We start from the raw sequence: 141,057 nt of genomic DNA, 5'->3' as shown, positions 1-141,057 counted from the left end.
CCTTGGCCGCCAGCAAAACTCCTCTTAACAACAATTAATGGCATCTAATGACTCTTTCTTTTGTCTTTTATTTAGCAACAGGGCTCAGCCCAGGAAGTCCTGGCTCCCACTGTTGGAGTGATTTTGAGTCTGGGACTGCAAATGGCCTCATTTCTTGATCAGCCGTGGCCATAAAGTCATTTCAGCTCCAGACTTGGTGGTTAGGTAATGGCTGGACTCGATGATCCTAAAGGTCTCCTCCAGCTGACATGATCCTATGATCCTGTAAACATCTCCAAGCTCCTGCTGGCCCTCTCCTGTCCACCATGTAGGCCCAAGAGTACTGAGTGCCATGGGGAGATACCCTGCACCATCAGCATCTCCTCCATTGTGTCATGTCTCAGTGTGACCCAGGATGGAAGAGTCTTATTCCTTCCCTCCTCAGGTCCCTTTGCCCACATTGCCCCTTCAGGAGCTGTGTCTGTCCCAGAGGTGTGTGCTGAAATGGTTGCATTAAACCAAACCAGTGGTCCCACAATTGACTCATACTGGGAGCCAGGGGGGGAAGTAGATGAAAAGGATCTGATCCTTCCCTGGTATCCTCTCTGAGCACTGATAGCCACAGCCCTGGGATTTCCTGACCTCAAAAGTGGGTTTAGTAGCCCTCTGTGGATTTTTCTTCCTTGAATTTCTTGAGCTGCTCCTTGACCCTGTGTCAGCCTTTCATCTCTTCTCCCAGTTGGTGGTGGCATCCGTTTTGTTGTCCTGCAGTGGGCAAACAAGCTCAAAGGTGGGGTGCAGCCAGGATTCAGCCTCAGGCTCTTGGCACAGCATCTCCACAGATGCTGGAGATGAAGGAGTGGGACCACCTCCATGAGGAGACAGGAACACAACCATCAGTTTTAAGTGCTTGGGAAGAGCTGAGCTTGGGAAGGAGCTGGGATGAAGAAGCAGCTCCTTGCAGAGAGAGGATTTTGGGGGAGTTGTGGGGGAATAATGAACTTTGATGATCCTTGAGGTCTTTTCCTACCTTATTGATTCTGTGACTCTGTGATAACCACACACTGGTTCCTGCTGGAGTAAAAGGCTGCAGCAACTCCCAGTGCATGGAAAGAGGGCAGAAGGTCCCACTCCTGAGTGGGGATGAGGAGGTGAAGTCATAGTTGGTGAGGATGAGTGTGGCAGGATGGGGATTTACTTGGGGAAGCATGAAAATGGGGCAAAAGTCTCCCCTGGAGAGGAGAGGGCAGGGGAGAGACCCCTCCTATGCCACACTGGGGGCATGGGAGGAGATGGGCACAGGGCAGGGCAGCAGCCACACGTGCAGGCAGGAAGAGGCAGCTAAAATAAGCAGATGGGTGGAAAAGGGAGGAGAGGCTATTAGGGAGATAACATAAAGGTTAGAGAGGAAAGTCAGAGGAAATGAGCCGAAAACAGCCTGAATGTCACGAAAAGGTGAAGCTGAGCCTCATGCCCAGCACAGATTAGCAAAGCTGAGTCGTGATGCAGAGGCTTGGTTGGGATACACCAAAAGCTACCCCCCCAGTGCCCTCCTCCCTCCACTACTGACCCAAAGGGTCACTTGGAACCCATCTGTAACGTCAGGCGTGGGCTCCCATGGCAGCAGCCGGGCAGGCTGCCTCCTGCCCTGCAGGATTCTTGTTTTCTTCCCTCCAGAAGACAATCTGCTGGTGTGCAGTGTGTCACGGGCATCTGGGAAGGGAGCCCAGAGAAGAGGTTGGCTCTGGTCACTTCTGCAGGCTGGGGTTTTGGTTTCAGGGACTGGTCTGCGTGTGGGAACGGAGCCTGGGTAATGCTGCGGCTGCTTCAGCCTTCTGCTGAGCCAGGCTGGAGTGCTCAGGGGAAAGCTTTTGTGTTTTCCAAATGCAGAGCAAGCTTCAGACTAAGCCCCCAGGTGCCATTACCTCATGTTTGTTTGCACGGGCTGGGAATCACACCAGCAGCATTTGGTGTCAAAGCCCTGCCAGACACCTTTGAGCTTGATGTAATTCTTGTGGCAGCACCGAGGATGCTCTTTGGCCCTCACGGTTTACTCCCATTTCCTGGCTGCCAATCTTCATTTAACTCCTTGAGCTCTGCCTCACGACACAGCCAAAGGGGATGAGCCTCAGAGGAGCTGGAGGGAAAGGAAGAGGAGAGGAGCTGGGAGATAAAGCCCCCTCCCCAGCAAGCCTGTGCTGCAGCTGATAAGAGCCCTCATGGGTTGTAATGGGAGCCCTGGCTGCCTGTTTCCTCACAAAGTCATGACTCAGGGATAATGTTCACATCCTCTGCACGACGAGGGAGCTAAAAATACAGCCAGGAAAAGGAGAATGAGTGAGTGAGCATGAATGAGAGCGTGAGTGAGAAATGCACTGGGGAGAAGAGGGAGGAAGCATGAATGAAAGAGCCTGGGAGAGAGAGAGAGAGAGTGAAAATAACCCAACCCTTCCAAGTTTCCAAGCTGCAAACCTTTGCTTGCAGTCAGTGCTCTGCCAAAGGAATGCTTGTGAGGATATCAACCCGTCCTGTGAAGCTGGCTTTGCAAGAAACCCTCCTGGCATCACCCCCTGGGTGTGGGAAGGCAGAACACCCTGCCTTGAGGGGCTGCATCCCTGGGGACACCACAGAGGCTGGAGCAAGGAAGGTGTCCTGTGCAGACCTAAATGCACAAGCAACTTGTTCTGTGTTGCCATACTTTCTCTGGTCCCTGATGATGGGGGCAGAGGCTTTGTGGCAGAAGATCCTCATGCCAAGGATCAAAGGTGCTAAGAAAACCCTTTGAACAGGAGAATCCCCACCCCTGCCTAACTGGGATGAAAAAAAAAAAAAAAAAAGAGCAAATCCACCACAACATAAAATCACAGAATGGTTTGGGCTGGAAGAGACCTTTAAAGCTCATCTAGTGCACACCCCTGCAGTCAGCAGGGATATCTGCACTACAAGAGGTTGCTCAGAGCCCAGTCAAGCCTGACCTTGAATGTCTCCAGGGATGGGACCTCCACCACTTCCCTGGGCAACCTGTTCCACCAACCTGTCCCAGCGTCCTACCACCATGCTAAAGCCACAAAGGAAAGAGCAATTCTTGGACTCCCACCCTCCAGACCTGCCCTGGAATTTTGCTATAGGGAAGGGATGCAGGTTCCAAAGTGACTTCTGGGGGGAAATAAATGAAAAGGGATCGCTGCCTCCTGAGTCATGCAGCTCCTACAGGCACTGGGGGGTGTTGGAGAGTGGGAAGTCACTGTGGCCAGGCTCTGTCTGGGTGCCTGGATGGCAGCAGGTCACCGAGGGGCGAGAACAGCCTTCGCTGGGCTAAATCTGACCCATAGCACAGATAGGAAGCAAGATTAGATCCTTCTCCGTCATCACTGCCGAGCCCAGCTCTCCTGACAAAGGCCCCAGGGGTGAGCCTGGTGCTAATCCAAGGAGCCAATTTTAGAGCCCTCTCTCTGCAGACAATCTCTGATTGTTTGGGATGTTTTGAAGTCTTTTTTTTTTCCCCAGCCGCCCCGTCATCGCATCCTGTGACTTGGCAGGAAAGGCTGCAGAGCAGGCCAAGAAGCTCAAGAGGTGTGACAGCGTGGCCTGCACGTCCCCCCAGTGTCTCCTCAAGGGGCTGGTGACCTCGGTGGAGGTGGTGGGGAGGAGGTGGAGGAGAGGCTGAAGAGCCTGGGGCTCCTTAGCCTGGGGAAGAGCAGCCTGAGAGGGGATCTGATCAACACTGATCCACTTGCAAAGGGTAGAGGTCATGAAAATGGGGTTGGACTCTTTCCAGTGGTGCCCAGTGGTAGGACAAGGGGCAATGGGCACAAACTGGAAGCCAGGAGGTTTTGCTTGAACTTAAGGAAAAACTCCTGTGGTGTGAGGGTGCTGGAGCCCTGGAGCAGGCTGGAGCAGGCTGTCCAGAGAGGTTGTGGAGCCTCTTTCTTTGGAGAGCTTCCAAACCCATCTGGACCTTGTGATCCTGGGCAAGCTGCTGTGGGTGACCCTGCTTCAGCAGGGGGGTTGGACTGGGTAATCTCCAGAGGTCCCTCCCAATTCCCACCATTCTATGATTCTATGAAAAGCAGAGGGCTTCAAGCAGCAGGCTGCCTGTGATCTGACACCTTGGCTGTGCCAAGGGGACCAAACCCTGATGTGGCAGCTCAGGTCCATCCACCCCTGGGCTCAGGGACCCCTCTGGCTGCTGCAGGTGGGTAGAGACTACTGCAGCTGCAAGCACCTCAAGGAGCTTGGACGTGGCTGTGAGATGCTGAAAGGAGCAGGGGATTTTCTTCCAGGATGGGGAAACTGCCATTAGAACTGCAGCACATCTCCTCTTCTTTCTCCTGCTAAATAACAGCCCCATGTGTCTTTTGGTGCACCCCCAGCAACCTCTTTTCAGCTCCTTCCTCACTCTCAGTCACCAGACATGATCCATCCTTGCCCATGGGTTTTCCCTTTGGGCTGTCAGCAGCTTTGGCATCTCTCTCTCAAACTGGGAAGCAGCCAAAGCAAGCAGAGATACCTGAAGCTACCATCCACCCACTTCTTGTCTGGGCTCAAGATGTTTCAGAGCTCTCTCCTTTCTATTTCTATCCTTATTGTCATCCTGCTTTAAGAGGAAGGTCTATTATTCCCCCTCCCCTCCTCCCCTCCTTTTCTCTCTACCCAAAAAAAAAAAAAAAGGGACATTGTTTCTTCTTTCTTTGATTTAAAAGCCAAAAACAGTTATAGGAAACTGTTCAGCAGATGTTTTACAGTATGAACCTAGAAAAGAAGAGAAAAAAACAGAAGAAAATCTCTCTGATTTTGCTGGAGGATCTATATTTAGCCTCATGCTTCCTTCGATTCAGGGTTTGTGTTGGCATGGCCAGGCCTCAGGTTTAAGCACTTGGGCTGCAGGACTGATTTTATTTCTCCCATTTGCAGCATCCATGAAAAGTCAGAGCTGGCTGCACAAGCTAATGAAGCACATGCAAGAAAGAAGGTAAATGCAGCTTGCTCTGTGCTTCAGCAAGGTCCCTTTCAGCCCACAGATTCTCAGGGTGGGTGAAAAAAACCCTTCTGATTTCTCATCCCAGTTGCATCAGGATGAGCAAGGTTGGGTCCTTGCTGATGGCAGTGTCCTGTGCTTGTGCCCAGGGTGGCCAAGCTAAAATCAACCTCCCGGCTGAGATTTATCAAGCCTCAGGGAGATTTATGGTCACGGACTGAGGTGATGCTGTGAGCCTTGATTTTTGGAAACAGCTTCAAGCAAGGCAGCCAAAACTCATCCCAGAAACCTTCTCCAGGCCAGACTCCTGCTGACTTCAAAAACCCAAGGGCTTGGTAGCGGCTGAGCGAGACCTCCCGGGTAAGGACGAGGGTGGATGTCCCCAGCCCTGTGTGTTCCTCCTTCAACCACAGGAGAAGCCTCAGCCTTGCACCATGAGATGATGCTGTGGGTGGGAAGTATGAACACCATCTGGTACCTGCAGGCCTGGGAAGGGTTGGGCAATGGTGGCATCTCACCCTCTGTGAAATCCTCGCTGCCTGGTGTGCCCTGGTCCCAAAGGCTTGCAGTGCCACTTGCCAAGGCAGACAGAGGAGAGACTTGTTGGTGGAAAATTGAGACTTGGAGCTTGCCCAAGGGATTGAGAGGAAGCCAGTGCTGTTATATCACTGTCTGGTGAAGCTTGAGGCGTTCCCCAGCTGGGAATAGTGTCTGGAGTGGGAGTGACAGCCTGGTGACTCTCCACCACAGTGCTCTTCAGCAGCCTTTCCTGGGAGCTTCTTGCTTGCTCTCAGCCTGAACTGAAATTCCAGCATGGTGTCCAGCTGTACCTTGGGGGCATCAGGGGAAAATCTTAGGAAGAATCTTCTGGGATGCAGGTTCCCACAGACTGACACTGTGGATATGGCTGCCCAGTGATGGGAGCAGAAGACTCAGAGGTACCTTTGGGATTCAGGTTCTTCTGGGCTTGGTGCTGAACACCCAAATGTTTGCAGCTTACAATTTTCATGCTGGGTCTCCTAAGGTGTTTCTGGAGCAGGAAAAGGCTGTGCAGAGAACTGTAGACAGTGAAAGCTGGAGAATCATCAGCAGAAGGTGTGTCTTGATGAAGATACAGCTTGTTTGCTGCAGCTGGTCCAGCAAAATGCCCCAGAGCTCCTTTGCAAACCTTCTTATCCTGTTGGTGAAACAAATCCAGGGCCAAAAGTAAAGCTTCTGCTTGCTTCCTATTGGAACTTTCTGTGCTGTGGTCTTCTTGCCAGAGTTGTAAACCCAGAACACCTCTGGGAGGGCATCCAGGTATAAGGGCAAGGAGGAATCAATCAGAACTGGGACATGAGCTGGCCTTAAATGTGTCACTGAGCATCACTGGCAGCGATCCAGGCTGTGGATTTCGAAGCTGAAATCAAAGCTGTGCCTCCAGACATTAATGACTGGTTTGTTGTCTAAGATGGTGGAAACCCAGATAAAAGCTTTAGCCCAAGTGACCTGTTTGATTTCCAAGAGGACATTGTTCTTGCAGCTTCTAAATGGCCTGCCTGGGAAAGACAGAGCAATGAAAAAAAGGCAAACTCACCCAAACCCATGGGCTGAGCAATCCCAAACCCATGGGCTGAGCTCTGGGATGCTGGAAGGATAAAGATCTGATTCATAGACCCATCTTTGGCTCCTTTATTGAGGATTTCTCTAGATTATACATGCAGACAACCAGGAATGTCATTCTTTCCAGCCTGCTTTTTTGCATAAATTAGGATTGCTTGCTGTTCATCAGCTAACCCCATTGTGACCTCCCCTCCATCCTCCCTTGCTCTGCTTAAAACCCATGGGCCCAGGCTGGCTCCCACAGACTTCAGCCAGTGCTAGAAAGAGGCAATCGTAGAATCATAGAACTCTAGAATCAGTTTGGTTGGAAGAGGCTTTAGAGATCATCCTGTTCAACCTTTAGAGGTCCCTTCCAAATCAAGTGATTCTATGGTTCTCTGACTCTGACAAGCCTCATGCCAAATTGTTTCCCTCAGCACCACATCTCTGCATCTTTTAAACCCCTCCAATGATGGGGATTTAACCACCTCCCTGGGGAGTCTGCCTCAGTGTTTGAGAACCCTTTCAGTGAAGAAGCCATCCTAAGCTGCCCAGAGGGTCTTTCTGGGGGGAGCTGTGGAAGTGCAATAAGGATGAGCAGCTTAAGGAAGCACCTAGTGCAGGTCATAGATGTCAGTGGGGGTCCTGCTTCTCCTGGGGAGGTGAACCTGCCTCGACCATCCTTGGAGGACAGAAGCTGAGCTGTGGTCATGCTCCTAGGGTCATGTAGTTCTGCTTGAGTGTGTGCAGGGAGATGCCTTGGGAGATGCAGAGAGCTCCTTAACACAGCCTGGGTCCGGCTGGAAACCTGCTCGGCCCCGGGAACGCTGATAAATGAGATGCTGCTGCTTCCCCTCCCACCCACACACTTCCACTTTCACTTCACATGTGGGACCCAGCCCTGCAATCCCCTGGCTGGCCATAAATAACCCCTCCATGGCCAGGCAGGCATGGTGACAGCATGCATTAAGCCTGCCAGGACAAGCATTCTTCTTCCCTCTTTCTTCCTCCTGGAGTCCTTCACAGAGGGGAACATCTCACCTCTCAGGGGATGTCACCTGTGTCCTCTTCTCCTGCCTGAGCTCCCCTACTAACCAGTGGAGGATGCAGAAGAGAATCTGTCCAAACATGCTCAGTGGAGCTCAGGAATTAAATATGAGAAGACACAGCTGTTCCCAAAGCCTAATCTTTGTCACAGACAAACTTTCCTTGACCTGGAACCATGTGCAAAGTAAACAGAGAGGTAAAGGACATGTCCATAACTCATTTCCACTAAAGCAAACCTCACAGTTTGGCTACTGTATTTTTTTTCCTCCCTTCTGTTTGATCTCAGAACAAACAACAAAAAAAAAACATTGGTAAGATGCAGACATTTAGAGCACTTGGTTGAAACGTCTCCAGCCTACGTTTCATAGAGTCATCGAATGGTTAAGGTTGGAAGGAGCCTTGAAGATCATCCAGTTCCAACCCCTTGCCATGGGCAGGGACACCTCCCACCAGCCCAGGTTGCTCAAGGCCTCATCCATCCTAGCCCTGAACACCCATAGGGAGGGGATATCCACACCCTCCCTAGGCAACTTGTGCCGGTGTCTCACCACCCTCACTGGAAAGAATTTCTTCCAAATCTCCATTTTAAATCTCTCCTCCTCAAGCTTCAATCCATTCCCCCTCACCCTGTTACAATCCTTTGTCAAAAGTCCCTCCCCAGCTCTCCTGTAACACCCTTCAGGTACTGGAAAGCTGCTTTAAGGTCTCCCTGGAGGCTTTTCTTCCCCAGGCTGGACAGACCCCACTCTTGCAGCTCACTCCCATTGTGGAGGTTCTCCTGCCCTCTGATTATTTTTGTGTCCTCCTCTGGACCTGCTCCAGCAGTTCAATGTCCCTCATATGCTGGGTGGGGGTAGCAATATTGGACACAGTACTGGAGGTGGGGTCTCAGCAGAGCAGAAGGGGAGAATCATTTCCCTTGTTCAGCCACCAGGTGCATCACCCAACTTTCCAGCCCTACAGCTCCTCACACATAAACACAGGATAATAAGATTTTCTTTGCTGACCCTGTAACTCAGGTTTCTGGCTGGATGATGGCACCCAGGAGGGCACAGATTTCAGCTTGGATCTCCTGAAGATTATTGTCAAAACCACCAAACCCTCCTTGCCTTCTGCTGCGCATCCATCAGCTGATGGAGAACACAAAGATCTGTTTGATATGGGAAAATGGCCTCAAGAAGGAGTTTCCCAGGTTTATTAGCTGTCCAAATGACCCAAACACAGGGAGATCTCTGAGTCCTTACGTCACTTGTGTCCTTTCTCTGCCTCACTCCCATCAGAGTGGCATTTCTGATGCTGAAAAGACGTGAGGCATGAAAGGACTTCAAAGGACATGCTGTGTTGGGACTGAGTCAAGTGATGAGTCATGAAACAATGGTGATGGAAAGCTGACTGCTCGTTTCTCCAGGCCTGGGATCACACATGGTGACCACAAGCTGATTTATGGACACAGCTGAGATGATGTGTTTGGGTTGGGGTCCTTTACAGGGGGAAGAAAACAGACCTCCTGAGGTCTGCAGGACCACCTCGAGTGGAGCCAAATGAAGAACGTGGGCTGTCCCTTTGCAGCCTGTTCTCCTTATGCTGCTTGTTGAAGCAAGGGCAGAACAGGAACTTTTTCACCACTCAACCATTCCCCAACATTTTTGGAGGCACCACTTGGCAGGAGGAAGGTCTTTATGGAACAGGATTAGAGTAGAGATTTGCTTTGGTTAGACTAGGCCTTTAAGATGATTGAGTCCAAACATTCTCTGACTCTCCCAAGGCTGGTGCTAAACTATGTCCCTCAACACCACATCTCTGCAGCTTTTCAATACCTCCAGGGATGGGGATTCAACCACCTCCCTGGGCAGCCTTTTCTGGTCTTTGAAAGACCTTTCAGTGAAGAAGTTTCTTCTCATATCCAACTTAAACCTCCCCTAGTGCAACTTGAGGCTATTTTCTCTTGTCCTATCACCTGTTCTCAATGCTCAGCAAGACTTAAAGGGTGGAGCTCATGAGAATGGGGTCAGACTTATTTCAGTGCTGCCCAGCAGCAGGGCAAGGGGCACAAACTGGAACCCAGGAGGTTCCATCTGCACAGGAGGAGAAAATTCTTTGTTGTGAGGGTGCTGGAGCCCTGGAGCACGCTGCCCAGAGAGGTTGCAGTGCCTGGAGAGATTCCAAACCCAGCTGGATATTGTGACCCTGGGCAAGGTGCTGTGGGTGCCCCTGCTTTAGGAGGGGTGGTGGCCTAGATGGTGTTCAAAAGTCTCTTCCAACCCCCATTGTGCTGGGGCTCTAGGACATACCTTTTTCTTAGAGCTTTCAGGAGCTCTCTGCACCCTTCCCCTGTGTTGTTGATGGTGTGAGCAGGGCAGGAGTTTGTGATGATGATTTTTACTTTGGCTTTTAGAAAAGTGACTTTTTTTTGTGCCTACAAGGCAAAAGTCACAAATCTGCATATTTAAGGGCTCTGACTGGCAATGTAATGGCTGGAACTTCCCAAGAGATGTGAAGATCAGAGTTAGAGATGAGTGGAAGGGTCTCACTCCCTCTTCCAGAATGAAAATGTGGATGGGACTTGGTGCTATTTGGGGTTTATCATCTATACCTGGATTTATAGCCTCAAAATTAGAGCTCAGAGTTGAAAGAGGGAATTGTTCTGCAGGCTGCATCACACCCAAGCCAGTCCAACATCTTCAGATGCCAACATTATTTAAAGGCCTTTTCTGCATGGTTTTGGTCTTCCTTTTAGAAGCAAGATAAACCACGTATGAGCAAGTTTATAGCCATTAACTCAACCCAGATGAAGGAGATTTAACTGGAGCAGCTTCTAACCTAATCCAGCCTCACAAAAGTCATGTGTGGACCTATTTTAAGCATTCAAGATGCTCCCATATACCCTGAACAGCTTCTCTTTTATCCTGTATCCATCACATCATATCTGAGATGATGGATTTGAGCTCCTGCCTGACCCAAGGATGGCAAAACTCATATTGTCCTGCTTTAGAGGATGGAGATTTCCCCTCAGCTTGGACAGGGCATGCAGCACCCTTGTGTTCCATACAAAAAGGCAATTAATTGGGTGTTCATCCCTGCCCCACTGGTCATGAGAGATGAGCTTTTCTGGTGACTTCTAGTTTGCTTTCGAGGCCAGCCAGCTACAGAAAGCCTCAGCAGCTGGAGACCAGATGTGCACAGCTCTTGGTGGACCACTGCTGAAGCATCTGGGGCACAGGCTGTGTGTGTCATGGCCTTGCTTTTGAGAAGGGAATGCTGCTGTAACCCAGGCAAATCTGCCACAGCATTTCCAAGCCCAGGCAGCTCCTTGATCACCTTCTCCCAGGGCAAAGAGAGGTTGGGAGGAAGGCTCCAGATCAAGATCCTTTTTCTTTGCTCCCTTGTACTGGGGTCAGAACATAACACCAGCTAAAAGCAGACAGATTTGAGCACTGAGAGTCTTTTTTATCGGTTCCTGCTCTGTTTTTCCAGTGTAATATGGAGATGATAATACTTATAGATCCATAAAGGGAGCTGGAAGCCTATTACATGCAGCTTAGTGGGTTATGATCCTCAAGCAGGATCTCTCCATGGAAAGTTATCTGAGGGCTGCAAGGAGGTGAGTTGTCAGTTGTTAGTGGGATTCAGAGCAGTGGCTGTGACGAATTTTTGCTCAGGTGATGTGTTCACTGCCCAGCTCCAGGATGCAAACCATGACCCTCTCCAGTCATAGACACCTTCAGTATGATGCTGCTTTCCTTTCTCCTATCCTTTCCACAATGCTGATAATCTTCTCCCTGGTGGCAAGTGACAGGACTAGAGGAAATGGATGCAAGCTGCCTCAGGGGAGGTTCAGGTTGGGTATCAGGAAATATTTCTTCACTGAAGGGGTTCTCAAACATTGTGAAGGGTCTGCCCAGGGCAGTGATGGAGTCACCACCCCTGGAGTTGTTTAAATGGTGTGTGGACTTGGTGCTTAGGGACATGGTTTGGTGGTGACCTTGTAGTGCTGGGTCGGAGGTTGGACTGGATGATCTCAAAGGCCTCTTCCAGCCAAATATATTCTGTGATTTCTTAGCTTAGTAGGAAAGGAGCTGTTTCTGCTGGCAGCACCTTCCAAAAGGAGCCTGAGTGCCCCTAAAATTAAGCAGCCTACCAGCTCAGAACCCATGAAATGCCTACAAGACATCTCAGATTTGGTAAAAACCTTAATAACTACTTAAGCTAAACATTAAGGAATCATTTTATTTTTTTATGAGCACGACGAAAATCCAAACCATCTGGAGTGGAAAGTACTTCTCACAATGGCTTTATGATAAATTCCATGAGCCACCCAAAACTTAACTCAGCTTTCTGTTGCCAGCTGAAGCCGCAGGAAGCTGAAGGTGACCAATGTGACAGCAGTGACCCCAAAACCAGGTGGCCACCTGCAAGCTGAGGGAGGTGATCTGCACCCAGCAGACATCAGGCTGCCTCGTGAGCAAGAGCTAAAACCAGAAGCCTCTTGGTTTTGCAGACACACACTGGATTGGACAGCCAGAATGCAGAGGCTATTAATATATAGATGACTGTATTGGGCAGACTGTCTGCTGCAGAGCAGAGCATGCAGCCCAGGGAAAAACATCTTGTTCACAGCTGCCAGCGAGGTTATCCTGCAGCCTCCGAGAGAGTTGCCCAGATCAAAATTGATGGCTGGATGCATTCGTCTTCTTTTGGCTCTCAGACGTGACTGAGCCTTTGTACCAAAGCCCAGGAGGCTGGAAACCTTCCCAAGAAGATGGGAACCCTGTAAAGAATTTCCTGCATTAAAAGAGCTACAGGAGGGATCGGTGCCTTACGGCTGCAAGTTCAACAGGTAACATGTATTTGGGCCACCTGTAGCTGTGTGTGTCTAAGCTGAGGGATAAAGGAGAGATTCCTTCTTCATTTAGGAGCTGGAGAGGAACCTATTTATCATTTTATGTGCAGAAATATTGGGGTTATCTTGGTATTTGCCACTATGCACCTTTGAATAACCTCCTGGGCTGGAGGGTGTAGAACAAGAGAGACTTTTATAGCTGGTGACCACTGGGTTTGCACATTTAATTTCCCTGCAAAGCACTTGGCAGCTCAGAAGCTCTGTACAAGAAGAAATGACTTGATGTGACACTGGGCAGCCTGATCTGGTTGGAGGAGTCCCTGCTGACTGCAGGGAGGTTGGACAAGATGACCTTTGAGAGTCCCTTCCAACCTGATGCTGTCAGTGAAGCTGTGAAATCATCCACATGAGAGCAAATGCAGTTTTGGTCTGCACTTTGCAAATGTGCACTTAAGCAGAGAATATCCAAAATTCCCAGTTTTGGTTGGAGAAAGGGTGTCCCCAGGAGTTATTTCTCTCCCCAGACTGCCCAGTGCTTCAGCCAGGGTTTCCAGTGATGGTCCTGCATCTTATTCTTGTGTGGGTGCTGAAAACCAGACACTTGTGCAAAAATCCTGGCAAGCAGAATATTCTGAGTCAGGGCTGAGTCTCACAGCTCTGTCCTCTTTCTTTGCTCTTATGCTTGAGCTTCCTCTTAGGATTTCTAGGGAAAATCACAGCAGCTGTTCCCAACCTCCCGTTTTGCCCATAAATGAGATGTCCCAGAACAGCAGATATGTAACCCTTGGTGTTTGGGCTTTGCCCCACTCCTGGGGCAGCTGACAAGGAGCTCATGAAGGCAATGTGACTGGGATCTGTGCTGGAGCTGGAGAGGATTTTCAGCCTGGAGCCCTCTCCTGGAGGAAAAAGCAGCTTTGCTGCTTGGAGACTGAGAGGAGGGGAGGCAGGATGGGCAAGTCCTCCTGCTTCCACGATCTGGGGGTCCCTGGCCAGGTTTTGAGGGTTGGGAAGGCTGGTAAGGGGAATGCAGAGTTGTTAGGAGAGGGCAGCCCCAAATTCTGCTCTCCTAGCATGGAGCAGGGAATTCGCATTGAGGTTTTGGAGCGAACTTGCTGCAACCTGTTGTTTCTACCTCCCTCCCTTTTCCTGCCCTCCTGCCTTTCTGGTCCCAGCAGACTTTTCTTCTCCAGTGAGCCCTTGGCCTCCTTTAGCATTTGTGTTCAAAGCAGTCTTTGGGGTGATGCAGATTGGAGCTGGGAGGTGAACCAGTGGCTCAGTGCTGCCTGAGCATTTCCCCTGTCTGGTGCCTTACAGAAGGGAAGATTGCTTCAGCCTTTGAGCTTCCACAGGCAAGCAGCAGCTACCATGGCTTGCCTTTTTTCTTTTTTTTTCTCTTTTGGCATGCTTAGTACCAGAGGTACATGATGAGGGGTTTTAGGGTTTGCTACCAGGCTGGCTCCTTCCCAGGGTTAGGAGTAAAGCAGGCACCATGATGTCCTGGGATATGCATGGAAGCAGGAAAGGCAGAGGTGCCCAGGGGAGCTCTTAGGAGGAAACAGCAGGTTTGCAGGCACCTCCAACCAGAGGCAGCAGCTGAGCTGAAGCTCAGGCATCAGGGCTGGATAAAATTCATCCCGTGTCCTTCTTTTTAATCACCGTGCAAGAATAATCACCATTCACCTCCACTTCAGAGCGATTTTGAGGGGCTGGAGTATCACTCCCAAAGCACCCCGAAGTCCTCGGACGGCTTTACAGCACAAAGGAGCAGCGTGGACCCAGAGGTCACCACTGCATGGGCTGGGGGTGTTGGTAGATCCCCACGACCCCCTCTAAGTGACACGATTTTTCCTTCCTCACCACCGGCGTGACATCTGCCAGAGGTGGCTTTTCGCTGGCTGATTGTGAGCAGCATGGAGCTCGCCTTTCCCACCGCCCTGGATGCGGGGCTGACCACTCCCCCTCCCTTTGAATAGGCAGCCCTGCCGCAAACACTATGGCATTTCCATCCTCTCCAGCTCCAGCGCAGAGGATAGCACCAGGTAGTTGCAAAGAGATCGGAGACAAGTGTGGGAAGCCGTGGAGGACATAAGCTTTGCCCTTGGTCTTGCAGCTAAGTAGTAAGTGGCGGTGGGGAGAGAGGCTCTTTAAAACTCTTTTGGGGGGCTGGAGGTACCTGTTGTTCTTTTCTTGAGGACATCCACGATTTGCTTTGCTGGTGATTTGCTTTTGCTCTCTCTATTTCCAGTTTCACCCAGTACTGTAAGGTCTTACATAAATGTATGAGCTGGTGCTTCCCTTTAAAAAAAAAAAAAAAAATCTCTTTTTAAATATAGATTCTCTAATCTTTTTTATGTCTGTTTAGGAGAAAAAGGGCATTTTCCTTGTCTAGGTAGAAGGCTGTGCCTTGGCAGATTAAATTAGCAGTTTATCTTATGTTCTGAGTTGCATTCTGGTTTGGATGGGGTTTGCTTCTGTTATGAGGAGAAGAGAGATGCCTGGGTTGGATGCTCCCTCAGCTCCCTCCAGCTCTACACACAGACAGACAGACAAGGGCTGGACCCCCCTCAGATTGCTGTCTTTGGAGGGGTGCTTGTAAGGGGCTGGCTGCCACATCTCCTTGTGTTTTCATCCCTCAGAGGGAGGAAAGTGCCACAGGTGCCTGCATTTGCTTTTGGGACCCCTAAGTGTACCACAGCTGCAGGGATGTGCTGCCGAGCCACTGCCACTCCTTGGGAAGGGCACAACCCTGCACCCCTCACCCAGCCCAAACCGCACAGTGGCAACTGTGAGTCCCTGAGGAGCTTAGCCAAGGCCTTCCCCCTTCCCTCTCAATCATTGCTTTGCATGTGGCTGCTCATTTGGTATTACAGTTACCATCAACTTCCCATCCTGTGCTGTCAACTGACACCTTTGGGGGCTGTGGGCTGGGTCCAGAGTGGTTTCCTGCTCGTGGGCTTTTCATGCTGCCTCTAATTCAGCTGATTTTAAGGTTTCCCTCACCTATTGTGTATTTAGTTTTCTGGCAAACCAGATTTTGGGGGCTACTGAGACATTTTCACCCTTGGCAGCTGGGATTGGCACTGTGGTGGCTGGGACTTGTGTGAAAGACCATCGTGAATTTTGTGCACACAGCATTGGGATGTGGGGGTGTGTGTGTCCCTGGTCCTCAGCTTCAGGGCTGAGGGACACTCAGTGCCTCTCTAAATCAGAAAACATCCCAGTGCTACCCTCCTCCTTATACATGTGGCAAGTCAAGGCTCAGAGAAAATGGATGCCTAAGGAAGAGAGGTGCTAGGTGGATTTTTTCAGAGCACCATCAGAGGATCTGGCCTGTGGTGTTGTGCTGTGAGTCTGTTATTTCATGGAGGGAAATTCAGGAGTGAAATAACAGATGACCTAATTAACACCACCACCGGCCCCTCCACATCTTCCTGCAATTTCAAGTAGCTGCTCTGACCTGAGAGAGAGCAACATGATTTAATGGTAACAGCCTTTCTGGTGTGAGATCCCACCTAAAGCCCTCTCCTTGCCCTCAGCTGTCAGCTTGCTCAAGATTTGGTGGGGCTGTGGCATTGTTTTAGCTTTAATTCTAAAATAGCAGCTGAGGAGTAGAAGTTAAGAAGGAGTTTAAGATGTACATTAACACAGAGCAAACTTGGCCGGGGGATATATGAAGACCTTTTGCAATATTCCTACACAGTGTTTTGTTATTATATTGTTTTGAAGGTGGGCAAAGGGAAGTGGAGTGAGGCCATAGTGATTTGCCTGTGGCAGAGTGAAGACCAGCAGCTCACATCTCTGTCTCCCCATTCAGGGCTCTCCTCTGTCTCTTGTCAAACCCTGCAGCTCCCATTGCCCCCCCCAGTTTGACTTGTAGGACCACACTCAGCTTCTGCACATCCCACATCCCTCAGCCCCAGGCTGTCAAATCTGAAGGAGATGTGATGATACCTTAAGAGCCTTCCCATTTGGGTGGACAAACTCTAGCTGGGATGGATGAGAGCGGTCATGAGTGCTGGGACAGCAAAACTTTAGACCAGTCTCATCTACACATGAGCCTTTACTCCCTGTGTTTGGTAGCAAACTGCTTTCTGCTTCAGCCTTCTCCTTTACCACTTAATTATTCTGCTAGGAAGAGAAGGAGCACACAACATTGGTGCAGAGCCCCCGCTAGCCAAATCATTCCTAGAAACAGCATGGACAACATTCTTATGACCACACTAATCCAACTGCAATCACCTCTGGGTTGTAAAGATAGAGGCTTAGAGGTCAGACCCTCAGCCTCTCACCCTCACTTTCTCTGTATGACCTTAGCCAAATCATGTAACCTCTTGGAGTATTTACAGAGGGAGCAGAAGGGCAGTTGTTATGTTGCTTTACTCACCAGAGAATTGTTATTTACTGCCCTGCCTGGCTTCCCTTCTGTAAATCAGGCACTATTATCTCTGAGAGCATGGCAAAGTTTTCAAATCACCACAAATGTGGGATCTCCTGCTATGAAACAGAGACAGGAGGTGGCTGATGCCTTAAACCCCACCGTTTGTACACAGGCAGCCAAGGAATCCAGCTTCTTTCTGTCTCCCATATCCCCACATTAGGGATGTTGCTTTTATTTTTAAGCTGGTGCCACAGGGTTTGATGAGCTGAAGGAGGTCTTTAGCATGCTGACAGTTTCACAAACACTCCTTCCCTTGGGAAGCAGCTTGGCAGGCAGCCTGGAAAGTGCCAGGGTTTCAAGGGTTAAAAGCCTGGCGGAAGAATGTCATTTCCACCAGCCTGTTTCCCCACCCCCTCAAAGATGATAAATTGTTCCTTGATATGACAATAAAATGGCTATCACTGAGCAGCTTGGGGCCAGCAAGCTGGCAGCACAGCAGGATGGTCCTGTTGAAGGTGCTGCTTCTCATTTTCAAAGTCTTCATTCACCTTCTTAAAGGTGGTGTTGCCTCATCCTCCTGGCTCCTTGTCTCTCCCCACAAAGATGGGAGCTGGTTGGTTTATTGGGATGGAGAAAAGCTCCCTAGAATCATTCAGGGTAGAAAAGACCCTCGAGATCATCAGATCCAACCATTAACCCTACTCTACCAAGCTGGTGAAGGGCCTAGAGAATAAGCCTTATGAAGAGTGACTGAGGGACTGGGACTGTTCAGTTTGAGGAAGAGGCTGAGGGGAGGCAATGTCCTCAAGCTGCAGCAGGGCAGGTTTAAGCTGGACATTAGGAAAAACAATTTCACTGAATGAGTGGTCAAGCATTGGAACAGGCTGCCCAGGGAGGTGGTGGAGTCACTATCCCTAGAGGTGTTTAAAGGAGGCTTGGATGTGGTGCTTAGTGACATGGATTAGTGTTGAAGGCAGCTGTCCCAGTTGTGCCACCCCTCAATGCCACCTTTACTGGGTTGCCAGTCTGGGGCTGAGGACTGTGGGGTGGGCAGAAGCTGAGTGTGGTCCTACAAGTCAGAAATTGGGGGGGCAATGGGAGCTGCAGGGTTTGATAAGAGACAGAGGAGAGCCCTAAATGGAGAGACAGAGATTTGAGCTGCTGGTCTTCAGTCTGCCATGGGGAGGTCACTGTGGCCTCACATCCCTTTCCCCATCCTTAAAACAATATCTTACTAAAATATTGTATTGGAATACTGTAAAGGGTCTTTTTATATCCAACAAATCAAGTTTGCATGGTGGGGGAGGAGGGGTGAAGGTGGGGTGGTGTTAATCATGAGGACAAACAGCTTTTCCCTTATTAAACTAAGCTGGGTAATAAGTTTAAACTCCAAAAATCTCTTGTTAAAAAAAAAAAAAAAAAAAAAAAAAAAAAGAGGAGGGATGGCTGTGGAAATGAAATTAACATTTTAATTCAGTTTCAAAATGGCCCAAGAGTCTAATAGCTTTGGCTGCTACTCGATCAAGCCCCCAAAATAAATGCTGTTTCTCCCACACATGTTTCCACAATAAGAGAGGAATAATAAGAGCAAACAATAAGGCTGAAGTCAAGCTGTTAAGTCATTAAGGATTTCACCAAATGGCTCTGATCCCCTTCTATTTATTAACAGCTCGCAGCATGCTGTGGATCCTGATTATCTCAGGGTAAATCTGCAGTGATTTCCTTAATTCTGGCCAAGATACCTGCCAGGAGGAGCGGGATCATGGAATTCAGCTCAGCTGCAAGCTCCTGAGCAGTCATTAAAGCTATCTAATGGCGTCCAAGGGGAGGAGAGGAACTATTTAGGCTCTTATTAGAGGAAGCCAAAGAGAAGAAATATATCAGTCAAACATCAGGGAAACTTGCTGACAGTGAGAGACATTTTGGGCTGTGAAGTAGTTTCCTATGGGAAGTGGTGGAAGTTCTGTTAAAATTAGCCTGGACAAAGCCCACCAGAGCTGCCTTTCTTCTGTCTTCTCGCCTCCAGTTGCTGGCCTTGCTTGTCTGTATCTCCAGAGCTCAGTTATTCTGTGCATGGATCTGCTCACCTGCCTTTTGCAAGCAGGGTTTGGCTTCCAAGTCCCTTTCACACCCTAAAAGCTGCATCTCTCTGGCGTTTAACCATCATAATGGCCTCAAGCTGCACCAGGGGAGGTTTGGGTTGAACATTAGAAGAAAGCTTCTTGGCTAAAAGGGTCCTCAAAAACTGAAACAGGCTCTGCAGGGAGGTGGTTGAATCCCCCTCCCTGGAGGTGTTTAAAAGAAGCAGAGATGTGGTGCTGAGGGCCATGGTTTAGCAACAGCCTTGGCAGAGTTAGAGAATGGTTGGACTGGATGAACTTAAGTCTTTTCCAGCCAAAATGGTTCTATGAGTCTATGATTCTGTGATTATTACACCAAAAAAATCTGGCCAAGGGCTGATTTAACTTGCTTTTAAGAACAGACAGGGCCGGGGATGCAAATGCTTGCTGAGGTTTGCACTGCATTTCTGACCCCAGCTTGTGCTTGCAGCAGAAAAGAAACCAAAAAGCCAAATGTCTCTGCTGCAAATCCATTTGGAGACACTATCCAGAGATGGTAACTGCCCTTTTCCAGTCCAGGGCTTGGATTACTGGTTCTGCCTTACAGTTCTGGTAATCTTATTGAGATTCCTTGTTTCCTGAAGCCTTGTCCCGGGTGTCAGGGTGGGTTTAGTGCTTCTCCTGTGACTGAAGCACATGCTGCTCCCAGCAGCTGCTTTGCTGGAAGGTTCAGCTGATGTTAGCGTCCTGAGAACCATGCAAAAGACATTCAGCGAGGCATGAAAGCTGTTCTTGAGAACTGGTGTTACTGGGGTGGTTTGATCAAAGGGGAAAAAAAAACCCAAGAAAAAAAAAAGCCCAAACCAAAAAAAAAAACACAAAAAAAACCAAAAACCACCAACCCCCAGCTGTCTATTGTACTGCAAAGCAGGAAAAAGAGCTTCTGGTGGGGGCTGCTGTTTTAACTGCTATTGTATGGCTGTAACTCCTTGCTCTCAGACACCTGTGTGTCATTGCATCACAGAGTCCTTGAGGTTGGAAAAGACCTTTCAGATCATCAGGTCCAACCATTCACAGCACTCTCAGGTCAGCACTAAACATGTCCACCAGCACCATATCTGCACGGCTTTGAAACCCCTCCAGGGATGAGGACTCCACTACTGCCCTGGGCAGCCTGTCCCAGGGCTTGACAACCCTTTTGGGGAAGAAATTGTTCCTAATGTCCAAACTAAACCTCCCCTGAGATCATTTCCTCGTGTTCTGTCACTTGTTCCAACTCCCACTTGGCTCCAGCCTCCTTTCAGGGAACTATAGAGAGTCAGAAGGTTCCTAACCCTAACCCTCACCCTCCTTTCCTTCAGGAAAAAAAAAAATCCATTTCTTTATCAGCTCCTTATAAGTTCTGTTCTCCAGACCCTTCACCAGCTTCATTGCCCTTCCTCTGGATCTTCTCCCACCCCTCAATGTCCTTCTTGGAGTGAGTGGCCCAAAACTGAACCCAGTATTTTAGGTACAGCCTCAGTAGTGTTGAGCCCAGGGGAACAATCCCTGCCCTGGTCCTGCTGGTCACCCTACTTTTGGTATCAGCCAGTATGCCTGAAGAGGTGAATCAAGCCTGGAGATTTCTTTGTCTTCATTTTGCAGCATTTGCCTCACTTTGGTACCGCTTGGCAGTGTTAAGTCATTAGAAGCCTCATCCCTGGTGGTTTTTAAGGCTAAGCTGGATGTGGCTCTGAGCAACCTGATCTGGTGTGAGGTGCCCCTGCCCCATGGCAGGGGAGTTGGAACTAGATGATCCTTGAGGTCCCTTCCAACCCTAACAATTCTATGATTCTGTGATTCAGAGCAAGAAGGAGCTCAGCCCATGTTTGGGTGGGATGCTTTACCCAAGTTTAGGGTGAAGGGATGAGTGTGTGATGGACCCTGCACCAGCTGAGCTTCAGGGATGAGCTCCACACACCTTCATGGCTTCACCCAGCTGCAGTGAGATTTAAGCACAAGGTGTTTTAATGCCTAGTTTGAGCAGGCTGGCAGGGTGTGCACAGATGCTGAGATGAGTTAAGGCTCCTCACCCACACTCACTTGCAATATCTAATGTGTTTTGGGGGTGCAAAGCTCGTTATTCTCTCACCATGTAGGTAGTTTCCAGTTTTGAGAATTAAAAAGAGAAGTTTAAATAATAATAATAATGGGGGTGTTAGAGCAAAAGTTAGTAACAAGAAGCAGGAAATTATGATAGTAATTTCATACACATGCAGGTGTTTCACATTTGGCCAGTAGTCACAGAGCAGGGCAGGAGATGTTCTCTGGAGTCTCTGCTGAAGTGGTGAGTGAGACCCTGCTGAAGCTCTGCCCTTGGCCTGGATTTTTTTGGTGGCCCCCATCAGCAGTGAACCCCCCCCCCCTCCAGCCCCATCATCAGGGAAGGACTGGAGGGTCCCAGTGTCTCCTGGAGCTATTTGTGGGTGCAGTGGGAGGCTGAAGGTAATGTGGTTGAGCTGTCTCTGTCCAGAAGATGGTTCGGACAAGTGTTTGCATCTGCAGAGGTTACAGCTGGTAGCACAGGTCTGCAGAAATCCAAAGGGAGGTACTTCAGAGCTGCTGTGTCCTCAGAGAGGTTAAAGCAGCAGCAGCTCTTCTGTCTCACAGGCTATGCCATGTATCAGCAGAATGATAACTGCCATTCCCCTTGGTTCCAAGTCATATCCTGTCTGAGGGAGCCCTTCTGAACCCAGGCTACTCCCCCTTTACTTTTTCTTTCCAACACCTTTAAGTCATACTCTCTGAAACACTGGCAGTGTGGAGGAGAAACATTTACATGCTTGAAACCAGAGGCAGGCTGCAGCTCTCTCACCTCAGCTACCCAAATAGGCTAATGGATGGTTAAAAATCCCATTTAATGAACAGCACTGCTGGAAGGACTTGCTCAGAGGAGTAAATCCCATGCTAGCAATGACACATGAAACCATGACGTGGTCTTGTGGGCCGAGGTGGTTTAGCACACTACAAATTACTCAGGAATAGAATTCTCAGCATTGCAAGAGAGAGCTTTAGCAAGAGGAATGTAACTAATGTGGGAAAACAGAGGATGTCTCTTGAAAACAGCACAGTTCTTTGTGAAACAGATTGTTTCTGACAAAACTTTAACAGGAAAGGTGTTGATCTCAACAAACTGGTGCGCTTTTTTTGTCTCTGAAGGGAAAAAAAAAATTGGCAGCAGTTTCCCACCAGTCCTACAGCAAAAGGAAACATGATCTCATCTTCCCTCAGAGTAGCTCCATCAGCTTCCAGGTGATAATTCATTCACCATTGTCAGGCTCTCATCAGTTTACACTAGCAGACCTGTGTGTTTGTATTGTTGATGCAACACAGCTCATCAAGATATCTGCTATTAATACAGATATTTTCCCTCTTAACTGTCCCAGCTTCAACTCATTAAGATGGCAGTCTGGTCCTTAGCTGTGAGAAGGGGCAGGTTTAGCTGATGCTATCGATTTTCACACCTTCTGCAGCAGGGCATCCAATGTCCACCTCTATTTCTGCAGGCACCTCAGAGATGATGAGCTACTACATGGACACAACCATCGGCACCACAGCCCCTTACCCATTGCCTCGCCCAGGACTGATGGTAAGAAAGGATTTTGGGGTTGTTTTCCTGTCCCTGGCAGTGGGGTTTTCTCTCTGTTTGCCTGTGATGGCAACCACTACATCACTTCCAAGGTTTCACGTAGCTCTGAGTGGTGTCTGAGTGCTGAGTGTTTACCCAGTGCTTATCTGAACCTCTCGAGCTTGCAAACCCCCACTGGAAATAGGATTGCTGCATCGGATTTCCTGCGCTTGTGTTGGGAGGAGGATTGTTAGGGAAACCATTGTCCCGGTGCCTCCGCTCCTCATGGTGACCTTCACCTGCCAGGGAGGAGTGCAGTGGGATCAGCACTCTGGAAGTGATCAGGCTTTGGAAAAGGTTTGATTTGTTTTCTGGAATTTTTGGACAACGTTGGTGCTCTCACTCCTGAATCAGCTCCTTTCTGTCCGTGCAGCTGATGTGTGGTCATGTGTAAAGTGTGATCTTGGGTGTGCTCAGACCAAGTGCCAGCAGCTATGGGTCAGGTTTGACAGGTTTCCCCCTCCACTCTGCCCTGGTGAGACCTCACCTGAAATATTGCATAGAATCAGTCATGGTTGGAAGGGACCACAAGGATTATCTAGTTCCAACCCCTCTGTCATGGGCAGGGACACCTCACACTACAGCAGGCTGGCCAGAGCCTCATCCAGCCTGGCTGCAAACACCTTCAGGGATGGAGCCTCAATAACCTCCCTGGACAACCCATTCCAAGGTCTCACTCTCATGGTGAAGAACTTCTTCCTTATGTCCAGCCTGAATGTCCCCACTTCCAGCTTTGTTCCATTCCCTCTAGTCCTATCACTACCTGATATCCTAAAAAGTCCCTCCCCAGCTTTCTTGTAGCCCCCTTCAGATACTGGAAGGCCACAATAAGGTCACCTCAGAGCCTTCTCTTCTCCAGTTTTGGTCTCCCCAGTTCAAGAGGGACAGGGATCTACTTGAGAGAGTCCAGTGATTAAGGGACTGGAGCACTGCCCTATGAGGAGAGGCTGAGAGCCCTGTGGCTTTTTATTCTGGAGAAGAGAAGACTGAGAGGAGATTTAATAAATGTTTATAAATATCTGAGGACTGGGTGTCAAGAGGGAAGGGACAGGCTCTGCTCTGTTGCACCCTGTGACAGGACAAGGGGTAATGGATAGAAACTCCAGCACAGGAGGTTCCACCTCAACATGAGGAGGAACTTCTTCGCTGTGAGAGCCACAGAGCACTGGAACAGGCTCCCCAGAAAGGTTGTGGAGTTTCCTTCTCTGGAGACATTCAAGACTCATCTGGATGTGTTCCTGTGAGACCTGTGCTGGATTCTGTGGCCCTGCTCTGGTAGGGTGTTGGACTCAACGATCTCCTGAGGTCCCTTCCAACTCCTAACATCCTGTGAGCCTGTGACAGTGCTTTGAACTTTAATTATAGAAATCAGACCCTTATTTGTAGAAATCAGACCCTTATTCAGAGAAATCTCATATTTTAACAGACCAAAGGAATGCTAGCCAGTGTGAAAGAGCCTAGCTGAGGTCAAATGAGAGCTGTAACTCTGACTGAGGCAGAGAGGACTTGCTAGAAAGCAAAAATATGGACAGAAATAACCAGCCTGGGCTCCCCCATGCTGCCAGGGCTGTGACCCAGGGCAGGGCCATGGGCCCTTCTATCCCCTCACAGGCCCACCCACATTCTGGGGAGAATTTTGAGACCTTTTACCTTATTCTGCTGGAAAAATATCCATTCTGGATTGAGGGGCTGAAAGAACCCCGCTCTGATGGAGGGTGTGTTCCCACAGCCCTCCCTGCTGCCATCTTGCTGAGCAAAGCCATGCTGTGGGTCTGCATTTTGTGCCCCATATTTGATTAAAAAAGGGCTTTTTCAGCCTCATCACGGCACTCCTCAGCCAGGTGAGTTTGGATGACACTGTTTTGTCTGACCAAACTCTGCCAGCCCTGGGCTTTGTGCCTGTTTGCTCTGCCTCCTCACCCAGGGCAGCTATTTTGCAGTCCTGCTTCCCTGACACTTTTCCTTCTCCTGCTTCCATGACACTTTTCCTTCTCCTGCTTCCCTGACACTTTTCCTTCTCCTGCTCCCCTGACACTTTTCCTTCTCCTGCTCCCCTGACACTTTTCCTTCTCCTGCTCCCCTGACACTTTTCCTTCTCCTGCTCCCAGAAGCAAGGTGCTGCTGGTCCCTGTGAGGATCCCTGGGTGACCTGTGGCTTTCAGTCCACCTGCTGCCAGCCACGGACGTGCTACCCGGTCTGGGATGAGCCAGCCACACAAGAAGTGCCCACTGGCCTGGAACACTACAGCACAGGTAGGACACCATTCTGGGCTGGATTTGTCAGCCAGGATGTGGTGTGTTTGGGTGAAAAGAAGAGCCTTGAGGACCACCATGCTCTTGTTTGCTGTCTAGGGTGCCCTCCTTGTTTTCTTCCTCCCATATTCACTTTCTGCCCCATCCTTGACTTAATTTGTTGGGGTGTTTTACCCTTAATGCAACCATAAGGCACATACAGGTGGGTACCTGTATTGCTTGGCTGCCAAGGGTCTCCCTCAGTGGAGATGGGGCCAGAAAGCAGCTAAAAACCTTAAAGCTGCTGTGTTTAGTTATTCTCCTCTGTCAATGTGATACTGAGCTGCCTTCTTCCCTGCCATGGCACGGGTATCTGACCAGGAGAACCTCTCTTGTTTTCTGGGCAGTGATTTTGATGAACCTCCTTTGCATTTAGGGACTGCAGCCCTGGTTATGGTCTTGACAGGCATGGGAAGACAGCATGGGCAAGGTGGACCTGTCAACCTCCCTGGTTCCATCTTCAGCATTTCCAACTTTTCTCATAGCATTTACAGAATTGATGTCCTCACTGGTGGCCTTGAAAAGGTGACATGGTTGCAAGAAGCCTCTGAGTTTTTAATTCCTCTGGAATGAAAATCCTGTGGAATTTTGGGTCTGTTGCTCCTGCAGCTCATCGCCTTGTTTCTTGGGAGCAGGGTGGCGTGGTCCTCAGGTAACCACAAGTGGAGATGTGTCACACTGAGCTGTCAGGGGTGCATGGTTGCAATGTGCTGCACAGCTAAAGCAATTCACCAGCATGGACTGGATGCTCACCTCCCCTAACATGGTCAGAATTCTGAAAGTCGTTACAAAATCGCCGGTGACTAATTCTTGCCCCGCACGTTGTTCAGCCCGTGAATCTTCAAGCTGAGCTTGCAGTTTGGGCTGCTTCTTGTATAAACCAACTGGCAGCACAGATGCTGGATGGGCAAGTTGGTCCTCCTGCCTGTGGGATGGGTGATGAGGCCTCAGCAAAATGCCTGGTTGTGTTGTGGCAGAAGAGAGGGCTCAGGTACGCTGCGGTACAAACCAACCACAGGAACTAAGGGAAAGAGCTCAAGCTGCACGAATGTGACCTTTGCAAAGGGCCAATATGAAGTTTATGTTTCACTTAAGTCCCACATAAGCCTATCATGAAGCACTTAAATCCCATGTAAGCTTTTGCATGGCATGTGCTGGTCTTCTGTGACTTGTTCCCGGCTCGTTAGTTATGCACATTGGCCCCTTGGGAGGGCAAAAGCCCTGATGTTTAGAGACTTTTTGCAGCTAAAGAGTTCAGCAGAACCAGAGACTGCTGTGGTCAAATGTGCAGTTTGAAATCTCTCCTTGGCAAATATTCAGGCATTTGGAATGAATTTATATATATATATATATATATATTTTTTTTTTTTTTTTTTACTCCCTTTGGTGAGCACTTGTGTGTGAGCAGGAGATGGACACAGAGCGCTGCGCCTGTGGCTGGAGCAGAGCTCTCTTGCATATTCCCAGCCGTTCTTATTTCAGCTATTTGCTCAACTCCTGTGGGTGACCTCTCTCAGCATGATGTCAACTCTGCTCTGATGAAATCTGCCCTTGTAGCATTTGGATTTACTCAAACATTTTGCAAATCTGTGCCTGGAAAGTTTTCTTTGTGTTGTTTTTTTATTTTCCCCTACCCTCTCCCCTTTTCTGTGAAAGTGCTCTCTCCAGGGACCAACATATCTGCAGCCCAGATCTTCATTACCCCATGCTGGGTCTGTGAAATTTCTTGTTGCAGAGGCTGAAGCCTGGTTCAAACCTCAGTAAAGTCAGTGAAAGAAGAAAAAAAAAAAAGATAAAAATAGAGCTCTCATTGTCTTAAACAGGTTTTGATCAAACCTGTGGTAGATTTGGATGGGCAGGACAGGCCTCTTGATTCTCTTGCAACAATTTAAAATTACTTTTGAGTTCTTCCTGTGGCAATGCAAGGTACTCTTTCTCTGATTTCTTTTTTTTCATGCTGCTGTTTGTTCAGTCTAGAACCGTTTCTAATTTTAAAAGGGAGGAAACTCTCATTTGTATAGACTGCTAGGAACGGTCTTTCATTTCTCCTTTGTGTTTCGGGTGCCTATTAAAACCATTTGTCATCTATTCTTCTGGTGTACTAGAGGCTATTTTGGTTTTCATGGTCTTGGTGCTGGTGAAAGAGACAAGTCAACAAGGAAAATGCAAGTGTGAATATATCCCCTTGCAATAGAAACCCACAACTTTTCTACAAGTTTTAGAGCTGCTTGCCTTTAAAGAAGATATTTGGCCTTTGAAGCTTGGGTGAGTTTATTTACATTGTGCTTGAAGTCTGATAAGATTATTCAGTGATATGGCCAAAGGAAAGCCTGATGTGGATTTAGCTTGTTGATAATGTCAAGAAGGAGTGGTGGTGTGTTTGGAAGCTTGGAAATGACAGAGAGTCAGTTTTATTTGCTAGCTTGCTGCCACAACCTGTGCTGCATGTGTGTTGGAATTATTATTCCCCAAAGAACCAACTTAAACTGGGTCCACAGCAAGCAAAAGTGGACCCAGTTTCCACCCCAGAGAGGTAGAAATAAAGAAAACAAAGGACAATATAGAGAGGTAGGTGCTGGTCTCTTCTCACAGGCAATTAGTGACAGAACAAGAGGGAAAGACCTCAAGCTGCAGCAGGGTAGGTTTAGGCTGGACATTAGGAAACATTTTTTCACTGCAGGAGTGGTCAGGCATTGGAACAGGCTGCCCAGGGCAATGGCTGGGTCACCATACCTGAAGGTGTTTAAAGGTCATTTAGATGTGGTGCACCTGGTGGAGCAGGGTTGGTGGTTGGACCTGATGATCTCAAGGGCCTTTCCCAACCTGAATGATTCTACAGTTCTAAGGGAGCTGCTGCCTCTTTATGAAATACTTTTCTCTGCTCCTTGGACAGGTGGGAACAGGAATGTAAAGGCACCTTAGCTGAACCATCTGGCAGCCCAAAATTAAGGGTGCCATGTGTCTGCCCAAAGCAGCAGAGCTGCTGAAAGGATGCTGAGAGCCACACTTAGCTCCGTATGTTTAATTCATAAGGTGAAAGTATCCTGATATTACCCCTCTGGTAATAGCTTTTGGTTGATGGGCATAAAACTGGAGCAGAGGAAAAGATTTGATGGGGGTAATATAATTTCAGCACAGACAGAGCACTGCCTTTTTGAGCCGAGGCCACTCTGACAACCTCTTCCACTCTGAATGAGTTTGTTTTCTTTAGTGATAGGGGAGATAAAACTGTTGTCAATGGCAAGTGAGGGATGAAATGAAGAAGTTTCTACAACTGCTGGACTGAATTAGCATGCTTGGACTGAAGGTGCTCCCAGTCTTTTGGACATAACAGGAGTGTTTAAGGGAGTAATCCTGCTTTCACTGAGGCAAATGGGGTTGGCTTTGAGATTTGACAAGGCTAGAAATGAAATGAAAGTCTTTTCTGCAGGAGAAATTGCGGCTGTAGGGTCTGAGTGTGATTCCCAGGCAGTCTTCTTGCACTGATTGACTCTCACAAATTAAAGCCACCACTGTAGGCTCATCCCTGTGAAAAAAGACTGAGAGACCTGGGGCTGTTCAGTGTTGAGAAGAAAAGGTTGAGAAGGGATGTTATCAATGTTTATCAGTAGCTGAGTGATGGGGGTCAAGATGAAGGTGCCAGGCTCTTTTCAGTAGTGCCCAGCGATAGGACAAGGAGCAACAGGTACAAGCTGGAGCACAAGAGGCTCCACCTCAAGATGTGGAGACACTTCTCCACTGGGAAGATATTGGAGCCCTGGAGCAGGCTGCCCAGAGAGGTTGTGGAGTCTCCTTCGCTGGAGACTTTCAAAACACACCTGGACGCATTCCTCTGTGACCTGCCCTAGGTGACTCTGCTTTGGCAGGAGGTCTGGAGTCGATGATCTCAGGAGGTCTCTTCCAACTCCTATCATTTTGTTATTCTGTGATTTTATGATCCCTAACACCCAGTGTGATTCAGGGCAGTGCTGTGGGAGAGCACGGTGCAGAGAGCAGCCTTACCCACTCTGTGGCTGATTCTGTCTGGCCTCATTATCTCGGTGCCACCTCTCACCACACAACAGTTGGGGTTTATCAGCCTTGGGGATGACATGTCCCTAATGCAGCAAACCTGCATCCAACCCCTTGGTGCTTCATGGACTTTGGATCCCTGAAGCAAAGCAAAGTCCTTGTAGCTGGAGCAACACATTGCAGTGCTCAGGCAGGCACAGGGTGGTGCTCCTTTGCCCCAGTCCTGGCAAATCTGACTGTGGTTTTCCTTCAAACCCAGCTCTTAGCTCAGCCTGGACTGCAGTCAGGAGTCCCCCAGGGACCCCCTGCATCCATGGAGAACTCTCCCTTGCTTTTCCCTGCATTGCTCCCTCCTTCTCCATGAGACCTGCTCTTTCCCTGGTGGAGATCTCCAGAGGAAAGATTTCTGTGAGAGGTTTCTGGGCTGCCTTCCAGACCCACGCTCAGAGGAAGGGGGCTTGGGGAGGAGGAGAGAGTGGGGAGGGGGGAAGGTGAAAGCTGACCAGGCTCAGCCCGATGTCTTCTCCAGCTGCAGCACATTTTCCGAGCGAAGCTTGTTGGGGTTTTTTTTTTTTTTAATGACAACAAAAAAAATCTGCCTTTTTTTTCATGTGCTTTTATCCTATTTTTAACTGTGGCCTCCTTCCTTTTCTCAGCCTCCTCCAACACTTCCCCCCTCCCCTGCGCTGCTGCTGCCTCCCCCGCATGCTCTCTGCAGAGATGAATGGGCGTCTTCACAGGGCATGCACATCTGCTTGTGGCTCCAGACCTAGCAGGACTTCTCAGGCAGTTCTGGACAGGCCACTTTGTCCTCTCCCTCCTTAAAATGAGCAGCAGGCAAGGAAAGTGGAGGGAAACAGAACAGGGGGAGAAATAAAGGGATGAGACAGCACGGGGAGGGATGAGCAAGAGCTGAAGTGATGGTTGCTGGTTCAATTTCAACAAATCTGTGCACAAAATCCTGCCTCTTCCCAACTTGCTGCTGGTTCTTCCTGCAGATCTACAGCCCTCCTTGGTTCTTCACTCTGGACCAAAGGATGAATGAGTCCTTTTTGCTGGGCTTTTGCATCCCAGGTAGCACAGCTTCTCTCAAGTTGTGGGGTCTGGCATCGTTTATAGGTTGGAATGGGATTTTCTTTGCCCTTTTTCCTTTGTGGCAGCATTTGGGTCTTTCCTTGGCTCCAGTTAAAAGCATGGTGCTAGACTGGGGTGCTCTGGGTCTGTGGAAGGGCACACATAATTTTCTCTATTAAGAGTACTTACTCCAGTCTGTTGATGGAAAGAAAAGATCCCTCTGTGCTTTGTGAATGAATCAAAGAGCCATGGGCTGCCTGTGGTGCCTGAGACTCTCCTGGCCCTTTTGCAAGGGCCTTGTGGAGGATGCTGAGCAGTTACTGGTTTGTTCTTCAGGCCAAGAGCTGGACTCAGTGTCTGATTTGTGTGGATCACACACAGGTGACTGATACCCAGCGATGCTCCCTCTGCTACTCCTCTCCCACTGTAACCAGTTACAAATCAACACTTGAAGAGGTTTTACTTGCACTGGAGCAACAGAAAGACAAAAATCCAGGCTTTCACTTTTCCATTTGTTTCCTTCCCACTCTGGAAAAATCCCTGTCTTGTCTCTCCAAGATCAAACCCAGGGAAGCTCTCTGTGTGTTGGGTCATCACCAGAGAATGAGCACTGAGCTCTTGTTCCACTTGAGCTGGTGTCAGCGGGGGATCAGCTGCCACAGAGGGAGGAATTGTGCTCTGAGCAGGGTCTTGGTCCCCTGCATGAAAATTGTAAGTTTGCTGCTTGGGTTTTGGGGTGATGCTTGTAGATTTGTTGAGGTCCTCAAGTGTAACAGGGGTATTGGAGCCCAGCAAGGAAAACTGCACCAAGCAGCTCCAATACACCTTGGGGAAGAAATAGCTCCATGTAGAGTCAAGGAGGAAAGGGACTAAGCAGCAGGGCTGCTGTGGTGCTTTGAGGATGACTGCAGAAGATGTTTTGGGTTGATCTCGGAGTAGGACTGATCCCATGGTAGGGATGGATGTACCTGTTTCTTTCTCCAGTGGGGAAGGCTGCCTTATGACTTCAAACATTTGCTTCAGACAGGCCACACAAAGCACAACTGCTTTTGTTTTGACCTTTCCCAACCTCCTTTGCCTACACAAGCTCTTGCCCTCATCATGGGCAGCAGAGGGTTTGGGTTGCACATGGGCAGCCCTTCTTGTAGCAGCACCTTAGTGGGCTTTGCTGTGCTGGTGTGGAGATCAGGTACTATTTTCTCCTTGGTTGGCTGGGTGATGCCAGGGCAGGCAGAGGGGGATGTGGGGAGCACAGGGGGCTGGGACCCTGCAAACAGCCTCTTTCTTTCAGCTGCTGGCAGCGTGAAGCACCTCTCTCTCCCTCCAGATGTTCAGTGTGTTTATAGCTGCTGAAGCAAGAGGCTGAACTCTCTCATTAATACGTTTTTCTCTCTCTCTCACATCGAAGCCAGAAGTCTCAGCTCAGAGGTTGCAGCTGGAAAGGAGCTGGGGGGTGAGGGGTGGGAGAGAGAGAGAGAGAAGGGAGGTGTATGCAAGCCTTCCATCCCATTCAACTCCCCCCTCTCCGCTTTCCTCCCCCGCTGCCCCTCCTGAATCCTCCCAAAATACACATGCCCCGAAAGAAAAAAAAAAGAAAAACACTAGCAGATTTTTTATTTCAGAAAGTAAACACTTAGGCCGCGGGGGTCTGGAGGTTATGGGAAAAGAGGAAACCATTGGGCTAATCAGGCCGGGACACACTTCCCCCGCTGAAATAAACCAGAAATCATTGCAGGCCAAGCCGCCCGGCACTGTTAACCCTGCTGCTGCCAACGCAGCTGAGCTGGGGTCCTGCCCACGCCAATCCCCCCTCCCTGGGTTTCAGCTGGAGCCAAGAGCCGGTGTGGAAGGGGAGCCAGCGTTCCCCAGCAGCCCTTTGGCATGCTGGCCCGTGGGGAATGAGCCCTTGGGAATCTTTCAGGAGGAAATGAAGCCTCTTTTTTTTTTCTATAGTTTATGAGCCATCCTATAGAATTTCCTAGTTATTCTTGCTTGAGAACTCTGCCTCTACAGAGAGGAAATCTTTCTCTGCTTGAATCAGCAAGATCTGGGCTGTTTTCAGCATGCTCTTTTGTTTTTTGGGTTTTTTTATCCTTGCTGGATTTGCATTAGGTGTATAAAAAATGCAGAGATGTGGTGCTGAGGAACACGGTTTAGCACCAGATTTAGAAGACGTAGAGAGAGATGGGACTGAGTAATCTGAAAGGTCTTTTCCAACCAAAATGGTTCTATGATGAGCTGATTGATTATTTGGTTGCAAACCTTCAGGGTGAGGAATCTTCCCTGCTGTCTTTTACTCCTGTGTTCATAGAGTACCCAGCATATGGAATCTGGCTGTGACTCTTGATGCTCCTCCAGAATAGTTCCAGGTGTAATGGAGTTGTGCTGCTGGAAATCAGCTCTCTGGAGAAGGGCCTGGGAGTGCTGGTGGACAGCAAGTTGCCCATGAGCCAGCAACATCCTCAGGGTCTCTTGGATCTCAGGGCAAAAAGGCCAATGGTTTCCTGGGATGCATGAAGGAAAGTGTGATTGGCAGGCTGAGGGTGGTTCTCCTCCCACCTCTGCTCTGCCATAGTCAGGCCACAGCTGGAGTCCTGGGTCCAGACCTGGGCTCCCCAGTTAGAGAGAGACAAGGAGCTACTGGAGAGAGTCCAGTGCAGGCTATGAGGATGCTGAGGAGCCTGAAGTATCTCTGTGAGAAAGAAAGTCTGAGAGCCCTGGTGCTGTCGAGCCTGGAGAAGAGCAGCCTGAGAGGGGATCTCCTCAATCTCAGCAAGAGGTAAAGGGCCCTCAGGGGGCAAGAGGATGGGGCCAGACTCTTCTCAGTGATGCCAACAAGGGACAACTTTACAAAGAGGTCTCCATTTACCTTCTCTGAGCCTAGCCTTGGACTTCCCCTGACTTCTTTCACAGTCTGAGTAGCCTGCTATAAATGGATGCTCACCACCAGGTCTCACACGTTTTGAGACCACAGCAGCTATCTGTGTTTCACAGCATCTCTCAGCACGAATGCTTATCACTGTAAATGAATCTTAGAGGCTACCCTCTGCTGAGACCCTGGGTCTATTTGATCAGAGTTCCTCACCATGATTGCTGACTCCCCTTACATCCCATCAGGCTGAGATTTTTGGAGAAGCCTGGATAAGTTCTTCACCCATCTCCAAAGGCTGCTTTGGAAGCCTCAAATCTTCACATGATGTCCCTGTTGAGACTGTCTGTGGTGGAGTTCTTTGCCCAGCCTCCTAAAGCAGTTCTCTCCCACAAGCCTTCTGCTAGCAGCTGCTGAGAAGGAACAGGGCTGAAAGGAAAATCTAACACAGAGCACTTTGTAGCCAAGGGAAAGTGATTCCTTCGACACTGACTCTGCTGAAGAAGGTTTCCCCTCATCTGTTACAGTCTGAGGGCTGGCAGTGAAAGGTGCTGTCACCGGTTCCTCGAGCCATCAGCCCAGCTATTGTGACATTCCCACCAGAAGGCAAATCCCCAGATAGCTCACAACAGGGGAGCTGCAGACCTGCCATGTCCCACCCTGCTATCTCAAGAATGCATTTGAACAGTAGCTGCCTCTGCAGCCTCTGGAGGTTGAGGCTTCAGATGGAAATCAGGATTCTGTGGAGATAGTCCCACAGGGCAAATTTCAGAATTTCTGGAGCTGGTGTTCAGCTCAGATAAGCCCTTGAGAGCTCAGATACTTTATCTGAACCTTATCTGAGCTATTTGCATCACTTTGGCCTGAGAAACCAGGCTGTCAGACAGCTGGGGAGGGGGCAGCTTGTCTAGGATGGCCTGTCTTTTTGTTGAGTTGTGATTTCTAACACAGGCATCTCCAGGAGGGTTGGACTGTCCTGTGCCCCACACAGTGCAAGGAGCTTTCTGCAGGCTGGAGAGGTGAAGAGCATGAAGGAGAAATATTATGCTTAGAGCCCTGCAAGTGTAAGGACAGGATTCAGATGAATATTCCTTGAAAGCCCTCTAAGGGATTGCATCTCTCAGCTCTCTTTCTAGACTAGAAATAAACTCGAGCTGCCCTTGTTGCTAATCATGGATTGAGATGATTCCTTCTTTTGGGAGCAAACCTAGGCCTGAGCTTTCTGAAATGCAGTATGTTTTCTGCACATGAAATTTCTCACCTGTGTGGAGCTCTTGGGAGAAGGTATAGGATCCATGCTCTCTTAGCATCTCTCCTCTTCATCACTGCTTTGAAGTAATCAACTGTGTGAAAGGACCCTGAAGGAAGCTCCTGGTCTGTATAACACAGCATCTCCAGAGCATGGAGTGGTTTCATTCACCAGAGCTCTAGATCTTGGTGGCTCTTCCTCAGCTTCCTTGGTCTTTTCCAGAGGAAGTTCTCAGGACTGGGAAGGGCAGATTTAGGAGATTAGTGATAGGACAAGGGGCATTGGGCACAAATTAGCACCCAGGACATTTCACTTAAACATAAGGAAAATTTCTTTGCTTTGAGGGTGCTGGATCCCTGGAGCAGGCTGCTCAGAGAGGCTGTTGAGCCTCCTTCTCTGGAGAGATTCCAAACCCACATGGACACTGCAAATTCTGGGCAATCTGCTCTAGGTGCCTCTGTTTTAGCAGGAGCTTTGGACTAAATGATCCCCAGAGGTCCCTTCAAACCCTCACCGTGCTGGGATTCTGGGATCTGGATGAAACCTAACAGCTGACCTCAGCCATGTCACTCCACAGAAAGTCTGTAGGCATCGAAACTCCTCTTGCCTTCCATTCGAGTGAGACATCAAATCATTCCAAAAGCTGCCTGTGAGCCACTGTGCAGCAGTTTCTCACGTTGGACTTGCAGATGATTAATTCATTGCACATTTTATGGCGGTGCTTAATTCACCGAGGTCAGGCGAGCGGCTGGAAGTCCCTGGAGAACGGTGGTGTACAAGTGCTTGATATCCTCACACACACAGAGAAAAGAGATGTCTTAAATGACACAGAGCTGCTGGCATGGCTGAGCCCTTGAAGCTGCTGAACACTTGCTGAGGTTCACACATCCCTTGGACCTTCCCCTCTGGGCTTTTGTATCAATAGGCTTTGAAAGAGTTGCAGTGGGTCAGTTGTTGGCTGCTTCACAGTAGATGAAATCGGAGTTTTCTCTCTCTGCAGCTGGCTCCTGGGAAGGGAGGATGCCTCTCTGGCAGCAGGCAGGTCCCATCAGATTGTGTGTGCATGTTGAGATGAGGAGTTCTCTGCAGAAGAGCCGTAGGAGTCTTGCAGCAGCCTCCAAATGACTTGTGTGAGATGTGGGAAAAGCTTGGGATGGAGACTGGGATTTGAATTCAGGCTTATTCCCCTTCACTCCAAGAAGGAGATTGAGATGCTGGAGGAGGTCCAGAGAAGGGCAACAATTCTGGTGAAGGGTCTGGAGAGCAGGGCTAGGGAGGAGCAGCTGAGGGAAGTGGATCTTTTCAGCCTAGAGGAAAGGAGGCTGAGGGGAGACCTCATTGCTCTCTTAAAGGAGGTTGGAGCCAGGTAAGGGTTGGTCTCTTCTCCCCAGTAACAAGTGACAGGACAAGAGGAAATGGCCTCGAGTTGCACAAGAGGAGGCTTAGGTTGGACATGAGGAACAATTTCTTCCCTAAAAGGGTTTTTATGACCTGGAACAGGCTGCCCAGGGCAGTGCTGGAGTCTCCATCCCTAGAAGAATTGAAAAGCTGTGGAGATGTGGTGCTGAGGGGCATAGTTTAGCAGCAGACGTGGTAGTGTTGGGTTCACAGGTTGGACTTCATGGTCTTAAGGATCTTTTCCAGGATCTTTTTTTTTTTGGTGTTACATTTATGAAAGGAGATTCAAGCTTCCTTCAGAGACCTCTGATCCCCTCTTAGAGGCAGAGCTTCTCTTTTAGTGTTTTTTTCTTCCTTCACACCCCTGCCAGGGCTGTTTAGGGTTTGAGGTCAGGATTTAGCCTTTAAACCCCTGAAAGCTCTTTGCTGTGAGGGTGCTGGAGGCCTGGAGCAGGCTGCCCAGAGAGGTTGTGGAGTCTTTTTCTCTAGAGATTCCAAACTCACCTGGACATTGTGATCCTGTGACAACCTGCTGTGAGTAACCCTGATTTAGCAGAGGGGTTGGACCAAATGACCCTCAGAAGTCCCATTCCACCCCTACCATGCTGGGATTCTGGGATTCTGCAGGATGGAGACAAAGAAACTGCTTACTGTTCAAGCAAAGTGGAGGTTTGATTTCTGAGAAGAGCTGGCCCAAACTCCTTGTCCCTAACTCATCAACATCTATTTTCCAGGAGTCAGAAATGTCTTTCTCCCCTGCTTTACATGATTCACTCTCCACATCCTAAGTTCAAGTGGGGCCAGAGGGCATTTGTCTTGGCCAGGCTGATGTCAGCATTGAGGTAGAATAGGAAAAAAAAAAAAAAAAAAAAAGGATAAGCAGGAGATGCCCCAAGGGAGCCTGTTCATGGAAAAATTCTAATTTGGTCAGTTGCAGGCATCTCAGAGAAGAGCCCACGCTGGGGAGATTTCAACCCAGTTTTGCAGGCTCAAAAGGCAGGAATAATTATGGAAGGTAGTGATGGAAATAAAGCTGGCACCTCAGCCCTGCCCTGCACCAGCTCTTTGCCATGCTGCAGCCATGGGCTCTCTACATCTCCTGTGAAACCCCTCTACAGATGATCTGACCTTCTCCTACTCTTCTTTGCATCTACTTACTGCCCAATCCCAGGAGACCAGATGCTTCCTTTGTCTGGAGGCTTTGGTTGTGTTTCTATCCAGGCAAACAGCAACTACACCAAAGCAGAAGCAGCTCCTTTGCTTCACAGTAATCCAAATGACAGGAGAAGGAAGCAACCCAGTAGCCTGCTCTGGTGCTGAGCTGAAGGCTGGGTGTCAGCTCACTCCCTTCTCTAAATGAAATCCATCTTTTTTTTATTATTATTTTTCCCCTCCACTTTTCTTGTTGCTGCCAAAAGTGACAGATTGTTCTGTGGGAAGCATCAATATTTTGTCAAAAGGGAATCCAAACACTTCCAGCCAAAACTCAGCGTTTTGTGTGTTGGTGCAAAAACAAATCTCCGTGGGAAATGCCAACATGGAGAGAAAATGGAGAAGCTCTTAGAGCAGGTCCAGAGGAAGCCACCAAGATGGTCAGGGGGCTGGAGCACCTCTCCTGTGAGGAGAGGCTGAGAAAGTTTGGGTTCCTCAGCCTGGAGAAGAGAAGGCTCTGAGAAGACCTCAGAGCAGCCTTCTAGTACCTACAGATGAGCTGGAGAGGGACTTTGTGCAAAGGCATGGAGTGACAGGGCAAGGGCTGATGGCTTCAAACTGAAAGAAGCTTGACTGTGATGAGACACTAGGAAGGAATTCTTCCCCATCAGAATGGAGATGCACTAGAACAGGTTGCCCAGAGGAGCTGTGGAGGTTCCAAGCCTGAAAGCGTTGAAAGCCAGGTTGGATGGGGCCTTGAGCAGCCTGGTCTAGTAGGAGGTGTCCTGCCCAAGCCAGGGAGTTGGAATGAGATGATCTTTAAGGTCCCTTCCACCCCAAACCTTTCTACAACTCTATAACAGAGGTGAGACTACTCTGCAGAATGCTTCTGTTGGCTCTCCTATGTGGATGTGAGTCTGAGGGTCTGTGAGGTAGAGGATGGCTGAACCCAAGAGCTTCCTCTGGACCACTCCTACATTTATACAGACCAGATCGGAGTAAACAGACATGCAGGAGGAACCAATGTGAGAAGTTTGTAGCACAAAGTATGTGTGGACAGTAAGAACCCCTCTCACTCCCTGTTTCCCATCTCAGGATGTAGATGCTGTGGCATTGAGTGCACCCTCAGCAAGTTTGCTGATGACACCAAGCTGTGTGGTGCAGCAGACAGGCTGGAGGGAAGGGATCCATCCAGAGGGACCTGGACAGGCTGCAGAGCTGGGCACAAGCCACTCATGAGGTTCAACAAGACCAAGGGCAAGGTCCTGCAGCTGGGTCAAGGAAATCCCAAGCACAAATCCAGGCTGGGCAGGGACTGGCTGGAAAGCAGCCCTGAGGAGAGGGACTTGGGGGTGCTGGGGGATGAGAAGCTCAACAGGAGCTGTCAGTGTGCACTTGCAGCCCAGAGAGCCAAGCAGAGCCTGGGCTGCATCAGGAGAAGTGTGGCCAGCAGGGGCAGGTAGGTGATTCTCCCCCTCTGCTCAGCTCTGGTGAGACCACACCTGGAGTACTGCATCCAGTTCTGGAGCCCCTATTACAAGAGGGATCTGGACATGCTGGAAGGTGTCCAGAGAAGGGCCACCAAGATGAGCAGAGGGCTGGAGCACCTCTCCTATGAGGACAGACTGAAAGAGTTGGGGCTGTTCAGTATGGAGAAGAGAAGGCTCTGAGGTGACCTTCTTGTGGCCTTCCAGTATCTGAAGGGGGCTACAAGAAAGCTGGGGAGGGACTTTTTAGGCTATCAGGGAGTGATAGGACTGGGGGGAATGGAATAAAGCTGGAAGTGGGGAGATTCAGGCTGGACGTGAGGAAGAAGTTCTTCCCCATGAGAGTGGTGAGAGCCTGGAATGGGATGCCCAGGGAGGTGGTTGAGGCCCCATCCCTGGAGGTGTTTGCAGCCAGGCTGGATGAGGCTCTGGCCAGCCTGATGTAGTGTGAGGTGTCCCTGCCCTTGGCAGGGGGGTTGGAACTGGCTGAGCCTTGTGGTCCCTTCCAACCCTGACTGATTCTATCATTCTATGCTTCCTCCAGGCTCCATCTTCAAGCTGGTGGAACTGCTTTTCAAGGTTTCACCCATCTGCTCCTTGCCTCATTCATGCCTCCCTGTCTTCCTTCCCCCCTCCATTTACACCTAATAAGGCTGTGGCTCTGCCTGTGTGCTTAGCACAGCAGATACTTCCACAACCATCCCTCTTCCCAAATGCCTCCCCGGGGGCCTCGCCTCGCTGCAGTCAGCAGCTCCGGTGGCAGTGGACCGCGGTGGGAGGACTCTTTTGCTCCACACCCACCTGAAACGAAATGGTTTTATCGGGGCTCTCCCACGCCTGCCAAGTGCATCCCTCCCCCCCTAGCTCCCCGCTGCTGCTGCTGCTCCTCACTTCATTAGCGCCGGAGATGTTTATAAATGGAAGAGATAATATTTTTCCTTTCCAGTTGGGGTTTCCAGGGCAGCCACTTTCTAAGGCACTTAGGAAGTTTAGAGAAGAGGAGGTTATATAAACGATTTCCCCCCCTCCCCCCCCCCATATCCCCTCCCCACACACACACTCCAGTCTCTTATTAATCGAGTGGTTTGTGGAGCCATTCCCATAGCTTTGGGATCAAGGGCACTAGCTGGGTGAGGGGAGGCAGGCAGTTAGTACAAGACAGCTTTTTCCTGGCTCTTACCCCTCTTCTCAGTAGGTTTGTGATGAATGAAGCAGCCAGACCTGGCTGGTGGGGTTTGAAAGCAGACAAAGGGCTGTGTAACCCGCCCCTAGGTTACAGCAAAACTGTGTTTGGGGCTTGGCTCTTCTATTGCCCCCTTCTAGGCCTTCAGGTGAGGGATTGAGGCACCCTCAGGCAGTTTGCAGGTGAAACTAAGCTGGGGGGGAGTGTTGGTCTGCTGAAGGGTAGAAGGATCTGCAGAGGGACCTGGCTAGGCTGGACCAATGAGGTGAAATCAATGGGATGAAGTTCAGCAAAGCCAAGTGCCTGGAGAACAGGTTTGGAGAGCAGGTCTTGTGAGGAGGAGCTGAGGTCATTCAGCCTGGAGAAAAGGAGGTTGAGGTGAGACCTTCTGGCTCTCTATAATTCCCTGGAAGGATGTTGGAGCCAGGTGGAGGTCAGTCCTATCTCCCAAGTAAGAAATGATAGGACAAGAGAATATGGCCACAGGTTGAACCAGGAGAGGTATAGGTTGGACAGTGGAAGAAACTTGTGCCCTGAAAGGTTGTCAGACACTGGAACAGGTTGCTCAGGGAGGTGGCTGAATCCCCATCTCTGGAGATGTTGTCAAGATGCAGAGATGTGGCAGTGCTGAGGGACCTGGTTTAGCCCAAGCCTCAGCAAAGTTAGAGAACAGCTGTATCTCATGATATGAAAGGTTCTTCTCTAACCAAAATAATTCCATGATTCTATGATTTTCTCCAACAGCAGCTGCTACCCAGGATGGGTGTGAGCAGCACAGGTGGTTTGTGACTTTGGAAAACAGGAGCAAGCTTTTGTTCTTATTAGAATAAAACCAGGCTCTGCCTCCTCTTCTGTGTCCTTCCTCTTACTGCCTCCTCACCACAAGAGCTGAGGAACGGAGTCTTTCTCTTTCCCTTGGCTGGCTGGAGCTCCGTGTGTAGCAGCAGGTCCAGCTGTTTCAAGCCTGGAGCAGAAGGTCCAGAGGAAATCAGCTCCTTAGGCTGTTGACTCACCTTCCCAGCTTTCCAGCCATGCTCTCTGAGTGTGAAAATAATGATTTAAATAGCCAAGGGTGGAAAATAATGATTTAAAGGGGGTAAAGGGGATATTCACAACTTAGACTTCAGACTTGGCAGAAGGAAACTGTATTTCTTCCGGGTCTTGGGAGCGTGTGAGAAAAGGTGTTGAACATCTGGAATGATTTAGCAGTTCTGTGCTGTTGTGGGAGGCTGTGCACTCATGGTGGTACAGATCTAGCTCACCCCAAAGAGCCAGGATGGTTGGAGGGAGAGAAAAAACCTTGAGCAGGAGCATGTTGGGAACTGAAGAAGAGCCATGCCAACCTCCTCCAGGGACAGATGATGGGGGGTGGTGGCCCCTGGCCTCCTTGAATTGTTGCTCAGAACACTTCAGAGAGCTTCAGTAATGTTTAATGTAAATTGTCTGAAGGAATTTTCTTGACTTGCCAGAAGTAATTTTCAGACTGGGAGGAAGCTCTGAGCACCACAGGTACATTGTGGTTCGTCTCATTTGTGGTGTTAAAACACAAATTGCTCAAAGGGCAGGTTCATTTCAGTCCATCCATCCATGAGGTAGCAGGACTGGAGAGGTGGTTGTCCCCTGTACTCAGCACTGGTGAGGACACACTTTCAAGTACTGGGTTCAGTTTTGGGACCCTCAACACAGTTGAGGGGCTGCAGTGTGTCCATCGATGAGAAAGCTGGTGAAGTGTCTGGAGAACAGGGCTGGTGAGGAGCAGCTGAGGGAACTGGGGTTGTTCAGCCTGGAGAAAAAGAGGCTGAGGGGAGACCTTCTGGCTCTCTACAACTCCCTGAAAGGAGACTGTAGCCGGGTGGGGGTTGATGTCTTCTCCCAAGGAACAAATGATAGGATGAGAGGAACTGGCCTCAGGTTGCCCCGGGGGAGCTTTATGTCGGACATCAGGAACGATTTCTTTTTCCAAAGAGGTTGTCAAGCCTGGAACAGGCTGGCCAGGGGCAGTGGCAGAGTCCCCATCCCTGGAGGGGTTTCAAAGCCGTATAGATGTGGTGCTAAGGGACCTAATGTAGTTGTCACCTGGCAGTGCTGCCTTAAGGATCGGACTTGATGATCTGAGAGGTCTTTCCCAGCCTAAACGATCCTGTGATTCTGTGAGACCTTCCCCTCTCACAGAAAGCTCCTTGAAGAGATGAACTTAACTGGGTGCAAAGAGGCTTTGTTAAGAGAATACTTTTAATTGACTTTTTCCATTTTGACATTTCTTCCCGTTTTAAACACGCAAAAATAGAAAGCTGCAGGTTAAATGACACACCATTTTCCTTGTTTGTTTTTCTGTTGGCTATTTTAGCCCAATGAGACCTGTGTGTGAAAAAAAAAAAATAAACCCAAACTGGTCTGCATCAACTCAGATCATATTTAGAAATAATATTTATGTCTGCTTTTCCCCTCTGACCACCAGCAGCTTAAAAAAAAAAAAAATCATCAATAAATCTGCTGTTTTCACAACTTCTGCTGCAGGTGGTGGGGAAGTGGATAGGGATGGAAAGCAGTTGGTGTGGTGAACCCTTTTGCATCTCCAGTTCTCTGCTTTATAGCTTTCTGAAGGTGATTTTTAAAAAAAGAACAAGAATTAATGGTGATAATGAGATAGGAGATCATAGAATCATAGATTGGGTTGGGTTGGAAGGGACCTTAAAGATCATTCAGTTCCAATCCCCCACCATGGGCAGGGACACCTCCCACTAACCCAGGTTGCTCAAGGCCTCATCCAACCTGGCCTTGAACATCTCCAGGGAAGGGGCATCCACAACCTCCCTGCAACCTGTTCCAGTGTCTCCCCACCCTCACTGCCAAGATTTTCTTCGTAGTCTCAGGTCTAAATCTCCCCTCTTCCAGCTCAGAGCCATTGCCCCTCGTCCTATCCCCATAAGCCCTCGTAAAAAAGTTTCTCTCCAGCTTTTGTAGACCACATTCAGGCACTCAAAGGCCAACAGAAGGTCTCCACAGAGCCTTCACTTCTCCAGGCTGAACAGCCCCAACTGTCTCAGCCTGTTCCCAACAGCAGAGGTGCTCCAGCCCTCTGATCATCTTCATGAACTCCTCTGGACCTGCTTCAACAATTCAATGTCCTTCTTGTTCTGGGGGCACCAGAACTGGATGCAACACTACAGTCAGGATCTCACAGGAGCTGAGTAGAGAGGGAGAATCCCCTCCCTCGTCCTGCTGGTGAGCTGGGTGATCAGATCCCCACTGAAGGCTGCCCAGCTGCCTCTCCTCCATTTATACCAGTGAGGATTTAGGACCAAGGCGAACTAATCAGGAGACCCTCATGGGGAGAGAGGCGTGTTATTTAATTAGCTTTACAATGGACTGACTGGGAGGCACGTGGTGGCTCTAATGGAAGGAGATAGATGTCCTTTTAGCTGGGCTAATTGTTAGGAAATAGCAGAGGCTTTGTTCAGCCCCAGCATGTGGCCTGTGATCTCTCAGAGCCCAGGGGCTGCCCGCTTATAATTTTAGACAGATCTATTCAAGCCTGCTCTGTGGAGCGAAGGCTGAACAAGCCGGGCATTGTTGGAGAGCCAGGATCACCGTCCAAGAAAACCACCCCGAAAAACCCAAACACGTGTAGGGAGGAATATTTCCCTGTCCTTTATTCACCAGCGGGTCGGGCTGCCAAGCAGAGACAATCGCAAGCCAGGAGGTTTCCAACGCTGGGAGAGTTTTTTCCACTTGGAAACACCTAATGCAGGAGAATCCTTCATGCTAAGAGCAATGTGGTGGGCTGAAGGGGTGTTTCCACCAGCAGAACCTGACTAGGGAGGGCAGTTTTAGGGCTTTGATTGTTAGCATGGGTCTCATCCTGTGATTGCCTTACTTTGGGCATGGTGTGAAAGGAGTAAACGTGCCCATAGCTGAATTATCTCCATAGTTTAGGGCAACACTACAAGAAAGACAGCGAAGGGCTGGAGCAGGTCCAGAGAAGGGCAACAAAGCTGGTGAAGGGTTTTGAGAACAGGTCTGGTGAGGACCCAGCTGAGGAAACTGAGGTTGTTCATCCTGGAGAAAAGGAGGCTACAACTCCCTGAAAGGAGGCTGGAGCCAGCTGGGGGTTGAAGTCTTCTTCTTCAGGACTCTCTGATGGATGCTCCTCTCCCCTTGTGTCTTTTCATTAAAAAAGGAAGAAGGAGGCACAAAGCTTTGTATGAGGTCATGTGGAAATATTGACCAGGAATTAAATTTCCATCTCGTGAACCTTTCTGCTCTGGCTACAGCATTAACCTGGGAGTCATTGTAGTCAAGTGTTTTATTTCTCCACACTGACCACTTCCACTCTGCTGTAAAAATTTTGTTTTTCTTGTGGCTGCCATTCCTTGGCCTGTGAATTCACATATCAGAGTTTGGGGCTGGACAGACCTTCCTTGGAAGGTGCTTGTGTGGCTCCTGTCACCATCATGAAAGGGAAATGTGGCTGTTCCTTGGTATTTCTTGAAGCAGTGAGTCTGGTGGTGGTGGTGGCTTTTCTGGAAGATTAAAAGCATAGTTAAGTGTCAGTGAACACAGTCAGGCTGTCCAGATCTTCTTTGTCAGCAACAATCCCTTTGCTTTTCCTTTGTAATCCCTCACCTGTGTCCCAGGGAAAGGAATCTCAAGAACCATCAGATATAGTCATCAGAGATCAGTGAATCATAGAATCACAGAATGGTTTGGGTTGGAAGGGATCTCGAAGATCATTTATTTCTAACCCCCCTACTATGAGCAAGGACACCTCCTACTAGACCAGGCTGCCCCATCCAGCCTGGCTTGGAGCACTTCTAGGCTTGGAGCCTCTACAACTTCTCTGGGTAACCTGTTCCAGTGCCTCACCACTCTTAAGGGAGAAGAATTTCTTCCTAATGTCTCATCTCATCCAGCTTCTCCCAGTTGAAGACATTATCCCTTGTCCTGACACCCCATGCCTTTGTAAAAAGTCCCTCTCCAGCTCTCCTTTCAAGTCCTTTCAAATACTGGAAGGGTGAAGAGTGCCAAGGGTGAAGTCACAAGCAGAGATGTGCTGCTTAAGACTGAGCTGGCTGCATTTGTTTCTGCTATGAAGAAGGCTGCCCAAACTTGAGAGGTGAAGTTTGGTGAGTTTCATCCATGCCTGCTCAGAGGACTTGCAAATATCAGAAGTTAAACAGCAAAAATCTTCAGATGATATTTACCAAGAGCTGTGTGCTGTTACTTGAGGAGGAGAGGGGGAAAGCAGCGAGAGCAAGCAGCGCTGCAGAGCAAGCTTACAAGGATTTTCCATCCAGCCAGTTCCTCCAGCAGGATAACCAGTGAGTGACAGCACCCCCCACCAACGAAATCCACGGCAGAATTACACTGCCCAGGGCCCAGATTAGCTAATCAGGTTATGAATCAGCATGGGACCTCTGGGAAACCAATAGCTGGAGGCACTTGAAGATGCTCAAGACTGTTGATTGAGGTACCTCCGGCGCGTCACTCCCTCGCAGCCACGCTGGGATGTTTGTGTGCTGGAGCCCCGACTCCTAAGCTGGCCACAAAGATGCTTTTGTGAGCCATCTCCACTGGGAAGTTAATGAGAGCAGGATTTGGGGAGGCTCGGAGGCGGCTTCCTCTGCTGGCACCCGGAGGGCAATCAGAGGACGGTATTGTGGCAGCGATGTCCCGGGGCTGAAGGTTGCATCTCCACAGCAAACAGAAACTTGATTTTAATGTAGGCAATGCAGAGGATGGGAACCTCTGTGACTCCAGCCCTACAACACAGAGCAGGGAGGGGACCCCAGAGGCCACAACCATCTGGGTCAAAGAGGAGCCAACCCTTTAGTGATGGCCATCGTGTGCCTCCTCTGTAGACAACCCAAGGGGCACATGTGGTTTGTGCTGCCTAACAACTCTATTTCCATGCCTGCTGCCTAGCCAAAAAGGGGAGGCTGTAGTCACACAGCCTCCTTTTACCAGCCTAAAATGACTCCCTCAGATACTCCCCAGCTTTGAAAAAAAAAAGTCTCCTATCATTTTAAATTCCAGGAAAGGTATCTCCCTGGGGAAGGGTCATGGCAGCTGCTTGCTCTTTCCTCTCATTGCAAAGGGCCACCTCCACACCCAGAGCCACCTCCCTGCTCTTTCCTTTCTTGGAGTAGCAGCCACTGCTCTTTCCAACAATGTCCCCCTTGCGATAAGTCCTTTCATGTCTCTGTTTCTCCATGGAATTGCACGACACTTTTGTTGGGTTTTTTGTTTTGTTTTGTTTTGTTTTTCCCTTCCCCTTTGCTCCCGATTTTTTTTTCCCCTTTTTGCCTCGTGCCCTCTGGATATTGTTTACTTGACAAAACATCAAACCCAAGCCCTGACCAAGCTCGTGGTCATTAAAAAAAAAACCCAACAATTCCGTGGCAGTTTTGGGGAAGGCTCCAATTTGGCTAATTACGTTCTGCCGTAAATATTCCCCCCGCAGTTTTAATTGGATATGGTGTTCTTCATTTCCTGCCCGTAACAGCTGGCTGGTGCTGCTCCCTGTCGTTCCATAGCCCTTCTATTGCACCCCAGAGGTGGCCACGTTTCGGTAGCAGTGGTCCTAGGAAAAGCTCCCGTTGCAACGCCTGATCCCGAGCCTGCTGCGAGGACAGTGGGTAAATCCAAGGGAGAGGAGAAGCTGTCCCAGCTCCTGGAGGAAAGCCAGCAGCTTCCCATTTGTGAAAGCTCTATGACAAGAGTGAATCTGGCCCTGATGAAGGGAAAGACCCAACCTCAGTGAGCAGAGAGTGTGCCCTCACTACGTGTTCGGAAACCACGGCAAAGGCTCCCTCTCGTAATACCTTTTCTCAATACCAAATGAATAATTCTTCTTCTCTTAATCCAAGGTTAGTCAGCAACCCTGGGAACAATGTGGCATTACTGCCTGTCCTTTCTTTGTTCCAAGCTGTTGAAAAACACTCCGGCTGCACGGTGGAAGGAGGGCAGATGGTTATCTCTGCTCAACGGCAAAGTCTTTTGGCTACATTCATGGCAGGAGCGCTGTGCTCCCCCGCCCAGCATCCTCCCTCCACAGGAGAGAGCCCAAAGAGATGTTAATGTTGAACAACGACAGAATGGAAAAGGAGGGTGAGACTTGGATGTGGAAGAGGAAAGATTTCTCTGAAGCCTGCGAGTAGCAAATAGGAACCAGTTGCTGAGGCGAAGTCATGTTTGGCAGGTCTTGGACTGCAAATGGTCACATCCCAGCTGAAGAAACTAATCAATGGATTCCTTCCATGCCTTCTGCGAACACTGAGCCATTGAGCAGCTCAGCTGGAGTTCAGAGCCAGGGCTTTCATGTTGCAGGCTCTGAAGTGAACACAAATTAAGGCGGCTGCTAGGATGGAGTCGAGCTCCACGGAGAGATTCAGCTGCCCTGGGAGGAAATCTCTGTCCACAGTCTCTCTGTTCTTTTTCTCCACTTCAGGGGATTTTTGTCCCAGTGCTACTTTTGGAAGCATTTCTAGTTTCCCCACACATAGCGCCTGCCAGGCATTGCACAAGCAAAAGGGAAGAGGAGTTTGGGAGAGCATGGAGGGGAGGTGGGGGCGTGAGGCAGGAGAGTGAAGAAGCTCAAAGCTCCACCGCAGCCATGCTGCACCAAGCTCTGGCTTAGTGTCGTCGGCTTTGTGGGATCAGAGCTGAGTGGGATGCCAGGAGCTTGTGTATCTTCCCTAATAAAACCCACACAAGCTGTGAGAAGGACCTTTACGAGAGCTTTTGTACTGGTCCAGGAGAGAAGGAGCCCCATTACAGGTGCACTGGAGTCCAGCCAGCCCTTAAGACCATAAAGTTTGCAGGAGAGACTGAGCCAAACACATTGCCCCACAGGAGCAAGGCTAACTCATGGACACCCCAGGGGCAGCCACTGCTTCCTCTGGTGCTGCTTTTTAATCACACCAGGGTCATCTCTGGTCATGAAAGTCTTCTCCCACATGGCATCTACACCCCATCAGTGTCCACTCAGGCAAGCTCCACATCACCACACTCCTCTCCTGTTTCAGTCTGGGGATTGTGGTTTGCTGAGCTCGCTCTGAGCAGGGTGACTTACAAAGCACCATGGATCATTTCAGTCCTGCTGGGACTGCAGGTGCTTTCAGATGGCTTCATGGCCATGGCCAAGAGCTCATAGACAGCTGCACTAACTGGTCCCCATCATGCCAGCACACACAGGCACAGACTCTCCCACTCACCTGGCTGAGGATCTCAGCCTGTCTGTGCACAGGCTCACCCAGGAGTTTGCAAAGTGTAGGAAGGGAGAGACTGTCAGGCTGCAATGACTGCATCAGGTTTCTCTTCCCAAGCCTGCTCTGAAAGGGATCATATGGAAAGGCAGCTGTTTCTCCTGCATCCCCTTTTGATTTTCAAATGGAAATGTTCTGATAAAGCTCCCTCTCTGTAGTTTCTTGCTTCAGTCACTGCTGCTCATCCCTGTATGGGGAAGAGGGGGAAGAAACCCCAAAGGCAGGGCAGGTGCAAGCTCCTGTACAGAGAGAGGCCATGGAGCCAGACTCTTCTCAGTGGTGTCCAGTGACAGGACAAGGGGCAACAGGCACAAACTGGAACCCAGGAGGTTCCATCCGAACAGGAGGAGGAACTTCTTTAGTTTGAGGGTGCTGGAGCCCTGGACCAGCCTGCCCAGAGATTCCAAATCCACCTGGACATTGTGATCCTAGGCAAACTTCCTTCTGGCTGTGTCTTGAGCTATCTGCCTGGGTAAAAACTGGCTGCTCCTGCAAGCAACAATTAGGCTCTTGATTTCTGGCCCCACCACCTCACAGCTTCTTTTACTTACATGAACTTTCCTTCTATTAGTATGGCTCAGGCGACCGAGAAAGGCACTGCAGAAGAAGCTCAAAATAATCCTGAGCTGTTAGCTTTGCATCTGCAGCTCATCTGCCTGTGTGTTTGGAGGTTTCTGTGGTGTTTGTGAGCAGGACCCTGCCTCATCCTATGGGTTAGTAGGTAGCCTTGAGCCTCTGATTCCTGTGGCTGCCCTCTCCCCCATCCCATTACAATCAATATGTTTGTTTGAGCCCATCTTGCATGAGAGCAGCCAAGTCTCTACTAGAGTTTCAGAGTCTTTTGAGACTTTTAGAGTGAGAGAACCACAAGAGCTGGTTGCTAATGACTTTTGTTGTTTTGTTGGTTTTTTTTTCTTTTTAACACTTGTACCGGTAACTTGACATCTGTGAGTCATAACCTCCCTCCTGCTCTGCCGTTTGTGGTCTGCAGTCAGTGCTACCTAGCTACAATAAAACATATTTCACGTGAAAACCGATGTTCTTCTGTTAACTTCATGCCATGCTGGCGTGATTCTCATCTTGCATCTCTAAGAAGCTTTTTGCCCAGTCAGTTGCCAAACATTTTCAGCCTCCCACCTGTAGAAAGCCTGTGAACAACCACCCCTGGGCATCACCATCACCTCAGGACTGAGTGTACTTGGTGCACTAATGCTCTGCCCTTCGATGTGCTTGCAGGTGGGAGAGGATTGCAGTGCTGGTGATGTGAGCCTGGAGGGGTAATGTGAGTGTGCAGAGCTGTGATGTGAGTGAAAAAGTCACATCTGGATGTGTGCCCTGTGTGATTAACTCTGTGATGCTTCTCTAGCAGGGGAACAGGACTAGATATCTCCAGAGGTCCCTTCCAACCCCTTCCATTCTGTGCAATTCTGTGTGTCGAGACAGGCAGGGTGACTCGGTTTCAAGAATCACTTTTCAGCAGGCCACCATGGCTCCAGCTCAGGTCTGTCTGCAGCCAGCAGCATTTTCACGTGATAAAGGTGTAGCTCTCTTGTCCCTTTGACTTTTCAGGCTGGGATTTAAGCAGAGACTGTGGCAGATGTGCAAAAGCACCTAACTTTCTTCTGGATGTGCCAAGACTCCTCTTCATCACCCTGTATTTCCTAACACTCCATACCACCTACAAGCCCAGCAGCTTGCATCCCAAATCACCCCATAACCCTCATCCCTGCATTATCCATCACTCTTTATCCTCCATCATAGAATCAGAGGCTCCTTATTATCTAACTTTATCAAGGCTGGTGCTAAACCACATCCCTTAGCATCACATCTCTGTATCTTCTACACATATCCAGGGATGGTGGTTCAACCACCTCCCTGGGGAGCCTGTTCCACTGTTTGAGAACCCTTTCAGTGAAGAAGTTTCTAAACCTCCCCTGGTGCACCTTGAGGCCATTTCTTTTTGTCCTTGGAGAGAGGGGACCCAAATCCAAACCCAGTATTCGAGGTGCAGCTTCAACAGTGCCCAGTACAAGGGGGCAACCCCTGCCCTGATCCTGCTGGTCACGCCATTGCTGGTGCAAGCCAAGACGCTGTTGGCCTTCTTGGCCAGATAGGCACACGCTGGCGTCATCCCGCATCCCCCATCACTCCTCATGCCACCCCCGCTCCGGGGACACTTTCCTCCTCCCGCTCCTCCGCCCCCGGCCAGCTCCAGCTCCAGCTCCAGCTCCTCTGCCCGCGGCGCCGGCTGCCGGGGCCGCCTCCGGGGGCGGAGGCAGGGGCTGGCGAGTCCCTCCCCGCCGCTTGTCACCGCTCGGGGCCGGCCCAGCCCAGCCCAGCCCGACTCGGAGAGAAGGGGGGGGAAAGACGGGGCGAGGCGGAGCGGAGCGGCTGCTGCCAGGGAGCGCGGAAGGGGCGGTGGAGGAGCGGAGCAGGAGCGGGAGAGAGAGGAGCGAGGGAGCGCGGAAGGAAGGAAGGAAGGAGGAAGAGGAGAAGGAGGAAGGAGGAGGAGGGAAGGAAAGGAGGCAGGCGCCCGGGCGCCCAGCTCCGCGCACGGCGGGGCTCAGCAGCCGCCGCCGCCGCTGCTCTCCCCCTTCCCGGTCTCGGTTTGACGCCCCCGAGGCGCTGCCCCAGCCATGAAGGCGGCGGTGGATCTGACCATCATCAAGACGGAGAAGGTGGACATCGAGCTCTTCCCGTCCCCCGGTGAGCCCTCCCCTCTTCGTGTGTGCCCCCACACCTCGCCGGGAAGCCCCCTGCATCCCTTCTCCCTCTTTTTTTTTCCCAGCGAGGGTGGTGCAGGCGGGTGGGGGGGAGGTGGAAGATCTGGCCGGCGAGAGGGTGATTTGGGGAGGGGAAGGGAACATGAACCGCAATCGGCAAGTTGCAGCGGAGCGGCACCGCCCGGGCTCCCCCCACGGACTCTACCGCCCGGCTCAGCTCTGGTTCTGCTCCGGCTCTGCCCTGGCTCTGCCCCGGCTCTGCTCCAGTTCACCCGCGGCTATGTCCCGGCTCTGCCTCTCAGCACAGCCTGGGGGAAGTCGAACTTGCTTCCCGAGCCGTTTAAAGACTTTCAACCCCCCTTCACCCTCCTCCTCTTCAAAAACAACCCGCAGCCCCTCCAGGCTCCTTTTCTCAAGAGTTTTAGGCAGATACCTCTGGCTGGGGTACGGGAGGGATGCGCTGGGATAGGTTTTTTTTCACGAGCTTCCTGAGTCACCCCCTGCTTTTCCGATTGGGACAGGCAGTCCTGCAAAAGCTTCTTCTCTGGGATGTACATCCCCACATCCCTCGCTTATGTGGTCCAAGCACTCCCGGGTTTTGAGGCGGCGAAACTCCAGCGGTGCCTTCTTTAGACTGATCACATTTAAAGCAGGAAAACCCTCTGCTTTGATTATTTTTTCCTGCCCTCCGCCTGCTTGGAGGTGGATAAATGGGTGGAGGAAGGCTGCAGGAGCTATCAGGGAAGATAGCAACGTGTTTGTGAAACCAGGCGCGTGTGGGGGGGTTTGTTGTTGTAGTGGTAAGTTTAGCTGCTGCTGGCTGTGGTTAAGGTTAGGAGTTGAGCCTTTTTCGGGCGGTTCTTCGCATACTTGATATCGTCTGCTGAGCCTGGATGCTCAGCATGATTTCTGCTTTGCTCAGCTGAGGTAGAGGATGGGGCGCGGAGAGCCTTCAGGGAGAAAAACTTCTCTCCTTTTGGGGTGCAGAGGAAGGTGAAATGAGTCCTGTTGCTTCATCTCTCCTTGCTGTAAACCCCGCTATGCTCAAGTGGATTTTGTGTAGCAAAGAAAATCAGATTAAAGATAAACTCGAATGTTTCTTTGCCAGTTAGCAAAGGAAACCCCAGAAGAGTGTTCAGCGCCTGCTAGGCAGTGGGATCTCAGGCTGCATGTGGGGAATGAACTGACAGCTGACTGCTGGAGTGCAAGAGGGACTGGAATGGTGCAGGGCTTGGCTCTCAGGTGCTTGTGGAGGAACAGCTTGTCTGCAGGGAGCTCCAGAAAGTCAGATCTGCAGCTCTTGGGCTGCGTGGTGCCTGCTGTGGGTCTCATGCTCCATCTTCCTGCTCTACCTGTACAGAGAGAGGTCTTGATCACTCACAGCTATTTTGGTGCTCTGTGTCTCTGACAGCAAGGCTGAGCCTGGCCTTTGGGAAGGAGCTCGGAAAGCCAGGCTTCAAAATGCAGTAAGGCCACTAAGGATGATTTTTCCGAAGCACTTTGGAGGTGAAATGAGATGCTGAGGACCTCTTTGAGTCTATTTTCTAAAGCTCTGATTGAAAGAACACTTAACAGACTCATTCCTGTGCATCAAGTTGGGATTCTCTTTGCTTTCAGGAGAAGAAAATGTGATGGGAAGAAACTCCTGGTCCATTGGGGCAGGGCTGGGGGGCTGGGGGTAGGGTGGGATATGGGAATCACAGAATCATTCTGGTTGGAAAAGACCTTTGAGATCCTAAGAGTCCAAACTCTCTAACTCTGCCAAGTCTGGTGCTAAACCATGTCTCTCAGCACCACCAAAAATCCCCTTGCCTTTGGGTTTGTTTTTCACTTGAGACCAAAGTACAAGTTTAAATTTACACCTCTCCTAGCAGGGCTGAGAGAATGTTGCAGAGGCATCTGTGCTGTTGAGGTGTTGGAGCCCTGGGTCAATGTAATTGAGGCAGACTTGGTGTTTGGTGCTGCCTTCAGCTCCTTTGCCTCTCGCCCTGAAAGCTCTTTTCACAGCTTGGCTCAGCGAGCAGTTCTGCAAGTTGACCTAAAGCTGAAACTTTGGCAGGAAGAGGGCTGAAAAACAAACCAAAAAGGTAAAAAAGAGCTGACTCTCTGTCAGCTTCAGTCGCTTCTGTTTTGGTGGCTGCTCTAATGCTGTGAGCCAGAAAGGTCAGCGTTGTCAATTAGCTGGCTTAACCTCATTTCCCCTCCAACTTTTTAGGGAATGCTGAAGTTGGATTGATGTGGAGAGAAAGAGCATGGATGCTGCTAGTTGCTAGAATCCAGCAACACCTTGTGTGGGGAACACAACTTCTGTCTGTTTTGGGCTGCACCTGAGGATTTATCTCCTCTTGGATGGCTCGTTCAGCCCTTGGTTTTAAATCTGCCACCAAATTGTCCTTCTTTTCCAAGTGGACAAATTTGAACGAGTTCCAGCTTCTGGTTCCTTCACACACCAGCAAGCAGCAAAGCAGATTTGCCTCAAGGTATCCACAGGGTTAACTGTGTGCTGGGAGAGTCGTTGCAGGCAGAGGTTTTCAATTGTGCAAGATGTTTAATGTGCCAGGTGCTTGATGCCCCATAAAGCTGCTGAGATACATCAGCCAAACATCCCCTGAAAGAAAACCCTGCTCCAACCCCCACGTGTGGGCAGCCTCCACTGGTAAAAGTTAGATGGGATTTGTGGTGTGTCCAAAGAGTTTAAAAATAACCTGAGAGGGCTGGGAAGTTGTACAAAGCTTCCAAAGCCAAATTCTTCCCCCCCACACTCCGCTGTGGCCAGCAAGAATGTGTGAGTGAGATGAGTAGGGCAGGAGCCCAAAATCCACGGTGGTGGGTTTCTCCTTTCGTATACAAGAGCGTGGGTTTTCATTAGAAGGATCTGACAGAGATGGTAACATCACTTTTGATTGCAGAGATACAACTGGATTTAGTTTACTGGCTTGTTTTCAGAGAGCAAAAACCCCAAACCATGCAAAAATCAACACTGGAAGGAACTTCACCCTGCGACTGGTGAATGCTGCCTTCCGCAAATCACTTTGTTTCCTCCAGCTCTGCAAAGCTCTGTTTGCTCACTGTGCTCAAGAGTTAAAAGCAGCTCCTCAACCTTTGCTGGAAGCTGGCAGTGTGGAATTGGGACTCCTATATACCAGGAGATAATTTCTTGCTAATGAAGCTGCTGCCTTGCTGCCCCCGAGGTGACCCACAACCCCTGAGGCAACCTCCAAAGTACCGTCGAAGGGCTGTCACGGCAGGTGGTGATGTTTGGCATCCCAGAGGAGGGTCTGAGCTCCCCCTGCTCCTGTATCCACTCCTCCTCTTGCTTCTTCTTTCTGGAGGTGTGTTATGGGTGAGGTGGTGGATTTCTTCCTGCCTGGCTTGAAAAGAGGAATTGATCCGTTCATGTGCAGCGTAGGAATGCTGGCTGCGGAAGGACCCTGCACGTTCCACTCTTCTTCCCATGCGTACCCTAAGGCCAGCTGGGAGACAAACGCCTTGTTTCCACTGGCCTGTGTGTGGGTGGCATCCCAGGGGTGAATTTTTATCTGGCAAGAGCTTTTCCCTCTGGTTTAAGGGTTGGGACACGACTGAAAGCAATATTTCTCCTGCTGTGGTTGCTGCAGGGAAGCGGCCAGCTTCTGCACTGTGTGTATTGGGATGTAGGACCCACCTGCATCATGCTGCTTCCCCTTCTCAGGTCAATCGTTGTGTCCTTTGCTTTTGCTTTCAATGCAGGCAAATAAGGGAGGTTGCATTTAAAGTAAGTCTTCCACCACCCTGCCTTGCTGCTGGGAAATGGCAAAGTGCTTCTTAAGTCTGAGTGCATCTTCATTATGGTCTTTGGGATGGGATCCTTCATCCTTCCCTCTCTCTTGCCCAGGAGAAGGGCAAGTTTCCATCTCTGATTGTGTCTTCATTATGGTTCTAACATGAGATCCATCATCTTTCCCTCTGTTTTGTGTAGGGAGGACAAGTTTCCAGCTCTGGATGCATCTCCTCTGAGGAATGAGATCCTTCATCCTTCTTTCTCTATTACCTAGGAAGGGCAAGTTTCTATCTCTGAATGCATCTTATTGTGGTCTTAGGATGAGATCCTTCATCCTTCCTTCTGTCCTGTCTAGGGAGGACAAGTTTCCAGCTACACCTCTGCTCCCAGGTCTTTATATGTGTGCACAGAATATGGTCACAGCTTGATCAGCCCATTCAAGGAGACTCAATTTGCTGAGCTGATTGAGTAGCACACAGGGACTTGGAACATCTTCCCTTCCAAAAAGGAAGGTTTGATCCTGTGTTATCCTTTCACAGCTCTCCAGGCTGGTCCTCACAGCTGTGTCAGCTGCTGTGTGATTCAGTTTCCCCGCTGCTGTTAAGAAGTTGGTCTTTCTGGTGGTTTACATGGTCCAGTTTTCATGTGTGAGGTGAAACTCAGCAGCAGAACACAAGCATTTCCCTCTCCTCTTTGAGATGTTTTCCATCCCTTTCTCTCCATCAGTTATCTTTGCCCTCACACACTAAATGCTGGAGCGTTTGCCTGGAAGCCTGGTGGAAGGAAACAAGGTGAAGTGATTTCAGGGAAGCAGGGAATTGCATCCAGCATCTTCCTGACTGCTTCTGCAGTAGCAGCAAAGGTGGGAGCTGTGCTTTGGCTGTGGATTGCTCGGAGTGGCCATGAATCATCAGCCAGCCAGGGCGAGACTCTAATAAATGGAGGGCTTGTGGCTCCTCTGGTGTTTTCCATGCTGATTGCCTGTGGAGGAGGTGAGAATTCGAACTGAAAAAGAACAATTATCTTTCTATGCACTTACAAAATGCCCATTACTGTGGTATCCAGCTAGGCATGGGGGAAGGAGAGTTTCCCAGGAGGGACGGGATTGGTTGCACCAGCCTGCCACCAGCTCCAGCTTTTTCAGGTGTCAACTTCTGTCTGCTTAAGGCACAAAGCTGTGAAAAGAGGTGGGAAGAGGGTGCAACTCCAGAGACCTTTCCTGCAGGGATCCCCCAGTAAAGTGCATCTCTGACTACATTTACTGTGGCTACGGGGAGTAAGATTTCCAGGAAAGAGCAGCAAAGCCTCATTCCTTCCACTTTTTTTTTTTTTTTTCCATCTTGAAGTCCCCAAAGCATGTAACAACTGTGTCATTACAGCGTTTGCTACACCGAGGGGCCGCTAATTTGCCGTGTAATTACAGCCTGCTCGGAGAGACCTTATAAAATGAAGGGATCACACAGTTTCATGCTGGAATGCTGTGCTTGAGGTCTCCAAAGGGAGCTGAGGAGCATGTTGTATCCCATCCTGCTCTCCCAAATCCATAGTGGATTGCTGGCAGGCAGGCAGCGAGCAGCCAGGAGTGTGCAAGCTCTTGCAGCAGGTCTGTGGCATGCTGAGTTCTACCAGGAGAGCCAACTTTTGTGGTATGCTGCTGTGAAAAAGCAGCATCCTCCTGGATGGATCCTGCCCTGTGGCTGAGCTGGGAGGGGAGCAGAAGGAATAGGGTTTAGGTTGTCCTGTGGTTAGATCTTGGGATGATAGTTTGGTGCTGGAGGCAAAATGGAAGGTGGTTTGGTGTTTGAGTGAGAGTAGATACATCTCAGGCACTTGGGGGGGAGGTAGGTGTGAGTAAGACCTGGTTTAGGGCTGTAAACTTGGCACTTCTGCCACCCCCAAAACACTGTTTTCAGTTGTGCCACTGATAGCAGCTGGGATTTTGGGGAAGAAAGGAACAAATCCGGGTGGATTCATCCCAGACAGGGAAAGAGTGAGCAAATTGCCTGATTTAAGAGAGCAAGTGTCATTGCTGTCCCTGGAATGGATCCAAAAGATGGAGCTGCTGGCATCTTTCAGGCTTACAGATGTTCCTCAGGCAAAGAGGAAAATCCCATCATTCCATGGTGGGATGATGCCAGGGGACTAATTGAAGAAGGAGATGATTTACCTTGAGTATTACAATGCCCCTGGAGCTAGGGAGTGACTTAGTTGCACTGTGAGGTTGGGGATCCCCACAGAAACTGGGATCTTCCTGCTGGCTGCAAGATTCTTCCTGCATAGGTCAAGACCTGACTCCCCAGGTTCACTTTTATTGGCTGCAAGTTCTGGACCGGTTTGCAGCTTGTGCAAACCAGCATAGCTCCACTGAATGCTCCAGCATCACTGCAGAAGCCAGTGGCACAAATCTGTAGCTGACAGAAACTCTACAGCTGTTTCACAGCCAAAAATTGGGTCTGCACCCCTCTTTTTTTTCTTTTTAACCCACGACATAATTCTACATCTCAGCCCTTTTGTTCCTTTTCCGTGACTAAGCTGCTGGCTGCCTGTGTTTTTTGTTTTTTTTGTTTTTTGTTTTTTCTTTTCTCCCTTCATTGTGTAGTTTATAATCTTCCAACTAGATACAGAAAAAAAAAAATTGTTTGCAGTGCTGGCCAAGAAGGCTCCGGTTTCACTGGCATGGGGCCATGCTTACATCTCCAGTCAAAATACTGCTGGTTAAACAATAAATATTTATTGATTCTCCTACAAGCTCCTACATTTTTCCCAGGTGCTTTGGAATTTGAGGGGGTGGGAAGGGGACGCACTTAAGTCCTGCCACAAAATTGTGAGATGGCTCCAGAGATAGCTCCGGCTCTGGAAGTGCTCTCTGATGGGAAGGTGACCCTTGGAAAGTTGGGTTCAGTCCTGCTGTATGGCTCAACTTATAGATCCTGCTGTTTTCAGTCTGTCTGTCCCAGCTGGGATGATCTGGGCCTCTTTGGTGGTGATGATGTGAAAATGTGCACATCTGCAAGTTGCTTTTCCTGCCTGAAGATCTCCTTGGGGGGATTCACTTTCCCAGGGGATAAATAGTTTGATAGAATCTCTTTGGTTGGAAGAGACCTTTAAGATCAAGTCCAGCCATTCTCTAGCTCTACCAAAGCTGGTGCTAAACCATGTCCCTCAGCACCACATCTCTGCATCTTTTAAACCCCTTCAGGGATGGAGATTCAATCACTTCCCTGGGGAGCCTCTTCCAGTGCTTGAGAACCATTTCAGTGAAGAAGTTTCTTCTGATATCCAACCTAAACCTCCCCTGGTGCAACTTGATTTCAGGTCCAGAGAGATGGGTGACCCCCTCACCCCCCTAAATCAGGGTGGTTTCAGTTTGTAATTTGGTTAAAAGCCTCAGCCTTAGTATCTAGGTTGTAGGATCTGAAAGTGCAACCTGAACAGGCTGCAAATGTTTTCATGCAAAGCAAAGTCTGAGCTCCTGCAAAGCTGCAGACTCTGGGTTCTTGCACTCAAAAGTGCTCAGAGTTATTCTGTCCCCTTCTCCAAGGTGGTGGCTGGCTGAAAGTAACTTTGAGCTTATTTAGCCCTGTATGGGGTGGTGGCAAACCCAGAGCTCTCCACCTTTTGAACTGTGAGGTGAAGCTGCACATTTGTGTTTTGTTTGTGGTTGGGTTTTTTTTTGGCGTTCATCTGGCAAAAGTCAGACCTGGTTTGCTCTGCTGGCCCCTGAACAGCATCACACCATTGGGGCAGTATCTGGACGTGCAGGACCTGGCAGGTGATACATTTTTCTTGCTGGCCATGCAGAGTTTTTGGCATGCTGTTTTATACTTGGCTCCCTCCACCCAGTGACCTGCTCTGTGTGCTGGTACCAGTCGTTGGATGTTGTGCTGGTGCTGTTCAGTCCTGGGTCTGGTCCCTGCAGCCACACAGCCACTGGATAAATACAACCCACCCAAAAAACATGACAGCTGCGAAGGAAGAAATAGCAGCTTTCTTTCCCACAGAAGAAAATCCCCTCCTTTCTGTGGCTCCCTCTGGTTTGGGTTTGGGAGCTGAAGATCAGAGGTCACTGAGCCCTCAGCTATTTGCCAGCCCCAGTTGTGGATTGGGATGTGCAAAGTCCCCGAGCTCTGTCTGGCTCTGAGCTGGGGGGAGCTGTAGTTCCCATCCCATCACCTCACAGCTGGTGCTGGGCACAGCAACAATCCCCTGCTCCAGAGATCCCTTGCTTTCCAGCTTTTTTTTCCTCCTTTTGAACCTTTCCTATAAAACCAGATGAGGCTGAGACATCCATCTCAGGTGGCTGGGGCAGAAATCCCAACATTATTCAGGCTGCAACAAGCATCTAGCACCCTGGGTTGGTTTCATAGAATTCATAGAATGGTTTGGGTTGGAAGGGACCTTCAAGATCATCCAGTTCCAGGGATACCTCCCAGCAGACCAGGTTGCTCAAGGTCCCATCCAACCTGGGATGCCTGGGAGGGGGCATCCATGACATCGCTGGGCAGGGGGAAATTGCTCTCTTTGTGGCACATAGCTGTGTGTGGGAAACCTTCCCAGCTGAAGACCACCACGTCTTGCTGGGGTGGCTTTGGAGCTTCAGCCTGGCTCCTAAACCTTGGGAGCTTGTTAATGACCGACCAAACTGCGTTTTCTTCCAGGGAGGGGATTTTAAATTGGCTCCACATGGATTATGGAGGTTGTCACACTTTCCCGGAGGGTGATGGCGTGAGCAGGAATGTGGGTTTGATGAAAGAAGCCAGACACTGAGTCAAAAGCAGAGCAGCTCCCTCCTGCTCTCCCCTCCCTGTGCCCCCTCTCTCCTCCTCCCCCCCCCCCAGCCCATTTCAAATATTTGACGTGATTCCAAGGCATTCTTCAGATGGCTGGTGGGGAGCGCAGGAGAAGCCAGCCAGTGGGACTTGGCTTTTAGTTAAAACGCAGCAGTTTGGGGCCTCAGACCCCAGAAGACGTTGGGGAAAGGCTTGACAAGACCTGGTTTTGGGGGAAACTGAGGCATGGTGCAGCAGGAATGTGGGAGCATCCCCAGCTGTCTGCTCCAGGTCTCCCTCTACTTGCAGTATTTAGGTTTTCTTGTGATCTGTGTGAAGCCATTCTCCACCTCTCTGGCTCCTCCACAGCACCAGGCATGTCAGGACCCATCTGCCTCTCGGCATTTCCAGTTTGGGTGGACTGCTTGACTCTGATTTGGGCCGGGAGCTAGGTTTTTTGGAGAGAAGAAAAACAGTTGAGCCCTGTGTCCCTCCAGGATCCAAGCATCTTGCACAGCAGGATGAGAGTTGCATGTCCTTATGGTGGCTGGAATCCTGGGCTGGGATTTCCACTGGGATGCTATCTCTCCTGGGATGTCCTGGATGAAACTGCTGACTAAGGGAGAGCTGCCACTGCTCTTGCAGCCTGTAGACTCTAAAAAGAGGAGCTGAAAGTTGGGAAGCACTTTGGGCTTTCTTCTTTTTTTTTTCCCTCCACATCATCACCATCTATCACAGTCATCAAAATGTGGCTTTTTGACCCGCATGGAAGTTATTTTTTTCCATAGGTGTTTGCCTGTGTTTGTGCAGAACCCACTTCATTCTGCTCAGCCTTCTGGAAGCTGCAAAGGGGTTGGGTTGTTGCCTTTTTTTCTTTTTTTCTTCCTTTCCCTTTACCTTTTAGTTTTGAGGAACTGTTTACTGAAACCTGAGCCACCAGAAGAACAACTTGCAAAAGCTGAGTCCTCTTGGCTTTTTCCACTGGAAAAATTAAAAAAAGATGGAGTGGAACACGTGAAATTTGGGTCTTTGGGGATTTTTTTCCCTTTCTTCTTCTTTTTTAACACATTATTGTTAGAAGCAGCTTGAGAAGGCAATGCCAAGTGCTTTCTCTTTTAAAACACTCAAGGCATGTTACCCAACCTCTTCATGAGGTCAGTACACACAATTCCAACTCATTTACAGCCAGGAACGGGGAAAAACTCCTTTATTCAACCCGCAGGCAGCAAGATGAGCCCAGCAGGTCAACAGTAGCATTGTACCTCCCCATCCTGTCCCCTCACCTCATGGTGTCTCTGGATCCATCCTTTGGAAGGGATGAGAGGACATTGAGGCTTGCTGTCAGAGGGCTGTCTCTGGTTCTGGGAAGCCCGGTGCCACGGCGGCACTGGGGAAGTTTTGCCTTTGCAGCGCCAGCAGTGGGGTTTCGGAGCTGTCACGGTAGCCGTGGCCCGGCGGGGTGGTTACTCACTGGGGCTGCTTTCCATCCCTCTAAGCGGCTCCAGATTTGAAGCTGCTTCTAAAGCTTGCGACTTGAAAGGCCCCGGCTGGGCGCCTGCTTTGCCTTGGAGCTGGATGACTCTTGTGCCTTCCTGCTTTCCAACGGCCGAGCTCCGAGCAGCCAGGGCCATATGGATCCTATAGCATGACCCCCGTGACGTCAGCAGGGTGAGGAGGGAAGGGGGCTTGGCAGGGAGCAGACCAGCCCTCTGGTTGTCTGGCATCTCCAGGCTCTGATCGAGGCATCTCTGAGGGTTTGCTGGCAGCTGATCCAAGCACTCACTGAAAGTTAGAATCGTAACATGGTTTTGGTTGGAGAAGACTTTTCAGATCAGCAAGTTCGACCATTATGTAACTCTACCAAGGCTGGTGCTAAGCCATGTCCCTCAGCATCACATCTCTCCATCTTTTACATGTCTCCAGGGATGGGAATTCAACTGGGGAGCCTGTTCCAGTGTTTCAGAACCCTTTCCATGAAGAACTTTTTTCTAATATCCAACCTATACTTCCCCTGGTGCAACTTGAGGCCATTTCTTCTTGTCCTATCATTTATTCCTTGGGAGAAGGAGCCCCATGTGGTTCCAGCCTCCTTTCAGGGAGTTGTAGAGAGTGAGGTCCCCCCTCAGTCTCCTCTCCAGACTAAACACCCCCAGTTCCTTCATCTGCTCCTCACCAGCCCTGTTCTTCAGACCCTTCACAAGCTTTGTTGCCCTTCTCTGGACAAGCTCCAGCCTCTCAATGTCCTTCTTTGAACGAGGGGCCCAAAACTGAATGCTGTGCTCAAGGTGTGGTCTCACCAGTGCTGAGTACAGGTGGACCCTCCCTGCCATGGTCCTGCTGGCCACACCATTGCTGATCCAAGGCAGGACTCTGTTGGCTTTCTTGGCCACCTGGACACCACTGCTGGCTCATATTCCACTGGCTGTTGATCGACACCCCCATAACTGAAAAAAAAGACCCAAAAATAGTTTAAAATCAATATCAATGAAGGGAAGAAGGTGGAGGGGGGGGGGGGGAGCTGGTGGATGGGAGGTAAGGAGCCCGAGAGAGCAGCAAAGCTGGGAGGATGATTTGCCTTTAAAGAGCTGAGCGCCAGCGTGCGTAACCGCGCTCCTTAATCCGGTGACTAACTCGGTGCCTTGCAAAGCAGCAGCGAAGCCCCTTGCCAGGCTGGCCTGTGTCCCGGGAGGAAAGCTCCAGGAGTCATCAGGTCCCCTCCCTCCTTTCATCTTTCCCCTCTACACCCCTCCTCCCAGCCACCCCACCGCTCCCCATGGCAATTTATTTACTCATCTGGAGGGCACAGCCCCGGCGGTCTCTTGACTCAGCAATCTGGGGCCGATGGGAGCCGCGGGAGCAAATTCCAGGCAAGAAATAATCTCATGACTTGTCTCGGAAAAGATTGCTCCTAAAGATTCCCCTTACGGTCACGGAGCGTTCCCTGCCCGGCCCCTCCAGCACGGCCCTGACGAGGATCCTGATTTCCCAACCTCGGGAAGCTGGGGCAGGCAGCCAAGGAAGCCCCAGGGTGTTCATTTGGACCTTTTATTCCCCTTGGAAAATGAGGGCTGGATTTGGAGCTGGTGCCTGGCACCCCCCTGGGTCATAGGGCTGTGAGGAGCTGGTTTGCCAGGGCAAGGGATCTGGCTTGGGGTTGTGTCGAGTTTTGGGGCATTCCTTCTTTTTCTTCCCTTACTTCCCAGGGAGGGGTTTAAACCCTTCCTTCATCCCCAGGAATTTCCATTCTTCCAGCAGGGTTTTTCCTCAGGCACTGGCAGTACCCTCAGCAGCACCCTGGCTGACTTGTGAGTGCCATTTGTGCTTTTTTGGCTCTCAACTTCTTTTCATCCTACGTGTCTCCCTGGCCTTTTTTCCCCACCTCCCCACCCAGAGTCACTTCAGTCCCCATCCCTTTTGAAGATACTTTGGGAGGTCTGGTCCTATGCCTAGTGCCTTCCCATGGGTGTTGGGGATGGGATTAGACCAGGCTGGCACTGGAGGATCTTTGCAAACCTGCAGCTTTTAGGGAGGAAAGTTGGCCTTGTGAGTGGGCAGAGCTGCTGAGCTGCCAATTCTGTTAGCTTCTGGGATCCAGGCTCAGGAGCACACAGCTCCTGGGGGTGTAACTGCAGGGACACAGGTCTCTGTGGGCATCCTGCCTTCCTGGAAGGGTTCTTGTCCACCATGGGGGCTTTGCTGCCTTTTGAAATGAAGATGACTGAGGAGAGGAATCTCCCACTCCCCATCTATGTAAGGTTTCACCCCAGCCCTAAAGCACCTCCCAGCAAGGCCAGCAGTGGGGTTTGCACCCCTACGCCACCCATCCAGGGCCCTGCTGAAGCTCCTCCAAGCTTGTTACACTCAGTGGAGGATTCCCAGAGTTCCTGGCAAAGGCTCCCAGCTCCTGAGTCTCCAAATGACACCCCCTCCACCCCCATCCTCCATTTATGTCTCCTCCTAATAGCCTCTTGGCCTGAGCAGCCGAATTCAATCAGCCCTTTCACCATCTGCTCCCAGGCACTTCTGCTGGGGAAGGCTCGGGGCCAGGCAGGCTGTAATTCCTTAATAGCTTCCGGATGCTGCGCGGGGTGGATGCGAGGGCTGTGAGCGTCTCAGCCTCTCTTCCCACCCCCTCCAGCCTTCACTGAGGTTTCCAAGCTCAAGCTTCCTCTGGACAAATCCGAGCACCTCCAGCCGCTCCGATTTATCCATGCCCGCCCTTTGCTCTCCCATCTCTTCAGGCTGAGGCCAATAGGTGACATAATCCCCGTCCTGGACAGCCCTTGGCTCTGGGATGGGGATGACTGAAGCTGATGGGGCAGCCTAATTCATCCTTGGCTGCCTTCCTCAGCTCACTCCCACCTTCTTAATCTTCCCAGGGCTTCGTTTTGGCCCAATCTGTGTGCTCATCCCTTCTCCAGTGGGAAGGTTCCTAGAAGCTGGAGCTGGAAAAGAAGACCTTCCTGGGGTTGTTTGGGAAAACCCTTGCTGTTGTGAATGGGGATGCTTGAATGGTGTGGCCCAGAAGGAGCAAAGCCCAGGAGCTCTGCATGGAAGAGGTGTAATCAGGGCTCTTCAGCTGCCTGGAGTGCTTTGGAAAATCCTCTTGTTCTTTGTGTTCCTTTCCTTGTCTGCAGGAGAATCATTCCCAGGATGCTGTGAAATGAAATTGATTTGGCAGTGGTGTTTCTGAGGCACTCTGGCTGGTGTGGGCTGGAGAGTTTTGCTTCCCAGGTTCCTCCCAGGGTCCTTCCTGGTCTCCATCACTGGAGAAGCTGAGCAGCTTGGTCCACTCTCAGGGAAGAGGGAGGTGAATGGGTAGATGATAGGTAGCATGACTTTGTCCCTTGTCCTTCTGGCCCCAAGGAGGGGACAGTTATGAAGCTAACCCTCACTCACCTTGCCTTAGTGATGCCTTTACTTGCATGGCTTTCATCCCAGCTAGGAGAATCTCTCTCGAAGGAGATGGGGCTGGCTCAGGCAGCAGAGCAAGGAGAGCAGATCCTTTGCTCTGAGCATCTATTACCTCTTCTGATAGTTGACTCTTTCTCCCCTCCTGTCAATCACAGAATGGTTTTGGTTGGGAAAAACCTTTAAGACCTTCAAGTCCAATCATCATCTATCTCTACCTGAACCACGCTGCTGAGGGATTCAGCTGGTGTTGGGAAGACACTCAGAGCATGCAGTAAATATCCTGAGCAACTTTGGCTTTGATTTCAGCTGCTGGAGGTTGTTGTGTGCATTTTGTGAGCTGCAGCAGAGAAGGAAGGATACCTTAGAGAGGAGGGGTCAAGGTACTTGTAAGTGCAGGTCCTCAGGGCAGTAAATCCAACGATGCAAAGAGGCAAATCTGTATCTAGCGCAGGGGAATTGGAGCTATGTGGATCGTTACGCTGCCTGCCGTCTCTTGGCAGCTGCCAGCAGAGCTCACTGTTTGCTCCAAGGAATTATAAATAATTTTCTTGATTACAGTGATTGATTATCTGTGCTCTGATATTATTTAGTCAAAGCAAACAGGGCTGAGATTTGCCAGCCATGCTCTGACCTCCCAACCCTCATCTGTTTGCAAAAAAGCCTCTGCAATTATTTGTTTGATTTTGAATAAATAACCTAATCTCTCCTTTTCTGCTTTGCTGATTGCAAAGACAACTGGACAGGTCGGCCTGATAAGGGAGGACAGGGCTGGAGTCCTCCTGTGTGGTGGCACCTCTTTGGGCAGAAAGGCATCTCAGTGAACTGGAAGCTCTTCCATATGAGGAAAGGCTGAGAGAGCTGCATTTGTTCAGCCTTGACAAGAGGAGGCTTAGGGGAGCCCTTATTACCATGGACCAGCACATAAAGTGTGGCTACCAGGAGGATGGAGACTCCCTTTTTACAAGGAGTCCCATGGGAAAGATAAGGAGTGATGGGGATGGGGACAAGTTACTGCTGGGGAGATTCCCATTGGACCTCAGAAGACAATTTTTCCCCATGAGAACAGTTGGATGTTGGAATCGTCTCCCAAGGGCAGCAGTGGTTTCCCCTCCATTGGACAGTCTTAAGACTTGGCAGGGTGCTGGGCCAGCTCATTTCAACTCCACTGTTACCTAGAAAGGTTGGACCAGATGATCCTTGGGATCCCTTCCAACCTGGCATTCTGTGATTCTGTGCATGAAGTGCTGAAGTGGGGACCTGATGGTCACTGGGTGAGGAGAGAGTAAAGCTTTTGGGCTTCTCCTCCTCTGCACATACTCTTTTCTTGCTCATCCTTCCTGGGCAGAGCCAAAACACTCCCTTACTGTACAGAGAAAAAGAAAGGTAATACCAAAACCTGAACATTGGCAGAAGGTTTCTCTCTGAGTAAGGCAGCAGCAGCCATCCTCTGCAATCCGTGGGGGATGTGATGTGCTGCAACTTGCACCCTGCCGTTGGGCAATCGGCCACGTAAGGATTTCTTGTGCCTGCCCAGCTGAACGTCTGCCTGGCGCTGCCCTGGAGGGAAGGGTTGGCCAGGAAGGAGGTGGAGGTGGGACAGCAGCAGGAATCTGCAGCTGCAGAGAGATGTGGCAAGCTTCGCCCCCGTACCCTGCTGCCCTGGGGCAGCATCTGTGCTTGGGAGGTGACCCAGAGCTGCCAAGCCTCCCTTCTTCATCTTCCAGACTCCCTTCTTGTCATTGAGCCTCCCTTCCTCACCATCAGCTCAGCTCTGGATTAGTTGAGAGGAGTCCCTGCTCATGGCAGGGAGGTTGGATTAGAAGATCTCTGAGGCCTCTTCCAGCCTAAGCCATTCTACGATCCCTTCATCACTGCCTTTGTGGTCTCTGCCTCACGTGATAAGACAAGAGGGAGTGGATTGAAGCTTGAGGAGGGCAGATTTAGACTGGAGATTAGGGAGAAGTTCTTCCCAGTGAGGGTGGTGAGACTCTGGAACAGGCTGCCCAGGGAGGCTCTGGATGTCCCCTCCCTGGAGGTGTTGAAGGCCAGGCTGGATGAGGTCTTGAGCAACTTGGGCTAGTGAGAGGTGTCCCTGCCCATGGCAGGGTGGTTGGAAGGAGATGTTCTTTAAGGTCCCTTCCAACCCAAACCATTCTATGAATCTATGTGGAGATATCCTGGGCTTGAGGAATGCCATAGGAATGTCCGTGGGCACCTTCTGCTCATGACCGAGTGGCACTTCTATTATATGGACACCACCGCAGGTCCAACCCTTCCAGTCTGAACATTCTTGATTTGTGAATGAGAGAGCTGGGGAGTGGAGGAGAATGACTTTGATGTGGAGGGAGATATTTTGGGGGTTGAACATCATCCTGGCTTGAGGGCACTTCAGCCTGTGTCCTGCCATGTGGTACCCTCGTGGCTGGGTGTGATGTGGTATTGACTCAGCCTGGGGCCAAGGGCTAAGGCCAGGACACAGAGAGATCAGTTTCTGGAGGACTTGAGCTGAAAATCGAGTGAAGGTTGGGGAATTTCTTGGGACAGACAGATTGGAGGCATTTGGCTGAGTGTCTGCATGTCTAATCCCTTCCTGAGGCAAGGATAGTTGAGGGACCAGTGGGCTCCCAGCAGCAGAGACATCTGTGGAGTCCATCTGCATCAGAAGTGTGTCATATTGTGGTGATAGGCAGCACAAAGAATTGATTTTTCATGCTGGGCACGGAGTCATTTCACATAGCCATGGAGACACAGTGAAACCATCCTGAGCTGTGTGGTCACGTGTAGCTGCCTACAAATGTGTTGGCATGGAGGGTTCTTCAGGTGCCTTTAAGCCAATGTGGAGGGGTTGGGATCCCTTTGTGAGGTGATGAAAGAGCTCAGCATGAGTGAAGGTTCTTTGGCCCTTAGCCCTGCTGCAAGGGGACAACTCTGCCAAGAGATCTCAGCCTTCCCTGTTCACACTTCCTATCCTAACAGCATCTTCGTCACACAATGTTCTGCTGATTAACCTCAACCCAGACTTGCAAACTCTGGGCTCTCCCTTTGCTGGGGGATGATCACACATGGTTTGGCATCCCAGTCCTTCCTCGGAGCAAGCAGCTGGAGGCTTTGGAGCTGAGTCTCCGTTGAGTGTCTGTATCCCTGGGTGATGATGGAGGGGGAAGTTAATATTGAATCATAGAATGGTTTGGGTTGGAAGGGACCTTAAAGATCATCTAGTTCCAACCTTCCTGCCATGGGCAAGGACACCTTCCACTAGCCCAGGTTGCTCAAGGCCCCATCCATCCCAGCTTTGAATACTTCCAGGTTTGGAGCCTTCATGATGTCTCTGGGCAACCTGTTCCAGTGCCTCACCACCCTGATGGGGAAGAATTGCTTCCAATGTCCAATCTAAATCTGGCTTTTCGCAGTTCAAAGCCATTTCCCCTTGTCTTGTCACTCCATACCTTTGTAAAAGGTCCCTTTCCAGCTCTCCTGTAGGACCCTTTCAAATCCTGGAAGGCAAAAGTCACATCACTTCTTCATTGAAGATGCCAGAAATGGCATCATCAGCAGGAGATTTAAGGTGGGAACAGGAGAAGTCCTGTTTTGAGTGTGCCTGGGAAGCAGTGTGTGCTCTCTCAGATGGTGGGGCTGACCAGGACCACTGTTTCTTCCATGGAGTGCCAGACCTCAGCCGTGGCTTTGCTTTGGGAGGGTTCAGGCTGTGGTCTTGTAGCAATAGAAACCTCCAGAGTGGTGGAGGTGGTGGAGCCCAGCCTGAAGAGAGCGAGGAATTTCAAGAAGCTTCTGGTCCCAGCCATGAGCCACTGGAATACCTCGGGCAGCCTTCCAAGCAGCACTGAATATCTGGCAGTTTGCTCGGTGGGGATCGCTGCCTTTTGGGGACCTCTTTCTTTCCTCATTGCTGTGGAGCAATTTGAGCTTTGCTGCTGGGACTCAGAATGTGAGGAGCTGGGTTTTAGCCTCTTCCTTGCAGAGCAGCATCTCCCAAAGCTGGAGAACTGATACAGGGCAGCTGACATGGGCATGACCTGGGCTTGGTGTTTCCACTTGACCTCCTTTCACTCGGGGCTGGGTGTCCATTACAGGCTTTGCTGAGCCCACCCCACGCTCCCATCAGCCGCGTGTGCCTGAGCAGGGGGATTAGAGCTGCGCAGCGCTGCGCTTCACAGGGATTAGAGCGAATTAGCACCGGGGGGAGCAGCCTCATGGGGCTGTACGAGGTGAGGAAGTGTCCTCCCAGCCCTGCTGAGGAAGGACGAGGCTCAAACCAGCCTGGAAGTGAGCTCCTAAGCCAATTTCAGAGGGGGACGCCCTGGCTGTTTGACAGGCTTGAGAGGTGGGACTGTTCAGCCTGGAAAAGAGAAGACTCCTGGGGGGACCTTAGAGCAGCCTTTGTTTGAAGGTGGCTACAGGAGACCTGGGGAGGGACTGTGTAGAAGGGTTTGTAGTGACAGGACAAGAGGCAATAGTTTGAAACTGGAGAAGGGTAGATTCAGGTTGGACATTAGGAAGAAATTCTTTATTATGAGGGTGATGGAATGCTGGAACAGGTTGCCTAGGAAGGTGGTAAATGCCCTGTTCCTGGAGACATTCAAGATCAGACTTGATGTGGCTCTGAGCAGCCTGATCTAGTTGGGGTTGTCCCTGCTTACTGCAGGAGAGTTGGACAAGATGACTCTTAAAGGTCCCTTCCAACCCAGTGCATTCCATGGTTCTATTAAACTGGGATGGTGAAGGGTGATGAGGGCTTGAGCACTGCAAGAAGGTACTTCAAGTCCAGAGCAGGTTTGGGCAGGTGAAGGTTGTTCCTCACTACCTTTTTCTGGTGGCTGCAGCCTCCTGAGCTGTGAGCTTAGCCTTCACAGGGGTCTAATTACCTTCAGGCTCTGCCATCAGGCTGCAGGGTTCACCAAAGGCTTGGGAAGTTGGTAGCCAAGATGCTGTTAAATTTGAAGGCATTTGGAAGCTGATTCAGGAGTGTTTGCCTCGGTGGTGGGGGCTTGCATTGAGTTAACAGTGGTGGCCTCATAGCAGAGCTTAACCTCTGCTGCTGCTTGGTCTTGGTGGAAAAATCTTTTTGCTGACGGCTTTGCATAGTTTCAACCAGCGCAGTTAAACCATAGCCATGTTCCTCAACCTCGGAGGTGGCTGATGCTTGCTTCTATCCATCTGTGCTCCTTCCTGCAGCTGAAATGGGGGGGACAGAGCAAAGCTCCCCTCCGAGGAAAGCCCTACTGGCAGGAATATGAACTATAGATCCTCTCCCTGCTGCTGAGGCAGGGGAAACATTCCCATGGTAGCAGTGAGCGTTGAGTCAAGCCCTGTGGTTTTGCTTCACTTCAGTCCAGGGGCTTCTCTTGCACTTCTTTCCCTCCTCTCCCCACAAAACCCAGGGAGGACCAAACAAGCTGACCACCAAACTGCTGTTCCCCTGTGAGCTCCTGGGACTGAAGGGGATGCTGCTTTCCCAGGATCTCTGTCCAACACCCACATCATAAAGCTGGGAGAGAGAGAGGGAGTGGAAAGGAGCCTGAAGGAGGGCAGCAGGCTTGGAGAGCAAAGCCTGGGAAGCATAGTGGGGGAAGCATCCTTTCACCTGCTGGTGCTGCTGCCTGCTTCCTCCCCAGGAGACAAACACTGCCTCACCTTTTGTGTCCAGTTTTCCTCAAGGGCACATCTCCCCTGAGCACCTTCTTCTACCAAGCTTGCACCCAAGCAAAGTTGTCTCCATTTTACAGAGACCTGAGGCCGAGCAGAGCATCCCAACATCTCACCCTCACCTCAGCCTTTCCTCTCCCTCCCTCCCTGTGATGCTCTAAGTGCCAGGAGTCCCACCTTGGAAAAAATGCTTTTATCTGCATTTAGGGAAGAGAGTTTTCAGGCCCTCTGTTTAGGGGCAGAGCTCTGGCCCCCCATGACACACCACATCTCCATAAGAAAGCTGCTGAGTGCCGGAAGAAAGCCTGCTTTGTTGTGCTTTCTGCAGCGCTAAGCAGTGTGGGCTTTTGGTTTCCTCTCTGTTTTCTTTCTCTTGAAGCCCAGCTTTCATCTCAGAATATTTATTTTGCACTGCTTGAAGGAGAGAAAAGAAAAAAAATATACTTATTTCTTTTTTCTTTTAAAGGACTGTATTTATTTTAAATTAAAATAGCAAATGTCTTGTCCCTTTTGTGCCATTCCTCAGAGAGGGAAGCAGAGCTGATCTCTGCTGAGATGCTGCATGAAGGGAAACCAAATCTCTCCTCTGGCCTGCCCTCCACCTTTCTCTTCCCATCCCATCCTCAGCAAACCCTGTGCTCACCCCTTCTTGTTCCCTTCATCCTTCCTTCCATCCTTGCTTCCCTCTGTTCCCTTTTCTCCAGCTTTCTATCCCACTTTCCTTTCCAACCCCCCCACCTCCCTGATTTTCTCTGCCCTTTTGGGCCAAGGAGCCCTAATTGGAACAGGCCGGCTCCTCTCCTGCTTCCTGCGTGGGAGTGAGAGGCAACGCTTGTGAAAACAGTTCAAAAGTGCAGGCAAATTTTTGCCTAATCCTGCCTAAATAACTGGGGGCTCAGCAGGGGTTAGCTGCCCGGGTGTCCCTGCTCCAAAGCTGGGGGCACCTGGGAAAGGCAGAGCTGCCCCAGGGAGAATGGAGGTGCCTGGTGGTGGTGGTGGAAACCTAACCTGGGGAGTGGTGCCTCCGTGGTGCTTGGTTGGGGAGCGTGGGAAGGGTCTCAGCTCCTGGGCCCCCTCTCCCCAGCCTCTCTTATCCTGAGAAAGGTTTCTCAGCTGCTGAACCCTGCTAGCTGGGGGTTGCTGGGAAATCTTATGTCCTTCAGCTTCCCCCGTCCCTGGCTTTGCCCTGATTTTGGTCCTCATGAAGGCTGGGGCAGGGCAGGCTCAGCACAGTGCTGGCCTGAGCTCAGGCAGTGTTGGCATTGGTGTGGGCTGGAGATGCAGTTTTGGGGCTTCGTGGTCACTGTGGGCACACAGGAAGAAGGCAGGAGAGCAAACCTGTGTTCCTCCTTGAGCCTCTGAGAAACTTCTGCTCCATCACAGACATCCAGGGTGGGAAGATGTCCTGGACCATGGACACTTCAAAGTGGGCATCACTGGGGGCTCAGAGGAGAATCTCAGCTGGCTCAAGGCTCAAGGATTGAGGCCTTTTGAGGGAGACAGGTACAAATTAGAGTCTTAGAGAGATGGTTTTCTGGACTGTCTCCAAAAGGTTTGGTTTGAAACCAAGACACATCTCCCCATGCTTCTTGGAAGCATCAAAGGGCACGAAATCTTCCCAGTGTCAGCATACAGTGGGCTTAGCCTCTGGTCTGGAAAGGGGAGGGTGAGGAGGCTTTTACCTGAGACAACAGCACATTGGGTTCCTGACCTTAGTGTCCATCCATCAGAGCCAGGGCAGGAGGAGGCCACTGGGTCATCTGGCTCCACTCTGACCACATCCATTTACACACAGGCTGCTGGGTAAAATAACAGGGACCAGACAAGGACACACTGGGGCTTTTGATGGGAAAAACAGTGAGTGGCCGAGGGGAGCTTTAGAGAGGCACTGACCCTGAGTGGAAAACTGGGGTGAAAAATGACTCTGCTGCTGCTCAGAGCAGGGTTGTTGGATTTTCCCCCTTTGCTGCCATCTCTTGTGCTTATGCAATCAGCTGTGGATGCTTTGCCGTGCGAGCACAGCCGCTCGCCTCGGAAGGTCAAAAGCCCTAAAGTTTGTAAATCGTCCTGCACAGAGATCAGAACAGTAGAAATAGTTTATAGAGCCTGGTGAGAGCAGAGTCAGGGTTTGGCTGGGTGATGAACTCGGGGATCTTGGTCTCTTTGCAGGCTGCTTTGCTCCCAGGCTTCACGTCTGTGGGTCCAGCACCTCGCACAAGTAGGGTGGTGAGTTTTGGGTAGATCCTCCTGATGTGGTGCTGGCAGTGTTAGAGTTGTTATTATCTTGACTTTGTGGAGTCTCATCCAGATTGCTGGAGGAAAAATAGAGGGTTTGAGAAGCCTTTGAGATCTTCAAGATCTTTGAGATAGAAATTAGGAAGAAATTCTTTCCAGTGAGGGTGATGAGACACTGGAACAGGTTGCCCAGGGAGGCTGTGGATGTCCCCTTCTGGAGTTGTTCAAGGATGAGGTCTTGAGCAACCTGGTCTAGTGGAAGGTGTCCCTGCCTGTGTCAGGGAGGTTGGAACTGAATGATCTTTAAGCTGCCTTCCAACCCAAACCATTCTATAAATCTATGAATGTCCAAGTGAGCCCTCAGATCCCTCCTTGCTTTGGAAAGCTGTGGCCAGATGATTAAATGTCACTCTCTGCCTCCCCACAAGGCAAATTCCTTTCTCTTTGCTCTACAGCTGCTGGAGATGCTGGTGACAACATTTTCCAGAGTGACTGCACCTCCTGTTACTATTTAAAAATCAAACCATAACACCCTGCCTGCTCTCCCGGGAGGAAAATCAAATGCAGTTGCCTCTCAGGGAGGAGGAGATGGCATCTGGGCAGCAAACACCATGTGGGTTCTCAAAAACTGGTACAGGCTGCCCAGGGAGGTGGTTGAATCTCCATCCCTGGAGGTGTTTAAAAGAGGCAGAGATGTGGGGAACTCTACCAGCCTTGGTACAGTTAGAGAATGATTGGAATGGATGATCTGAAAGATCCATCCCCTGCATTCCATCCAAACCCATCTGTGTGCTTTGTGACAGCAGGAGGGACACAAAAGGAGACCTTTTATTTGTGCAAGATTTGATTAAAAACTTGGTCAGAGGTTTTGGATGGCAGTGAAAGCTGAAACCCAAGGAGCTAAGCCCAGGTTGCTTTCATTACCAAAATTCTGCTTGGCTCTGACCTTTAGACATCCCCAGCTGAAGACAAAGGATTTGTCTGTGGGTGCTGGAGGACATCAGCACAGGCTGATTCTCCTCCCTTGCACCCAGCAAAGTTACATAGAATCATAGAATGGTCTGGGTTGGAAGGGACCTCCAAAGGTCATCTAATCCAACCCCTCCTGCAGTAAGCAGAGGCATCCTCAACTAGATCAGGTTGCCCAGAGCCCTGGGCATCATGCAGAGCTGGGTAAAGCCCATCATGCAGAGATTAACAAAAGAAAATGATATTTAGGTAAATTCAGGATCTCAAAACCACAGAGGCAGACTTTAGATGAGAAACTTTGTGTCCTCACCATCTCTTCCAGCTCACACAGCCAAGACTTGTCCACAGACACATCTGCAGAGGTTTACCAGCACGTTTAGTTTCACATGTGTGAGCTGCTCTATAGATGTGGGACACTGCTGACTAAAACAAGGCTTGCAAGCAGGCTGGGGGCTTTTGGGCTGCTTTGTCTTCTGAAGAAATTTTAACTGGCAGCTACGGTCTAAGAGGGGAAAAGAAAAAGGAGATGAGGTTTCAACCCTGAATTGAGTGTGAGGTGTTTGGACTCAATGATCTTCAGAGGTCCCTTCCAACCCCTGCCATTCTGTGCTTCTGTGTGAAGGAGAAACCTTGAAATGCACATTTTGGTGTTTAAACAGAGGCCTTCCTCTGGCTCTTCGCTTCCACATCTGGGAGCAGACTGTTTGCTTCTCCAACGACCTCTCCCTGGGAATTCACTTTTAAGTCATCCCTGTTTTGACATGTTGTTTGTGCAGAGCTCAGCGTTCACCTTACTCAACCGAAACCTTATCCCCCCTGCTACTGAAAAATTGATTTGCTGGCTATGTGCAAACCCAACCCCAGGAATCCTGCTGCACAAAACAAGGCATCTGTGAGAGGTACTCGAGCTGCAGAGGTAGAACCAGGATTTTGCACCCACCTCACCTTGCCCCGCTGCTGTCTGTGGCTTGCCCAAAGGAGGTCACCTCCACCCAGGTTTTCCTGAGTGGTTCAGGCTTAAAACTAGGGCTAGAAATGTTTTCTTACCCCACTTCTGACTCACCCTCCTGGGGCACCGGGGAGCAGTGCAGTGCTGTTGAACCAGGCAGCAGAGGGGAGCGGATTCCTGGGTGGTCTCTGCAACCACAGAGCACAGCAAGCAGAGCGTTCGAATGTAACATGAGGCTGAAGGGAAAGGGGCACTGAACCACTTTCTCCTGGTGTTATCTCAGGGCAGCAGATGGAGAACAGAGATAGTGAGGCTGCCTCTCCTTTTTCCGTGCCCTCTCCATCCAAATTCAGTAAATAATGAAGTGCAATTTCATAGAATCACAGAATCACTAAGGTTGCAAAAGAACTCTTAAGATCATCAAGTCCAGCCATTAACCCAGCACTGCCAGGTCATCACTAAACCACGTCCCTCAGCACCACTTCTCTACGGCTTTTCAATCTCTCCAGGGATGGAGACTCCAGCATTGCCCTGGACAGCCTGTTCCAGGCTTTGACAACCCTTTTGGGGAAGACATTGTTCCTCACGTCCAACCTCAACCTTCTCTGGTGCAACTTGAGGTTGTTTCCTCTTGTCCTATTACTTCTTCTGTGTGAGAAAAGACTAACCCCCACATGGCTACAGCCTCCTTTCATGTAGCTGTAGAGAGCAATGAGGTCTCCCCTCAGCCTTCTCTTCTCCAGACCAAACAATCCCAGTTCCCTTAGCTGCTCCTCACCAGCCTTGTTCTCCAGACCCTTTGCCAGACTCGTTGCCCTTCTCTGGACCCACCTTAACCACTCAATGTCCTGAACCCGAGGTGTACTTGAGGTGTGACCTCACCAGTGCTGAGTTCAGGGGGACAATCCCTGCTGGCCACACCATTGCTGATCCAAGCTGGGATGCTGACAGAGGTGTAGACCAGGCTTGTGAGGCTGCTGAAGTTCACTCAAGATGGTTGTTGTGTGAGGCTCTCCTTCTCTTAGAGAAATATTTTCAGGAATGCTTGAAAGAGCCAAACCTTTATTCTGATGGAGAAGGGTTTGTTTAAATGTTTGCTGTTGTTTATGAAACTCTTTGGCTACAAATTGTTGCCTCCTTCCAAATTAAAAATAAGTTAAAAAAAAAAAAAAAAAAAGGCAAGGAAGAGCTTTGCTGCTCCTCAGGAGTTACTCCAAGGCTTGGCCCTGAGCTGTCCCATGGGGGTGGCTGAGCATTGTTTGGTGACTCACCCTTGAGTGGCAGCACTCCGTCCTCATGATGTCATTTGGGACTAATGTGGGATTTTCCAGCTCTTTGTTTTCCCTGCCTTTTCCAAAGGGTTTTCTGCTGCTCCTTCACCCTGCTCAGCTTTACTTTTTCCAGGATTGCCTGAGATTCTTGACCATTTTTATTTTCCTTTCGCCTTTCTTTGGACTGGGATGCTCAGAGGTGGAGTGGGAATTCAGAGGTGCTTTTCTCCTTGCTTTCTTGTTCACTCTGGTGTGAGACACCACATTCGTTTTCACCTGGACCTTCTCTGCTATCTCACAGGCTCCAGATGCCACCTGAGGTGATGAAGCCCAGCAGTCTGGTGGCTGGGAAGGTCTTTGATGTTTGATTGGATATTAGGAAAAATGTCTTTATGGAAGGAGTGGTCAGGCCTTGGAACAGGCTGCCTAGAGAGGTGGTGGAGTTCCCAGTTCAAGAAACTTGTGGCCATGGCACCTGTGGCCATTGTTTAATGGCCATGGTGGTGTTGGGTTGATGGTTGGACTCAATGATCTTTAAAGGTCTTTTCCAGCCAAAACAATTCTGTGATCATTCATGGCTGGCTTGTGTGGAGCCCATCTGCACCATGTCACCGTGACTCATTTATATTCTTTAAGTACAGGATTTTTATAAGCCAAAGATTCTTCTTCTTGTGTTTAAGAACCTGCTTGTGGCCTTGCAGGGTTTAGATGTAGGGTTAGAGGGTCTGAGTGTGAAAATTCCAGAAATAAGAAAGATTTCTCTGTTTATCTAACCAGCACAAATCCTGTTGTCTTTCCCAGTCCCTCCTCCTCATGGCCATTTTTCTCTCTTGCTTCTTCCAGACATGGAATGTGCAGATGTGCCTTTGTTAACTCCCAGCAGCAAAGAGATGATGTCTCAGGCATTGAAAGCTACCTTCAGCGGCTTTGCAAAAGAGCAGCAACGCCTAGGAATCCCCAAAGGTAAGACATAGCTACCCAGGGAGCCACAGAGATGGTGGCCTCCTGCCTGGGCTGCTCCTCTCCACAGCTGATGTTCCTCTTCATGCGGTTTTGCCTCATTTCTTGGCAGCTTCAGCTGGAAAAATCTGGACATGCAGGGAAAAGCTTTCAGTACCAATTGCAAACTACACCTGCCTGACAGATCATGTCTGTCTGTCCTCCTGTGCTGGGTGACTGCTCTTGAAGCTGTAGAGACCTGCTCCTTTGGAGGCAACTCCAGGACTTCAATTTGCAAGTCATCTCCATTTTACAGAGAGGAAGCAGGAATCCTTTACTGGAGGCTGATGATAGAGAGAAAACAACCCAAATGGAGAAATGGGTGGGAGAAGGAGGCAGAGGAGAGGTGGGATTGTTAAAAGTCCCAAACAAATCCCAATCTCATTCCTTGTAGGAAATCTACTTCCAGTGGGGCTGATCCAAACTGGGGATGTGATGTTCCCCCACCACGTTTTACCCTTATTGTTCCAGTGGACTGCCAATGGGATATTGGGACCATTTATGGGATGAGGCTGTGGAAGTGCAGAGCAGCTGCAGCACTTTTTCCCTGGGGAATTGGCTTGTGGTTGCTCACCAGGGGGTCTCTTCTCCACCCAGATCCCCAGCAGTGGACGGAGACACACGTGCGGGACTGGGTGATGTGGGCAGTGAATGAGTTCAGCTTGAAGGGAGTGGATTTCCAGAAGTTCTGCATGAATGGAGCTGCCCTCTGCGCCCTGGGCAAGGAGTGCTTCCTGGAGCTAGCACCTGACTTTGTGGGAGATATCCTTTGGGAACATCTGGAGATCCTGCAGAAAGGTGAGTGCTGGAGCCTCCAGGATGAAGGGCTCTAGCCATCCTGGCTAGTCTGATTTGGGGTCTTTCCAAAGACCTCGAGATGTTCACTTTGAGCTTTGATCCCACTAAAAGCAGCTTTCAAAGCCCAACTTTCCATCAGGCTTTCAAATGGAGATCCCAAGTGGAAGTGGGTTGCAAATCCTGGCACTGCTTGAAAGAGGAAGGGTGTTTGCACTGGCTGCTTGGCAGGAGCCTACAGTGGGCAGGGACACTCTGCCTGCCTGGAAACCATGGTGGGATTTTCCAAAGCTTTCTTCCTCAGCTTGCTCAGCTCCCGTCATGAATTTTACTACTTCCTCTGGTACAACTGGGTACAACAATCCCACCCAAATCCCACCCTAATTTCCCATTCTCTGTGTGACAGCATTCAGGGTGTTAATGTGCACTGACAGGGTTCACACACGTTGACTTATCATAGAATCATGGAATGGTTTGGGTGGGAAAGGACCTTTAAACTTCATCCCTGCAGTCAGTAGGGACATCTGCAACTAGAGCAGGTTGCTCAGAGCCCCAAACAACCTGACCTGGAATTGTTGCAGGGTTCAGGCTTCTACCACCTCTCTGGGCAACCTGGCCAGGGTCTTACCATGCTTACTGTAAAAAGTTTCTTCCTTCTCTCCAGTCTGAATCTCCCTCTTTTAGTTTCAAACCACCACCCCTTGTCCTGTCACAAAAGGCCCTGCTAAAAAGCCTGGCCCCAGCTTTCTCTGAAAGGCCACCAGAAAGTCTCCCTGGAGCCTTTTCTTCTCCGTGCTGAACAACCCCAACTCTCAGCCTGGCCTCACAGCAGAGGGCTTCATCATTGCTGTGGCCTCTTCTGGCCCCACTCCAACAGGTTTCTGTCTGTGCTGTGCTGAGGACTCCAGATCTGGTCCCAGCACTGCAAGTGGGGTCTCAGCAGAGCACAGCAGAGGGGCAGAATCCCCTCCCTGCCCCTGCTGCCCACGCTGCTGGGGATCAGCCCAGGACTGGCAGGGGCTGAGCTGGCAGCGCTTGGTGATGGCTTCTCTCCACCTTTGCACCCCCAGCACCCTCAACTTCTTCTCCACAGGGATGCTCTCCAGCCCTTCACCCCCCAGCCTGTGTTGATACCAGAGGTTACCTCAACCCACATGTAGAACCTGGCACTTGGCAATGTTGAGCCTCATCAAGGTCACATATCATCACTTCTCCAGCTTGCCCAGGTCCTTCTGGCTGGATCCCATCCCTCTGGTGTGCCAGCTCCTGGGTGTTGGTTCTCACAGTGTGTAGATGCCCAAGGGACACTTAACCTGGGATGGTTTTTAAAGAGCAGGTGAAGAGCTTAACACCTTTCACTGGGCCAGGAGCAGCAGCAAACCTGTCCTCTTTCCTTAGCTCCCTCTTGCCCAGAGCTGTTTGCTTTCCTGGAATATCCCTTGACCCATCCTGACCCCGTGTGCTTGTCAGCGGGCCTGTGCTGGTGGCAGGAAGGGGAGGGGGGCAAAGTTCTGCCTTCCAGGAAACCATTGACAAATGGATGTTAATTGCTGATTACTAATTTTTGCTGCTACCTGTGGTTTGCAGAAGGTAAACATGGCTCTTCCCAGGCTCTGGCTGCTGTTTTTCTGACTCTTTGCCTCTCTCCTGTTCTTCTCCTTTCGCATCATTTTTATTGAGTGCTTGTATCAACAGCCAGCAGCTTAAGCAAACAAAGCAGAATGTTGAGGTCAGACCAATTTCTCCTTGCTCTGTCCCATCTCTTGTAACTTAGCTGTGCCTCCTTGCAGCCCTTCTTCAGCACAGAAAGCCAACCATCTCCTGGGCTGCTTCTCCAGCAGCATGGACAGCAAGTCAAGGGAGGGGATTCTGCTCCTCTGCTCCACTCTGGTAGGACCTCAGCTCTAATACTGTGTTCAGCTGTGGAGCACCCAACACCAGAAGGACATGGAACATATCCAGAGCAGGTCCAGAGGAAGGACATGAATCTGATCAGAAGGCTGGAGAATGAAGACAGGCTGAGAGGGTTGGGCTCGTTCAGCCTGGAGAAGTGAAAGTCCCAGAGAGAACTTGGAGGAGTCTTCCAGTATTTGAAGGGGGCTACAGAGTGACTTTTTATAAAGGCATAAAGTGACAGGACAAGGGGCAATGGCTTCAAATAGGAGGAAAATGAATTGAGATTAGACATTAGGAAGAAAGTCTTCCTCATGAGGGTGGTGAAGTGTTGGAACAGGTTGCCTGCAGGTGTTCCAAGCCAGGTTGGATGGGGCCTTGAGCAACCTGGTCTAGTGGGAGGTGTCTCTGCTCATTGCAGGAGATTGGAAGTAGATGATCTTCAAGGTCTCTTCCAGCCCAAACCATGAGATTGGAAGTAGATGATCTTCAAGGCCTCTTCCAGCCCAAACCATTCTATGATTCTCTGATTTATTTGGGGTGTTAACCTGCTGGAGAGGCTTGTGATGTGCAGGAAATCTTCATGCCTGTTGCAGCTTTTCATCTAAAAGAATGAAAAATGATAAAGCTGAAGTTCTTTGTGTCTCAACACTCCTCCTGTAGCCCTGGGAACCAAGAAGTCTCTGTTTTACTGGTGGCTTTGTCACTTGTTGCATAAGCTGAGCCGTGGCTTCACTGGTGGCTTCTCAACACAGTTCCCAGAAAGGCAATATCTGTGATGTGTTTGGAGTGTAGCTTCCAAGAAACAACCAGCCTCACCCCAAGCCCTAATTTCTTTTCCCTGTAAGTCTTGGGACTTGTGTTTCTGGTAGCACATCTCCAAACCCTAGACAAGATCTGAGGTGCTGGTGCTCTACAAATATAACACGGAAAATTGTCCCTGCCCCACACAAGAGGAGATGGTTGCCTCCACTTGGCAGCTGGAGATGTGAAGCATGAAGAGGTCAAGGTTTCCCCAGGCTCCACCATGGACCCAGTCCAGCTTGCCAGGCCCCATCTCTTCCATCTTCTCCAGCCAGCCACCATCATCCCTTGGGGGTGTTGATGCTGGGATTGGTGGTTAACCCAAAAAGGTTTGGCTTTACCTATGGCTGGGTCATTCTGGGACAGGCTGTGACCTTGCTATCCCTTCAGCTCCCTTGTGAGAGCTTTCTGAGAGTGACTCATGGACCTCAGTTTAAAAACGGCAGCAGCTGGGCGATCCCTGCCTGGATTTGGGTATTTTCAAGCCTTTTTTTTTTTTTTTCCTTCTTTTTTTCCATATTCCTTCTTAAAATAACCTCCTCAGTTACCAGCAGTCAGCAGTGCCCTCTGCTTGACTGTAAGCCTAGCTGAAGGTCTCTCCCTTTTCTCTGTGGTCACCCACCCTGCTCCTTGGCAGGCACCATGGGGAGAGGACAAGAACCTTTCTCATCAGGTCTCTCTGTTTGCACAAACCCTCCTCTTGTCAGAGAATGTTTTCCACCCTGCAGGCCCCAGGAGATGGGGCCAAAATTAGGCTCCTCACGAGCAAACATGCTTTATCTTCAGCCTGCTTCTCTCCAACCTCAGCAGAAAGCAAACATAACCCCAGGTTGTTCTGTGGGGCTTTTTGTTTTGGTTACCTTCTGCAAAGGAAATGAATTCTCCCATGCCAGTACCTCTGCCCACGTACTGGGCTGGAATGAGTAAGGTGTGCATGGAAAAACTGGTCAGGGTGGGAGCAACGTGGCTTCTGACAGGGGAAAGCAAATTCAGCACCAAGCCCAGGAGTACCAAAGTGCTTGGAAAAAACAACAGAAAGAGGACAATCAATGATTTGAGGTGATCCATGCTCTTCCTGGTGGAGTCACCATGCCTGGAGGGGTTTAAAAACCATGAAGAGGTGGTGTTGAGGGGCATGATTTAGTGGTGACCTGGCAGTGCTGGGTTAAAGGTTGGACTTGGTGATCTCTTCCAACCAAAAGGATTCCAGGATTCCATCTTAAAGGTCTCTTCCAACCAAAAACGATTCCAGGATAATATCTTAAAGGTTTCTTCAACCAAAATGATTCCATGATAATACCTTAAAGGTCTCTTCTAACCAGAATGATTCCATGATAATATCTTAAACATCTCTTCCAACCAAAGCAATTCCATGACTCTGTCTTAAAGGTCTCTTCCCACCAAAATGATTCTGTGACTGCTCAGTGAGTGACACCTATAGAAAAGCTACACTTTGGTGTGCTGTCCACATGTGCACCATGGAGCTAGGTAATGGGCAGTGTGACAAAGCTTTTCCGTGCAGGAGATCCTTTGCCTGCACCAGGTGTAAGGGAGAAGGTTCTGCATAGGCTGGGAATTAGCATTAATTTGGGGCTGGAGGAGCTGGATTTGGTGTCCATTACACTTGGACACACCTATAGCTGCTCTAAAAATAGCTTTTTTTTGAGGAAAAGTACTTCTATGATTTTTTTTTTTCCCCTGAGCTCAGATGTGGAAGTGTGATAAGCAATCCTCAAGAGAATGAGAGGCAACAGAAATGGAGGCAAGCAAGGAAATGATGCAATTGGTGTTTCAGAACCACCTGGTGCCTCTGGTTGGGAAAGATGTTGCTGTGATGTTTTGTTGTGTTTAAATTTGGCCCTGTCTGCAGAAAGAATTCCCAAAGGAACCCAAGTGCATCAAGCACTTGTTTTGATGGGTCTGCTTGTAGAAAACAAGTTCTCCGTGAGGCAGCAATATGCCCTTGTGGCCAAGAAGACCAATGGTGTCCTAGGGTGCATGAAGAAAAATGTGGCCAGCACATCAAGGAAGGTTCTCCTTCCCCTCCACTCTGCCCTTGTTAGACCACATCTGAAGTGTTGTGTCTAGTTCTGAGCTCTCCATTTCAAGAGAGAGAAGGAAATGCTGTTGAGCGTTCAGCAAAGGGCACAAAAATGCTGAGGGGCCTGGAGAATCTCTGTAAGGAGGAAAGGCTGAGAGCCCTGGGGCTGCTTAGCCTGGAGAAGAGCAGCCTGAGAGGGGATCTGATCAATGCTCAGCAAGAGCTAAAGGGCCCTCACGGGACAAGAGGCTGGGGCCAGACTCTTTTCTGTGGTGCTCAGGGACAGGACAAGGGGCAGTGGGCACAAAATGAAACCCAGGAGGCTCCATCTGAACCTGAGGAGAAAATTCTTTGCTGTGAGGCTGCTGGAGCCTGGAGGTTGTGGAGTCTCTTTCTCTGGAGAGCTTCCAAACCCATCTGGCCATTGTGATCCTGGGCAAGCTGCTGTGGGTGACCCTGCATTATCAGGGGGGCTGGACTGGATGATCTCTAGAGGTCCTTTCCAACCCCCACCATGCTGGGATTCTGGGATTTCACCTCCCAACTCATTTCTGTTTCTTTGAACGTCGCAGCTGAACCCAGAGAGGAGCGTTTTAGGAAGTTCAGTCCTCTGTGTGTTACATCAATCCTTGCCAAGCTCCCTGTGCCTATGGCCATGTGACATTTCCTTCCTTTCCTCTTTGCAGAAGAGGTAAAACCCTACCCAGCCAACGGAGTCAACACGACGTACCCAGAGTCCCGCTACACCTCAGACTACTTCATTAGTAAGTCTCAATTCTCAGTGGCATTCTGGTGCTTCCAGGCATGGAAGAGTCACCTAGTAGAGGTCTAGTCCACATCATAGAGTTGTTGCTGTGTCGTGGCAGAGCATGCAGAAGGTGTCATTTTGTCTTTCCTAGTGTTTGGGGTTTATTTAGAAGCTGCCTGTAAGTTTTGGTGGCTGCCTTGAGGTGCTACAAGCTGATTTTGCCAGCACCATTTGAAGCTGTAGCTCAGCAGACCTGAAAAGTGACCTCAGCTCTCCAGAACACTGGGAATGTAAAACAAAAAAATTAGTAAAAACAAAACTTAGTAAAAAAGGGGTGAGGAAGGCTGAATTCTGGATTGCTGGGTAGCAGCCTAGAAGAAAAGGGCTGAGTTGTCAATCTGGACTCCTGCACTTCCCATTGCTATTGGTTTGGAAGTGTTCTTGAAAGGCATTAGAAATCTGTGATGTATTTCATGAACCTCATGAATTGGGATTCCAAACTCTGGCCAGTGAGAAGAGGTGACTGTGGAAATCACAATCATCAATGAGACTTCTTTGTCTGATATCTCCTCTGCTGAGACAATGCTCTTCATGGTTGCCCAGCTTTGTCCCACCAGCAGCTTGCTTGAGAGAGGAGTTTGGCCTAAGGCACATTGTTGAGAGTTGAGGATGTCTTACTTTTTTGGTAGCTGCAGTTAAAATCCATCTCTAGCTTTTACTCGAACTTACCCACTCGTGGTGAGTGTTTTACCCCCATGGCAGTCTCCTCTTGCACTGCAGACCCCAAATCTCACAGGGAGACTGGTGGGGGTGGGAGCAATGGTCTGGTTGCCTGAAGCTCTTTGGGTTTGGGATGCTTCCTGACACTCCCATTCTGCCAACAGGTTATGGCATTGAGCATGCACAGTGCGTGCCTCCCTCTGAGTTCTCCGAGCCCAGCTTCATCACTGAGTCCTACCAGACCCTCCATCCCATCAGCTCAGAAGAGCTTCTGTCCCTCAAGTATGAGAATGACTATCCCTCAGTCATCCTGCGTGACCCAGTGCAGACAGACTCCCTGCAGACAGACTACTTCACCATCAAGCAAGAAGTTGTAACTCCAGACAACATGTGCATGGGGCGTGCCAGCAGAGGTAAGCTCTGCTCTCCCCCAGGGTTTGCTTCAGTTCTTGTTGTTCTACCTCTAGCACCGTAAGTGCCACCTTCCCTTCTGTAGAGATGGTGCTTTGGGTGACCAAGGCCACCAGGGCATCATGAAATGTGATGAAGTCATTTAGCTGATGAGGTTCAACTCTGGTGGCTTTGAGCCCGACCTGCCTTTCTCTGCAGAGCAAACTCAGAGAAGGTCTTTCTTTGCTGCCTGTTTCTACAACGGTCTGCAACAGCACAGCATTGCTGGTGCTGGGTTTGGATGGCAGACTGGAGTGAAATTGAAATAGGCTTTAGGGTTATTGGGAGGACAGACTGCAGGGTGGTTGTCTGAATCTCATTTTCGTAGGAGACCAAGCAAAACCCCACAAATCCCTCACAAGTACTCATCAGGAATTACTGCCCAAGGCTCTGAAGGGTTTTACCTATGATCCAAAGTCGTTATCCATGACCTCCACTGATTTGGTGGCTGCTTGCTCAAACTGATACCTGTCCTGATGAACCCAAGCCATGTGCTTCATTAGCAGATGCAGATGCCATGGGCTGAGTCAGTGACAGAGTTGAAGAACCCCTTGAACCCTTGCACTACAGCCCTGCATCTCCCAAGAGTTACAGACACATGATTCCTGTTTGAGCTGATGGGGTTTGAACACCTAAACACTTCTGAGGAGCTGAGCCCCAATGCTTTTTTCAATTAATGTCATGAAATTCTGAGCACATGGGGCCCAGATGCTTAATGCAAAAGCTCACAGAATATATTCAAGGCAAGAGTTCAACCCATAGACCTCAAAGTCACTTACAAAGTGCTGTCATCATCTCCTGCTTCCAGGCAGGGAACCTGAGGCACAGGGAAGAGATGTGACCTGCCTGCCATAGAATCCAGGTGTCCACTTGCCTCAAATTCCTCACAGGAACATGTTGCTGTGAGCCAAGTTTGATCTTGAACATCTAAACTCACTCACCCAGCAAAGAGAGCTGAAGATGTGCTGGCTCCCTGTGAATACCAGAACCTCTTTGCAGGTCTGCTCCATCTCAGTGGAGCTCATTTGAAGTTCCTCACCCTTTTTTTTTTTCCTGAGCTGGGAGAGTGAATGACAGGAAAGTTGTAATTTGTGTCATTACCTCTGCTCCTGCTGGCTGAGTGTTAAATGAGAGGTGATTTGGATGGTAGGGTGAGCCAGAAGAGTCAGTAATGTTATCATTTTAGGTAAGCTGCTCTTCCTGAGGTGGTTTTTCTGGCTCTTTCAGCAGTGTCTTCCCCTTTTCTTGACCTTGCCTTTAACATAGGTGATTTCATAATCCTCCTCGGTGGCACGCAATGATTCAGGCATGCTTTTGCAATTCTACCTTGAGCCTGTTCTCACTGGCAAGCCTCAAAAAGCTCCAGGGGAGGGAAGAAAGGGCCCTGAGCTCCGTTGTTAACCAACGCTTGCACATAACGATTGCAGCTGAAGAAATCATAGAACCATAGAATTGTTAAGGTTGGAAAAGACCCCTGAGATCACCGAGTCCAACCATCAACCCAACACCTCCATGGCCACTAAACCATGTCCTGAAGTGCCATGTCTGTGCTTTTTTTGAACACCTCCAGAGATGGGGATTCAACAACTTCCCTGGGGAGCCTGTACCAGGGCTTTAGGACCCTTTCAGCGAAGAATTTTCTTCTAATTACCAACCTAAACCACCCCTGGTGCAACTTGAGGCCATTTCTTCTTCAGTATGAGGGTGCTGAAACTCTGGAATAGGTTGCCCAGGGAGGTTGTGAAGGCCTCCTCCCTGGGGGTGTTCAAGGCCAGGATGGATGAGGCCTTGAGCAGCCTGGGCTGGTGGAGAGGCATCCCTGCCCATGGCAGAGGATTGGATATCTAAGATTCAACCTAAACTGTTCTATGATTCTATGATTTTCTCTTGCACTATTATTTATTATTAGAGAGAAGAGACCAATTCCCACATGGCTCCAACCTCCTTTCAGGCAGTTGTAGAGAGCAATGATGTCTCCTCCCTTCAGCCTTCTTTTCTCCCGGCTGAACAACCCCAGTTCCCTCAGCTGCCCCTCACCAGCTCTGTTCTCCAGACCCTTCAGCAGCTTTGTTTCTCTTCTCTGGACACACTCCAGCACCTCAATGTCCTTCTTGGAGTGAGGAGGCACAGGCTATTGCTGTGCATAGACTAAGGCTACATTTCAGCCATGTAGAGAGGACTTTGGGTGGCACAAATCCTGCCAGGGTGGTGTAAGGAAGCCTTGACATAAAGCAGAGTCCAGTTAATTGATATTTCTGCATCTTTACCTTCCACTGTGTGACAAGTTTAGTCTGTCTGGAATTGAGACGTTTCAGCAGTGGGAAATTCTGGCTGAAGGTTTTCCAGACAGTTGCCTTTTGCTTTTTCTTCGTGTGGGCTTTAGGAGTTAATTCTGTCGTCCCACAGGAGTTGTTTCACTTTGCCTTATCAGTCTGGTTGGAAAGTGCAGCTGCCAAATGCATAACAGGCTTCTCCTGAGTAGGTGCAAGGTCTGATTTTTCCACCCTTTGGGTCAAATCGAGGTTGAGTTCTCAATGAAATGACCCAAGTCACGTCCTCAACTCTGTGGCTGTTCATCTGGCAGCTTAAATTAAGAGAAGGTTTGAAATTCTTTTTCTGAATGAGCTCCTGCTTCTCAGGGAAGTGGTTGTGCCACTTGATCAATGTGCAGAGAGTGGGGTTAATTCTCATAGAATAATAGAATGGGTTGGGTTGGAAGGGACCTTTAAAGGTCATCTAGTCCAACCCCCATGCAGTGAGACACCTCCAGTTAGATCAGGTCGCTCAGAGCCCTGTCAAGCCTGACTCTGAATGTGTCCAGGGATGAGGCTTCCATCACCTCCCTGGACAACCTGTTCCAGCGTTCCACCAACCTGTTTGGTGTATCACCAATCTGTTCAGTGTTCTACCACCCTCCTAGTGACGAACTTCTTCCTAATGTCCCAAAGGTTTCCCCTTGCAGCATTCAGGAAATGCCTGAAGGGAAATTCTCGAACAAAACAAAAAGCTAAAAACCTCCAAACCGAGCTTGCAGCCTGGATATTTCCAACAGAATCAAGCTGATGGCTCCAAACTTGAAGTGATTCTGGGCCAGCCATCAGGACAGAGCCCACAGTAGTGGAGCTTTTCTGCAGCAAGTGCTCTTCAAACTACAACACAACAAATATTTGGCGAGCGTGCCAGCGTCCTTCCACGTTCCTTCTCCCCTGGGATTTACTCACTGGGCCCGAGCTGCCTGGTGGCTCTGCCAATGGAAACTTCTCCAGGAGTTCTTGCACAATCCCCAGCAGCTGTTTTTAGCCCAGTTTGGGAAATTAGTGAACTTGAATGATCCTGTTACGCTCTGGGTTTGTCAGTAAAGATGTTGAGCAATCGGCAGCGTATGGGGAGATCAGAGAGAGAGAGAGAGATTTCAGTTTGTTCTTTGGAGCCTTTTTTTAGCTCTCTGCTTTCAGCACAGAGGGTAGACTTGTGCTGTCTCCAGTGGGTGTAAAGCAGCATACCACTGCTGAGGATCTGGCCTCTTCTGTTCTGGTCTTTACTAAAAATACCCCAGAGAGCAGCCTTGATATAACCCAGCTGTGCTCACCTTACCAGAACTGGAAAAAGAGCTGTTTGAGCTCTCAGCCTTTCACTCTCCTCCTCCATCAAATCTGCTGCTGGTTGGGGATTTGGGGGTGGAAGCTGGTTGTAACATATGGCAATAAAAGGCTGCTGTGTAGTTTCACAGGAAACATCAAAAGTAAAGCAGCTGGGTGTCCAGTGCCCTTGGATTAATGGTTGCACTCCAGGATCTTAAAGGTATTTTCCAACCAAAATGATTTCAGTACCTGAATGGACTACAAGAAGCCTGCAGAGGGGCTGCTTACAAAGGCCTGCAGTGTTAGGACAAGGGGCAATGGCTTGAGATTAGAGAAGAGGAGATTTAGGTTGGATGTGGGGACCAAGTTCTGCACCATGAGGATGGTGGAACATTGGAACAGGTTGCTCAGGAAGACAGTTGAGGCCCCATCCCTGGAGATATTTAAGATCAGGCTCAACAAGCAACCTGATCTAGTGGAGGATGTCCCTGCTGACTGCAGGGAGGTTGGACTGGAAGTCCCTTCCAACCCAAACCATTCTATGATTCTGTGATCCTGGGATTCTGTGCCTGAGTGGCATTTACATGGGGCTGGCAGATATAATATGGGACCTACTGGAAAGCCATGTCCTCCAGCAACAAGAGCAAGACGTTCTGCCACCTGAACTCAGCCTTCAATATCTGCCTAAAGGGGATTACCATTTATCAGCCATTGCCTTTTTGAAACAGAGGTCTCAGTGTGGAGCTGGCCCCAGGCATCATTCTTGGGTAGAGAGTCAGGACTTTGGGTTTTCTAATTGATTCTGCCTTATTTTGCTGCCTGAACTTCTCCAGGGCTCAGATAGCCCTGTTCAGAATTAGGAAGATGACAAAAGTGTCCCAATTTTGAGTTTGTTTGGAGATGAGACATGGTAGGGTGGCCACATTTACCTGCTCACCTGGCCAACTATCCTGGCTGTGGGGAACTCTCCAGGCAGATCTCATACCCCCTTTCCCCTTCTTGCCAGGTAAACTGGGCGGCCAGGACTCCTTTGAGAGCATAGAGAGCTACGACAGCTGTGACCGCCTGACGCAGTCCTGGAGCAGCCAGTCCTCCTTCCAGAGCCTGCAGCGTGTCCCCTCCTATGACAGCTTCGACTCAGAGGACTACCCTGCTGCCCTGCCCAACCACAAGCCCAAGGGCACCTTCAAGGACTATGTTCGGGACCGGGCTGACATGAACAAGGACAAGCCTGTCATCCCTGCTGCCGCCCTGGCTGGCTACACAGGTAGGCTCCTGCTCCTCAGGAAACCTCCTCTCTGCTGGCCAGCTTGGGTAGAACCTCTCCGTCAGTGGAGGGAAGAGGTCCTTGGGTTACCCACTGTCTGTGAGGTTTTGGGGTGTCTCTGAGGTCAGCCACACATGGGGGCACACTTGAGGGCACGCAGCCCTCCAGAGCTGGGTGTCCTTCAAGCCTGGGTGTTCCAGACCTCGTGGAGGATGTAGGACCTGGCTGAATGTGGGCATCTAATGCCTCATGTTTTCAGTCACACCTAGATGGGTGCCTGCTTTGTGTTGCTGAGAGCATGAGGTAGCAGAGAGCCCTCGTTTCCCCCTCTGACACTGTCATGCAACTTGCTGGCCACTTGCTTGTGGTTTCCCACCCTGGGCATTGCCATGTGTGATGTGAAATGATCTTCTCCTCTTCTGACATGGAGGAAGCACTTGGGTTTGCTCTATACCTTGGTGTGAGGCAGAGATGGGATGGTGCCAAAGCAGACCCAAACATTTTCCATTTCCTACCCTGGGAAAGATGAGGTGATAGGCCATGGAAACTCCTGCTTTTTATGTGACAACCCTCCAGCTATCTGGCATCTCCACGGAGAGAAACCTGGTGGGATGTGGCTTCCAGCTAAAACTGAGATAATCCTTTCCAGTCCTTCTGCGCCATGTCTTTTCCCTGTGCTGTAAGTGCAATCCACAGGGCAGCCTCCTGCCAGCTCCCCTTTCCCTTGTACATTCTGATCTCTCCTGCCCCAGCTGGCAGCAGCTGTGGAGGAGCAAAATAGTTTGTGCAGATAAAGATCATCAGAAAGGTTCAGAGCAGATCCTGAGGTGCCACTGTCCCCGAAATCTTCCTCCCACGCACAGCTCTCTGAGTTTTTTTTTGTGAGGGGGAGAGAGAGAGAGAGAGATGCAGAGAGGTGGGGAGATAATTTTAGGAGCTATGTGTAAAAAAGGAAGTGGTTTGTAGCTGTAGCTTTAAGTTGGAAGGAAAGCACAGCCCTGCCTGCTAAACGAGCCTCTTTCCACCAGGTCTATGCAAAATCACAGTGTGCTCTGCCATTCCTGAATGGGTTTTGGCCGGGGGGATGTGGTGGGGAGAGGCACAGGTGGTAGCAGGAGCCTTGCCCTGAGACACCATCCTCCAGCATGCCACAGAATTTCCTAAGAAAAGAGACCAGTGAGGACAATTTGGAGGTTTTATCCTTATTTTTGCCTTTCCTTACACCCTGTGGGAGTGTTTTGGGTGCCCAGTGCCTGGGCAGCAGCCTTGGTTGCATTTTATGCAACCCAAAAGAGTTGTCAAGCCCTCAAACAGACCACCCAGGGCAGTGGTGGAGTCCCCAACCCTGGAGGAGTTTCAGAGCTGTGGAGATGTGGTGCTGAGGGACATGGTTTAGTGCTCACCTGGCAGTACTGGGTTAACAGCTGGACTCAGTGATCTTAAAGGTCTCTTCCCACCAACACAATTCCATGATTCTGTGATTATCAGCTGGGGAAACTGAGGCATGGGAGGCATAACCAGGAGCTGGATTTTCCAGGCTAGACGTTTCCTTCCACGTTTCCTTGTAGCTGATGGAAAAGAGCCACCCCCGTAGCAAGGCAGCACTCCCAGCTCCCTCCATCAGCAAGGAGCCAACGTTGGAGGCTGGAGCTGGTGTTTTGCCAAGGAACATTAGCACCCCAAAGAGTATCCTTGGATTTGTGCCGTGGAGAAGGGGACAATTCCCTTATTGCAAAGCCAGAGCATGCTTCCAGCCGCTCTGCGCTGCCTAACATTTTCCTTTGCCTCATTCCCAACCCCCTTTGGATCTAGGAAGATAATTCCATGGCACAGATATTTTGGTGTGATCAATAAGTGGTTTTTTTGTTGGTGTCCATTGCTTCACTTGAGAGACTTCAAATGGGGGGAGGAACACCAGAGGTTTCTTGAAGTAGCAATCACTTGGAAGTCCTTGAGCTGGAGCACTGCTGGCTTGCTCCAAAGACTGCTAAGCAAGAATTCAGTCCTCAAACCACCACAGCCTGCATTTACCATGAGGAACAATCTTTGGAAGGTGAGACACTGGAACAGGTTGCTCAGGGAGGTTGTGGATGCCTCCTCTCTGGAGGTGTTCAAGGCCAGGCTGGATGAGGCCTTGAGCAGCCTGGGCTGGTGGGAGATGTCCCTGCCCATGGCAGGGGGATTGGATGGATGATCTTTAAGGTCCCTTCCAAGCCAAACCATTCTATGAATCTCTGAATCTTTGCTGATCTGTGACTCCAGAGGTGTCTCCTGTCCCTTGTAGCAGTCAGCACCTCGTGTTTGCTGGGCAAAGGGAGCCCAGGATGAGTGCAAAGCAAAGGGAAGTTGCTGTGGAAGTAAGTCGCAGCGAGCATGAGTGAGAACACGTTGGTTTAGTTCATACAGGAGAACTGGGAACCCTCAAAGCTTGGTGTATTTCTGCAGAAAAAAACAAACCCAGGCTGGCTACCAAGAAGTGCTGGACCTCTTGGGTCAGCTGAGCACGACGTGTGGGGCCTCTAAGGCAGAACTCATAGGTTCTTCTTTTTTGCTTTGCTTTACATTACTTTTAGTTTGCTCAGAGGAGGAAGTGTTGTCTAGCAGCTAGCAGAGGAACTTTAAGTCTGTTTGCAGCTCTGGTGAGGAGGTGGAGCCCCCAAACAAGCAGAGCATGGGATTTACCAAACTAGGGTCCCAAAGCAATCAGAATCTCCTTTCCCTTTCTCAAATGGTGCCTCAAGCACATGTCCATCAACCAGTGGAGCACCCTACAGGCATAGAATCCCCAAATCCCATCATGGTGGGGATTGGAAGGGACCTCTGGAGATATCCAACCCAACCACCCTGCTAAAGCAGGGTCACCCACAGCAGCTTGCCCAAGATCATGATGTCCAGATGGGTTTGGAACCCCTCCAGAGATGGAGACTTCACAACCTCTCTGGGCAGCCTGCCCCAGGGCACCAGCACCGTCAAACTGAAAAAGTTTTCCCTGAAGTTTAAGTGCAACCTCCTGGGTTCCAGTTTGTATCCATTGCCCCTGGTCCTGTCCCTGGGCATCACTGAAAAGAGTCTGGCTCCAGCCTCTTGCCCCCCACCCTTTAGCCCTTGCTGAGCATTGAGGAGATCCCCTCTCAGGCTGTTCTTCTCCAGGCTAAGCAGCCCTGGGGCTTTCAGCCTTTCCTCCTCACAGAGATGCTCCAGGCCCCTCAGCAGATGCCATGCTGAGCACCTTTCAGAGCTCGAAGTGCAAAGCCTGGGGGTCACCGTGTCCTGTGTCTCCAGGGCTCTCTAGGTTGACTTTCAGACCTTGTGAATATTGTTCAGCTTTCGTTACCAAGTGCCTGTTTTGCTGGTGACCCAGGGAGGTGGCACAGTGCTTTCACAGCACAGGCAGGGCAGATCTCTGATGGTATCTGCCCCAGAAGGTGCCTGCCTTGGTGAGAAGGTGCATTTTGGCGGAAGCTCCCTCTGCGTTTGATGTGTTCTTCACCCAGCCCAGAAGCAGCCTTTCAGAGCTGCCTTATCTCCCCCCCACATCTTGACCTAAATGAACAAGTTGCTATGGTTGCTCAGCTAGAAGTTGATGCAATTTTCTTATCTTCTTTTCAAAGGAGAAAAATGTAACTGCTGGGGAGCTGGTGAGCTTCAGTTTTCATAGCTGCAAGGAGAGCCAGCTCTGGACACCTCTAGCTTTGGGGACAGCTCTTGGCCAGCCTGAGTCTTACACGAAGGCATTGTTTGACATGACCTAGGAAACAGAGACTGAATGTATCTGTTCAATTCAGATGTAGGGAAGAAGTTTTAGGCAAAAGGAAGAAATATTTGATGCCAGGGGTGACGAGACTGTGGCCCGGGTTGCTCAGAGAGGTGGTAGAAACCCCATTCCAGGTCAGGTTGGATGAGGCACTAAGCAATCTGCTCTAGCTGAAAATGTCCCTGCTGGCTGCAGGGGGCTTGGACTAGACAACCCTGAAAAGTCTCCTCCAATCCAAACCTTTCCCTGGTTCTATGAAGTGTAGGCAGGTGGTGTGTCAGGATGTGTCTTCTCTGCAGGCAGATGTCCTAAACCTGGTGTTGGCTTAGCTGAGCTCTGAGCTCAAGTTAAGCTCCATCGTTCATGCAGCAGTGCAGTGTTTGGTGTGAATGCTTGATCCCTCCATAGCTGAGCCCAGCTGGGCTAAACCAAGCTCAGCTTTGCCTCTGTGCCACCCACAGCTCTGCCTGCAGCTGTGCCATAGTTGCGTCCTGCAAGCCTCTGCCTCTAACAGCCACTGTGGCTACCAGGATCCTTCCTGAGGCCTGGCACTATGTGAGTGAATCATAGACTCATAGAACTAATTGGGTTGGAAGAGACCTTTCAGATCATCAAGTCAAACCCCACCTGGCTCCAGCCTCCTTTCAGGGGGTTGTAGAGAGCCAGGAGGTGTCCCCTCAGCCTCCTCTTCTCCATACTAAAGAAGCCCAGTTCCCTCAGCTGCTCCTCACCAGACCTATGCTCTAGACCCTTCACCAGCTTTGTTGTCCTTCTCTGGACCCACTCCAGCACATGTGAATGGTCTGTAGCAGAGAAGAGGACAGAGGTCCCACGGTGTGGGTCTGACCACATTGATTTTTGACCTTTCTGCCCTATATTCATTTTTCTGCTACTCTGACCTACTTGTCCTGCTGTCCTCTTGGTCCAGCAGAGGTTCAGACCCTCTCTCTGACCCTGTGGTTGGCCATAGCCACAGGGGGCTGAAGCGTTTTCAGCTTTTCTCGAGCACCCCAAAGCAGCTGTGTGGGTGTAGAGAGCAAAGCCCTGGTGTTTGCTTTGTGGTGCATAGGACCTCAGCATGGCCTCTGCAAGCTGCAGCTTTCCATCTCTGCCTTGACACCACAGCAGAGCTGTGATGTACTAAGCTGCTGCTCCACAGAGCTCAAGAAGCAGAGCAGAGCCATTCCACTCATGCTTGAGAGCTGAAGGGAGGAAAGAGGGATGGGAAAGGTGATGTGAGCACCCACCAAGCCTTAAGCTGTCCTCTGCAAGGCTGATTTTGAATCTCTGTTGCTGTCCTTTTCTATGGACCTGGTTAGGAGATTTCTGATGTCTTTAGAGACCACCCCAGCACCTAAAGAGTTACTGCTCCCTTCCCACCTAGCATCACACATGACCTGAGGTCTCTCTTAGCACAGCTTGATGCTATCATCCTTATCGTGCTGCTCTGCAAGAAGGCAGAAGGTACTGCAGGGAGTAGCCACCTCTCACAGATCCTATCTCATCCAAGCATGGTTTTGCCCAGTCCATCCCCAACCCTGACCCTGGCTATCAGTATTCACAGCACCATGTTGATAGGGCCCAAATTGGCCTCCTCAACCCATCTACCCTGTCCAAACTGTGGTGTAGAGCCTGAAGGCTTCTACAAGCCTCCACTTCTGAGCGAGGCTTATCTGGGACACAGAAGTGAAAGCATGCAGCTGCTGTTTGGCAAGAGAGTCAAACTGGTGCCACAGAAAGTGGGCTCTTGGGTGCAGCTTCCCCTTGTCATGTTGCTTGTGCTGCTAGCTTGAAGATTCCACTAGTGAGCTTCCTGGATTTGCTGTGCTCATCAGCATCCAAACATCCACCAGCAGCTGCCTTCCTGGACTGGTGGTCATGGAATCACAGCATGGTTTGGGTTAGAAGGGATCTTTCAAGGTCATTTAGTCCAACCATCCTGCAGTCAGCAGGGACATCTGCAACTAGAGCAGGTTGCTCAGAGCCCCAAACAACCTGACCTGGAATTGTTCCAGGGATGGGGCAGTTCCCTCCTCTCTGGGCAGCCTGGGACAGGCTCTCACCACCCTCACTGTAAAACATTTCTTTCTTCTGTCCAGTCTGAATCTCCCTCTTTTAGTTTCAAACCATCACCCCTTGTCCTGTCACATCAGACCCTGCTCAGATGTCTGGCCCCAGCTTTCTTCAAGCCCAACTCTCTCAGCCTGGCCTCACAGCAGAGGACAATTCTCTCAGCATTGCTGTGGCCTCCTCTGGCCCTGTTCCACCAGGTCCCTGTCTGTGTGGTGCTGGGGACTCCAGAGCTGCCCCAATACTTCATGGGGGGTCTCAGCAGAGTGCAGGAGAGGGGCAGAATCCCCTCCCTGCCCCTGCTGCCCACACTGCTGGGGATCAGCCCAGGACAGGCTGGGGCTGAGCTGGCAGTGCTTGGTGCTGGCTCATGTCCAGCTTTGCACCCCCGGCACCCCCAAGTCCTTTTCCACAGGGCTGCTCTCTGTCCTTGACATCCAGAGTCTGTGCAGCAGCTTTCCTAGAAACATCACCACCCTTCCTGCTGGCACCTCTGTCCCCTCTGCCATCTAGGGATGTTGTGACCTCTGGGTCATAGCCTTTACCTGCTCTTGTAGGGTGACTTCAGGAGAGACAAGCCAGCAGCTCCTGCCTGCTTTCTGCCTTTGGTGCAGAAACTCCATGGCTTCCACGTCCCTTTTCACCTCCCTAGGGTGGGGAGCTCTAGGGTGGGGCTCAGGGTTGGTTTGGTGCCTTCTGCTCCACCTGCCAGCCATGTGCAAACAACAGTGAAAGCAGCCCCATGCAACACTGCCCATCTGTGACGGCAGCTCGGATCCCACCAGAGCTGCTACAGCCACCAGCAGTTGCTCCTCAGCAGCAACTGTGGCTTTGTGGCTCCTTCCAGCAACAAGCTGGAGGGCTGCACAGCAACTCTTGGCCTACAGAACCACCTTCAGGGGGAGATGTGAAGTTCACAGAGCCCCTTGTGCTTTGCCACGTGCCTCTGGAGTGAGACTAGGCCTCCCAGTGTGTTCATCCTAGAAACAGAGGAGGTGCTTCAGGAAAGCAGAAGTGGCCAGAGTGGCCACCTGGCTGTTCTTCTGTCTGTAAACATGGCCAGAAGCATGTGGCACCCAAGCAAGGTGCACTCTGGCTCCTTTCTCATGGCTCCCCAAGCAAGGTGCACTCTGCCTCCTTTCTCATGGCTCCCCAAGCAAGGTGCACTCTGCCTCCTTTCTCATGGCTCCCCAAGCAAGGTGCACTCTGCCTCCTTTCTCATGGCTCCCCAAGCAAGGTGCACTCTGCCTCCTTTCTCATGGCTCCCCAAGCAAGGTGCACTCTGCCTCCTTTCTCATGGCTCCCCAAGCAAGGTGCACTCTGCCTCCTTTCTCATGGCTCCCCAAGCAAGGTGCACTCTGCCTCCTTTCTCATGGCTCCCCAAGCAAAGTGCTTTCTGGCTCCTTTCTCATGGCTCCCCAAGCAAGGTGCTTTCTGGCTCCTTTCTCATGGCTCCCCAAGCAAGGTGCTTTCTGGCTCCTTTCTCACATTCTCCATGCTTGCTCTTTGAGATGCTTCTATCTGAGCTCCACTGCTGCCACCTCACCCCTGCAAAGCCAGCACCTCATGGTGTCATGACTACCAACACCACTCTGGGCAAGAGCTGGGCTTGAGCTTGGTCCAACAAGGGAGCCACAGGAACGAGCTCTGTTGTCCCTCAATGCAATGGGGGGGACTGGGGACCTTCAGTGCCACGGTGCCATGGGAGCAGGCAGGGGCAGGGCAGGTACTTGAGTGAGGTGAAGGCTGTTTTGGAGCCGTTGCTATGCCCAGTTGTTTTGTTGGGTTGGAACCACAAACCACAGGGTTTGAAGAGCTTAGGTGTGCTGCTGGAGGGGTTGTTCAGCAGGGTGGTGTTTTTTTTTTTTTTTCTTTTTTCTTTGCCCTCTTACTGTTTGAAAGAAGGAAAAATAAACCCAAACAAGGCCGTTGAGAGGAGTGGGAGTGCGAAACCGTCTCGAGAGATGACGTGGTTTTGGGTGGTGCCTCCCCAAGTTCAGCACAGATGCCAGTCTGCCCCAGCTGGGTGGTGCCACCAGCACTGCACCAGTGAAAGTGTCCGTTGGGCATCGTTTGGTTTCAAATCCCTCCAGAGCCAATGAGTAGGAAGGTGGTAGGAGAACTGTGGCCAGAAGGTTAAGCAAGGTGGTTCTGCCCCTCTGCTCCTGTGGGACTCCATCTGCAGTGCTCTGGAGTCCTAAGCACAGCACAGACAGGGACCTGTTGGAGTGGGACCAGAGGAAGTCATAGCAGTGATGGGAGGGCTGGAAGCCCTCTGCTGTGAGGACAGGCTGAGAGAGTTGGGGTTGTTCAGCCTGGAGAAGAGAAGGCTCCAGGGAGACCAGAGTGTTCTTTCAGGACTTGAAGAAAGCTAGGGACAGATTTTTTTAGCAGGTCCTGGTGTGACAGGACAAGGGGTGGTGCTTTGAAACTAAAAGAGGAAGATTTAGATTGGAGAGAAGGAAGAAATTCTTGACACTGAGCATGGTGCCCAGAGAGAGGAGAGCTGCCTCATCCCTGGAACCATCCCAGGTCAGGTTTTTTGGGGCTCTGAGCAACCTGATCTAGTTACGGATGTCCCGTCTGACTGCAGGGAGGTTGGGCTAGATGATCCCTTCCAACCCAAACCATGCTGTGATTCTATGACCTCCACTCCTGACCAAGGGAGGTTGGAGCACGGGTGGCAGGACACCAAACCCTTTGCTCTGGGGACACCCATAGGTGCCATCAGAAGACTGGTGCTGAGAAGACACCACTCCACCAGCCATTCCCCCCAGAGCAGCTGGCCCTCATCCGGCTTAAGAGACATATTTTCCCCCTGACGCAGAAGAATTCCTGGGGTGTGACACTCCCCTCTGAAGGACCCTGTTCAGTGCCACCCAAGGCCAGACAGGGTCCCCATTGTGGCCCAGGCAGGCGAGTGAGCCCCTGGGGCAGTGCTATTCTTAGCAGCCTTCCCGGGTGCTGGAGGTCACAGCAGAGTGGGAGCACATCCCACCACCCTCTGAGTCCTCGCCTTGTCCTTTGTGGAGCTGGGGCTGCCCTTGCTCTGGGAAACCCCTGGATGTGTGGGGCCATACAAGGTGGCTTGTGTCCACTCCAGCCTCAGGGCTGCATCCCAAAAGCAGGCTGTGAGAACGCTCCAGTGGTGGTTGCTTTTGGAGACAACCAAGGCAACAGGACACGAGCTGGGATGCACTTGGCCATGGGGCACTCGGTGAGGCCCTGCGTGCTTGCACCATGAAGTGATCCGGACCAGGCATCCCGGCGGGGATTTCCAGTCCCATCTGGAGTTGTGTGGAAGGTTTGGAGCAGAGGAGATGGAAAATGGGCCCTGCTCCCAGCTCCTGTGAGGGTGGAGGCTTGGGGTGTGCAGACAAGCCTGGCAGCTCCATGATAGCTTGCTTTGGGGACGCAGCGTCGGTGGGGTGGCATCTCTGCACGAGCCAAGGGTCACCTCGAAACCCTTTTTATGCTCCTTGCTGCTGTGCAGAGCAGGCAAAAGAAGCTCATCTCTACCAGTAGCCCTCCCAAAATGCCTTACAGCTCTGCTGACCCACCAGGCAACACACTAGCCCCTCTTCCCTCAGCCTTTCACCTTCCTACCCTCTCCCCAGAGCTGGTTTGGGGCATGCAGGCTGGGGCTTGTGTCAGGCTTTGGTTCTTGTCACCCCTTTCCTGGCCCACCTCATGCCAGGCCGGAGCTGTTCCACAGCAGCACATCTGCAGGACTTCTGCCGTTCCCCTCTGGCAGGGTGTGTGTTTATAGGAGCTGGGACATGCCTGGAGCCCAGCAGTAAACACATTCTTGACATAATTGCTCGTCCAAGGCAGCAGAAGTTGGGGTTTTACGCCTGTCCTGCCGGCAGCCCAGAATAGACCTGGGGAATCCCTGTTCCAAGGATGACACTGCTTCCTTCCCAATCCCAAAATACCCAACAAAGCAGCACCCAGCACGGTGACAGGAACCCTACCTCACTGCTGGAGAGAGGACAAGACATTCCTGGGTTTCCTGATGCCTCTCCATGCCAGCTGGCAGCCAAGCCATGAGCAGCAAGCATGAGCTGCACCAGCCAGGGTTAATGACACCTGAAGCTTGAAAAGCTTCTGCAGAACCAGAGTGGCCCAAGGTGACATTATGAAGCCAGTTCCTTACCTGAGAGCCTAGAATCAAGGAATGATGGAAGTGTTTTGGTTGGAAAAGACCTTGAAGATCATCAAGTCCAACCATTAACCCAGCACTGCCAGGGCACCACTAAACCATGTCCACCAGCACCACATCTACACAGCTTTGAAACCCTTCCAGGGATGTGGTTTCCACCACTGCCCTAGGCAGCCTGGTCTAGGGTTTGCCAAGCTTTTTGGGGAAGAAATTGTTCCTCAAGGTACTCAAGGTGTGGCCTCACCATGCTCAGGGTACAATCCCTGCTCTGGTCCTGTGGCCATACTACTGCTGGTCCAGGCCAGGATGCTGTTGGCCTTCTTGGCCACCTGGGCACCCCCTGGCTCATCTTCAGCTGGCTGTTGACCAGCAGCCCCTGATCTTTCTCTGTTGGGCAGTTTCCAGCCACTCTGCCCCAAGCCTGGAGTGTTTATGGGGTGGTTGTGACCCAAGTGGAAGGACCTTGCACTTGGCCTTGTTGAACCTCATCTCACTGGCCTTGGCCCATCGATCCAGCCTGTCCAGATCCCTCTATAGATCCTCCCAACCCTCCAGCAGATCAATGCTACTTCCCACTTTAGTGTCATCTCCAAACTGACTGAGGATACCTCAATCCCCTTGTCCAGATCCTTGGCAAAAGCATTGCAGAGAACCGAGCCCTGGGGAACACTACTTGTGAGAGGCTGCCAGCTGGAGTTACCTCCATTCCCCCCCACTCTTGGAGTGGTATTTTAGCTTGTGTTTTAAGCTGCATTTAAAGCATGGCAAAACCTCTCCTGAAACATGTTGCCTGGAGCTAAGTGCAATATTTTGGGTGCGGCTGCATTTGGAAATTGCTCATCAAAAGAGGGTTTGGCTTGAGGGCATCTCCTCTACATTTTGATTGGGACATGAGCACAAAGAAGAGATAAGCATTACGAAATCCCTCCATGTACACCTTTAATCCAGCCAACAACCCAAGCTGTCAGCAGGGTGCTGCAGGTTGGATGTGGCTCGGGACTCCCAGGGAAATGGCAGGTGGCCAAAATTAGCACCCAAGGGGGAAACGAAGAGTGTGGAGTTGTGAGGAGAGGCTGAATGGGATGCTTGTGGCTCTCCAGCTGGATTAGCACCAGGCTTGGTAGAGTTAGATAATGGTTGGACTCAATGATCTTAAAGGTCTTTTCCAGCTGAATCAGAGGATTAGGGGAACCACAACCACAGGGAGATTTGCATAGGGCTTTGCCAAGCCCACAATGGGGAGATCCACCAGCCCTCAGCCAGCCAGCCCTTGACTTCCCCACCCTGAGCTCCACAAGCTGCTGTAGCTCATTCCTGCTGCAGCATGCCCTGGAAAGAGGCCAAATGATTTTCATACCTGGGTTCCCCCCTTCTCTGGGTAAACAGTGACAGAGCAAAGAGTCAAGGTCGGGAAGCAGGAGTCTGCTGGAGTTCATACCATGGCCAACTACTTTTTGGCCCAGAGGGAAGGGTGATGCTCTCGTGCCAAGACAATGACTCCTCCTTGTTCAGATGCCAGGAAAATAATCCTCTTTATGTAACTCCAAGTGAAGCATTCCAGTGCATGAACAGTCAGCTCTGGCTGCAAGTAGGAAGCACTTTTACCTGCAGGATTTAACTCTCAAGCTGTCACCTCAGCCCAGGTTTTGCCCCGAGGTTTCCGATGGAGGAGTTTTGATCATAAAAGGTTTTGATTTTTTTTTCCCAGTGAGCACCGTTTCCATGTGATTTTTGTCTCTCCCTGGTGCAGAAGGAGCCCTGGTTTCCCTTTCCTTAACTTCTCCCTTTTTCTCTTTTTCTTTCTAGGCAGTGGACCCATCCAACTGTGGCAATTCCTGCTGGAGCTGCTCACTGACAAGTCATGTCAGTCCTTCATTAGCTGGACGGGTGATGGCTGGGAATTCAAACTTTCTGACCCAGATGAGGTAGGCTGCCCTAGAATTAAGTGCACAGCCCAAATCCCTCTGGGATATTAGCTTGGATAACCCTCCCCTCCTCCCTTCAGGATTTGTCCTGGTCTTGGGTACCTGTAGGGAAGGACAAAGAATCATACAATCATAAAATCATTTTGGTTGGAAAAGACCTTTAACGTGATTGAGTCCACAAGAATCAGAGTCCAGCAGAAAATTAGTTAAAAATTGGGCTGCAGGAAGCAGGCAGGAAGCAACAATTGGTGTCCAATGTTGGTGGGGAGTAGCTGAGGTACTGTCAAGAGAGGCCTGGTGCCAAAGTTTCAATAAGGATGTGTGTGGATGAGAGGGAGGGATTCCTGCTGGTTTGGGGGAGCAGATGGGACATTCATCCCCTTCCCTGACTTTCACGTCATGGAATGTAGTGGAAGGGATCCTTAAAGCTCATCTACTCCACCCCCCACCCCAGTCAGCAGGGACATCTGCAACTAGAGCAGGTTGTTCAGAGCCCCAACAATCTGACCTAGGATGGTTCCAGGGATGGGGCATCTGCCCTTTCTCTGAATAACCTCTGCCAGGGTCTCACCACCATCAGCATGAAAAATTTCCCTCTCTCCAGTCTGAATCTCCCTCTTTTAGTTTCAGGCCATCACCCCTTGTTCTGTCACAACAGGTCCCAACTTTCTTTTAAGTCCTTGAAAGGCCACAGGAAGGTCTCTCTGGAGCCTTCTCTTCTCCAGACTGGACCCTAGCTCTCTCAGCATGTCCTTACAATAGCATAGTTCCACCCTCAGATCATTGTTGTGTCTGTCTCTGGACTCCTTGAGTCTTGATAGAGTCACAGATTCATCCTGTCCAATGCCCCTGCAGTCAGCCTTTAATTCTTGTGACCCATCCTTCAAGGCACAGATCTCGTGTCCAGATGGCTGCTCAGTGAAGCCAGCCTCACCTTTCACAGAATCACAGAATCACCCAGGTTGGAAAAGACCTCAGAGATCATCAAGTCCAACCTATTACCTAATCCCTAACACCTCCTGACAACTAAACCCTGGCTCCAAGTGCCACATCCCAGATTTTTTTAAACACCTCCTGGGCTGGTGACTCCACCACCTCCCTGGGCAGCACATTCCAATGGCCAATTACTCTCTCTGGGGAGAACTTTCTCCTCACCTCCAGCCTAAACTTCCCCTGGCACAGCTTGAGACTGTGTCCTCTTGTTCTGCCACGGGTTGCCTGGGAGAAGAGACCAACTCCCACCTGCAACAGGTAGTTGCAGACAGCTATAAGGTCTCCCCTGAGCCTCTTCTTCTCCAGGCTAAATAACCCCAGCTCCCTCAACCTCTCCTCGTAGGGCTTGTGCCCTATTGCAGGGCTTTCCCTAAGAGCCTAACTTGCTTCTGCTTGACCTTGGCTGCATTGTTGTGACTGGTATTAACCTCTCTGTCTCTTGTCCCTTCTGTACAGGGCGGGTAGGGGAGGAGGCAGGGAAGGGAGAAGCTGTTGCAGCACCCCTGGTCTTTGGCCAGGGGGGTCCTCGTGCTGTTCATTGTTGCAGAGCATTCCCTGCAACATCCCTTGACTCTTCTCACCCTTCCCCTAGGTGGCCAGGCGATGGGGCAAGAGGAAAAACAAGCCCAAGATGAACTACGAGAAGCTGAGCCGCGGTCTGCGCTACTACTACGACAAGAACATCATCCACAAGACCGCCGGCAAGCGCTACGTCTACCGCTTCGTCTGCGACCTGCAGAGCCTGCTGGGCTACACACCCGAGGAGCTCCACGCCATGCTGGATGTCAAGCCAGATGCTGATGAGTGAAGGTGGCCAGGTTGATGATGGAGTCAGTCGCCGGGACTTGTTCTGTTTGGTTCTTTTCTTCGGTTGTTGTTTTTCTTTTCGCTGCGGTGGGTTTGTTTTTTTTTTTCGTTGTTTTCAAAGAGCGCCTCCCGATTTGATGCTTTGAGGGTGGAAGAGAGGGGAGAGAGAGAGAGAGAGGTGGAAAAGGCAAACTTTGGGCCAGAAGCTGTAGAGTTTGGTTTGGTTTGGAGAAATATGAGCTTTATGATTTTTATTGGGTTGGTTTTTGGGTTTGTTTGGTTGGTTTTTTTTCTTCTGGAGGAGGGCAGGGGAGGTGAACTTCTGAGTTTTAAGAAAGCCAGAACAATGTAGCTCACTTCAAAACCAAACCCCTCCCCATCCCCTTTCCCACTGAGCTAAAAACGATCCAGAGGATCCCATCAGGACTCAAACAGTTCAGGAAATTATATTCCCTAGGATTTGAGGATTTCAAACCTCTTTTTGGGAAGCAGGGGAGGGAAAACCAAAATACGAGTGGGAAATATTCCTGCTTCGGGGAGGGGCAATATAGGACAGAACCAAGAACTCTTTGTTGTTCTTGTTCCATGGCCTTGCTGTTGGCTTCTCTACACAAGGCAGTTTTTTTGTTGTTTTTTTTTTTTTTCTGGGAGGGATCAAGACTTTTTTGGTTTTTTCTTTTTGGTTAAAAGAATTTTATTTTATTAAATTTTGTGCCAGTATTTTTTTTTTAATTTTTTTGGGTTTTTACTGTTGTTTTTAAATAGTCTTAAGCTCTAAGATGGTCTCAGTATTGCAATATTGTGTGCGTGTGTGTTCGTTTCTGTCATGCCAGCAGAGAGTTTTTATGGCAGTGAGGAGAAAAAAAGGAAAAGAAATGAGTTTATCTAGACCCTGCTGGAGAGGTGCAAAGCTACAACTCAGCATCTCTAAGTCATGTGTGAAGGAAAATTAACTCCAAGGTCGCTCCTGGTGATGCTGGGCTGGGTATTCCACTCTTACTCCCAGCCCCACACTCTTTGCTTGGCCATTTGCTGATAAAGCTGGTTGAAATTTCCACTTTTTTGGTGGTTTTCTACCTTTTTAGGGCATGAAACCAACCAAGGTATATGGCCAAAACATCTTTTTGCCTTTTCCAAATCACTTTTTTTTTTTTTTTTTGGGGCTCCAGAAATGCTTTGGTGCTTTCAGAAAATGTGGGGATTGTTTTTTATTGGAGGGGGAAAGGGAGAAATTTATAGAATCATCAACTCATGGAACCACCCAAGTGTAGAATTATTGGGTCAGAGAGTCATCAAATCACAGAATCATCAAATCACAGAATCATCAAATCATAGAATCATTCCCATGTTTTGAAAGTGGTAAATGGAAGCAATTTGTTGACTGGGGATGGGAAAAAAAAAATCAGGAAAACATTGAAAAACCAAAGGGAAATGGTTTTTTTCCTTCCTCTTTTGACCAGTTCTATCTTTATTGCCCTGTGTGTAAACCACACAGAAGGGAAATTGTCCTTGCAAATGGCTTCTTTACTACTCTGTGTAAGCCCAGCCCTGCAGACTGGGGTGTGATTAACATGAAGCATATGACTGGTGTCACTGGGGTAAACGAGAGGTCTCCTGTGCTTGCCCAAAATGGGATCAGGATTAATCCCAGGGGGAGCTGCTCCATCTCTCCTCTGAACCTTTTGCATCTGGGGAGGCTCCTGCTGTGCTGAGCACTTCCTGGGATGCACTGATGATGTCTTTAGGGTGGGCTCAGGGGGAGTTGGAGGATTGGGTGGTGAGCAGTTCCTTATGTAGATACAACCCCGAAGCTGGATCCATGTGGATCCAACTGCCCAATGAGCTCTTTCAGCCCTGAGACCCACCAGGTGTTTTCTTTTTTAAAAGACAGTATTAAGCATTTGAACCAAAAGTACCTTCTTTTTGTGTTGTTTGTCTGTCTGTCTGTGTGGTTTAGGTGGTTGAGTTCATTACAGAGGCACTGTGAGACGGTTGGGGTTGGGGGGGGTGGGGGTGGGGAGGTGGGGAGAAGACCTATCAGGGGTGCTGTCTGGGTGATGCCTGCCTGATATGGTTGGACTGGATGATCTTAAAGATCTTTTCCAACTGAACTGATTCTCTTTATCAGGTCAGCAGCACAGGGCTGCATGCAAAGAGACAAAATTATTTGGGCATGTGACTCCTGTGCACAGGGACAGTGTTGGGTGGGAAGCCTAACCCTGGGGTGAAGTGGTCCTGAGAGGAGCTGGGCTCCACTCCCTTCAGGGCAGCTCTCTATTCCTCTAGCTGGTCATTTTGGGGCAAGTCAGCCCCAAAACTGCTGCATTTTTAAATAGGTGATGGTGAAGGGGAGAGGAATGGGCTAAGAAGGAGCTCCAGCCAAAGGGAGATGGAGGAGATGGTGGGTGAGCTAAGGGAGGTTCTTCATCAGGCTGTTAGCTCATGGGGCTGGGGCTGTCTATCATCCCAGTGAACATATGGAAATGGAATGGGCTGGAATGGAAGGAAAAGGGAATGAAAAGAAGGTGAAAGAAGCATGCACCAAAGGAGGAAAGGGAGTCAAACTTCAGCTCAGCTCCTCAGGCAGACAGGGAGAAATCAGCTTGGTGGATCTGGAGAAAGGAAGGGAAAATGGATCATGGATGAGGCTCCCCCCACCAGCCAGGCACCAGGGCTGAGCAGGGTGAAACGGGAGTCAGGCAAGATGTGGCAGCACAGAAATGTGCAGGGGAGGAGGAGCTGAAGAGCTTCTCAGCAGGACGTGCTGTCTGGGCTGGATTTTTTGCAGTCAGATGGAGTTTGTCAGACGTTCAGGGTTGCTGTCCTACTTGCAGCTGCAAAGTGCCCTTAGCTTACCCTCCACAGGCTACTTCTTGTAGTGCTTTGATGAATCCCCCTTACAGCCTCAGAAAAGGTGCTGTCAGGAGGCCCAGCACCTCATTTCCTACCACTCCATGCCCCAGGACATGCCTCCTGCTTTGCTTAGATGCTCCCCTGCAGCTAAAGTGCCTTTTCCAATCAGAACCCAGGGATAAACCTTCCCTCCCAATGGAAGGAACCACAGATTTGGGTATCACCCCATCCCTCTGCCAGGCTAAATCCCTCATCTGCTCCTCCAGGCTTATTTCTTTCCAGTTTCCAAGCCAAACCTGTGTGTTCCCAGTGACTTGAGGAAGGTGGTTTAAAGGTTAGAAAGGGCAAGGTGTGGAAAGCAGCTCAGATTTTTGGAAGAAGCCCATGGCCGGAGCTTCTCCATCCCTTCTCCTGGCTGTTTGCCATCCCAGCTTACAGCCTGTGTGTGAGTGCAGCAGGAAAAGGTCAATCCAAGGGACAGCAGGTTCCTCATATTCTATTTTCCTCTTAATTTTTATTCCCAACCTAGAGACCATCCCAGAGAGGGCTGTGTGCTGTTTATACACTGGAAATTTGCAGATTCGCTTTTGTTTCTCGTTATTTCTTCCTGCTTTTTAACTGCTTGTTGGCTTCTGGTAAGGGATGTGCTGGAACCCGAACCCTCTGACATCCTCTTCTTCAAGGCTGTGGCAATTTGGTTAACTCACACCCAGAAGGATGGATTTGGGAGGGATGATTGAGATCTTCAGGGGTTGAAGCTCACTCCTGTGCTGGTTGCTCTGCACGGAGCAAGCTTCACCCTCAACAGATACCCATGGCTTGTGGAAATGGGGTCATTTTGTCTTGTTTTGGAATGGCTCAGGTGCTTTTGGTGGTACTTTCTGGTGGTGAAGTAGCCAGGAAGGGCATGAAAGAGAAGATTATGTAAGATGTAGCCTCCTCACATCATTCCAAACCAACACCTCCTCCAAAAATGAGGTCCCTGAGTGCTGATAATTCGGGTGCTGCAGGAAACGTCCCCATGCTCTGACTCTTGCTCTGCTGGAGGGGTTTTCTGCCAAGCTTTAGGGCTTAGCTGCAGAATTTGAGATGCCTTGGCTTGCTCTGCTCTCTGGTAGGGTCTAGATAACACCTGTGAGCTGATGTCTACATTCCAAAGAGGTCGAAATAAATGAGAAATCTATGTATGCATATATGTTATAATGGAATATCTCTGCCTCAGTAACATAAAAAAAACAACAAAAAAAGGGTTTATTGTTTTATTTTTTTTCACACATGGGATTTTGGTTTTTTTAAGCTTGATAATCACAGAAGAAAGAAAAAAAAAAAAGAGAGAGAGTTATATTGTGCTGTTCGACTATTTTCCAACTTGTATTTTCAGATAATTTATATTTTTTAAAAGGGGGGGGAGGGGAGAGGGTTGGAAAAAAAGACTTTAAAAGTGAGATTAAAAAAGGAAAAAAAAAGAAAAAAAACACAAAACAGAGGGATGAAAAAAAAAAGCAGGTGCTTTTAAACAAAACTGAGCTGAGGTAGCTTAGAGATGTAGCGATGTGTGTGTGTGTGTGTGTGTGTCCCTGTGAGTCGTGTTTCTGTTTTATAAAGAGGATACAAAACAAAAAAAAAAAGAAAAGAAAAGAGAAAAGAGAAAAAAAATAAAAAGAAAAAGTCCCTCCTGCTTTGGAATTCCAAAAGGAAAGGAAGGGATGGGTTTTGTTTTAATTGCTGATGCTGGCACATCATTTTGCTGGAGAGTTTTTTATATACTGTAGCCTTATTTCATATCGTATTTTAAACCATGTGAAATTAAAAGAGGAATAATTCATAAAGCTGCCCTGGTGTCCTTGTTTTTTGTTGGCTTTCCTCTTTGGGATTCAAGGAGCAAACGGTGCAGAAAAGCTTCCAAAGCCCACCAAGCTCCTCTGGTTTTCATCATCATCACCACAGAATCATAGAATCTTGGAGTCATGGAATCTTAGTCATAGAGTCATGAAATCATAGAATCATAGAGTCATAAAGTCATAGAATCACAGAATAAGAATCAGAGAGTCATAGAGTCATAGAATCAGAATCAGAATCATAGAATCAGAATCAGAATCATAGAATCAGAGTCAGTCATAGAATCAGAGTCATAAACTCATAGAGTCATAGAATGAGAATCATAGAGTCACAAAATCATAGAATCATAGAATCATAGAGTCATAAAATCATAGTCATAGAGTCATAGAATCATAGAATGAGAATCATAGAGTCATAAAATCATAGTCATAGTATAGTCATAAATTCATAGAATGAGAATCATAGAGTCATAAAATCATAGTGATAGAGTCATAGAGTCACAGAATCATAGAATCATAGAGTCATAAAATCATAGTCATAGAGTCATAGAATCTTAGAATGAGAATCATAGAGTCATAAAATCATAGTGATAGTGCCATAGAGTCACAGAATCATAGAATCATATAGTAATAAAATCATAGTCATAGAGTCATAGAATCAGAATCATAGAGTCATTGAATCATAGAATCATAGCCATAGAATCATAGAAACATAGAGTCATAGAACCACAGAATCATAGTCATATAATCACAGAATCATAAAATCATAGAACCATAGAACCACAGAGTCATAGAATCATAGAATGGAATGGCTTAGGTTGGAAAGGACCTCAGAGATCATCTACTCCAACCTCCCCGCCGTGGGCAGGGACACCTCTCAACTAGGCTCAGCTGCTGAAGACCTCAGAGATTCATCATTGTTATCTCTGCTAATTATAAAGGACTCTGTGGTTCACAGATTCACAGATTGGTTTTGGATTGGAAGGGACCTTAAGGATTATCCAATTCCAACCTCCCTGCCATGGGCAAGGACACCTCCCACCAGCCTTGCTCAAGGCCTCATCCAACTTGGCCTTGAACACCTGCAGGGAGGTGGCATCCACAACCTCCCTGGGCAACCTCTTCCAGTGTCTCACCACCCTCACTGGGAAGAATTTGTACAGTGAGCCACCCCAAATGACCTTTAGAGTAGCATTTTCTTCAGCAGGCTGTCATGAAGTAGGTGTAGCAAATCATCAAAGCCCTACAGCCACCAGCTCACCCTCACTGTGGCATGAAGTCTCTCCTGAGCATCCTCTTTCCGTCTCAGAGAGCTTCATGGGCCAGAAGACGATGCTTATTCATCGGGCTGGTGAGTCTGTGGGGTGGGAAATTCCTGAGGAGAACATCCTTGATGCTGCTTTGCTTGAATCAGCACAAAGTGGAGTAGACAAAGTGTTCAGAATACCAAGGAGGGTGCACAAGTCATCAGCCTAAAGAGGAAGCAACGGATGAATCCAGGATAAGGAATATTTACAATAACTCCATTTATAGCCACTCAGCTTACAGCCAGGCAGGAAGCAAGAAGTCCTGGGGAAGGACTGAAGGACAAGGGGTGGAGAATCAAAGAATCACAGAATCCCAGCATGGTTGGGGTTGAAAAGGACCTCTGAAGATCACCCAGTCCAACCCCCTGCTAAAGCAGGGTCACCCACAGCAGCTTGCCCAGGATCTCAATGTCAAGGTGGGTTTGGAAGCTCTGCAGAGGAGACTCTACAACCTCTCCAGGCAGCCTGCTCCAGGGCTCCAGCAACCTCAAACTGAAGAAGTTTTCCCTTAAGTGAAACTTCCTGTGCTCATGGACAGCTATGATGGTCCTCACCACAGCCCTGTCCCTGTGGGACACCAGAATCTGTCAAAGAGGTTGGGTGAGACCCCAAAATGGGGACAGCTTCAGACACAGCACCCAGCCTGCTCTATCTCACCCAACCTGCTCCATTCTTGGCTTGGACACACAGAGCTCCAAGCAAGAGCGGAGCTTGGATTTGCCAAGCTACTGTGAGACCTTGATCTTGCTGAAGCTCTTTTGATCCCAGCTGGAGCTGCTGGGGCAGGCAATGTGGCCTCGTGCTCGGCAGGTCTTGACCGCCCTGGGTAAATAAACAGCAAGTGCAGCTCCTTTCCCATCCGCTGCTTTCAAGGCTCTGGCTGCCTGCTCCTAGCTGGTGGCTTTTGGGTGTGCAACAGCTGAAAACCAAAGGGGTGGCCATGCCCCAGCTCTTTGAGGAGGTTTTGTCCCCCCTTGCAAAGAGGACTTTGCAGAAGAGGAGGATGCTGATGGTCTTTCCAAGGGAGAGGAAAGGAGAGGAATGAAAAACTGAAAGGGAAGCTGAGCTGTGGACACCCAGCATCCCTCATCCCCACCCCAGCAATCACAGATGGTTGCTTCAAGGCTTGCACTAAAAATATCAGCTGGGGGACCCCCCTACCCCCAGTGCACCTGGGGTACCCACTGTGGAAATGATGGGCAGCAGTTAATGGTCTCACTGCCTGGGCACCCCACTCCTTGCTCCCCAAAAGGAAGCACAGAGGGAGGCAGCAAAGCAAACACTCCCCACTTGATGCCCCTGCCCCATCCCACCATGTCCTTTTCCCACACTGAGGTTCTCAGGCTGGGTGTAATAACCTGCTCAGGAGATCTGGGATGGAGAAGTGGAGTTTGGGGAGGGAGATAAAGCTCTTCCCATGGGAAAAGCAACACTGATTCAGAGAATTATTTGTATTGGAAAAGACCTTGAAGATCATCAAATCCAACCGTTAGCCCAGCACTGCCATGGTCACAGCCCCAGGGCCCCAACCTGGGGCTCATGGTCACAACCCCAGGGTCCCACCACTCCCACAGAAGAGTTTCTCCTGATCCAATGGAACCTCCTGGGTTCCAATTTGTGCCCATTGATCTTTGGGCACTACAGAAAAGAGTCTGGCCCCATCCTCTTGCCCTTCCCTTTAGTTCTTGCTGAGTGTTGATCAGATCCCCTCAGGCTGTGCTTCCCTGGGCCAAACAGCCCCAGGGCTCTCAAGCCTTTCCTCCTCAAAGAGATGCTCCACTCCCCTCAGCATCTTCCAAGCGTCTGCTGCACTCTCTCCAGTAGTTTCCTCTCTCTCTCTTGAACTGGGGAGTCCAGACGTGGACCTAGTCCTCCAGATGTGGCTTGACCGGGGCAGGGCAGAGCAGAGGAGGAGAATCTCCCTTGTCCTGCTGGCCACTCTTCTTCATGTCCTGGGGACAGCAAGGGCTTTCCACCAGCACAACTGGAGGTTTAGGGCTGCTGGAAGGTGCTTAGCTCCTTGGACCCTTTTTTCTCCTCCATCATGCCTGGGGGGTGATGCTGCCTGGGGGCGGTGCCGGGGGTGCCAGGGCTGCCTTTTGGAGTCAGCGTTTTCCGTCCCACGAGCTGTTTGCTTTCCGCAGCCGCTTCCCTCCCGCTGCTCCCAGCCCTCTGAACATCGTCCAACAGCAACTTTCCGGCTCCCCCAGCGGCCTTTCCCCCCACGCCGGCCCAGCGCTGCCGTTCCCTGGCCTCGCTTAAAAGCTGCTCCCACAATGAGCCATTGTGCCAGGCTGCTCCGGGGGGGGGAGGCCAAAATCCAGCTGCTGGGAAAGGAGGGGATCCGTGTGCCTGCCAGCACCCAGCTGTCTCCTGGGGAGCCCAGGGACAGAGATGCTCCCCAGAATCCTGCATCCCTGGGGAAGGGATGCTTCCCAAATTCCTGTATCCCTGAGGAAGGGATGCTCCCCCCAAATCCTGTATCCATGGGAAAGGGATGTTCCACAGAATCCTGCATCCCTGGGAAAGGGATGCTTCCCAAAATCATGTATCCCTGAGGAAGGGATGCTCTCCCAAATCCTGTATCCCTGGGAAAGGGATGTTCCCCAGAATGCTGCATCCCTGGGGTAAGGATGCTCCCCAAAATCCTGTATCCCTTGAATGGGGATGAGCCACAAAATGCTACATCCCTGGGATAAAGATCCTCCCCACACTGTTTTATGCTTGGGATAAGGATGCTCCCCAACGTGCCACATCCCTGGTGTAAGAATGCTCCCCAAAATGCTGCATCCCCTTCTTTAGTGCAGCATCTTGGAGCGTCCATCTCTGGAGATATTCAAGACCTTCCTGGATGAGTTCCTGTGTGACCTGGTATAGGTGATCCTTCTCTGGCAGGGGGCTTGGACTGGATGATCTCTTGAGGTCCCTTCCAGCCCCTGACATTCTGTGATTCTGTGATTCTGTGATGCTGTGATCTTTTGGGGACAGAAGCAGGACACTCACAGCTCTGATCATGCTGACCTGAACTTGTTTCTTCTTTCAGACAGCAGCACCTTTCCATGGGATCACACTGGGATGTCCTAATTCCCTCTCCTTGATGGAACCAAAGTGATGAGACTTGCTGCTGCCCACTCCACAGCACGGCCCTGACTGTGCTGTTTCTCAGCTGCCTTCCCACACACCCCTCTCCCTCTCATCCTCATCTCCTTCACCCTTCCCAGCACCCCAAACCCACCATCTCCTTCTACTCCTTCTGCTCAGGGTCACCCCTGGCCTCCTCCCTCTCATCTCCTCCCACTCCAGCTCCTGGAAGAGGCATGGCAGGAACTCTGCCATGGATTTTCAGCTTCCATTAATGACATTTGCCAGCTGGAAATGAGCAGGGGAAGCCAGAGCCAGGCAACCCCTTGGCTCAGTGCAGACCACCAGCATGCCCACCACAGACCACCAGTGAGCACAGGGCCCTGAGCCCAATCCCAACAGCCCTGGGGCTCACAAGGAGCTGGGAGCCAGCGGTTGCGTGGGCTGGGAGGGGTGGAAGGGAGAGCAAAGTGCTGCAGGGCTGAAACCCTGGCAGAGGAAGGGGTTTCTTTTGGAGAGGGGAATAATCATCCTCTCAGGGATGCAAAATTCCCAGCTGGTGATGGCATGGCTGTCCTCATGCCACGGGCTCTGCTTGCAGGGGGCGAATCCTTTGCTAATGAGCTCAAGGAATAAGGCAGAAGGATTTGGCAGCAGGAAAGGGGTTTGCTGCCCATCAGACAGGACAGGAGGGACTGGCAGGTGTCCTGCTATGGAGGTTCACAAGGTAGAAGCTGTAACTTGTGGAGCTGTTCGGACATTTGATCTCTTGCACCCTCCCTGCCTCAGTTTGCCCGAGTGCAAAGCTGTTTTCCAAGCCTTCCCTGTCTGGCTTAAAAAGCCCACATGGACACCAAGGATCCTTGTTGGGGAGCAGGATGGGCTGGCTGCTCCTGCCAGCCCCACCATTGCCAGGTTGTTTCTTCAAAGCTTTTTGCAGTTACCCAGACACCTGACCAGAACAAACCAGAGACAGCCACATGGACGATTAAAAATTAACCTGGGGCATCTGGGACCTTGAGAACGTGCCAAAGCCAAACTCTGCTCTGCACAGCATCACTTCATCCAGCTTGGACCCATCCTCTTAGTTCAGGGTCTGGTGGGCTCAAGGACACTCCAAATGGCTGCACCTCAGTGATGGTGAAAGCAACTGGAGGCAGCAGGTCCCAAACCCTGAGTGAAGGTGACCCTTTTTGGCTTGGTCTAGAGGCATTTTGCAGCCCTCTGCACGAGCACCATCGACATCTGCTTCCAATTCTCCTGTCATCTGCTGCTCCTCTCCAGTGACCCCCCCCCTCCCAAACCCCCTTCTCCTCCACTCCCCTGCACCACCGCTTCCCCCCCATCCCCCCAAGTCTGGCCAAGCTGAAAGTTCTTGTAGGAGCAGAGCTCCCTATAAATCACCAGGCTCTGCTTCACTGGGGGCTCATTTTTCATCATGAAGCCACCAAAAACAAAACAGCAAATGGGGGAAGAGTCACTCTCAGCACAGAACTGGCACAACCTGGGTTGGGCTTTGCCCTCCCCTGTGAGAGCCCCCAGCCTGGCACAGAGGGATGTGTGTATTTATTTTTCCCCTTCCCCACCCCCCCCACCCCCCCCATTTTTGAGGTCCTGTTGCTTCTGTGAGGTCCCACGCAGCACTTTTCATGCCAGATACAATCCCTGCCGATAAAAATAGTGTTGAGGGCTTCATGCCAGCAAGGGAAAGAGGAGAAAGAGGGGGTGAGATGCTCAATAAATAAATAAAGGCCAGTGAAAGGCACTCACTGGGCTGCTGGAGGGCTGGAGGATCCAAGGAACTGCTGGCTGCTGTGGATATTCCAATCATGGAATCACGGAACTGTTTTAGTTTGACAAAACCTTTAAGATCATCCAGTCCAAACATTCTCTGTCCCTACTAAGGCTGATGCTGAACCACCTCCTTCAGCACCACATCTCTGCATCTTTTAAACCCCCTCCAGGGCTGGGGATTCAACCACCTCCCTGGGCAGCCTGTGCCAGTGCTTGAGAACCTTTCCAGTGAAGAAGTTTCTTCTAAAATCCAACCTAACCCTCCCCTGGTAGAATTGGAAAGAGGCAGAGATGTGGTGCTGAGGGACATGGTTTAATGGCCATGCTGGTGTTGGACTCAATGACCTTAGAGGTCTTTTCCAAACAAAACAATTCCATGATTCCATGATTCTACCTTGAAAGCCTTTTCCAACAAAATGATTCCGTGGTTCTGAACAGAAACAGCCAAGAAAGTTCTATGTGTGGATTTAGGAATCTCCTGGCAGCTGGAGCGTTTGCTTCTCCCACCATGAGGGTCAGGCTTGTAGGAGAGGAGGGGGAGAGAAAACAGAGTGCAGGCTGCCTCCAGAAGTTGCACATTGTAGCTAAATCAGTTTAATAAACAATTTGGTGGATGATTCAAACTTGCTTAACCACACAAGCAGAGCTGATAGAAATCAGCATGCACTCGCTGCCTGGCTTTGCACGCAGCTGCAAGCTGCTCCTCACGCCCCATGTGCCTGTGTGGAGATGACCCAGCACTGGATTAGCTCAGGAAAGCAGGCAGAAGAAGGATTGAATTAATTTAGCCTCCAATCTTGTCTTGACCATGTTAAAAATGAGCTCATTTTACCCTGACCATCACCAAAATGAGTAGGAGGAGAATCAAAATGGAACTCGTGATGGTCCTCCAGCCCTGCTTGGCATGAGGACCTGAATCCTTCTCTGTGAGCAGATCTCTCCTGTATTTAGATGATCTGTAGATGGACAATTGACCTATTGACCCCTTGATAGTTTTTCTCAGACATGTCTTTTACCATAGAAATCTTCATGCTGGGTTGATGTAGCTTCAGAAATAAACAGCAGTTGCTGGTGGTTGGTAAGAAAGGTTTGTGGGTTTTGACTGACCGACTTCTGTGCAGTCAGCTTCCAGATGCTTTGAGGAGAAGGCTCTTTGGAGAGCTCTGGTGACATCAGCTGGGAAAAGCAGGGCTGCTTAAAGCCACTCAAAATGAGGTCCCCAGATTTAGAGCACGAGTTATGAGTTATGAGTTATGAGTAGGAGCTGGTGGAGCTGTGGGGGAGGTCTAAGCTTAGCAAGGTGTAAGAAGGAAAAATGGTGGTGCCTCCCCGTGTACACTTCTTATGCATGAGGAAGGTAGTCTGCAAGGGTTGACATGTTCATAAAGCACTTAATGGATATGATTCATGTCCCAGCAGACGTTAGAAGTGCTGACAAATGGAAACTCAGTTCTTGCTTTCCCTCTTTTCCCCCACAAAACGCTGAGAGTCGTTGGAGAATTGCCCAGACTCAGTTGTCCACTTGCTTCCTTGTCATGTCCTAGTGGCATGGAGAGGTCCAAGCCATGCATGTCCCCATTTCTGCCTGACAAACTCCTCTCTGTGAGCTTCATCTCACCCAACTACAGCCACCAAAATTGTTGGCACAGTCCCTGACTCCTTCTTGAAGCCCCAACACAGGGATATGAAGGATGGTAGGAAGCCAGCCCTGCACGTTCTGATGAGGAGCCCCATGGTGTCCTCCCATGGATGAATCCATCACCAATAGATGTGTTTTTGGGAACATCCCTTGGAAAACCAGCCAGGGAGGAAGCCAGTAGATCTCCTTTGGGAAAAGCTAAGCCTGTAGCAGAAAAGCTGGTGAATGAAAGTCCAGCAAAGGAACTTGGAGCTGTGAAGATCTCAGCCTGCTAGCAGGGCTGCCTAACCTAAACCAGATTGCTGTAGGAAATAACTTGAGGACATTTCCACCACAAACTATGCACTGCTGCTGCTTGGATGAGTCCTTTCACCGTCATCCCAGTCTATTTTCTTCCCCATCTTTCCCTTCCAAGCATTGTTCCAAGCCTGAAGACGCTGCCGCAGCCGGCTGGGTGCCCTGGGAAACAACTTTCCCACCACTTTCTCTCTCCTGATGAAGGACAGGAGCAGAGGGGGGGAGAAGCAGACAAGAGGTCTCGCCGAAGTCAGCAGGAAGCAGGCAGTTGTGTGTTGTGTTAGTGCTTAGGAGGGCAGCTGGGAGGAGGCAATGTTGGCTCTGCATCCCCAGCACCGGAGGGGCAAAGCTGGGCTTGAGCTGCTGCTCAGGCTCTGCGTAGCAGAGCATGGGGTGGGCTGGAAAGCAAGAAGCCTGGTTTGAAAGTCAGGATGGAGAAGACAATATCCATTTGCTTTCCAGGAATGGAAGATGAACACAAGGCACCATGACCTCAAATAGGGTTGAAGGGGCCAGTGCAGCCCCAGCTTGTTCTCCTCTTCCATGCCAGATACTCGGAGGAGCAGCACGTCTACCCTGCAGATCCATGGCTCTGCCAGCTCCTTGGTTACTTGAGTTCCTGAATGAAAGAAAAGCCTGGAAAGGGCATAATTGGCATTCCTGGAAAAAGCAAGAAGCCCTCAAGACAATTTTCTGGGTGCAGAATGGGATTTGGGATACATTGAGAGTTTTTTCTGGGACTGAGGTTGCAGGAGGGGAAGGAATTCACACAGCCTTACACTGAAATCCTCACTGCGTGGGCAGAAATTGGGTAGAGTTTGGGGTTTAGCTGAAAACTAACAATTTTCTGGGGGTGGAGAGGAGCTAAATTAAATCCAAACATGTTTTGACCAGCTCTCCAAAATACCCCACCAAACTTTCTCTCCCAAAGGTGCTGGAGTGTGCAACCCATGGAGCTTTCCCAACATGGCACAGGGGGTCTTTCTTTCATCCTTTCCACGTCTTGCAGGTTTTCTGCCTGCAAAAACCAAGCCATGATATTGCTTTGAGACCTGCCACCCTCAGAAGCTGACCATGGGGAGGTACAAAGAGCTGCATCTTCTGAGATGAAACTGATAATGCAACATAGATAAGATGGAAGTGGAGAGAGGTTACCTATCACTGATGGGCAGTGGGATAAGCAGGTGAAGATTGACTGGGAAAGCAACTCTGGTATGATTTGGTTGCTGGCAGCTCCCCCAGGTCTTTAGGCAATGCTGTGCTGATATTTGGGGTGGCAGAAATCTCTGTCTCCAAAGGCAGTGAGGACCTTTCTGGAAGGAGGAAGGGGGTGGAAAAGGCTGAGACAAAAATCACAGTCAATGAGATTGCCAAAGGACTTGCAGTCCAGTGTGATGACTGGAGGGTTTGGAGACAACAAAGAGAGAATCATAGAACCATTAAGGTTGGAAAAGACTTCTAAGATCCTCAAGTCCAACTATCAGCCCAGCATTACCATGACCACTGCCCTGAAGGGCCACTCTCCTGTAGAGCCATGTCTACATAATCTTTTAATACCTCCAGGGATGGTGACTCCACCACTTTCCTGGGCAGCTTGGTCCAATGCCTGACCAAGCAATTAGGCATGAGGTGACCCAAGCAACTTGCTGAGGTGATGCCACCAACACACCCTGAGCGATTAGAACAGCATCCCAGAATTATTTTGGTTGGAAGAGATCTCTAAGGTTATCAAGTAGACCTTTAAGGTCATGAAGTTCACCTTTAAGGTGATCAAGGAGACCTTTAAGATCGTCAAGTTCCTGCACTTCTTGTTTCACTGGGCAGGAAGAAGTCTTGCCTCCAGCAGCTGGAAGTGGGGCAACCCCATGAGGTTTCAAGGCACTTGGGGTTTTTCTCCTTGTGGGTCCAGGTGGCTGGTGTGAGGGTAGCAGGAATTCACTCTCCAAGCATCTCTCAGTCCCTCACCAGCAGCTGCCTTGGCCTGAAGCCCAGGAAAGGATTTATACCATCAGGAGCAGATGGATAAACTTCACCTCTGCGTCGCTGACAGCTAAAGCTACCTGGAAGAGGAAACTTCATCTTTTAATGCTTTATTATGTGAACATCTGTTGAAAAAGGAGTTTGGGGAACTTGGACATTTCCTCCTGAGGCTAATCCAATTAATTTCAGCATGGGGACAGCTTTCCAAGCGTGCCTGGGATTGCCATGGGCCCTTTGGCAAGATGAGGCTTCACTCTGAAGCCCAACCATAGGAGCATGGAGAATCCTAACTCTGGGCTTGGTGCACATGGATTGGAGTTGCTTTCATCCCATGGCCCTGAAGATCTTCCCAGCTTTCCTGATTCCTGCTAAAATCCTCTCTGTCATCTAGGATTTGGGAGTAGCCAGCTCCTGACTTTGGAAAAAAAAAAAAAAAAAAAAAGAAAAGTGAAGCAAATAAAATTCTAAGGAATAAAGTAAAATTGAATGTAGTGATCCTAGGGATTGGAGTCAGCTGAAAAGTACCAGGGATGAGGAAGATGCCAGTCCTGGAGCTGTTTTTTTGGATGTCCCTAGAACTTTGCTGGCAGAGAAGAAAGGAAGAATATTCATAGATTCATAGAATGGTTTGGGTTGAAAGAGCCCTTCATGATCATCTTCTTCCAACCCACACCAGCCCAGGTTGGTCAAGACCTCATCCAACCTGGTCTTGAGCACCTCCAGGGAGGGGACATCCACAACCTCCCTGGGCAACCTGTTTCAGTGCCTCCCTACCCCTCACTGGAAAGAATTTCTTCCTCATCTCCAGTCTAAATCTCCCCTCCTCAAGCTTCAATCCACTCTCTCTCATCCCAGCACCACAAGCCCTTGTAAAAATCCCTCCCTAAGTTTCTTGTAGCCCCTTCAGGTACTGGAAGGCTTCTCTAAGGCCTCCCTGGATTTCATGTTTGTCATTGCAAACTTCTTACCACCACTCACTCCCATTCCTCCCCATATTGCATTACTGGGCTTCTCACAAAGAAACCAGGACCTGAGTATGAAGAAATCCTCTACAGAGAGCCAAGAAAGTGGGAGGGACCCCAGCAGCCCCCAGGTCTCTGGGTGCCCTGCCCCACTGCCCTTCTCCCACCCTCCCAGGGAGAAGACTTCAAAACGCCGGCTGGTAACGTGAACCCAGGCGCCCCGTTAGGAATGAAGGGTTTGACCAGAGCTGGTACCAAAAATTCCCCAAGTCCCTGAGCAGCGTGTAAGCCCTGGGAGTCTAAACATGTTCCCTGGCATTAATCATGGATAATAGAAACCAGAGCTGGCTCTTGGCCCCGCTGAGTCAACGCAACCCTTGACAACGCGTTGGGAAATACGCACGCAGGCTGAGAACAGGGCATGAAAGAAATTCCAGGCAAGGGCTTCTTTTTGCTTGCTTGCTTGCTTGCTTTTTTTCTTTTTTTCTTTTTTTTTTTTTTCTTTAAGTGGAATTTTGAAGTTGGAACCACATAAAGGGAGTGAAAAATAGAAACAACAACCAGCAGAAACCTCAGCGATCTGCTGGTCCTGAACCTCCCTCTCCTACCTCCCTACTTTTTATCTCTGGCTATCCCATCCCAGTCCCTACACAAGGTTTGGCTGGGAGGAGCAGGTAGGACCTTGGAGCAGAGAAAAGCCTCCCATGACCCAGCTGTTGAGCGATTTCATGGCATCTTGATGTAGAGAGTTGAGGACATGGCTTCAGAGCTGCACCATCCTACAAGACCACCGCTAGTCCCACAGTGAATTGGAATTGTGGCCCTGGAAACTTGAAAAGGAGTAGAGATACAAACAACAACAGCAGCAGCAGCAGTGATCTGCTAGCCCTGAATTTCCCTCCTTTTTCTCTTCTTCAGCCTCTCTCCACTTCAACCTCCCTTCTCTTCTACCTCCCTCCCCTTTCTCCCTGACCATCCCATTCCACCCTCTATGTGAGGTTTGGCAGAAGGAACCTCCAGCTCAACACTTTGGGTCCAGGGCATGAAGCTGAACAGCACCAGTGGAAAGGATGGTGGAAGGGGTTAAAAGACCGTGGCATCACTTTTTGCCAGGGCAGGAGGAGCCAGTTTTTGTCCCTCCTGGTATTTTCAGCAGCTCCTGCCCCTGGGCAGCTCATCCTAATCAGAAATTTTGGTGACAATACATCTTACGTGGGGTCATTTCCTCTGGGGCAGGCTCCTGCTGGCCACAGCAACACTGTGGGCTTCTGTGTTTAACATCTGCTCCTACTGCTACCCCTGGCCTTTTGGGTCACAGACTCTGCCCAGCTCACCTCCCCTTTCACCCTGGTGGGGACAAGGAGAGGGAGCATCATTCCCTCCCCACCTCTCCCTGTCTCTCGCTGCCTCCAACATCCCTATGATGAGTTTTGGTGTGGGGATGAGCTCCTCACCCCTGTGTGAGGTCATCTGGGAGGGTCACATTTGGTGGCAGTGGCCTTTGACCTGTTGCTCTCAAAGAAAGCAGCTTTCCCCAGCAGATAACTCTGCTCTAATAGGGCACCAGCACTCCAGCACAGAGCTGATGTTGTCTGAGCATGCTGCATGCCTGGCCTCCACCTTTCCACCCAGAGTTTTGGCTCCAGCAACCAAATTCATCACGAGCATGGAGCAGCTCAACCTCTTGGGCATCAGAGAATCTCCACTGCATCCCCCAAGAGCCTGTTGCAAACCCTGGGGTTCCTGCTTGGTAAAATGAAAAGTTTGGCTCCTCACCAGAAGTTATTAACTTTCTACTTTCCAATAAAGTGGTGACAAGAGGGAATATGGTCTTCAGAGGAGTCATAGAATGGCTTAGGTTGGAAGGGACCTTAGAGAACATCTACTCAAGTCACAGAGATGAAGGTTCAGCAGCAAAGTTTAGGGCCCTGGAGCCTTGTTTTATGCCATCAAACCTCACCAAAATGCCAGTAAAAATATCCCCTACTGGTTTTATAGGGCAGGGTTTCACCTGGGTGAAATACCAGCTTCACCAGCTTGTGGACTTCACCTCCTGACTTCTTTGGATGTCACCAAGTCAGGGCAGACAGGTCCCCATGGCCACCTCTGTGCTTGGGCAGGAGGATGGGATGTCCCTGGGAAATGAAGCACGTGGTTTTCATTTCCCTCTTGATCTACAGTGAAAAGGAAAGAGAGAAGATTTATGTCCTCCCTTCTTCTCCTCCAGGATTATAAATAGCATTTATCAGGTGCTGGGCACATGGTGGCTTTTGGGGGGAATGGCAGAGAGGGATCAAAAGCAACATTGGGTTCCTCCCCCTCACCCCTTTCAATGTGTCTAATCTCTGCTCTCATCTATAAATGTCCACATCAACCTCTCCAGTTCAAACTGGAGATTCACTGAAGGAATTCACCACCTGAAAACCTTGGAACTAGCCCCAAGTTTTTGTGCATTTAGCCCCAACCCCTTATGGCTTTGATCTTCTCTCTGGTTTGCCCTGGGAAGTTCAGGCTGGTGAAGAGGGTGAAGCTCCAGGTGTCCACATGAGAAGAACTCACTTCTATGTGTGCTTTGTGGTCCTTATACCATTAAAAAGGTCCTTGGTGTCAAGGACTGGAGCTGTGCAAGCAATGGTGCATCAACTAGGAGCATTTCTCTTCTTCTGCTCCCAGGTACTATCATGTGGTCATGATCTCCCACCATCAGAGGAGTTACAGAGCAAACAACTCAGGGGTTAATCCTCATCCATCCCCAGATGTCCACCCAGGGACACCCCAACCCAACCCCAGCTAATGAACCCAACCATAGATAACGTTTTCCATTCAGGATATGGCTTCCAGAAGGGCTGATGGTAAAGCTGTGCCAGGATTAACCTTTTCAGACCACTCTCAGAGCTTGGAAAGTGGTTGGGTTTGTGTTGTTGCTGTTGTTGCAGATGTCAGGTCCAGGAACAAATAGATGAGAGCTGTTTCCCAGCACTCGATGAGTCAAAACTCCTTCCCCTTCCACTTCCAAAGGGTTTAGATTTGTTTATTGTTTTTTTTTTTCTTTCTTTCTTTCTGCAGATGCCTTCCCTGATTTCAGGATTAAAAATCCTCAGTAAACAGTGCTGCTGGACACACATTTGGAGCCCATTTCCAGGTGATATAACTCCACGAACGTCAGCAGGAATGGACATGAGGTTGGAAAATCAGTGTCAAGAAGAGTTGCAACACAACCAGCTGCTGGCTTTGAGTTGCTCTCTTAAAGCAGAAGGATGAAGCAACAGCTTTTTGACTGACTGCTGTGCTTTAAATAGGTTGTTTAAATAGTTTTGGGGTTTTTTTTTTGGCCCAGGAGCTGGTGTCCTGTGTCTGGCCCATCCTGGCAGCCTTCCCCCATGCTCTTGGCTGACTCCTCACATTGATATTGATGGGCACAGGGCACCTTCTGGGCTCAGAAAAGAAATGAATCACAGGCTTTCATCTCCTGCCCAGGGAGAAGTCCTGCACCATGGAGTGGGACTTTCCAGCCCCTTCTCACAGAATCCCAGCATGGTGGGGGTTAGGAAGGGACCTCTGGAGATCATCTACTCCAACCACCCCTGGCTAACACTCTCAGAGATGACCTTCTGGCCAGCTGGGTTTAAGGGATTTGAGCCCACTTGCAGGACTCTCCCCAAGTCCCGTGGCCTTTGCAGCTGCTGCTTTGTACAGGCTCTTCCAGACTCAGTTTAAGACGTTTTCCAGACTGACATTATCTCCATTCCCACCATTCCAGGTGCCCCCATCCAGCTGTTCCTGCAGTGCAAGCAGTAGCTGAACCCTGCTACCAAACCCATCCATCCCCAGCGACAGGGAAGAGCTCGGCCATGTGTTTGACATCACCTTGGAGGCTGACACGAGCCAGAGGATGCCAAAGAGAAACTCCAGTGAGCAGTTTCAGCCCTGGCCATCCACCCAAGAGGTCCACCCAAGACATCCTCACCAACAGCTCTGGGGCTGTGCAATCTCAGGCCATTGCCCCCAACAAGCTTCCTTTGAACTCCAAAGCCTTGGGCCATGGGGCGGCCACGAGCGAGCGTTGTCTGAACATGGGTTTAATCTGCTTGGCTCTATTTAATGCACTGACATGTCTTAAACCAGGGGAGATCTAAGCCCTGCCTGGCAGGTGTGATGGAAAGCAGATGCTGTCCTCGTTGGCTCTCTCTGGCTTTGGAGGGTCTGGTGGGAAATGCAGGATCAGAAGCACTTGCCTGGATGTTTTGCGCTGGAGGAGCATGAGCAGAGGCAGGGGGGAAAGAAAGGTGAAAAGACAGCAGGAAGGAAGTGAAAAGGGAAAGAGGAGATGATGGGGATGAGGCACCAGGAGAAGGCAACAGCTTCTCAACAACATGAAGGTGGTGCAACTGGCTTTTGTTTGGTTTTGTTGTTTTTTTTTTTGGCTGACTTCTTGTGGAGAGCAAACATCTGCAACAGAAATTGGTAGTTTTGTGCTCTTCTCTCCTTGAAGGCTGGTTTCCCAAAGTCAGACCCATTTCCAGCAGTGATATTTTCAGGATGATTCTTCTTTCACCTGAGCATCCTCAGGTTTTCAGGTCAAAAAAGAAAGAAAAAAAAGCAACCTTACACAAACCTGGCAAAGATAAATGGAGAACTCCATGGAAAAAGTTGCATGTTCTGCATAATTTGCTGGGTTCATTGGCTTTCAGGATGGATCATACAGCTACCTCCCACTTCTACCCCCAGTCTTTCTCCATCCCTAGGGAATTATCCCTGATTTATCCCTCCAGGAGACCCAGACTGTGGCCTGGAAAGAGGGGAAAGGAGCAGATCCACCCCCCGCAGAACTGGGCAAGGAAGATCTCAGCTCCTTTTTCCTGGCACTCCCACAGCTGCTGTTGTCTCTGCAGAAAGTCTGTGTGATCTATTAAGCACCTCAAATAAGGATTTAATTTGGTTTTAATAAGACAGTTTGGGAGATGTTAATGAAATTGAGTTATTAAAAGCACATGGGCTGGGCTGGGCTAATTCATTTCCTTGTGTTATTAAGTCCATTAAAAAATAAGGGAAGAGAGGAATGGGAGAGGGGGTGGGAGGCTGCCTTTAGATGCAGAAACTCATCCAAATATCTTCTTTTTCCTTTGCAGCCTGGGAGATTAACAGATCCCAACAAACCAAGCACACTGGGAGATGAACAAATCCCAACAAACCAAGCACACTGGGAAGTGAACAAATCCCAACAAACCATCAAGGTGAACTCAAATCCTCCCAGGCTCAATAAGATTTGTCTTCAGGATGAAGCCAAACCAATGAATCCTCTCAAGCCTCAGCATCCAACCCTCAAATCCAAGATTTCCTCTCATCTCCATCCCTGCTGCTGCTTCTGGATTATTGATGGGAGAGATGCTGGAGTGATGCAGGTCAGGCAGTGCTCCCAACCAGCCAGGAAAAGTGCAGGAATGAACCTTTTTGTCATCTTGCCTAATCAGATTTGTCCTCCCTCTGGCAAAAACGCTGCTGGGAATCTCTTTAGCTGCAGGGATTGTCAGGGGTGATTTGGTTAAGCTGAAGACAAACTCCCACGTGCTTTAAAAATGACAAATATTGTATTAGCTGGAAGTGTAAGCAGCTGGAATTAGCTTAGCAGCCCTGAGTGAAGAGATTTAGAAGCTTTGGAGGATAACAATGCAGTGGTGAGACAATCTGAATCGACCTGTGGAGGAAACATCCCAAATGAACCTATTCTTTACAGCCAGGCTGTGCAAATCCATCCTCTAGACCTGCCCCCAGAGCTACATAGGATGGGGAACCCACCAAGGTTTTATCCCAGCTCTGTCCAAGCCACAGGGCAATTCAGGGCATCAGATTATCCTGCTTTACTCCTCCATTTTGTAGGAATTCCTTCATTTTGGTGTTCTGAAGGATGTATCAATATTGGCAGGTCACATCTGCCAGCTGCAGGTGAGGTTTGGCAGGCACATGGATCTTCTGCTCCCTCTTCTTACAAGAAAGCTGGGGAGGGACTTTTTAGGATGTCAGGGACTGATAGGACTGGGGGGACTGGAGCAAAACTAGAAATGGGTAGATTCAGATTGGATGTTAGGATGAAGTTTTTCACCATGAGGGTGGTGAGATACTGGCACAGGTTGCCCAGGGAGGTGGTGGAAGCCAGGCTGGATGTGGTTCTGAGCAGCCTGATCTAGTGTGAGGTGTCCCTGCCCATGGTAGGTAGGTTGGAACTGGATGATCCTTGAGGTCCCTTCTACTCAGCACATGGATGGGAAGGAAATAAAGCAAACCTGTTCTCCAATTCTGGGATACCCTTCAGAATTTCTTGCTATTCCCCTGCTGAAGTCACCTTTTCCTTGGAATAGAAAATCCGCCTTTGCAAGGGCTGCAGCACTGACCTAAGCATCTATAAGCACAGAACTGGTTTGGTTGGAAGACCCTTTTAAAAGGGTCTCTTCTAAGAGAGTCTAACTATTAGCCCAGCACTGCTAGGTCACCACTAAACCATGTTCCTCATCACCACATCTCCATGGGGACTCCACCACTGCCCTGGGCAGCCTGTGCCAGGCCTTGCCAATCCTTTAGGTGAAGAAGTTTTTCCCAATATCCAATAATATTGAATGAAAAACAAATATTTGATCTCAGCCAGCAGAAATTGCAGGGCCAAGCCTGGAGGAGGATGGAGGAGGGGCAGACATGCCTCACAGAGTCTTTGCTTTGTGCTCCACGGTGGTGAAGACCACAGAGTCAGCAGCCTCTCAGCAGTGTGAATGAGAGCACAGTGTGGTCAGGCATGAGCCAAAGAGCTTTGAAAACCTATCTAGAGTCAGGTGCAAGAAAGCAACCAACCAGCCTGTTTCTGGAGCAAGAAAACAACCAACCAGCCTGTTTCTGGTCAGAGTCACCAGTCTGGACCAGACAGACAGAATTAAGGTGGCTTTCTCAACTCCATTTTGAAGGTTAAGCACGTCTTCAAGCCATAGAGTCTCATTTTCCCCCCCTTGTAACACCCTGCCTCAGTTTCCCCACCTGTACAATGGGAGGCTCTACACGAGCAGGGTCTCCATGAATCCAGCTGTGACGTGGGGACGTTTTGGAGCTCTCATGCCATCTCCTTCCTTCCAGCTTGCCTGCACAACAAAGCAGGCTGTGCCCTCTCCTCCTCCACCCCACGCTAGGGCCTGGGCTCTGATAAAAGCTGCTGAGTTTACAAAGAGGGAGGCTCTGGTTTCCTGAGTCACAGCAGCGAGGTGAGGGCAGCGCGTGGGAGGCTGCGCCCTGGCTTTGTGCAGGAGCCGGCTGGGGATGTGCACTCAGATGGACCTGGAAGCCGTGGCAGCTCCAAGACCCTTGGGTCATCAAAGAGGAGCTGAAGCCCATGGGTGTTACGGCCACAGAGTTGAGGTTTATTTCTTCTTCATCTGGGCAAGGCTGAGGGAAGGTGAAACCTGCGTGTCCCAGTGTTCTCCCCTGGCAGCCCAACCCTTGCTGGCTCGGTGTGGTGAGGATGTGGCACATGGGGGCCACCTCCACCCAACAGCCTTGATGGTTGCAGAGCACTTTGAAACTACTCCAATAGGTTCAGGACACTGATTTTAGACCTGTATCCCTGTGTTCCCCTGGGATGCAGGGCATCCAGCCAAAGATCTCCCTGCAGGGAGGTTGAGCTAGATGGCCTCTAAAGGTCCCTTCCAACCCAATGCATTCTATGATTTGTCCTGCAGAGATACCTCCATGCATGACCTGCACCAAGCAAGATGAACCCCACCCTTAGCAAACAACTCACTGAGAGCTTGTCCACCTTTTCATCTAGATGACCAGGAGATAAACAACCTGCTCTAGCTGCAGATATCCCTGCTGACTGCAGGATTAGATTAGCTGACCTTTGAAGATCCCTTCCAACCCAACCCAGTCTATGGTTCCATGCCTCTATGGGTTTCCATCATGGCACTATCCTCAGCAAAGAAAACTGGGTCTGATGACCAGCAGTGACATTCCTACTGACTCCTTTAGGGAAGATTTCTCCTGCCACCCATCCTTCTCCCCTCCCCAACTCCCCCCACGGTGATATCAGGGACCTAATGAATAACAAAAGCCATGAGATTAATTTCAGTATTGAAAGTTCATTAATAAAAGTTCTATGGAATTAATTCTGGGAGGTTTTTACCTTTTTTTTGTTTAAAAAGAAATAAAAACTAACATTTCCAAGTGGCTTCTCCCTCCTGCAGATCAATCCATGGACAACCTGGCCCTGAAAAAAGAAAAAGAAACAAAACCCAAAAACCTTGGGTTGGGCTGCAGGGTAGGAAACATCTGGAAATATATTTGCCTGGCCTGTCACAGCCAGATAAAGGATAAATGTTAAGTGACAACTGTGTGGGCTCTGCACATCTGAGAGCCCAGCCGGAGCTGCAGGTGGGATTTCATGGGGGGAATTCTCCAGGAACAGGAAAAAAACAGACAAATATTGAGACCTGATGAGGGGCAGCGGGGAGCTGACGCAAAGCTATTGTTAGCACGGTGGAGGGGGCAGAAAACAAACGACTTGATGAGTGGATGCTGAGGATTGACGTCCCCACCTGGACCCAGGGGTTGAGGGCTGGGCAACCAGCAGCAAAGATAATTATTTATACAGCCATTTGACTAATGGAAGGCTTTGAATGGGGGTTTCCTGGAGAGCTCGCTCCACCCAGCTGCGGCAAAGCTTAGATTAGGGTTGGGAGGGTCCTTGTTTGGCTTTGTTTAATTCCTGCTGCTGGGGCTGCACCGAGTCGGGGGGAGGGGGTTGGGGTAGTGGGAGGGCAGCCTGTCAGGGAGGACGTTGGATGTTTGGCCATGTGGGTGAGCTTTGCAAACTAGGTTAGAAACATCTAGGTAAGAATATCTCTGTTTAGGCAGAAAAAATACCAGTGGGGAAAGTGGGGATAAATCATCCCCTTGCACAGCTCAAGAGGGAGATGGTGGAGCATGTCCCTGAGGAGATGCTGAGGGACCTGGGGCTATTTAGCCTGGAAAGGAGAAGGCTAAGAGGGGACCTTCTCAGTGCATATAAATATCTAGAGAGTGGAGGTCATGAGGATGGGGCTGGGCTTTTTGCATTGGTGTCCAGTGATAGCACCAGGGGCAGCAGGCACAAAGTGGAACCCAGAAAGCTCCATCTGAACAGGAGGAGAAAATACTTTGCTGTGAGGGTGCTGGAGCCCTGGAGCAGGCTGCCCAGAGAGGTTGTGGAGTCTCCTTCTCTGGAGAGATTCCAAGCCCTGCCTGGACATTGTGATCCTGGGCAAGCTGCTGTGGGTGCTCCTGGTTTAGGAGTGGGGTTGGACTGGGTGATCTCCAGAGGTCCCTTCCAATCAATCCTTACCATTCTAGGACTGATTCTATCAACAGGCCACTCTTCTGCCCATCCTGCTGATCACAACCTATTCAGAGCAAACCCAAGGGCTGATTTTCCTCCTTTTTTTGTGATTTCACCCTCTTTCCAGCATGAGCAAACCAATTTTCCTGATTTCTTGACTTTCCCTCTACCAGGACACCATCATGGTGATGTCTGGGGAACCCTCATCCATCCACCCAAGCAACAGCCACTGAAATTGGGCTGAGGTCCTCACATTTCTTTGGAACTTCTTCTCCTTGAACATGGATTTAGCTTTCTTTTTTATCCCAGAACGAATCCCTTCAGCAGAGAGAACCCAAACCCCATCCTGTTGTGGTCCAGCTCTGTCTCAGAGGTCACTGGCTGCAGGGTGGGGAAATGCCTGCAAGCTCTCAGCACCACCCGCGCCCCGGTGGAGGTCCTGTGCCAATGTTGTTCATTCACCTCCCAAAACAATGAAAGGTTTTTGGGCAAAAGGTCTCTTTTGCTGCAATAAACTGCTTCACACACCACACCAGGATGGAGAGGAGATATTACTTTTGCCCTTTTCTACCACAGCTGCACCAAGGCATGCACGTGGCCATGGCTCAGCTGCTCTAGGAGAGGAGGAAAAGGCCATTTGGGGCTCAGATCAGAGCCTGGATGTTCTTTTGGGGTTATGCAGCATTTCAGGGAGGTAAAGGAGTTGAGACATCTTTCTTGCTTGGTGCTGCAGGAAGCATAACAGCAGTGAAAGTATTGGAAGGAACCTCTGGAGACCGTTGCCTCCAACCCCCCTGCTAATGAAGGTTCACCAAGATCAGGTTGCATAGGAACACATTCAAGCATGTGTTGAAAGTCTCCAGAGAAGAAGACTCCACAACCTCTCTGGGCAGTCTGCTTCAGTGCAAAGAAGTTTTTCCTTAAGTTCTCCTTTGCTCTAGCTTGCACCCAAATACAAGAAAGGTTTGATCTAACAAAGGGACAAGCAGCATGGGGGCTGCTCTCCCACTGACAGCACCCATTTGTCCTCTGTAGTGGGTGGAAAACCTCTGGACAAACCTATGAAGGTTTGCAAGCTGCTGGCATGAGCCATTCACAGCAGCAATAGGATGTCTTGCAGATCATCTTGGCTCAGAGAATCACAGAACTAACCAGGCTGGAAAAGACCTTTGAGATCAAGTCCAACCTATCCCCCAACACCAACTCATCAACTAAACCACAACACTAAGTTCCTCATCCAGTCTTATTTTAAACACTTCCAGGGATGGTGAATCCAACACCTCCCTGGGCAGCACGTTCCAATGGCCAATCTCTCTTTCTGGGAAGAATTTCTTCCTAAATTCCAGCCCAAACCTCCCCTGGTGCAGCTTGTGGCTGTGTCCTTTCATTTTCTTCTCCCAAACTGGGTCCCACTGAGACTCCACTGCAATTGGGGTTCTTCAACCTGAAGAAGAGAAGGCTCCCAGGTGACCTTATAGCTACATTTCAATATCTGATGGGGACCTACAGGAAGGCTGGAGAGGGACTGTTTAGAAGGGCCTGTGGTGATAGGATGAGGAGCAATGGTTTGAAACTGGAGCAGGGGAGGTTTAGGTTGGACATCAGGAGGAAGTTCTGCACAATGAGAGTGATGAAATGCTGGAACAGGTTGCCCAAGGTTGAGGTCCTGTCCCTGGAGAAATTCAAGACCAGACTTGTGGCCGGGGGCAGCCTGCTCTAGTTGGAGGTGTCCCTGCTGCCCGCAGCGGGTGGACAAGGTGCCCTTTGAGGTTCCCTTCCAACCCGCTGCAATCTGCCAATCTGTGACTCCCAAGCTGCCCTCCCTCCCTCTGCTGGAATGATAAATGGGATTTTTGTGGAGATCTCCGAGGAGTGGCTGGGATCAGCCCCGTAAACAGGAAGGTGAGGAAACGAGGAGCGGAGCCCCGGCTCATCCAGGACGCGGGGAGCGCGCCGGGGCCGCCGGCACACAATGCCGGGCAGGAAAGGGGATTATAAATACCCAGGGTCAGGGCCAGGCTCTGCTGAACAATGGGGAGCCAAGGCCACCCAGCCAGGAGGGGTTGCAGCTCGGATCTCCAGGGCTTGCAGGGCTGGGGAGCTCGGTGTGGGTTGGATTCCGGGGGTGTTGGGTTTGCAGTCGAGCTCCCTGGCATTGGTTCTGGGATTTCCGTTCCCCATAAGGTGGTTCAGGTGCTTCCACCAACTTGTTGTGGTGGAGGTGGAAGCAGCACCCAGCTGATGTTGGATGGCATGAATTAAGAATTAAATGCTGGGTTCAGATTTGGGGCACTCACTCCAAGAAGGGCTGGAGTGGGTCCAGAGAAGGACAACAAAGCTGGGGAAGGGTCTGGAGAGCAGGGCTGGTGAGGAGTAGCTGAGAGAACTAGGGGTGTTCAGCCTGGAGAAAAGGAAGCTGAGGGAAGACCTTCTGGCTCTCCAGAAGTCCCTGAAAGGAGGCTAGAGACAGCTGGGGGTTGATCTCTTCTCCAAAGGACCAAGCAATAAGACAAGAGGAAATGGCCTCAAGTTGTACCAGGGGAGGTTTACGTTGGACATAAGGAGCAATTTCTTCCCCAAACAGGTTGTGAAGTCCTGGAAGAGATTGCCAAGGAGGTGGCTAAGTCCCCATCCCTGGAGGGGTTTCAAAGCAGTGTAGATGTGGTGCTGAGAGATATGGTTTAGTGGTGAATGGCTGGACTTGGTGACTTTAAAGGTCTCTTCCAACCTAAGGATTTTGATGATTCTATTAGATACCACCACAGTTTCCCACTGAGCATCCCAATAGCCTGGAGAAGAAGGGTCACAGCTCCTCCATGCCAAGGCTTCTCAAGGACACTCTCAATCTAGCCAGGACTTTGCACCAATGCAATTTTAAGCAGAGATATTTCAGGGAGCTGCTCAGGAATGGTCTTAGATCTGGCTGGAGACAGCTTTCCCTCCCTGCTCCAGCATCTCATGGGGTTATCTGTGTGATTCCTGAGGATGCAGGAGGCTGCAATGCTCCTCATCTGTCTAATCCACTCCCTGAAGCCACCTCTGCTCCACGCTAACCTAAAGACGTCAAAGGAAGAGAGGCACGAAGAGATAAACCTGAATCAAGGGGGATGCTGCAGGCCAGCTCAGCTTCAGCAGGGAAGGTCAGTGATAGCTGGCTGCTGGGGGTGCTGAGCACCAGGACCTCTCTTGATAATGAAAACCAGGTCAGGGCCAGCAAGAATTGCAGGAAACATCTTGGCTGCTGCTGAGCGTCGGCAGGAGCATCGTGACGGAGCTGGAGGGGAGCCCAGCCCCTTCCTGCACCCCAGACATGCTGTGAGCCCTCGTGTGGGGATGCTCAGGAAGCTGGGAGCTGCCTCCTGATCAGCAGCTTGTGGCTCTGATACCTTTGTGTACATTGATTTTCCATTCTGGTCCTCCAGAGAGGCATCAAAGTGTCCCCTGGGAGTTGTGTTCCTTCCTGAAAGGGCTTTTTAACCCTGTGCTTGTGGGAGGCTTTGAGCATTGCTGCTGGCAGCACAGAGAGCAATGCATTTGGTCCCAGAAATTCCCTGATTGAGGTCAGAATTTGAGCTGGGGTGATTGCCCTGGTCTCTGGGCTTTGCACCTTGACTGCTTGGCTCTGAGCTCACCTACAAGAACATCCCCATGTTGAGAGCTGGGAGGGTTCTGAGAGCCAAACCCCATCTCCAGAGGCCTACTGCATGAAGGTAGCACATTGCTGCAGGTTATTCTTCACCCTCAGCCTACAAGTTGAGGTTTTCCATGGTCCAAGCCTGGACCTTGTAATCTGCATCTCTACGTGGCTGAGCTCGAAGCAGCCTGCCCAGATCACCCTTTGCAAGAGAAAGAAATCTCTCCCCTCATCACTGCCCCCATTAAAGATCACATTTCCCATCTCTCCTCCTTAATGGTGTCCCCAAGGAGATGCTGCTTGCTCTTAATGCCTGGGAATTAGCTAAATGAGGAGGTTAATTTGTGAGGGGGCAGAGGATGCTGGAGGGGCAGAGATCAATTAGTGATGACAGCTTGGAAATGGCTGGGAATAACATCTCCTGACATCCCCACCTCGGGAGCATCCCTTGGGGTCCTTAAAGCAGGAGCCAAAATACCTCTAGGTCCTCTCCTGTGGGGTCTTTCCCTCCATATTTTATAGGCTGAAACCCAAATACCACAACGGAAGAATGCCAGGAAAAGCCATTCCCTTCTCCACTCCATGTTGGAATGTGGAAAAGCAGTTTAGAAACCCCAGGAGAAATAATTCTCCATTTCCAGCCACAGCTGCCTGGAGTCAATGGAGTCCTACAGCCCATGGGGCATTATCCATGGCAGGAGGGGTCAGTATGAGGTGGCTCCAGCCCAGGAGCTCAATTCCAGCCTCAAGGAAGGGAATTACACCTCAGGACATGGCTTAAAGGCCATGGTGGCCTTAGGTTGATGGTTGGACTTGATGCTCTTAGAGCTCTTTTCCAACCATAACAATTCTGTGATTCCATGCAAGCTGTATTGATGTGAAACAACTTTATAGGGGTTACAAACAGACCCAAAATATAGGTTAGAAATATACCCAAACACAGTGGGAATGCCAAATGGGACCTGAGATGTTGTTGTAGGAGACTTGGAGGAGTGTCCATAGCCAAATCCTTCCAAAGAACCACTGATACTCTTGGTTTTTACCTCACCCTGTATTTTGGAGTGGTTGTGGGGCACACAAGCAGCCCTGCCTTTTTCTTTTTTAAGGCAGAGGAAGGCACCACCATCACTTCAAACACTTTTTGGACCCTCTAGTGTTGGCTGCTCTGAGGGTCAGATCTGCTCCCAAAACAACCCACCAAAACCCCAGGAATTTTAATATTTTGCTCTTATTTTTCCTTCAGTGAAGAAGGATGAGGGTGGGGGCAGAGTCTTTTTCAGTGGTGCCCAGTGACAGGAAAAGGAGAAATGGAGACAAAATACAACCCAAGAAGCTCCACCTGACCATCAGGAGAACTTTGATAGTTGTGAAGGAGCCCTGGACCAGGTGGCCTGGACATTGTGATCCTGGGCAACCTGCTTTGGGTGACCCTGCTTTAGGAGTGGCCTTGGACTAGATGATGTCCAGAGGTCCCTTCCAACATCATATCCTTCAACTCCCCACCCTGACCCCTTGTCTGCCCTTTTCACTGGTTTGCAAGCACACAGCAGTCCAACAGTGCTGTCCTGACAGCCCCTGGGGGGGCTCCATGCCCATGTCCTGATGGCATTTGGGTGCTGGAAGCTACTTTGAGAAGCCCACACTGGAGCCAGCACAGCAAGACCTGAAGGTAGGAGGGTGGTGGGATCCCTCCTCTCCTTAATCACATTATGGGTGCTAAAAACACTAAATACCAGTGATGATCATGAATGGATGAAGAGGTGGTGGAGCTGTGCTGAGCATGATGCAGACAACATGAGTCATTGTGCCCAGCCTCCAGCATAAAGGCAGAGATGGCAGGAGGTGAGGATGGCAAAAGAGACATCACGAGGTGGACGTGGTGATGCCAAAGGCTTTCCTTTCTAAAGGCTTTTCTCATTTCTGGAGGAGAAGGCAGGTGGGTGGGGAGGTTGTGTCAAGCCAGAGATGAGCAAAATGGAAAAGAAGATAAGGGAGATGGGATGTGAAAAAGGAGGAACTAGGGGAGGAGGAGGGTGGACTTGCCAACACCCCCACTGCCTCTGGAGGAAGAATGTTTCCTCTGGCATGGTGGGCTGAGTCACAGCTCTAGAGATGAGTGTGTGAGGAGGACTTGGCAACCTGCAGCTCCTCCACAGCAGGGGTTGGGGTGAGCCCTGATGGGACCTCATGCTGACATGGAGCCCAGGGTACCTTCTGGGCTCTCAGACATGGCAAGAAGCCCAGAAGGCTTAATAAAAGTGGATGAAAAATAGGGGAAGTTCTATTTTTAAGGGCATGCCATCCACCTAGTGCTGGTGTGCAGGAATGTTTCACTGGATTCATCATGATTAGATGAATTATCCACATCTGCCCACACATCTGGCCACAACTTGGGCTCTGTGGTGCTGGGCACAGGGTGAAATTAAAGCAAGCTAGAGCTTTTGTCTTCTCCCCAACACTTCTCACAAGGAAAACACTGCTCAACTCAGATTCCTTTTCACCAGGGTGAATCCCTAGGGATGAGCATCTGGCCCAGCACCTCCCCTGGAGCTCAGCTTTTTTGGGGGGGGGGCAGGGAATAACCCAAATCCAGATGTTGCCAAGATTTCTGTAGGGACAAAGCTGGTTTAAGGTGCTCCCATCCTCACCCCCTTCATTTTTGAGTCACCAAGGGTTTCTTTCAGCATGAAACCCTCAGAGAGGGTGCTTGGGGGATAAAGATACAAATATAGATATAGAAATCTGCTTCTTAACATGTCCAAAGCTGGTCCTGCACCCTTGGCTGAGGGGGTTCAGGGCAAATTTTTACCATGGATCTCCATTTCTCCACTCTGTTATTTTTGGATTGCATTACACAGCTTCCCAGATGGAAAGCTTCACTCCCTGGGGCACAGGGTGTGTGTGGAGGGGGGAGGGCAATAAAATGGATTTAAATTTAAAAAAAAAAAAGAGAGAGAGAGAGAAAAGAAAAGAAAAGAAAGGTCCTGACCCCATCACCAAAATAGTAACTGCATTTCTAGGAGGAGAAAATTCCTTTTATGAGGCAGGGAAGAGGAAATTTGGGACTAGGGGGGATGGAGCCAGGGGGAAAATAGGGATCAAAAGCACTAACCCCATTTATTTAGGGATTGTTGAAGGTTGGAAGAGAATGAGGAGGGGATATAATTACACCAGGCTTGGTTAATAAACCACTTTTCAATGTGAGGGCTGGCAAAGAAAGGCTGAAGGCAAAGCCCTTGATCCCCAGGACGCTCCAACCCTTCTCTGTTTGGTCAAACAGGCTGAGAAAGGTGGCAGCTCCTTGCTTTTTAATTGATATTTGGGTTGAATTGAGCCCAAATTGCTCCTTTCTTCTGAGGCTTCTAAAGTGTTTTCTCATGAAGGGGGAGGTCTCATGGCAGCTTGGAAAAAGAAAAAAAAAAAAAAGAATGAATGCATCTGTGGCAAATGGGGATTTTCCTAAATGCAAACTGTTGTTGGGGTGAATGCTCTCTTCCCAACTTTCCCATCAAGAGCAAGCTGGAAAGTTGGAAGCATTTTGCTCCTGGAGGTTTCTGCTTACTAAAGAAAAGCCTGGTTGGGGAGGAAGAGTGGATGGAGAAGAAGGGGAGAGTTTATTTTCGTCTGGATCTACTGATGCTCCTGGGCAGAACTCTCTGTTTGGATGAAGGGCAGAAAGGGGCTCACCAAGGACCTTCTTTATTGAATGTATTCTTTATTATTATTTATTCAGCCTTTTTTTTTTTTTTTTGGCCACTCAAACAGGCAGAGCAGCTTCTCTTTTAGTGGGCAAATTACATGGGAGAACAACATTTGCTTTGAGAAAAAGGGAATTGTGGCAAAACAGCCAAAGATTTGGAGATGAACTCAGTCTTCACAGCATTGTTTCCTCCTCTGACTCATTGCCAGTCAAAGCTTCCCTGGGCATGAGACTATTTTCTTGATTTACTTCATCAAAACCATCGTGAGCTGCTAAATCCTCCAATAAATGTGAAACATGGTCACTGGCCATGATCTGTGGCATCCATGAGAGCAAGTCATGCCCCCATGTCCTGCCTCAGTTTCCCCATTGCTGCAAACCAAGGTTCTTTCACCCTTGCAGAGCTCATTGTGACTTTGCCACCCTGTGAAACACTCAAAGGCTTTGATCTGCCAACAGATTAAAATCCCCCAAAGTAAAGCTTATTGCAGCAGCTGGGCCAGGACCTCTGGAGTTTTGGACTCCAACCTCAGCTCCTTCTGAGAGATTTGCAGGTGTCTGTGGGGAAGATTCTCCATCTCTATGTGCAAGCAAGGACTTGAAGCCCAACAAGCCATTTTCTGCTGCACCTGAATCATCCCCCAGGTTTCTTCACCAGCTAACTGCAGGAGCACCAAGCCAGCCACCACCCCAGCCTTGCCTCTTGCAGTTCCTTGCTCCCTGCACCTTTTTCATTTTGTTTTGCCTGTCCCAGGGTTCTCTTTTGCTATTCAACCCTTTATCTTGATCTTCTTAGCTTCTGGGCAAAGCATCTGCAAAACAAAAGGCCAGAAAATGAAAAACAAACCCTTCTGCCTTTCAAAAAAGGAGCTGTTACCAACCTGACCTGCAAGCAGAAACGAGACTCAGAGCTCTTCTCACATCTACCCGAAACCAATATCTCGCACAGCTCTGAGTCACCACACTGTTTGCCTCAGGTTGGTTGGGGTTTGGTTGGTTGTTGTTTTGTGTTTTTTTTTTTTTCTTTTGGGTCTACATGGTGACGCTGAAGATCTCAGCACGAGAGGAGCTGTGGAAATCTCTTTGCTGCATCTCCAGGGCGTTGTGATGCTCTGAACACCCAACCTGCCTCCTTGCGGGGAGAACAGCCGACCCTGAAGCTTCCCCTACCTGACTGCTGAGCATCAGTGACAGCATGGGCCAGGCTGATGGGAAATGTGGGTCCCTGATTGACTCCTCAAGAGGCACATTTATGAGCTGAGCATGAGCTGAGCCCTTCTGAGAAGTTTCAGTTTGCAGGGGTAGAAACTGGGGCTGTAACCAGATTTTGGATATTAGAAGCTTGCTAAAAGAAGTCCCAGATGCTCCTTTTCCAGCTCAGTCTGAGCAGCACAATCCACATGAGCTCTTCTTTTTCTCTCCTTTTCCCTTTTTTCCATTCTGTTCCTCTCTTTTCCTGTTTTCTTTTCTTGGTTTGTTTTTGTTTTTGTATTTTCTCTATTAAAATCCTATCTGCAGGGTGGTTTTTTGGTAGCTGAGCCTGGCTGCATGAGCCAGCTGTGGGAGGAACCATCTTTCAGTCCCATGGGCATCAAACTGCTCTTAGGCCAGAGGGTTTTCAGAGCTCTGTACCACTGAAAGCCACTTGGACCTGGGCAAAAAAGTGCCACTTCCTCATCTGCAACAGTTCCAGCCTGGGATGGGATTTTCCATGAGACCTTTGCTGCCTGTAGAGCACAAGGACACTCAGCCCCATCTGAGTGAGATTCAAGCTCCTAACTCAGCCAGAAACCTCAGTGCTTGGAGCAAAGTGGTCTTCATAATACCTCTGATTTATTGTGGAGGTTATTTCTGTCTTCATGGTGGAGAAATTCCTTTTTTTCCCCTTAATCCTTCCATGTTCTGCAAATATCTAGCCAGGGATGTCATCCTAAACCACAGGAAGCTGCTGGAGAAAGGAGGATGCTGGAGGAAGGGGGATGAGTTTTGGTCCTCACTTAGGTGATTTTTTGCTTCTCTAGCCTTTTCCCACTCTATGCAGCAAAATCCACACATCAATGGGAAATATCCTTGATTAATAAGAAATATCTCCAGCAGTGTGGTCCAGGAGGGGGGAATATGGTTGGGAGAAACATTTGCAGGCCACATCACTCCTGATGTTTGTCCCATGGGCTACTGTGCACCTTCCTAATGGGATCTCCTTCAGGAATCTTCGTGTTAACCCTTTCCCTGCCATTACCCAGGACCAAAAGTACTGCAGCAGGGTTGGAGCCTGGCTCCAGATGGGATGTTCTCAAAACCTTTGCATCAGGTGATGCCAAAAAGCCTTTGAAGGGTCGTCCTGTGCCAAGGAGTCAACCAGGAGCATCAGCCTCGACCTTCCATCCACACTTGAATTTATTTCAAGGTATTTTTTGCACCCTTGAGTGTGCTCTATGACTACAAATAACCACTGAGCTTTGCTGGGAAGAAAATATTTGGCTGAAGGTTGCCACCAAGCAACAACATTGGCCAGGTATAAACTAATTATTGGGGGGGGAAAACCAACAAATCCTGCATACAGATATTTTTAAACACCTTGATGGCCACAGTGTGGTTAACTACAGCCCACCTCAGCCACCCTGCTCTGTGCTGGGTTGCAGAGGAGGGAAAGGAAGCTGGTGAAGGGTCTGGAGAATAAATCTTCTGAGGAGTGACTGAGGGAGCTGGGGATGGTTAGTCTGGAAAAAAGGAGGCTGAGGGGAGACCTCATTGCTCTCTACAGCTACCTGAAAGGATGTTGTAGACAGCCTGGTGCTGGTCTCTTCTTACAGGTAAAGAGGGAATGGCCTCCAGCTATGACTGGGTAGGCTGGACAGTAGGAAAACATTTTTCCCAGCAGGAGTGGTCAGGCAGTGGAATGTGCTGCCCAGGGAGGTGGTGGAGTCACCAACCCTGGGTGCGTTTAAAGGTGGTTTGGATGCGCTGCTTGGGGATATGGTTTGGGGGTGAACCTTGTAGAGCAGGGTCAGTGGTTGGACTTGGTGATCCTGAGAGTCTTTTCCAACCTGAACGTTTGATTCCGTGATTTCCAGGGGGATTTTTGCCTCCTGGCTGGATGCCAACGGATGGTGATCACCCCAGAGCTATGATCCCGAGGACCAAGCCTGCAAACCAAGCTGCTTGGCTCCAGCCCCTGCAAGGAGGCCAGGGAGGGGTTGAGGGTCCTGTTTATTGGCAAGGTCCTGACCTCCCTCCCCCATTTATGACCCCCCCGGGACCTCTGCCTGGAAAGGGGATTTGTAATGTAACACCAACAATAACAGAGCCCAGACAGCCGTGACAGGGCTGCCTGCTCCTACACGCTGCAGCTGGCTCCCCAGCATGGGCAAAGGGGTGAGGAAGGAGATGTTCAGCATGCAGAGGGGGTGGTGGTGGTGGTGTTTCTCCTTGAGTTGAAGCTCTGAAATGGACCTGCTCCTATTAAAGCTGATTTTAAAAGGGAGGGAGCTCACAGAATCAACCTGGAGATGATCAAGTCCAACCTATTAACTAATACCTAACAACATAACCCTGGCTCCAAGTGCCACATCCAAGCTTTTTCTGAACACCTCCAGGGATGGTGACTCCACCACCTCCCAGGGCAGCACATTCCAATGGCCAATTACTCTTTCTGGGAAGAACTTTCTCCTCACCTCGAGTGTGCCTCAGTTTCCCCAGGAAAGCATCACACATGGTGGTGTGGATCCCATTCCTTCCCCTTCATGTGCACCATGACATTATTCCTTCATCTTCATTCTTGCATGGGAGATGCTAAATCTTGGGAAACTCACTACTTAGACATTTTTTTTTTCCTGCTCTTTAGGGCTCTTTTCCTACTCCATTTCAAAGCTGAATCTTTTCCCTGTGCAATGACTCCAGCCCAGCTGGTTGTGACAATGTGTGGTGGGTTGGATGCTCCTCTCATGGCAAATCACTACTGAAGGCATCTCCAGCTCTTCCTTCTCCACCCCAGCATAGAGAGGGCCTGAAAGTTCATAAACTCTTTTTATACATCCTCTGGGAATGAGCAAGGATTTTCTGAGGCTCAGGTGCCCCAAGGTCATGTTTTCAAGTCTAGAAACCTCCACACTTCAAGGGAAAAGAAAGCTGAGGCTCATCTATGGTGATGGCATTCCGGGAACTGGGGCTTTTAGGAGAAATGAAGAGTGTGAGAGATAAAAATAACTCAGGTGACCTGGCATGGATGGGTAGATTCAGCAGGCTGACAGATGCAGAGAAACTTCAGAGCTTTTATAGCTCTTTTATAGCTCATTCAGGCTTCCAGCTTTCATTGAAATGGAGCCAACTGAGGTTTCCTTTTGATCTTGAAACGCAACCGAGAGATGCTCCTCAAATGCTTCCAGGACTTTCACACCCCAGATTTGCCAAGGGCTGTAATATCTGCAGCTCCATCCCATTCACCTACATCTCCCCCCCTCCAGAAGCAGAATCACAGAATTAATGAGGCTGGACAAGACCTCCAAGGTCATCCAGTCCAGCCTATGACCCAACACCATGACATCAGCTAAACCCTGCCACCAAGTGCCACATCCAAGCTTTTCTTAAAGACCTTCAGTGATGGCAACTCCACCACCTCCCTGGGCAGTCCATCCCAGTGCCTAATCATTCTTCTGAGAGGAAGTGCTCCCCAATACCTAACCTAAACCTACCCTGCTGCAGCTTCATACCATACTGGTTGCCCGGGAGAAGAGCCTGACCCCCACCTGACTACAACTTCCTTTTCAGTAGTTGTAGAGAGTGATAAGGTCCCCTCTAGGTCTCCTCTTCTCCAGGCTGAACAAGCACTTCCTTCCATGCTTTTTCTCCTGCAGCAGGAGCCTGCAAGGCTCTGTGCTCAGCAATCTCAGCATGGAGAGCACACAGCCACATCTCTGGCTCTTGGCTCAGCTCAATTTGGGTAAGGTGGTCACCTGTACCACCTGGTTGTGCTTCATCAGGCTTCTCTGAAATGTCCCCCAGAGCTGCAGGTGTGTTGGGTTTCTGCAGAGGGTAGGCTTTGGTTATGAGCATGGATAAGATGGACACCAAGAAATGACAGTGATGGAGCAATGACCTGAGGGAAGCCAGGAGTTGGTTTCAGAGTAGCTGTGGGGGATTTTTACCAGTAGGTCTTAGGTGAAATAGAAATGGGAAGGCAGTGGGAGCTGTGTGGAGAAGGACAGGGTGGGTTGTGAAAGGCAACCACTGTCTGCAAGGGAGGAGGAATGAAGGAGGTGGATTCAAACCAGGCTGGCTCCAGCAGCAAAGGGAGCTGCAGATGAAAGGTTGGCTGATGGCTCTGCATGGTCTGGGTCTTTTGGGTTTCCAAAGTGTGTGTCAGTGAAACTGCCAAGTCCACTGCCTGTAGATGGCCGTGGGGAGGGTCATGACCCTGTTGGGTGCCCAGCTAGCAGGAGAACTTCATTTCCCTTGGGCACTCCCATAGATGAGTGACCCAGGAGCCACCTCACCAGAGCTACAACTTTTCAGCGTGGTGTAAGACATCTCTCTCTGTGCAACACTTCTTCACTGCTTGAGGAAACCAGGGGCATCTGATGGGGACAGGACTGGAGCCTGCAAACCCAGTGCAAACCCACCAAGGACTTCCCAACTACACCTGAATCACCCAGCAGAGCAGTTGGGTAGGTCCTAAATGCTCTACAGCTGGGATGGAGCCTACCACCTCCCACTGGACACAGCCTGGGAGGTCTTCAGCTGCAAGCTGTTCATATTTTGGTGCAGGGCTTGGCTCAGCAGTTCCCAGTTGCTTGCATTCAGCAATGATGCTCAAGGTCCCCCATCCCAGGAGGATTTTCGGTGGCATGGGTATCCTCTCCCTCATCTTCCTCCCCCCGTGTTTCTCCCACGCTCTTTCTCTTGGCACCATCTAGTGGTTATAGAGACGGAGATGCCTCCTCAGCCTCCGGGCTGGGGTCAGAAGGCCAACTCCTCCTCATCCTCCTGCCTCCAGCCTGGCTTGGCTCCTCTGGAATGCTTTGGATCACTTTTGGGCTGTTTTGGGACGCCTTTGGAGTGCTTTGAAACAACTTCTGGATGCTTTAGGATGCCATTAGGGGGTTTTAGGACTCCACAACCTCTGCAGGGTGACAAGCAGCTCACAGCAAAGAAGTTTCTCCTCCTGTTCAGGTGGAACCTCCTGAATTCCAGTTAGTGCCCAGTACCTTGCTGTGTCTCTGGGCACCACTGAGAAGAGTCCAGCCCCATTTTCTTGCTTCCCATCCTTTAGCTCTTGCTGAGCATTGATCAGATCCCCTCTGGGGCTGCTCTTCTCCAGGCTCAACAGCTCCAGGGCTCTCAGCCTTTCCTCCTCACAGAGGTGCTCAGCATCTTGGTAGCCTCTCTGGATTCTCTCCAGGAGTTTCCCATCTCTCTTCAACCAGGGATCCCAGCACTGGATGTGATACTCAGGCTGTGGCTTCACTAGGTCAGAGTAGAGAGGGAAGACTCTCCCTTGACCTGCTGCTTGACGTTCCACAGGAGACCTTTGGCTTTCTTGACCACAGCATCCTCCAGACATGGAGCAGTTTTGCTTTGTTGCTGCTGCTGTTGTTCAGTGTAAGCACCTAAAACCCCCTGATGAACCTAAAGCAGTGATGGGTGATGGGAATGTTGGTAAGGAAAAAGATGATTTTTTTTTTTTTTTTTTTTAAGAGCAAAAGTGATTTCTGCTGAATCTGAGCCAGAGCAGCACTGGCTGGAGGGCTCAGGGGGGGAGGAAGGAGGATTTAGCTGTGTGTCTGCAAGGCATCAGGAGGGTGCAGGCAGAGAGAGGTCCTGCAAATGATGGATTGTCTACAGAGGCTGGA

The 141,057-nt window shown here is 50.0% G+C and overlaps 1 protein-coding gene across 4 annotated transcripts; it reads left to right on the top strand.

Annotated features, from left to right (window-relative positions):
- The first annotated feature begins 22,408 nt into the window (after positions 1 to 22,408).
- Positions 22,409 to 101,776, top strand: ETS1 (ETS proto-oncogene 1, transcription factor). 4 transcript variants are annotated; one of them, XM_054395605.1, is made up of 9 exons: positions 22,409 to 22,491; positions 24,639 to 24,783; positions 75,610 to 75,729; positions 76,363 to 76,563; positions 81,985 to 82,062; positions 82,931 to 83,179; positions 87,804 to 88,064; positions 99,857 to 99,975; positions 101,561 to 101,776. In XM_054395605.1, exons 1-9 carry the CDS (start codon positions 22,420 to 22,422, stop codon positions 101,774 to 101,776), a joined length of 1,461 nt encoding a protein of 486 aa, XP_054251580.1. In that variant the 5' UTR covers positions 22,409 to 22,419. The 4 variants fall into 4 exon arrangements, with proteins under 4 accessions (XP_054251580.1, XP_054251581.1, XP_054251582.1 ...); XM_054395606.1 differs by lacking the exons at positions 22,409 to 22,491; positions 24,639 to 24,783 and adding an exon at positions 50,149 to 50,218; XM_054395607.1 differs by lacking the exons at positions 22,409 to 22,491; positions 24,639 to 24,783; positions 87,804 to 88,064 and adding an exon at positions 50,149 to 50,218.
- The last annotated feature ends 39,281 nt before the right edge of the window (positions 101,777 to 141,057 follow it).

Source organism: Indicator indicator, chromosome 34 (genome assembly GCF_027791375.1).
Source record: "Indicator indicator isolate 239-I01 chromosome 34, UM_Iind_1.1, whole genome shotgun sequence".
NCBI classification, from domain to species: Eukaryota; Metazoa; Chordata; class Aves; order Piciformes; family Indicatoridae; genus Indicator; species Indicator indicator.
This window is presented reverse-complemented; position numbering and strand designations above follow the sequence as displayed.

Coding starts and splice junctions, on each gene's coding strand:
- ETS1 (XM_054395605.1), top strand. CDS start 22,420: ATGATGAGCTACTACATGGACACAACCATCGGCACCACAGCCCCTTAC. Junction 24,784..75,609: donor CCTGGAACACTACAGCACAG/GTAGGACACCAT, acceptor TGCTTCTTCCAG/ACATGGAATGTGCAGATGTG. Junction 83,180..87,803: donor CATGGGGCGTGCCAGCAGAG/GTAAGCTCTGCT, acceptor CCTTCTTGCCAG/GTAAACTGGGCGGCCAGGAC.